General features: G+C 43.4%; 2 protein-coding genes across 3 annotated transcripts; both read left to right on the forward strand.

The window, feature by feature from the left end:
• Window positions 1-22,936: 22,936 nt before the first annotated feature.
• On the forward strand, window positions 22,937-62,540 carry LOC125405939 (adhesion G protein-coupled receptor F2). 2 transcript variants are annotated; one of them, XM_087897998.1, is made up of 10 exons: window positions 22,937-23,138; window positions 35,716-35,816; window positions 39,996-40,038; window positions 40,701-40,855; window positions 41,819-42,061; window positions 43,627-44,988; window positions 52,412-52,453; window positions 55,113-55,172; window positions 57,324-57,400; window positions 58,609-62,540. In XM_087897998.1, exons 2-9 carry the CDS (start codon window positions 35,745-35,747, stop codon window positions 57,369-57,371), a joined length of 2,025 nt encoding a protein of 674 aa, XP_087754124.1. In that variant the 5' UTR covers window positions 22,937-23,138; window positions 35,716-35,744; the 3' UTR covers window positions 57,372-57,400; window positions 58,609-62,540. The 2 variants fall into 2 exon arrangements, with proteins under 2 accessions (XP_087754124.1, XP_087754125.1); XM_087897999.1 differs by lacking the exon at window positions 22,937-23,138 and adding an exon at window positions 23,305-23,443.
• Window positions 62,541-63,453: 913 nt separating this feature from the next.
• On the forward strand, window positions 63,454-96,686 carry LOC125405914 (adhesion G protein-coupled receptor F4). Its single transcript, XM_087898000.1, is given in 11 exon segments — window positions 63,454-63,702; window positions 73,337-73,445; window positions 74,474-74,528; window positions 79,712-79,863; window positions 81,586-81,858; window positions 83,445-84,821; window positions 88,590-88,631; window positions 89,066-89,084; window positions 89,087-89,109; window positions 90,579-90,635; window positions 95,982-96,686. Coding segments are annotated over 9 exon segments (2,076 nt in total). The 5' UTR covers window positions 63,454-63,702; window positions 73,337-73,358; the 3' UTR covers window positions 90,627-90,635; window positions 95,982-96,686.
• The last annotated feature ends 38,339 nt before the right edge of the window (window positions 96,687-135,025 follow it).

The following is a 135,025-nucleotide window of genomic DNA, read 5'->3' on the forward strand; positions in this document are numbered from 1 at the left end:
ACTTATGCCTTCACATTCCACGTTCTAGGATTTTAAGTGTGGGACTCCCATGTTTGTTTTATTTAGTAGCGAGAATTGAACTCCAGGCTTCATGCATGCTAGGCAAGCACTCTACCAGCTGAGCTACCCAGCCTCATATCGTTCTGAGACTTACCTGCACATGCCACGAGTAGGCTCACAGTGAGACCAAGAAGGGTAGGGAATGGAGACCAGAGGGCACGAATTAGATAACATCTTGCCCACCTGGATGTATTGTCCTAAATGGAGTTTTTCTTGCCTTTTGTTTTTCTTTAGGATGAATTTTTAGCATGAATCAGCACTCCCCCAAGCTGGGGATCCTATATCCTCAACACTTCCTGTCTGTTCTCTACCAACTGTTTCAGACTTCCTTTATTCTATTTGTCTCCTTCAAAGCATGTATGTTCAAAGCTATCCTAGCAGCGCCTAGTAGTGGAAAGAGCCCAGTAATGTTAGCAGTGGGAGCAATAGCAGTGATAGCAATAATCGCTAACATTTATCAAGGACTTGTGATATATCAGACTATAGTTCACTTTGTGCTGATGTAACAGTACAGGCAACTGGACCATTTGTGAAGAGCAGAAATTTTATTTCTCCTACCTGAGTCAAAGATTAACATACCTGAAGGGGAGGAACACAAAGAAACAAACTGCTGGATGCTGCTATACAATCTCTGTCTTAAAAAAAAAAGATTTTATTTATGTGTATATCTCTTTTTATATGCATCTGAATAGTGCTAATGGAGGTTTTGGAAACAGCACACTCAAGTGACAGCATGCACACTAATTGATTTTAAATGTCACTCATACCAAATCTTGTTTTTAACTGGATTCAACTAAAGTCTAGGACAGGGTGATTTTTCTCATAATCTTGTAAATTAGGAGACAATCTTCAAGTAACAGCAGATTAGGGAAGGAATCAAGAATTGTAACTGTTCTGTATTCACATCCTTAGTATGTGGTTTTGTTTTTGTGCTTAAAAAGAAATCTCCATCCCAGGTAGAAAAGGGAGGACAGTAAGTAGCAAAGATGCATGCCTGCTAAAGATGCTTGTTCTCTGTAGAATCAAGGCCTGGGCCCTGAAACCCCTAAGGTAGGCTCAGTCATGTTAAAAAAAAAGATAGTTATAATAATAAAAAGCAGAGAAAGATTTATTCAATATGTCCATGTTGGGAAGACAAAAATGTTCAATGACCCCAAGCCTCTATTTAGGGTCCTGACATGAGGTTTAGGTTTAAATAGAAAGCTTAATTAAACAGTCCTGGTCAAGTTTTTGTCCTGGGTTCCATTCTCTCCAACAAAGTGTTCTGACAAATTGTCAGGACTGTGTGAAATGTCTTCTCTGGAGACAAGCCCCCATGTGACTGGCATGGGACTCCAGTCTCCCTTTTCATCTTTGAAACACGTAGGGGAACTCCAGTTCTTTGGATTCCACTCTTTCATTAGTCTAACAGAAGGAGGAACACAAGTGCCTGTAGTTAGAATATTTACTTCTGCCGGGACAGTCAGTCACATGCTTTTTTTTTTTTAATTTTTATCCTACTTTATGTAGTAAGAAAATACTGATATCCTCCTACGGTTCTTTCAATTGGCATTTTATTGGTCACAGACTTGGTTGTAATCCCATCCCTATTGCACAGGCCTGTAGGAAGCTCCACAATTTCATGAAAAATGTTTCTGTCCTGAAAAAAGTAAAGGATCAGAAATAATAAAGAATCATCATCATTCCAATCATAATCATAATGAAAACTGATGGGCAAATAATGATGTCCTTTGTTTGCCGTTTATGGTAAAAAAAAAAAAGGAAGATAAGTAATTATTATAGGTAAGTAATTGATGGGTTAGCATTTCCTGAGGAGATATGGACAAATGTCTATTTAATCCAGATAGGCACCAGCAATGACAGACCAAAGTAATGATTCCACCCAAGTCCAACTTCGCAAGACAGTGATCTTGTTGAGCTTACTTACAAGAATGTGGATGACTCCAAACAACTTCATCACTGCAAAGTCCCAAGCCTTTGTGGATAACGATTTCATGGAAGCCACATCATCCCTGCACATACTTACAGACAGTGGTGCTGGTCTGAGAGTCTCTTCTCTCTAACAGTATTGACTGCTTGTATAATTGGGGAGGAGCTGTTTGCATCTTGTAAGTTTCAGGAACTTCCTGAGTCTTATGAATTTTCCTCCTCCCTTAAGAAGGGAGTGCTTCAATTTGAAGGAAATTTTTTACTATAGGAATGAATAGGAATGATCTTGTCTCTTAGAAAATCAAGGTCTGGTGCAGTAGTCTTCAGGCTTTGGGAACAACCTCAGAAAAATACACCCAAGAACAAATAAAACAGCTTCATATACAATGTTCATGGACTAGTTCATGGATCTCTAGATTGTAGTAATTGAAATCTTTTATAGTAAAATGAGCAAATATTAACCAAGTTATCACTTTCTTATTTATTAGAGTTGTGTAAGAGACAACCCATGTAAAAAAGGGATCCCAGACCACTTCCTAAATATAACTCCAGTAGCACAGACATCTAGAGAAACAATAAATGGGACCTCCTGAGACTGAAAAGCTTCTGTAAAGCAAAGGACACAGTCAACAAGACAAAATGACAGCCTACAGAATGGGAAAAGTTCTTCACTAACCCCACATAAGACAGAGGTCTGACCTCCAAAGTGTACAAAGAACTCAAGAAATTGGTCATCAAAAGAACAAATAATCCAATAAAGAAATAGAGTACAGACCTAAACAGAGAACTCTCAACAGAGGAATCTAAAATGACTGAAAGACACTTAAGGAAATGTTCAACATCTTTAGTCATCAGAGAAATGAAGATAAAAATAACTCTGAGATTCCATCTTACACCTGTAAAAATGGCCAAGATCAAAAACACTTATGCTGGAGAGGTTGTGGGGTAAAGGGAACACTCCTGCATTGCTGGTGCAAGTGCAAGCTGGTACAGACCCTTTGGATATCAGTGTGGCAATTTCTCAGAAAATTAGGAAACAACCTCCCTCAGGACCCAGTAATACCATTTATGGGTATACATCCAAAGGATGCTTAATCGTGCCAAGAGGACATGTGCTCAACTATGTTCATAGCAGCATTGTTTGTCATAGCCAGAACCTGGAATCAATCTAAATATCCCTCGACTGAAGGATGAATAAGGAAAATGTGGTACATTTACACAATGGAGTACTACACAGCAGAAAAAATGGCATCTTGAAGTTTGCAGGCAAATGAATGGAGCTAGAAAACATCATTTTGAGTGAGGTAACCCCGACCCAGAAAGACAATTATCACATGTACTCATTTATAAGTGGTTTTTAAACATAAAGCAAAGAAAACCAGCCTACAAATCACAATCCCAGAGAACCTAGACAGCAATGAGGACACTAAGAGAGAGATACATGCATTTAATCTTCATGGGAAGTAAGAAAAAGACAAGATCTCCTGAATAAACTGGGAGCATGGAGACCTTGGGGGGAGGGTTAAAGGGGAGGGGAGAGGCAGGGAGTAGAGAAGAGAAAAATGTAGAGCTCAATAAAAATCAATAAATTGTTTTAAAAAAGAAAGGACTCGGTGAAGGGGTAAGTGTGTTGACCGCCATACAAGTCCGGTTAGGGAACACACAATATTCCTGCCATCCTTATCTCCCTGGCTACTCCAAAGGGGCAGCTTCCCCCAGCTAATCCCTCTCTCCTGCTACGCCATCCCAGCTTTCGGCCTGGAACCCCTCCCCTCCCTCCTCCCTTTTTCGGGGCTTAAATTCCTCCATCTCAGCCAGGGTGGGCACCGCGGGCCGGGTCAGGCGGTGAGTGCAAAGGGACGGGAGTCCCTTTGTTCTGATAGCCGGCCTGCAGCAAGCTAAGACTGCAGGCAGGGAGTCTTCTGACCAGCAAGGGGCTCTGATCCTGTGGAGGGGTAAGTGTGTTGACCGCCATACAAGTCCGATTAGGGAACGTACAATATTCCTGCCATCCTTATCTCCCTGGCTACTCCAAAGGGGCAGCTTCCCCCAGCTAATCCCTCTCTCCTGCTACGCCATCCCAGCTTTCGGCCTGGAACCCCTCCCCTCCCCTCTCCCTTTTTCGGGGCTTAAATTCCTCCATCTCAGCCGGGGTGGGCACCGCGGGTCGGGAGAGGTGGTGAGTGCAAAGGGAAGGAAGTCCCTTTGTTCTAATAGCCTGCCTGCAGCAAGCTAAGGCTGCAGGCAAAGTGATTCCTGGATAGCAAGGGGCACTAATCCAGTAGAAGAAGACCCAGCGGAGGGAAGAGCCATTGGAGAGTATCTGAAGGAAAAGATGGGCAGGCGCCAAGGCAAGAATTCCTCCAACAATCTGAAAAACAACATGAAAACACCAGATCCCAGCGATCTTATGGCAGAAGGACTTGAACGCCCTATTCCGGAAGAAGTGGAAAACAGTGTCATTATGAAAGCAATAGAGTCTCTTAAACAGGGTATGAATAACTCACTTAAAGAAATAGAAGAGAAATTTAACAAAAAGATGGAAGAAATGAGTAAAGAAATGGAAGACAAATATAACAAAAAGTTTGAAGAAATGAGTAAATTCGTAAATGACACCCTGGGAAATCAAGAAAAAACAATCAAACAGGTAAAGGAATCAGTTCAAGAATTGAAAACTGAAATGGAAGCAGTGAAGAAAACACAAACCGAGGGCCGGCTGGATATGGAAAATCTAGGTAAACGAACAGAGACTACAGAATCAAGCATAACCAATAGAATACAAGAGATAGAAGAACGAATCTCAGATTATGAAGACACCATAGAGAAAATAAACGCCCTGACCAAAGAAAACAGCAAATCCAACAAATTCTCATCACAAAACATTCAGGAAATATGGGACATAATAAAAAAACCAAATCTAAGAATAATAGGAGTAGAAGAAGGAGAAGAATTGCAGATCAAAGGTCCAGAAGATATATTCAACAAAATTAAAGAAGAAAACTTTCCCATCCTAAAGAGTGATATTCCTATGAAGGTGCAAGAAGCATACAGAACACCGAATAGACTGGATCAGAAAAAAACATCCCCTCGCCATATAATAATCAAAACACAAAGCATTCAGATTAAAGAAAGGATATTAAGAGATGCAAAGGAAAAAGGTCAAGTAACCTATAAAGGTAAACCTATCAGACTTACACCAGACTTCTCTATAGAAACCATGAAAGCCAGAAGGTCCTGGATAGAGGTACTGCAGAAATTAAGGGACCATGGATGCAAGCCCAGACTACTTTACCCAGCCAAGCTTTCGTTCACTATCAACGAAGAAAACAAAATATTCCAGGATAAAACCAAATTTAAACAATACGTAACTACTAATTCAGCCTTACAGAGAATATTAGAAGGAAAATTACATCCCAAGGAATCCAACATTGCCAACACTGACTACAATAATTCAGACATCTAGCGACCCTTCACTAGCACAATTCAAAGAAGGAAAACACATACACTCTATTACCCCCCCCAAAAAATGACCGGAGTCAACAACCAATGGTCATTAATATCTCTTAATATCAATGGACTCAATTCACCTATAAAGAGGCACAGACTTAGAGATTGGATACGAAAACAGGATCCAACATTCTGCTGTTTACAAGAAACACACCTCAACCACAAAGACAGACACCTACTCAGAGTAAAGGGTTGGGAAAAGGTTTTCCAAGCAAATGGACCTAAGAAACAAGCGGGTGTGGCCATTCTAATATCTAACAAAATCGACTTCAAACTAAAACCAATCAGAAGAGATGGAGATGGACATTTCATACTCATAACAGGAACAACTCATCAGGAAGAAGTCTCAATCCTGAATATCTATGCCCCTAATGTAAAGGCACCCACATATGTAAAAGAAACTCTTCTAGAACTCAAGGCAGTCATCAAACCACACACGCTAATAGTAGGAGACTTCAACACTCCTCTCTCACCAATGGACAGGTCAATCAGACAGAAACCAAACAGAGAATTAAGAGATTTATTGGAGGTATTGAATCAAATGGACTTAACAGACATCTATAGAACACTCCACCCAAATAGGAAAGAATATACCTTCTTCTCTGCAGTTCATGGAACCTTCTCAAAGATTGACCACATACTCGGTAACAAAGCAAACTCCCACAGATACAAAAAAATATTAGTAACCACCTGTGTCTTGTCAGATCACCATGGATTAAAATTAGAATTCAACAACAATGCTACCCCCAGGAAGTCAACAAACTCATGGAAGTTGAACAGTCAACTACTAAATCACCCCTGGGTCAAGGACGAAATTAAGAAAGAAATTAAAGTCTTCCTTGAATTTAATGAAAACAAAGACACAACATACTCAAACCTATGGGACACTATGAAAGCAGTGCTAAGAGGAAAGTTCATAGCAATAGGTGCCCAAATAAAGAAAACAGAGAAAGCACACATTGGAGACCTAACAGCATACTTGAAAGCTCTAGAAAAAAAAGAAGCTGATTCACCCAGGAGGAGTAGAACACTGGAAATAATCAAACTGAGGGCTGAAATCAACAAAATAGAAACAGAGAAAACAATCCAAAGAATCAATGAATCAAAAAGCTTGTTCTTGGAGAAAATCAACAAGATTGACAAACCCCTATCCAAACTAATCAAACGGCAGAGAGAGCACATGCAAATTAATAGGATCAGAAATGAAAAGGGGGATATAACCACAGACACAGAGGAAATTCAGAGAATCATTAGATCTTACTACGAAAGTTTATATGCCACAAAGTTGGAAAATGTAAAAGAAATGGACATTTTTTTAGATAAGTACCATATACCAAAGTTGAACCAAGAACAGGTGAACAATCTAAATAGACCTGTTAGTCGTGAAGAATTAGAAGCTGTTATCAGAAATCTCCCTGCCAAAAAAAGCCCAGGACCAGATGGTTTCAATGCAGAATTCTACCAGAACTTCCAGGAAGAGCTAATACCTATACTCCTTAATGTATTCCATAATATGAATACATAATATTATATGAATACATTATATGAATATGAATTCATAATATGAATGACAGAAGAGTCATTGCCAAACTCCTTTTATGAAGCTACAGTTACCTTAATACCAAAACCACATAAAGACACAACCAAGAAAGAGAATTACAGGCCAATCTCACTCATGAACATCGACGCGAAAATTCTCAATAAAATCCTGGCAAACCGAATCCAGGAACACATTAGAAAAATTATCCATTATGATCAAGTAGGCTTCATCCCAGAGATGCAGGGCTGGTTCAACATACGCAAATCTATCAATGTAATCCATCATATAAATAAACTGAAAGAAAAAAACCATATGATCATTTCATTGGATGCTGAAAAAGCATTTGACAAAATTCAACACCCATTTATGATAAAGGTGTTGGAGAGACGGGATACAAGGATCATACCTAAATATAATAAAAGCAATATACAGCAAGCCGACAGCTAACATCAAACTGAATGGAGAGAAACTCAAAGCCTTTCCACTAAAATCAGGAACGCGACAAGGCTGTCCACTCTCTCCATACCTCTTTAATATAGTGCTTGAAGTTGTAGCAATAGCAATAAGACAACATAAGGAGATCAAGGGGATTCGAATTGGAAAGGATGAAGTTAAACTTTCGTTTTTTGCTGACGATATGATAGTGTACATAAGTGACCCCAAAAGCTCTACCAAAGAACTCCTACAGCTGATAAACACCTTTAGTAACGTGGCAGGATACAAGATCAACTCCAAAAAATCAGTGGCCCTCCTATACACAAAGGATAAAGAAGCAGAGAGGGAAATCAGAGAAACATCACCTTTCACGATAGCCACAAATAGCATAAAATATCTTGGGGTTACTCTAACCAAGGAAGTGAAAGACCTATTTGACAAGAACTTTAAGTCTTTGAAGAAAGAAATTGAGGAGGATACCAGAAAATGGAAAGATCTCCCTTGTTCTTGGATTGGGAGGATCAACATAGTAAAAATGGCAATTCTACCAAAAGCAATCTATAGATTCAATGCAATCCCCATCAAAATCCCATCAAACTTCTTCACAGACCTTGAGAAAACAATAATCAAGTTTATATGGCAAAACAAAAAACCCAGGATAGCCAAAACAATCTTATACAATAAAGGAACTTCAGGAGGCATTACCATCCCTGACTTCAAACTCTATTACAGAGCTACAGTATTGAAAACAGCTTGGTATTGGCATAAGAACAGAGAAATCGACCTTTGGAATCGAATAGAAGACCCGGATATTAACCCACAAACCTTTGAGCACCTAATTTTTGACAAGGGAGCTAAAGGTATACAATGGAGGAAGGAAAGCATCTTTAACAAATGGTGCTGGCATAACTGGATGTCAACCTGTAGAAGGATGAAAGTAGATCCATACCTATCACCATGCACAAAACTCAGGTCCAAATGGATTAAAGACATCAACATTAATCCGTCCACTTTGATCCTGATAGAAGAGAAAGTGGGAAGTAGTCTACAAGATATAGGCACAGGAGGCCTCTTCCTAAGTAGGACCCCAGCAGCACAGACAATAAGAGAAACAATGAATAAATGGGATCTACTGAAACTGAGAAGCTTCTGTAAAGCAAAGGACACTGTCAGTAAGACAAAAAGGCTGCCTTTTGACTGGGAGAAGATCTTCACCAACCCCTCATCAGACAAAGGTCTGATCTCCAAAATATACAAAGAACTCAAGAAACTAGGCACTAAAACTCTAATTAACCCAATTAAAAAATGGGGTGCTGAACTGAACAGAGAATTCACAACAGATGAACTTCGAATGGCCAGAAGACACTTAAGGTCATGCTCAACCTCCTTAGCGATCAGGGAAATGCAAACCAAAACCACTTTGAGATACCATCTTACACCTGTCAGAATAGCTATACTCAAAAACACCAATGATAGCCTATGCTGGAGAGGATGTGGGGTGAGGGGAACACTCATCCATTGTTGGTGGGAATGCAAACTTGTGCAGCCACTGTGGAAATCAGTGTGGCGGTTTCTCAGGAAACTTGGAGTCAACCTCCCTCAGGACCCAGCAATTCCACTCTTGGGAATATACCCTAGAGATTCCCTAGCATACTACAAAAGCATTTGTTCAACTATGTTCATAGCAGCACTATTTGTAATAGCCAGAACCTGGAAACAGCCTAGGTGCCCCTCAATAGAAGAATGGTTAAAAAAGGTGTGGAACATATACACATTAGAGTTTTACTCAGCAGTAAAAAACAATGACATCTTGAATTTTGCATGTAAATGGATGGACATAGAAAACGCTTTACTGAGTGAGGTAAGCCAGACCCAAAAAGAGGAACACGGTATGCATTCACTCATAAGTGGATTCTAACCATGATTAAAGGTCTTTGAGCCTATTATTCGTGATCCTAGAGAAGCTAAATAAGAAGACGAACCTGATGAAGATTATTTAGCTATCCGCCAGGAGGTAGGAAATAGTCAAGAGTCCCAGGTAACCTTGGGTGCCTGGGGGGTGTGTGGGAGGGTTGTTCGAAGGGGAGAGGGTTAGAGAGAAGGGAGTAGGGGAGGAATGGAGAAAGCTCGGTTGACCGGGATGGGGGGAAGGGAGGAAGGATGAATATGGGATCAGGGAAGAATATATTTCAACTAAGGGAGTCATTTTAGGGTTTACAGGAAACTTGATTATAAAGGGGATCCCAGGTCCAAGGAGAGATCCCCAGATTGTTCTCTGGACAGAGGAGAGGGTGCCTGAACCGGCCTTGGCCCATAACCATACTGATGAATATTTTGCTTATCACCATAGATCCTTCATCTGGCGATGGATGGCGATACAGACGGAGACCCACATTGGAGCACCGGACTGAGCCCCCCAAGGTCCAAATGAGGAGCAGAAGGACGAAGAAAATGACGAAGGACTGCGAGGGATGCTATCACCCACTGATACAAGGGGTCGGATCTAATGAGAGTTTACCAAGGGCAGTTGGACTGTGACTGAACGAGCACGTGATCCAACCAGATTCTCTGAATGTGGCCGGATTCTCTGAATGTGGCTGGCCCGGAGTCTTCCTGAGAAGCCATTGACAATGACACTGGGAGTAGTTTCCTCTGCATATACTGGATTTTTGGGATCCAGTCTGTTTGGATACTCACCTTCCTGGACCTGGAGGGAGCGGGGAGGAACTTGAACTTCCCACAGGGCTGGAAACCCTGACTGCCCTTAGGGACAAAGAGGGAGGAGGAGAGGGAGGGGGGGGAGTGGGAGGGTGTTGGGAAGAGGGGCGTAAATGGAAACTTTTATAATTTAATAAAATTACTTTCAAAAAAAAAAAAAAAAAGAAAGGACTCCCAGGCAATGCAAAGGTTTCATTACAGTGAATTTATTTACCACTGGATAGGGAGGTAGAATTTGAGACTTGGTGCTTTTAACCTAACCTTGTGTTTATCCTCTCAGAAGATTTAATCAAATCTTTGGGTATGTTTCTCCAGTTGGAAATAGAAACTTGAGTTTTCAGAGCCAGTGTAACCTTAGTATTATTACTATCTTTGTATATTTATGTGTACTTGATGTCTGTGTAGACACATACACACACATATAAAATATATTATAGTGACCCCTTTGGCTCTTGGTTGCTGGTGTAATAAAATTATTGGTTGTAACTCCCCTTTAGACTAAAGCAATCTGTTATTTAGTCTTACAGAGAGATGACCATAGTCTACAAGCGTGATTCACCAACTCCTGAAAATCTTTTGCCTCAGCCAAAGCACAAAGGCTCTCAGCACCACAAACAGAATAAAGATTCTTGGAGGTGTCCCTGGGAATGAGATGGATTGAGAGTGACAGGTGAATGGGGAAAACCACAGGAAATTAGCTGGAAGAACAAGGGCTTTGATAAAGAAGACATGGCCTACAGGAGGGTTGATGATATGTTCAATAGGAAACACCTCACACCAAGACAATGGGCCACTGGACCACACAGCCCAACTAGTGGAGCCTTAAAAATAGCCTCTGGGTAAAGTTCTGGGGCAGGGGATTCCATTAGAAGAGAAAATTGGTGTTTTTCTGCTGATCATATTTAAGCCTAAACTGTTACTTAGTAACTAAGCTGGAAAATGAAATTACTGACTGCTAAAATGATGGAAGGTAGACAGTGGCCAAAGGAGAGGGGAAGTGAATTGGAAAGAGGGTGAGCTTTAGAACTCAGAAAGTTTCCATTCTGTTGCCTGTGGGTATTGCCATGAGGCATCTTTCCCTATTGTAATGGGAAATGAGAGACAAAGCCAGGAGGCAATGAGCCATTTGCTTTCCAGAAAGTATTTGTTCCAAAAAACAAAGTTTTATCGAAAGAATAGCTTGTTCATTGAGATTCAGCCGAGACTGTCACCAAATCCTGCCCATCTATCCAAATATGTTATTAACTCTGCCCAACACGAGCCAGTTGCCCGGTTTCCAAGGCCTCCAACACTGTACTGTGACTGTTTCTGACTCCGTCTTCTGGATCTTCCTGTCTGTGCAGGTGGAGTTGGTCCTACTACCTACAGTAGTGTTAACTGATCTAGTTTTGCATAGCTTTCCTTAAACATAATTGTGTGTGTGTGTGTGTGTGTGTGTGTGTGTGTGTGTGTGTGTGTAGACCCGGAGTTGTTGTTGGAGTTTTCTCTATTGCCTTTCACTTTATTATTATTATTATTTTTTTAACTGGGAGCTTGCTGAGTGGATTAGGCTAGCCAGCGAGCCCCAGGCTCCACTCCTGTCTCTACTCCTCAGCACTAGAATTACAGGTGCATTCCACCCTGCCTGATACTGCTAACATAAATTCTGGGAATTGAATTTGAGTCCTTATGTTTATGTAGCAAGCAGTTTTGTGGCTGGAACATTCTCCTAGCCACTGAGAAATAGATTTTTTTCTAATGTTTTTATTTGTTTGACTTTGTTTTATTGTTGTCTGGTAGTTGATATGTCAAGAAATACTGCTCTCATGTGTAAAACTAAATATCTCTCATCTTGTTCGAAATAAATCCCTTGTAGTTTATCAAATTACCTTTAAGTTTTGTAGACTGGATTGACTGTTAAGATTATCTTTAAGAGATTTTATTTTAATTCTTAATTATGTATTTATGTGTATTTGTGTGGGGCTATTATGGACATGATTGCATTTACTCATGGGTCCAGAAGAGGGCATCAGACACCTTGAGCTGGCATTGTCGCCTCTTGTGACCCTACCTGCCACGGGTCCTGGGAAATGAACTCTGTCCTCTGCAAAAGTTTGTGTAGGATCATCTTTCCAGCCGCTAAAGATTTTTTTTTCAAGAATTTCTTAATCATTTTTACCTTTTGAACTTTAAAATGTTCACAGAAACCTTCTTTCTCATATCAGTCTCTAGTTCATGCTTTCCCCCCTTCATATCACCCCCGCTTGGTAAGCAGAAGGGAGTGGATGGAAATCCATGGACTTTGAAGCTATATTGTTCAAGGAGAGTAGAGGAAACTGTGGCCTTAAAGTCCAAATGTCTTGTGTGAATGGCTCCTATTTTCCTTAGGGACAGGGCAGATGTAAGATATGAACAGGCAACCTTCATCTAAGGAAGCATGTGTCTAGTTATAAATTTGGATAGAGGAGCTGAAAGATGTAAGCAGGGTGTGACAATTTAGGATAATGAACCTCACAGAGGCTGACCCTAATGCCAGGGCTGCAGATATCTAGGTGGAGAAACTTCCAGAAGTTTCCAGATACGTCCTTATAGCACCAGACACTGTCCACTGCTCAGAGGGTAGGAAGCCACTGGCAGGGCAGATGTTAAGCCCCACCATCTGCCCAGCTTCCTTAGGATGAAGCTGGATACTGAGCTGATTGAGAAAAGCATGTGTTTCTTTGCACTGATGCACCTCATTGTGGAGGGAAACTCCTGAAGACGCAGGATGCTCTAAACCAGCAGTTTTTGACCTGTGGGTCAAGACCCCTTTGGGATGTCACCTACCAAATATTTACATTACAATTCATAACAGCAGTAAAATTACTGTTATGAAGTAGCAACAAAGTAATTTTATGGTTGGGGTGTGGTACATCTCTGAGGGAAGAGGGTTTCCTCTTATAAGTGTTACAGTTCTGCAGGGAAAGCTATCCTGCAGTCGGGAGCCAAGGGATACCACCGAGTCACACCATGCAACAAGGAGATCTGTTGGTAGAGACACACAGGTGGCTGCCTCTACTCGTGTGAGAAACAGCAAAGAGCTGAGCAGGAGGCTCACTTTATATAGGGTTTCTGGGGGCCACGGGTGTTCTCCAGGGTGGAGATTTCCCGGGTGGGTATTGGTGGAATTTCAAGCCAAGTCCAAGCTCTGACCTTTTTCCCTGCATGGGGGTCACCACAATATGAGGAACTGTATTAAAGAGTTGCAGCACTAGGAAGGTTAAGAATCACTGTTCTCAACAGAGATGAAACTTTCCATCCTGTAGAGAAGCTGGTGAAGACTCAGAAAATCTTAAAAGAAAGCTCATTAAAACTTAGGAAGAAAGCAGCTCAGCAACTCCTTGAAACTGACCAGATTCACTGGACCCTTCCCAGTTCATGTTTATATAAGCAGTTAAGGATTGCGTGGGGCTAGACATTCACAGACCCGTGAGCTACCTGGAAGAAACACAGACCAGCTAGACTGCCTAGAAGTTGAGCTGCCTGCAAGGTGTACGGGAAACTTCAGGTTTCCCACCTTTGGAAGCCATCATCCATGCTAAGAGAATGCCTTTGAGTCTGTCTGCTCCTGTAAGCAAGCCCGCCCCCATCATTGTTAGCTATTCCCTCAGACGGTGGGGGTGGCTTTTCATGACTCCCAGTGTAGTCCCTGCCCCTGGAGACCTCTGGTCACCAGGCTCCATCTCTAGACTGAGGAGCCCCAAGGGCTAGTCCCACCCTGGACTTCTTTTAATGGTCTTAACAGCCATTCCCAGCCCCCTAAGGTGGGGTGTGGCGAGGCCCTGCCCTATAGAAAAAAATCCCACCAATTCCCAATCTTGCCCCAAGATAAGGCCACATATCTTTCCAATTCCAGGCCACCCTGGAAAGCTCTGATCCCCCCCCCCCCCCACCGCAAGAAACCCTATAAAATTCCTATCTTCTGCTCAGTTCTCTGCTGCTTCGCGGCCAGAGGTAGCACACTCCTCGGGTTTTCCCTCCCAATAAATCTTTTGTGTGAGATGTGTAGTGTGGTGTGGCTTTGTTGTATTCCTTGGCTCCCAACTGCCAGGATACCTTTCCCATCCCAGCTGTGACTCCTACGATCCTCCTCTTAGTAACCCCAATACATTCATGGGTTTACCAAGTCAGACTTTGACAGTTTCCTTACTTTGTTCCGTCTTTGATTCCCTATCTGAAGGGAGTCGATGTTTCTTTACATCTCCCTAGGACTGGCATCACACACGGCAAAGCTTTCAACCAATGTAAAGGGGAACCAGGCTGTGAATCACCCTCCAGTAGAAAGAAGGAGTCCAAGTCCTGTGACACCCAGTCCTGCCCCGGCCACAAGCCGTGGACTATATGAAGGAAAACAAACAACAGACAATAGTTTGGGTGACCGAGGACATGGACCTCTGGAAGCTTGTGCATAGCTGACTGCTTATCAACACTGTGTTGCGGACTAATGTCCTCGCATGCCTCCCTCCATTTGGGCATGGAGTTCCCCTGATGCTTCACGAGACGCGATGGTATCCCCTACTCTGATCCTGCCAGCTATAAGCTGATCTTCTAGGGCACAATGCAACTGCACCCAGAGACCCCATTGCTGCCATCCAGAGCAAAGGCTTGGCAAGCAAGCAAGGCTAAGGAGCAGAGCCTTAGGACTCATTGCATAGATGCCCGGATGCTGTGTATCTCCTTCCTCTGAGGCCATCCTGACCCACAGACAGTCGAAGAAGCATCATTACCTACTGGAGAACGAGACAGTACAGCCACTGCCCAAATGCCCAGCCTCCCATGTAGAGGACCTGGTAACTAATGACAGTAAGCTCAATAACATGAGGGCTGAAGTCCTGGAATATAAGGGATGGTGGCTGAATGGTGCCGGAAGCGAGAGATGCAGCAGCTGGGGCAGTGACTCCATTAGCAGCAGGTTCTGGTGGAGAGCGTCATGGGAATGCTGGCTGCTGCTGCAGCGATGCTTGGTATGGTACCTGCTATGTTCATGCATGATTACTCTTGGCAGAGTGGCCAACTGGAACCAGGCTAGTGTGGGTAGACCTACTTGTGGGGAGTAGATAAGTCCTGCATGAATGTCCCTGGTGCCTCAGACCCATGGGAATAGGCAAAGCTTTCCCCTGGTCAGCCTCAGAGGATTAGCAAATCCTTCCTCTGGATGAGAATAGATGTTACTCAGCATTGAACTTTAGCTAATTATATATATATATACATATATACATATACATATAAATACATATGTATAAATATATGTATGTATATGTATATGTATGTATGCAGAAGCTCTGAACCACAGCTTTCTTCTCCCTGATGACAGCAACATTAGAACTGCTCCCGGAAGGACCACCCAACCAGACTAGCTAGCCTGTCCCCTCATCCAGCTGTGTATGATAAACCCATCTCCTCTTTCAGTTGTGTTCAATAAACCTGCCCCTCGTCCAGTATTGTGTAAAAAACAACCCAAGTTTCCGAACTGCTGGGGACTCTCCATCAGAGCCTTTCTGTAGCTGTGTCTGTGTGTCTGTCCTTTCTGCATTTCCTTTTGTCCCCAACCAGGCCAAATCCAAAGTCATGCAGGTAGAGACACCTACTTTTGAGGGTCCAGCCTGGCTGGGAAGACGGCTCAGCTGGCAACCTGCTGTACAAGCCCGAGGACCTGAGTTTGGACTCCCTGTACCCCATAAAAATCTTGGTGTGTGTCCCCGAGTTAAGGGAGCTGAGACAGGAAAATCTCTGGGGTTTGCTGTCAGCTAGTCCAGAGAGAGTCTGAATAGGAGAAGAGACACATGGCATTTGTCTTTCTGGCTTGTTTTGATTTCCTTACTTATCTGGGGTTAAGACACACCTTTTCTTCAGCTGGGAACTTGGGCTACATTTGCAGGATTATTTCGTTTCCCCACAGTGTCCTCTCCTGCCGTTGTTTAATAGTTTGTCTTTTTCTTTTTCCCCTTTGTGGTCTGTGAAACACTGACCATGTTACAGTCAACAGCCCCGGGAGTCAGCCAGCATGCAGACGACATGCAGTTTCATGTCTGTGGCATTCCATGGCTTGTGGAGCCATGGGGAAGACAGTTCTTCCAGGTCTGGGTTTAAGAGGTGAGACTGACGTTTGAAAGCAACCTCAAGATTAGCAACAACTTTCAATTACTGAGTAGCTTATTTTCATGTCCTAAGAGGGGACACATAATCAAGACCTGAGTCTCAAGGGTTGCCTCCGAGGGAGGAGGCCGCTCTTAAGAGTTCCCTCCAGAGCTCAGTTAGCACTACCAAAATTGCTCTTGTATGCTGAGTTCTCAGGAAACAACAAATGGCTCAGAGTTTCTTTGCCAGTTACTTTTGCTAATAGGTGTCTAGTATGCATAGCTCACAGGATGCATCTTAGATGAAGAGACACTATGGTTTGTATAATTACCTCTCAATGGCCCATGCGATGCAGGCTTGTGGCACCATGGGGAGGTAGTGAAACTTAAGACTTGGGACTTAGTGAGAGGATGTCAGGCTACTGGGGTCATTGTCTTGAAAGGGACTGTGCTGGATAGTTTGATGTCATCTTGACACAAGCTAGCGTCAACCGAGAAGAGGAAACCTCAATTAAGAAAATGCCCCCATAAGATCTGGCTGGAGGCAAGGGTATTTTAAATAATGATTGTTGGGGGAGAGCCCAGCCCATTGTGGATGGTGCAATTCCTGGGCTGGTGGTCCTGGGTTCTATAAGAAAGCAGGCTGAGGAAGACATGAGGAGCAAGTCAATAAGTAGCGTCCCTCCACGGTCTCTGCATCAGCTCCTGCCTCCAGATTCCTGCCCTGCTTGAGTTCCTGGCCTCACTGCTTTTGATGATGAACGGTGATATTGGACTGTAAGTGAAATAAACCCTGTCTTCCTCAAGTTGCTTTGGTCATGGTTTTCCTCACAGCAATAGTAACCCCAAACTAAGACAGGGATATTGGGACTCTGGTCACTGCTCTGACTTGTTTCTGGAGAAGGTGAGAGCAACGTCCGTCATATGTTTTCACTATGATATGCTTTTCTTTCTTTGCGATAGGCCCTGAAATTAATGGGTCGACCAAGCATGGATTAAAACCTGTAAAGTTGTGAGCTCAAGTCAACCTTGCATCGAGTGAGCTCGGTCTTTCGTCACAGTGGTGCAAAGAGAACCAACCATAAGTGGCTGTTGAAGGAAGGCTGGACGTCATGGCTCTTCGCTCTTCAGGTCACTACTAGATGCCCAAGACTGACAATTTGCTCCGTAACGGACAGCGCACAGGGTGTGTACCTGGACGATGAGAATGGAGATGAAAATGTTCTGCGATCTAGTGATAGAGCTTTAGTAATGTAGTCCAACTCATCCCTTATGTGTAACGAGGCTACAGAAATCCTACTGCAGCTCGGTTGTATGAAAGCATAGGCCTCACAGCCTTGGACTGAAGAATCCCTTTTCTTTTTCTTTCCAAGACACGTGGAGCCCGGGCTGTCCTCACACTCACTATGTGGCCGATGATGCTTCTTGTGCTTCCACCTGTTTCCCAAGTGCCTCTCTCTCTCTCTCTCTCTCTCTCTCTCTCTCTCTCTCTGTGTGTGTGTGTGTGTGTGTGTGTGTGTGTGTGTGTTTAGAAGTCAATGTCAGGTTTCTTTTCCACCCTGTTATTTTGATACAGGGTCCCTAGACTGACTGAGCAAAAAGCTCAGAGAGCCTCCAGTCTTTGCCTCCTCAAATCTTGGATTTGGGTGCATCCCAAATACATCTAGCTTTTTATTCAGGCCCTCATGCCTGTGAAGCATTGGCCAACTGAGTCATTTCCTTAGCCCAGGAAACAACGGTCTTAATGTCAGTTCTCGCATTTATAATACTATTATTTTATTATTATTCAGAATATACTCTTTCTCCTTTAAAAAGTTGCTATAGGATTGCATGGACTCTCAACTCTGGTAGCAGCCACATATACCTTGTCGTGCTCACAGCTCTCGTGTGCATCAGTAGTCCATCTGGAGGGACCGGCCTACACCGGTCTAGGCTTCTGTGAGCACGCACTGTACATCAGTAGTTCATCTGGAGGGACCGGCCTGCACCAGTCTAGGCTTATCTGAGCACACACTGTGGTGTAACACAATCATGAAGTTACAGTGCTCGTCTCAGAACACATCACTGTCTTGTGAGGCCTAATGAATATGAGGAAAAGAAAGAAAATGTTATAGAGAAAGACTTGGTGTTCCTTAGCTAGGATCCATTCGACTATTTCAATCGTAAGTGACAGGAGACTTGACAATAGCTCAAGTTCACAATGCATCAGTTTTTTTTTTTTAATTTTAACAGCTTAGAAGCTAATGGTCCCAGGTAAGTTTCTAGAAATTAGTAGTGCTATCAAGGACCAAGGGGTCTTCTAACTTCCTACACCCTCCCACACCTCTAGCCCCTGGCTCAGCATACTGGTGTTCTTAGCCTTACCACCTCATGGCTTTAAAATGAGTCTCCTAGCTGTACACTGCATCCTCCTCCCGTCATAAACTCAGAAGGAAGAAAGGAAGGTAGGGAAATGGAGACGAGGTGGCTATGTTTCTAGTGTACCTAGAAAACTATTTTCATCTTCCGGGCAAATATCCTTCTTGGAACACTACCTATCCCTCAGAAGATTCCCTAAAACTTATTAGGTAAAAATGGTTGTCAACTTATGTCTAGTTCAGTGGCCAGCAAAGAAGACCTGCCACAGGGCACCCTGACTTTTCCTAGGACTGGAGAGGGAGCGGGAGGGGGAGTGGGGGAATGGGAGGAAAATGGGAGGAGGTGTAAAATTTTAATAAATAAATAAATAAATAAATAAGAAGACCTGCCACAACTCATTAAAAGTCATTAGGAGTAATCAAATATGAAAAGAAGAAAGAGAAGAAGGAGGAAGAAGGAAAAAGGAAGAAGAAGATGAAGAAGAAGAAGAAGAAGGAAGAAAATGAAGAAGGAAGAAAAAGAAGAAACAGAAGGAGAAGGAAGAGGAGAAGAGGAAAAGGGAAGAAGAGCAGAAGAAAAGAAGGAAGATGGAGGAGAAGGAGGAAGAAGAGGAGGAAGAAAAGAAGAAGGAGAAAGCAGTATGGTGTGGGGCAGCCAATGGTGACAGCCCTGCTGTGGAATGTGTGCCTGATGCGATAGCATGGAACTGAAATCACAAGGCAAGGTGGAGCCAGCCTTGTATGCTTTGGAATGCCAAAGGAAAAGCCAGTCAGGGAGGTTTGTCATGGAAAGCCTGACAGAGGAGGAGACACTTGGAACACAGGTGAGTCAGCCAGGTGTGAAGCTGTGGGTGGGGATGGGCGGAGGCTGTTCAGGTTACAATAAATGCCAACAGAAAGGCAAGGGGTGGGAACCAGTCTGTAAGGCCGGGGCAGGATGAACAGGATGGGGTAGGTTGCTACCTTGGTAGAAATAACTTGTGGGGGATGGGGGAGCACAGATCAGATTTCAACATTGGAAAGTCAGAGATAAGGGAGCCTATGCAGAAGTAGGGTGCTGAATTTGTCTGAGCTTTGGGTGAAACTTCCTCTAGGAAGGGTTGGGTTGAACCTGTTTGAGTATTGGAGTTAGTCACAGAAGAGGGAATGAAGGAGAGCATCAGGACAGGACAGTGTGGACCAGAGCTCGAGGCTCAACACAAGATAAAAAGCCTCTGCAGGCTGGAGAGATGGCTCAGCCATTAGAGTCTAGGCTCACAACCAAAAACTAAAAAGCCCTCAGCGAGGCAATGCCGGAATATCACCTGGGAGTCAAGAGTATGCCTTCTGCTGCAGCTGGAGCCCTGTTTTGTTTAGTGAAGGCCAGTCCCTGCCTTTATAAAAGTTGGACGTCCCAGCCCTGCTAATGAGAGTTGAGTTGATTTTCTCATTTGTTTCAGGATCATCTGCAAAAACACTTTCAGTTTTTACAAACATGGTCTTTAGTAGATGCTTAAAAGTTTCGTGAACACTGGGCAGTGGTGGTGCACGCCTTTAATCCAAGCACTCAGAAGGCAGAGGCAGGCAGATCTCTGTGAGTTCAAGGCCAGCCTGGTCTATAAGAGCTAGTTACAGGACAGCCAGGGCTGTTACACAGAGTAATCCTGTCTCAAAAAAACAAAACAAAACAAAAAACACATTGATGAACAAACGAAGTGTTAATGAAAGCAATGCTTCTCATATGAAGTGAGTGAATTCCTCTAGGTCTGGACTGGCCCAAGATGGTCCCTGGGGCAGCACTAGACCAAGCCACCTTCCAGCCACCCCTCCATGCTTTGCAATCACAATGACTCTCTCAGGTAGTAATAGAGAAACTCTTAGATGTGCTTGATGCTCATGTATTTTCTTCCCCCAAGACTGTGAACTCTGGGAGCCAAGGAAGCATCTGTATTCAACTGTCTGAGAAAGTCTCATACCGGCACATGCTGGTTCCGATCAAATCTCCCGTTACTCCTCTCTCTCCGGCCCTATCTCAACTTTTCTCTCCCAACTTCACCTGCTATTGATTGTTAAAACCCACTAAATCCGCTCATGCTTCCTGTATGTGCCTGGAAGTCGGGCTACCTACTGGAGCATCTCTGAAGAAGATGGATTCTCTCTTGGCAGCCAGTGGCTGCCCACAGTGCCTCACTGAGGGGTGGAGTTTCGGAAACCCTGTCAAAGGGTCATCTTTAAGCAAGTCTGCATATCCACAGATACCTAATGTGCCAGAAAGCGTTCATATTGAAAAGGAAACTGTGATTGATGAGGATGTAGCTGTGGAGTGTCTTTGGTTGTAATGAGTATGATATACTAGTATGAGCTGTATGGGTTTGTGATGGAGACAAATGAGAGATCTTGTACTTTTAAATTAAAACTCTCCAATTAACCTTTATATTCTCAGGTCAATTTCACTGGGAACCTGATGTGAGAGGTCTTTCAGTCTGTCTGTTGCTTTTATTGGTTAATGAATAAAGAACTGCTTTGAACCCATGACAGGGAAGAACAGAACTAGGCAGAGAAAGCTAGGCTGTACGCTGGGAGGAAGAAGGGTAGAGTCAGGGAGACATCATGTAGTCCAGCCGGAGACAGATGCTGGAACTTTAGCCAGTAAGTCGCAGCCACATGGTGATACAGAGATGAATAGAAATAGGTTAAATTAATATGTAAGAGTTAGCCAGTAAGAAGCTAGAGCTAATAGGTCAAGCAGTGATTTAATTAATACAGTTTCTGTGTGATTATTTCGGATCTAAGCTAGCCTGACAGCTGGGAACCAACAAGCGACCTCTCTCCAACAGGAACCTAACATTCCAAAAGTAAAATACACCAGAAAATAGAATCTTCCCATTTGAGGTACCTGACAAGATTTCCAGATTGAAGTATTTACCCCAAAGAGGATTCTGAAATCTAGAGTTTGTGAAAATGAAAACCAAGTCAGTCAGCACCTACTGACTCCCCCTTTATGCTCTGGTCACCTCTGGAATAGTCCAGGCCACAGAGGGAGAATGGGAGTTCTTAGGGGAAGGGTTAGAACGAAAGTGCATATGCTGGTCAGTTGTCAGTGAGACACAGGCCTGGGCCAGCTGTGGAGAGGGAACCTCAGCAGAGAGAACGCCTTCATCATATTACTCTGTGGTCCAGTCTAGAGGAGTGATTTTTAATTATTGATTGATGATGAGGGCCTAGTACAGTGTGGATGGTACCACCCCTGGGCAGGTGATCCCAGACTGTGCAGGAAAGCAGACTGAGCAAGTCACAGACAGCAAACAGTAAGTCTCATTCCTTTATGCCCTCTGCTTCAATTCCCGCCTCCACCTCCAGGTTCCGGCCCTGACCTTCCTTCTTGGCAGATGATTGGCTGTAAGCTATAGGCTGAAATAAACCCTCTCTTCTTGCTCATGGTGTTTGTCACAACAATGAAGAGTAAACAGCGCACCTCTCACTCCACTACAAGAGCTTTTCCGGGAGCGTTTAAAAAGAAAAGAACATAGTCTACATACCATGGATGCAGCTTTCCAAACATGACTGAACACTAAAAAGGCCCTGAATGCGTGAACAAAACCAATGTCCCCCCAACACACACACACACACACACACACACACACACACACACACACGCCCCTTCCCCCTTTCCCCCACAAAAACCCTTTAAGTTTCAGAAAGCTACAGTCCTGTTGTTTTTAAAGAGACCATGAGTTTGTATCAGTCAGTATAGTCTAGGTTCTGCTGCAGTAAAAACTAGCTCCAAATACCAGTGACTAAAAAACAACCAATTCTTATGCCTTCTGCCAGTTGACAAGGACCCACTTATCAGTGACAGGCAACCCAGGTTGGTGGAGGAACTGGCATTCTGAATTGCTGGACACCATAGTGAGATATCTATGTCCCCATAACCACAAAGGGGTTCAGAATTTGGCTATTGTTTGGCCCTGGAAGTGAGGACAAGTAGGAATGGGTGAAGCCATACTAGAATAATCTTAGTGTCTCCAACACCAGCCAGCTATAGCCCCGGTGTGGACAACTTGTAGTTTCTAGCTTCAACTCTCAGGCTCAGGTAGACTTGCCAGGTGAGAACGCGATGGCCAAGTACCAGGATCCCGCGCCACCACCACAGCCCCGTGTCCCTTGTCAAAGGCAGAACCTTTACCATTGGAGAGAGAGAGTGTATGTGTGTCTCGGCACTTGACTCATCCTCTCTTCAGCTCTCTTCCCCTCCCACTTCAGTTGCTACTCCCAGGCAGGACCTGTCAGTCAGGCTGGGGCTCCTCTGCACATGGGGCAGCTGTCTGTGGGAGGGCCGAGTCCAGCACAGCTGCCTCAGTCTCTGGAGCTGCCATTCGGGGCCCAAGTGACTCCTCAAGAGGTCCAGGAGCCCAGCTGCTGATCTGAAGAGAGATATGACGAAGGCAAGCCATTGATGCCTCTTCAGCTACCAGGGAAGAGGGCAGGTGTCCGCGAGAGTCTTGTTGACCAGCCGCGGTGAGTACTCCTGCATCCTCTTCCTCCTAATGACCTCCTGTGCTGAGGAATCTCAGAAATGAGCAGCTAATTATGACAGCATAGCTGGGAGGCTTTGGTGATTTAGGTCTCAATTAATAACACACTCACGGAATAGGGACCAAGAAGAATTTGGTGTCTTAGAGGCTCTCTATTCAGCAAGAGCACCAGGCTTGGGTGAAAAAAGTTTTACTTTCATCTTTGGTTCTGTGTTCTCCTGACCCCACCTAAATTTGGAAATTCGGAAAATTGGAATGTCTGAACGTCTGATTCCATCTGACCCCCAGGTAATTTCCGCATGGTTAAACGCAGATGGTCCCACCATGCTGCGATTTTTCATACTCAATTTTATTGTGGAAGTTTTGCCAACTTCAAAATCTCCTTGATATCAGAGGGGAACGTTTATACCTTGTCAAAAGCGCTGGAGTGCCATCAGCCAACGGAGGCAGGGGCATCTCCCGGTCCTACACTTCCACCAAGCAAGTCTTAGCTTGCGGGGGAGTGGGGTCATTCTCTCGGTTTAGAAGGGAGTCTTCAAGAGTCCCTTCTCTTCTTTCTCCACGTGGGCCACCGAACTCAGGTTGTCCTGCCTTTGTTCACTGAGCCATCTTGCCGGCCCTCTATATTTTCACGGTTTTTCCTTACAACCATATTGTGGTTGATTCTCCGCTTTATGCTTTTCTTTCCCAGGAGAAGTTTTCGTCAGCTGAATGCAATCTTAAAAGCATAATTTTTATTCACAATGTTTGTTTCCCCACTGGAAAAAGCTTATTGACTGAAAAGTTATCTCTCATTTTTTTGGTCTTATTTTGTTTACTCTTTCAGAGTTGATCTGTATTTGTATTTTTATTTTGGAAATACTTCGACTTCTTAGTAGCTCACTTGAGAGATCTTCAGTGCACTCAGCAAATAAGGTTGAATTGAACTGAAAGCCTTGCATTGTGTGTGTGTGCACGCGTGTGAGCGTGCATGTGTGTGTGTGTGTGCACACATGCACAAAAAAGAGAGGTGGGGGGAGAGACACACAAAAAGAGACAGAGAGCGTTCAAGTGGGTGCACATCTGTATGTGGGTTGAATATGCACATCTGTGTACATTCATGTGATGTGGAGGCTAGAGTTTGAGATTGAGTGTCTCCTATTGCTTTTCAACTTATATTTTGAGGTAGGGTCTGTTTGTACTGGAGGCCCTGCCCCCTGCGCCCCGCTCCCATCTCTACCCATTAACACAGAGGCTATGGGTGCTCACTCCGGTTTCCAGCCTTTTTACATAAACGCTGGGGAGACAACTCAGGTCTGTATGCTTGAGCAGCGAGTACTTTACTGACTGAGTCAGTTCCCAGCCCCCAAATGCTGCACTTCGAGTCTTTACAGATTATATTAAAAGATCAGTTATACCCTCATCCCTTTCCCACCATATCTGCAGAATACAGGGTTACAGCATCACTGTGTGTTTGCTGAATAAATGAAAATCTGTAAACAGGAACCAGGATTGGTCTTTATATATTTGGATATGTGGGGGTTGGGGGGAGGGGGGAGCACAGGGAATGAGACTGGAAGCAGTTTTCCCTGGGTCTAAGGGGCAGCGGGGGTAGTGTGTCTATAGAGAACAATGGTACAAGTGTGTTTCAAAAGTAGTCTGTTTTCCTTTATTTATTTAATCCTCAGTAAATTCTGGAAATTCTAGACCATTAAGAGATAATGTGCTTCTGCCTAGAGGGGCAGGCCACTCCCACTGCCACCACTGACCCTTGCTACCGTCTCTGAGAGGCGATTGAAGCCAGCAGTGGGAAATAGCCTCAGATCATCTTAGGAACTTCTGAAAGCCCACAGGTTAGTGTCTGGTCCTGGGAGTATATAGCTTTGGAGATATACAGAAATTGTTATTTCTAACTATTTCTCTTAGTCGAGTAGCCAGTAAATAGCCATAAGTAGACAGGGAAGTCTCTGATTTTATTTTATTTTTAAGTTGTGGATTTTTTTCTTTTTTTTCTTATTTTATTAAATTATAAAAGTTTCCATTTCCGCCCCTCCTCCCAACACCCTCCCACTCCCCCCACTCCCTCTCCTCCTCCCTCTTTGTCCCTGAGAGCAGTCAGGGTTTCCTGCCCTGTGGGAAGTTCAAGTTCCTCCCCCCCCTCCCTCCAGGTCCAGGGAAGGTGAGAATCCAAACAGACTGGATCACCAAAATCCAGTATATGCAGAGGAAGCAAGTCCCAGTGTCATTGTCAATGGCTTTTCAGAAAGGCTCCAGGCCAGCCACATTCAGAGAATCTGGTTGGATCACGTCCTTGTTCAGTCCCAGTCCAACTGGCCTTGATGAACTCTCATTATATCAGTCCCCTTGTATCAGTGGGTGCTCGCATCCCTCGCAGTCCTGATTTCTTTTTTCATTTTCTTCCTCCTTCTGCTCCTCATTTGGACCTTGGAGGGCTCAGTCCGGTGCTCCAATATGGGTCTCCGTCTGTATCGCCATACAACGTCGGATGAAGGTTTCCTCTGCTCTTGCCTTCTTTGCTCACGTTCTCTTTCCTTCTGCCTCTCGTTTGGACCTAGGGAGCTAGGTCCAGTGTTCCAACGTGGGTCTCCGCCTCTATCTCCCTCCATCGCCAGATGAGGGTTCTATGGTGATATGCAAAATATTCATCAGTATGGTTGTGGGCCAAGGCCAGTTCAGGCACCCTTTCCTCTGTCCAGAGAACAATCTAGGGATCTCTCCTTGGACCTGGGATCCCTTTTATAATCAAGTCTCCTCTAAACCCTAAATGACTCCCTTAGTTGAAATATATTATTCCCTGATCCCATATCCATCCTTCCTCCCTCCCCCCATCCCAGTCCCCCGATCTTTCCCCATTCCTCCCCTACTCCCTTCTCTCTAACCCTCTCCCCTTCCAACAGCCCCTCCACCCCGCCCCATGCACCCGAGGTTACCTGGCACTCTTGTCTATTTCCAATCTCCAGGAGGATAGCTACATGATTTTCATCAGGTTCACCTTCTTATTTAGCTTCTCTAGGATCACGAATAATAGGTTCAAAGACCTTTAATTATGGTTAGAATCCACTTATGAGTGAATACATACCATATTCCTCTTTTTGGGTCTGGCTTACCTCACTCAGTAAAGCGTTTTCTATTTCCATCCATTTGCATGCAAAATTCAAGATGTCATTGTTTTTTACCGCTGAGTAAAACTCTAATGTGTATATGTTCCACACCTTTTTTAACCATTCTTCTATTGAGGGGCACCTAGGTTGTTTCCATGTTCTGGCTATTACAAATAGTGCTGCTATGAACATAGTAGAACAAATGCTTTTGTAGTATGTTAGGGCATCTCTTGGGTATATTCCCAAGAGTGGAATTGCTGAGTCCTGAGGGAGGTTGACTCCCAGTTTAGTTGTGGATGTTTTTGTCTACACGCATATCTGTGTACTCACATGTGTACCTGGTATCCACAAAGGCTAGAAGAGAGTGTTGGATCCCTTAGAACTGAAGTTATACATGGTTGTAAACCACCACGTGGCTGCTGGGATTCGAACACAGTTCCTATAGAAGAAGAGTCAGTGTTCTTACCTGTTGAGCACCCTCTCCTGCCCTGATTTTATTTTTATAAAAGTTGTAAACTCCCACTGTCTTTGCATATTATTTACAAATCCTTTAAACACAGCAAGCTAACTCCTAAGCCCTTCTAGCTGAGTGTCCCAAAGGGACTGCCTCACAATCCTGGGTGTTTGGGAGGGTGCAGGGCGTGGAAGACAGTGGTCCAACTCTTGTTTTCACTTTTGTTTTCTATGGCATCCTTTCGATTTGCTCTTTGTTTCCCTCAGGGGATGGACTGCTCTCAATATCAGTCCTGGGTTCCCTCAGTTTCATATGTTAACATCGGTTGGAAGTGCCGAGAGTTGGCTCTTCGCTAATGGGGAGCGCAGTCAAGGTGTGGCACACAGAGGTGTCCTCACACTTCCACGCCAGCTGGTCAGGAGCCATGAAATAATGCAGAATGAAGATGTTTGGGTTTACTTTCTGTCACTGTGATAAAACTCCAGCCAGAACCACCCTGGAGAGTACGGGGTTGGTTGTTTTTGTACCGTCCATCACAGGAGCAAATCTAGACGAGTTTGAAAGCAGAACCTGAAGTAGATAGCCCAAGGAACGTTGATTACTGGCCTGCTACCCCTGGCTTGTTCAGCTTTTTTCCTCATTCAGTCCAGACCTACCAGCCCAGGGATGAATGGCACTGCCCACAGTGAGTTGGATCTTCTTGCATCAGTTAAGAAAAAGGCCCACAGATGTGCCCATGGGTCAATCTGATGGAGTCAATTCTTTAACAATTTTTTAACCCCTTCTTCCGAGGTAACTGTAGTTTACATCAAAATGACAAAATAACTGACACAAGGAGATTTATGGAAAATTCTGGTGTCTTGAGTCTTACTTCCATAAATTCTCATTGAATCCAGGCCCCAGACACTGGCATCTTCCTAGACACTCCTCTTGGAATCCTATTGTTCAGTTAAATCAGGAATTACCACGTTGAGCTGCCATTGTTTTCTTCTTTTCTTTTCCTTAGGTTTTAATATTCTTGTGCTGAGTCTTTATGGACCCAGTGAGGTCAGCTGCTCTCCCTTAGTTCAAAGAGCTGGGCCAAGCGTATTATTGTTCACGTGGCTGCATCCATGATAAACACTGGAAGGGCAGGCAAATTCCAGACAAGTTTGGTTGAGCTGTGAACATGCCTGGGCAGGCAATTAGTAGCCTTAATGATAATATAATAATAACAATAACAACAATAATCCTACCAGGAGTCTAACCTACTCTACCGTCATGAAGGCAAAACAATCCCTGAGCAGCTAAACTTGAGAGTTCCTGACTGTTGATCAACTAGAGTCCTTATTTATTATTGAGACTACTTTTTGCAGTTTGGAAAAAGTGGGATGGTGTGATGACTCATTTTTATCAGTAGGAAAGCTTTGTAGCAGAAAACACAAACTAAACAGATTGGGCAACAACCCCCAAAATTCTATCCCTATCAGAATGGTCCATCCAGATTACTGTGCACAGGACAAAGCACGTAAGCACTAAAAAATGTTCTGCTCAGCATAGCATCCCAGTTGTAGCAGGGATAAAGTCTGCCGCAGGACAGCATTTAAAATGATTACACTTCAGGCTGGTGAGATGGGTCGATGGGTGGATGGATAAAGGTCCCTGCCGTTAAGCCTGATGATCTGAGTTCAATTCCTGGGACCCACGTGTTAGGAGAGAAGTAACTCCACTTCCACACATTGTCTTCTGACCACACACACACACAAATGAGAGAGATAAGATACAAGATGGATGAATTAGTAAAAATTGACCACACACACACACAAATGAGAGAGATAAGATACAAGATGGATGAATTAGTAAAAATTGACAACTCCAGCTTGTGACCAGGTTAAAAACTGTTTGCTGTGTAAGCGCGCATTTTAAAATGCAATCATTAAGCCACCGAGTCAAGAGCCTACCTTTTAATTCTATCTTCTGTTTGGTAATTAGAGTTCGACTGCAACTCAAACATTTTACTTCAATATCCTCATTTTGTGAAGGAAGAAATAGTTCTTCTTTGCCAATGAGCACAGATGTGAAGATCATGTAAAGATTTGTGTGTAATGCTTTTATGAACATCTGTCGGTTATAAAAGAGTCATTATTTTGTGGCTAACTATCACATGTTTATATGTATTTTCATGACAGTCATGTAATTGTGTATTTGAAAATGAATTTGTTTTATGTGACTGTGTGAGTGTATATCATGTATATGTCGGTGCCCTTGGAGGCTGGATGTTATCACTGGACCACAGGGAGCTGGAGTTATGGACATCGTGAGCTAGATGACATGGGTGGTGGGAACCGAACCCAGCTCCTCCACAGGTGGCTCTCCAGCCTCTCATCGTGAGTTTTCATGTTGAGCTTTTCTGAGTCTTCCTAGATTTGTTTCTTCTTTATTTACCCTTTTGATGAATGGCACCAAAATTACTGACTCAATTATGTAATTACTGTCCATGACTTTTCCTCCCCTAAATATAAAGCAAAGCAGAAAAATACAATTATATTTATTATACTATATTTTCTATTAAAAGTACTAAAGGTTATAAGTAACCCTAGTTTCCAATCATTCTAATATTCAAGAGAGGAGTTGTAAAATGTAAGATATAATGAGGGTGGAGTGATACTTAAAAATCTACTTTTTTTTTAATCCTCTGAGACAGGGTCTCCCCATGTAGCCCTGGCTAGCCTGGAACTTGCTGTGTAGATCAGACTGTCCTCATATTCACAGAGATCTTCCTACCTCTGCCTTCTGATGGTTGGGATTAAAGGTGTACCCCACTATTTCCAATAGAATCTACTATTTTTCACATGCTACTGAAGCAAAATTTTGAGAAAAAAAATCTACAGATTTTACTTTTCTCTAGAAAAAAAAATCTGTTGTCGAAACTTATTTTCATGGAGACCGATTCTGGATGTCTGACACTTGTCCACTTGTGACGTAACCCATCATCCCTCCCATTCACTTCTTACAAGTGAGAGTGTGTGTGTGTGTGTGTGTGTGTGTGTGTATGTGAGAGACAGAGAGAGAGAGTATGTATGTTTGTGAGTGAGTGTGTGAGCATGTGTATGTGTTTGAATGTGTGTATGTATGCATGTGTGTGTATATGTGTGAGTGTGTGTATATATGTGTGTGCATGTATGCATGTGTGTGAATGTGTGTATGTATGTGAGTGTATGTATGAGTATATATGTGTGTGAATGAGTGTATGAGTATGTATGTGTATAAATATGTGTATGTGTGAGTGTGTGTGTGTTTTAGAATTACATTTTCTGTTTTTCAGGGACTATCCTTTGCTCTAAGTTATTTTATCGATTTCATGCTTTTATTAGTGTATTAGTCAGGATTTCCAGAGGAAAAGAAACATTAGCCACCCCCCCCATTCATGAGCATGCGCAGAAGAGGAATTGTAGATCAGCACACACGATCTACAGGACAAGAGGTACCAATGATGTAGGCCTTGTGTGAGACCGAAGGCCGGGAAGCTCCTTGGTGAGGAGCTGCTGTCGGTCCATCTTCTAAGAGCCCATAGTAGAAGGGCCCAGCAGGTGCCCTGACTCAAGAACAGAGCTCACCTTCCCTGTGTGACTCCTCCTTCTCTCCCCTTTCTCTATCTGAAACTCTAGCCTCTTATGGACTGCCCATGCTCAGAGTGGGTCTTCCCTCTCATTTGCTAATCCAAGTGTCAATCATCTCTGCAAAAGTCCTCACGGAGGCACCCAGAAGTGCACTTCACCAATATCCTAGATGTCGCTCTATCTAACCAAGTTGATACCTGAGAGTAGCAGTTACAGTTACTGCCTTTCTGTTTGTGTTTCTCCTTTACCAGCATGAGCAACCGAATTGCCTGAATGATTTTTAGGTTGATGCTTTTTATTAGTGTCACTTGGCTTCATTATAATTCATTTATGAAGTTCATGTGGTTATTTTGACTTGGAAGTATTTTTCTGTTTGAGACAGGGTCTCAAGTAGTCTATGCTGGGCTCAGCGGCTGTGTAGGTGAGGATGACTTTGAACTTCTGATCTTTCCACCTTCCATGTGCTCTGACTACCAGCATGTGACATGATGTTTGTCTTATGTGATTCTGGGGATCGAATTCATGGCAAGCATTCCACCAGCTGAGCATATCTCTAGTTCAACGTCCCAGTTTGTTATTTGTTGTTTTATATTTTCTTCTTTAAACTGATGTATAATTAAAACACATTTCCATAGCAGGTTCTTCCATACATAAAGCTAACTGTGAAGAATTTCTGTTTGTGTGTGCATGAGTGTGCATCTGTGCCACGTGTGTGTGTGTGCGCACACACGCTCATGCATGTGTTTAGGTTCAGAGGTCTTATCAGGCGTCTTCCTCTGTGACTCTCCACCTTACTTTTGAAGCAGGGTCTTGCTAACCCTGAGTTGCAGTTCCTGTAGCTCTGATTGGGCAGTAAGCCCCAGGGATCCACCTGTCTCTGCACCTCCAATGGCAAGCATGCCTACAACCATGCCAGAGATTTACCAAGCCAGAATCTCCAGCTCCAGGGTAGTCTCCCACCAATGAATCTGCTTGGAAGAACTCCACTGGAAGCAGAGACAGGAGAGTCCGAGGAAGTCCGTGTCTTAGGAAGAGCAGGATTGGTAAGACTGGTGAGGACATCTCTGACGAGTGATGGGGACCAAACCAGCTCATCTGGCCCAGCCCTCTGATGCTGAGATTTTGTTAGATGCAGTGTCAGAGTTTCCTCCAATTCCATGCCTTGCATGTGCAAATATGTTAAGGCTCTGTTTTCTGTTTTTATCTGGGGATAGGCTTAGAGTCCTCACCTCTAGCAGACGAGAAAGTCTCATGGTCCTCTCCCCATTTCACAATGCATCCCAGACATCCAGTTTAACAGGTCTCCAGCTGGAGGATGCTACAGTTTGACTGTCCCGCCAAAATTCACACTGAAATAGCCTTTGACGCCCATAGCAGAGCCTCATGGCTGGATTCAGACGTTCGCCTTGGAGTCTTGCTTCCCCACCTCCCTTGGGCTTGCCTCCCTGCTAAGCTATGGGAGAGCACGAAGCATGAAGCAGCAATCCTCAGAGCCCCAGGCAGGCTCTGGACTGTAACGTTTTAGGACACCAGAGAGACCCTTTCTCAAAAAAAAAAAGTTAAAGCAAAATGATATATAATCAAGGTTTTTATGTATAATACACAACAATTATAGGCAAACAAAGCAATTTCCATCTTGGTTTGTAGAACTCAATTGCTATTTTGTAAAAAATAAATGTCTACTTAAGCTTTTTGGCCACCAATATTATTTATTTCTACGTTCCTTTCTTCTTTCGTTCGTTCGTTCCTTCCTCCTTCTATTTCTCCCTCCCTTTCTTCTCCTCCTCCTGCTCCTCCTCCTCTCTCTCTTTTTTCCTTTCTTTCAAGATAGGGCCTAGCTATGCAGTCTAGACTGGCCTTGAACTCTCAGTGATCCTCTTGCCTCAGTTTTAATTACAGGTGAGAGCCACCAATCCTTCTTTGTTGCCTATTATCACTCCTTAGGACATTTGTCAAGTTTGTTTTTCTTAAGATAAATAATTGCCTATATTTTGTATCTGTGCATATGTATGTGTGCCTATCTGTTTGTGCATATTTCTGTATGCAAATCTGTTTGTGCATATGTGAATACGTGAGCATGCATGCGGAGGCCAGAGGCCAATATCAAGTGTCTTCCTCAGTGGCTCTCTACATTATTATTATTGATATTAGTATTTGTGCGTATGTGTGTGCAAGTGGGTGTGGGTACCTGTGCTCTGAATCTGGAGTTCCAGGCAGTTGTGAGTGGCACAGAATGGGTACTGGGAACCCAACTCCCGTCTTCTGGAAGAGCATCAAGTGCTCTTCACTTCTGAGCCATCTCTTCAGTCCCCCTGCTTTGTTTTTTTCTGAGATCTCTTACTCATCTTACACAGTCTGGAACTTGACAGTTTGCCTAGTCTGGCTGGCCAGTGGACCTCAGGAACCCTTTTGTCTTTGCCTCTGTAGCACTGGGATTCTAGGTGCCTGAAGCTACTCTTGGTTTTCATCTGGGTGCTGGAATTTGAACTCAGCTCCCCATGCTTGCACAACTGACAGCTTGCTGACTTAGGCATCTCCCAGTCTCTTAAGGGAACTCTGTTTGCGGGGAGTGGTTGTTGCTGCTCTTGGTGGTGATGGCAATGGCAGTGTGTGTGTGTGTGTGTGTGTGTGTGTGTGTGTGTGTGAGAGAGAGAGAGAGAGAGAGAGAGAGAAATGCTAGAGATTGAACCTTGCAAATATGCTACCCCTATGCTGTCCCCCATACTGATGACAAAATTTAAAGATAAATTCATAAATATTTAGCTTTCTTTTTAAGTTTTTGCAGAATTATGGCAACAAACTCATCCACGGCTTTAATTTTCTGTCACACTAAGTGTGCACAAAGTACTGATGGCCTTGTGATGATCTGACAGATCACTCGCATGCTTTTCATTGGGAGTTACTGCCTATTTGATCAACTTAGAGTGAAATAAAGATGGAAAAATAGCTGTGAGTTTTTGGGAATTATGTTCCCTTTTGCATTGTCCGAGAGCCTTAAATGTGCTAACTGAATGCTGAAAGATGTGCTGCGAATATTTTCCATAATTGTTGGATTTTTAGCAGAATTCCTGCTATATTTGTCTTTCAAAACAGAAAGCATGAATTAAAAAATTAATATAATATCATTGTATTAGTAATGACATTATTACATATGATGCATGATTGGGTGGAAGAATTCTTTTTGGCTAAAAATGGTCAGGTAGCAAAAAGTCAACCATTGTGATAGCCCTTGGGCTTTTCAATTACAGCCAAGAATCTTATTCTTTCAATTATCTGTCTGTCCGTCTATCTATCTATCTATCTATCTATCTATCTATCTATCTATCTATCATCTATGTATGGATGTATCATCTATCTAGCTACCTACCATCTCTCTCTCTCTCTCTCTCTCTCTCTCTCTCTCTCTCTTGTGCGCGCTATCTATCATCTGTCTGTCCATCTGTCTATCACCTATTTTGTGGTGGAATATTATTTTAAGATGTGTTACATTTGTTTATGCTGTGGAACATTTGCTTTAATGATGCAAAGATATGTTGCATTTCTTTATGTTGAATTTGCTTAATTCTGTGAAGCTCTGTTACTTTGTCTATCTAAAACACCTAATTGGTTTAATACAGAGCTGAATGGCCTATAGCAAGGCAGGAGAAAGTATAGGCAGGGCCGGCAGGTAGAGAATAAAAAGAGAAATCTAGGAAGAAAGGATAGAGGAGTGAGAAAAGAAGGGACCAGCCACCCAGCGACATAGCCAGCCATGGAGTAAGAAGGAAAGAAAAGATATACAGAAATAGAGAAAGGTAAAAGCCCAGAGGAATAAGACAGATGGGATAATTTAAGTTAAAAAAATCTGACTAGAAAGAAGCCAAATTTAAGGCTGGACATTATTAAGTAATAATAAGACTCCATGTGGATTTATTTGGGAGCTGGGTGGCCCCAGAAGAGTTAAAGAGCAAAAAAATAAAAGCACCAACAACACTACTTATCTAATGCCATGTAACATGAAGGGGCCTTGCTTGTTGGGGTATCTGTCCCACCCGGTACCCCACAACCAGCACTCCCCAAAGAAAATCACACAGAGGACTCCATAAGATTATAAACTGATTAGCCCATTAGCTCAGGCTACTTATTAGCTCTTATAATTTATGTTAGCCTATTATTTTTATCTATGTTAGCCACATGGCTCAGTACCTTTCTCATCAGGGCAGCTTACATCTTGCCTCTCCAATGGTCTGGGCAGGACTGGGAGGAATGGGCTTCCTTCTTCCCAGAATACTCCTGTTCTCATCACCCCGCCTCTACTTCCTGTCTGGTTGACCCACCTTGCCAATCAGTGTTTATTCAAAATAAACAGATTGACAGAATACAGGCAATTCTCCAACACCAATGCCCATCTACCTATCTATCCACCTACCATTAACCTATCTACCTATCTGTCTATTATGGTGGGAGAGGCCCGTGCCTTTGGGTACATGTTGAATTTTATTTTTTAAAAATTTATATGGGCATGTATTAATTATGCATAATAATGGATTTATACTTGAAGCTTTATTCATGCATACAATGAATTCTGATTATGCAAATTCTTTTATCTGGGAGTATAGACATCTAATATCTTTCAATTACTATCTTACTCAGGATGGAAGTAGTAAGAGTTAATGTCAATATTCTCAGGTGAATCCTTGCCAGCGGGCTCTCTTCAATCCTTTGTGTCCCTGATGCATTTTGTCAGCTTTTCCCCTACATTTCCTTCTTTCTTTCCTTTCTTCCTGCCCTCTTCATCCATTTTCTTCCTCTGTTGGGTATATTTCTGAGTATTTTGTATGCCTATGACACGCCAACATTGTTGGAGATGGTGAGCGATTGCTTTAGTTTTGTCTTAATTTCTGTTAAATGTAACAAGAACATTTCAATTCCAAAAATCACTATTTATGTAGGGAGACACACTTCTTGGGTTGAGGAGGCGCGAGATGATAGGATAAGCCCATCTTCTCCTTCAAAGGTATTTCTAGGCCATGGTTGTCCACAAGAATCCCTGTTTATCTTCCGTAGCCTCCTACACAGTTCCCAGCCCTGTTCTAACCCAGGGAGTAAACTGACATTTCCATTGCCTAAACACAGGCTGTTATTTGTTAGAGCCAGTAGGGCAGGTGAAATCCATCAAACAGCTTTGCTTAGAGGGATTCCTATGTGAGGCGTGCCATGCAAATCAACAGCGAGCAGTGCCATGCTCCCACGACAGCAGCCTCCTGGTAAAGACTGTGGTAGGACACAGGGCCACCGCTGCGGGCCAGAGAGCCAGCTGTTTGGGCAGCGCTGAAGACAGTCAGGTCTACTATGAACACTACGCCTGCAGGGGCACCGTACTATAAAAGCTTCACATTGAAGATGTTTTGCCTTTATGTTTCACAGAGGCGAGGATATCGGGTGTGTGGAAGACAATGACCCCTGCCTTTTGGTTGTACTGCTTGGTGCTTCTTCTGCCTACAGAATCCTGCAGAATATTATGCCAGGTACAAATGGGGGAGAGTGGGTGACGAGTTGGACAAAGGACGCTTCAGTCGCCAGCTCCGAGGGCTGGCTGAAGTATAAGGGGAAGGAGATGAGGTGGGCCAGCACAGCCTGAAGAAATGACAATGACAAGCGACAGAAAGGACCGCCTTGCTACGAACTTGTCTCCCATTAATTTGCCCAATCGGTTCTGAAATCCAGCAAAGCTAATGGGATTCAAGGGTAAGATGCCCCACCCCCATATTCTTGGCGGTGACTGGAGGGTTGCTGCGGTTCCCCGAGGCCGTGAGTAGATAGAGGTAGGGAAGGTTGCCACAGTGCCCAGGAGATGCTAGAGATATTTAGTAGGCAGGACCTCAGGATGATTTGACACAATGAGGCAACATCTCATGCAAAGTGGCAATAGCATTTCCTTTTAGAATCTTGGCAGAAGAACAAGGGTGGAGTTTACAGTAAATTACTCTTCTAGTACATAGGGCCAGTGAACCCCGTGACTCTCTCTGGAATATTTCCCCTCATACTGTACTTTAATTTTCCTCTTATTTATTGAAAAGAAGGTGTGAAGGAACATGGAGCTATAAAAACATTGAAGAGATGATTTTAAACTATTATTGGGGGGGGGGGAGAGCGCTATTATTTGACCGTGGGACCTGGAAGGTCGTCTTGGGACTCACTGGTGAAGCTCTTATCCCTTACTTTATAGAGAGTAGGACTGAGGTTGTTGTTGAAGGAATGGCTTCCTATGAGCTAAGATGAACAAGAGCCTCCTTAGGTGCGAGAATGATTTTGGAAGTTTTGTCCTGAGTTTTCCAAACAACATTCACCATCTATTTAGCTTGGCCTTCTTCTTTGTGACCCCCTTTGTTGTAACATTGATTGAAACCTGATTTCTGAGAGAGATTACAAGAGCTTTGGGAAGATGCTCTGCTGGGGGCATTCTGATGCCCATAGCTAGTTACTCTCTTTGTTTTCTCATCTGTATGGGAAACAGTTGTTATTGTTATCGTTGGGGCTCACCCTGCCCGGAACATTCTATCCTTTTCTTCCATTGTTCGCGTTTTTGATCCTCAAAGCTGCAGCGTGCTACCCCTCTCCTGACATTCCCATAGGTAAACATGCCCACTGGGAAGTTCTCCAGTTTAAGCGGGGCAGGTTAGTGTCTGCCTTTCTGTCTAGAATGAGGTTGGGGAATGTTAATATTTGGAGCTAAAGTCACCCACTCTGGATGCTACCTAGACATGAGCCGACCAGAAGGATCAGGTATGATGTACCTGAGGAAGTTAACCGAGCTGAAGCAAATCAGGTCTTTGGTGTAAGAGGGTAGACTTCCCAAAGCTTCTTGTTGACAGTGGTGTAAGAAGGCAGATTTTCCAGAACCTCTTGTTGACAGTGGTGTAAGAAGGCAGACTTTCCAGAACCTCTTGTCAGTAGTGTAAGAAGGCAGACTTTTCAGAACCTCTTGTCGACAGCATCCCATGTCCTGCCCACACACCCACCTAGTCACCTGTCTTCTCTGGAGTGTTTAGCGACCAGGCATCCTCCACAGCTGTCTACTGCAGATCATGGCCATGTCAATATGGGCTTTGGGTGACTTGAGAGGCCTTCACTCCCTGCCACATATCCCCGCTGGCTCTTGATCTGGTGCCTGACCTTTGGAAAGAGCAGTGCTGAAGGAATCACGAGAATAAATTCTAATGTCCGGAATAAGAAGAGTCCCCTGTGCGGCCTTTTTCAGGTCACCTCCTCTACAACAGTCTCTGCATTCTTATTCATAAAATAAGGAGATCGGATGGACTATCTACACAAGATAGTGTAGATACCTTCAAGATCTCTAGAAATATTATTGTAGTCTTTCAGTTTAGTGGAAGCGATGCAGCCTTTTGACTGAAACCCAAGGGATTTGTTCCCATGAACACAAACAAGAGGCTGTCATGCACTGGCGAATCCAGTGAGTCCTGTTTCATGAGTTTCTCAGCGACACCCAAGTGCTAGAGAGACCTCACTCAATTCAGAGTTTCCGTGGCTTTATTTGATAGAAAAAATAAACAGGGAATATTCATTGTCGTTTTTGATAATATGGAGAAATATAAAATTCTTAATAAGAAAAGAAAATGAATATCATGTGTCGGTCAAACAACAATGTCCAGAAAATGTCTTTTTTCCCTAGTAGCTAGAATCTTGAAATAAAAGTTGGAGCCATGGATAATGCTCTTCCAGGCCACTAGAGGGCACTCATTTCATTCAGAAATAGGAAGACTGAGTTGGCCTCTTTTCCCATACACGTGTTAACATATGCACGTCTGTATTTGTGAATGTACACATGCATACCAATATGTTATTGTACAAGTGTACATGTGTACAAGACCTTGAGTTATTTACATGGGGGAAAGGAAGACAATGCACAATTATGTTTCTAAGGAATTTAAATTTTAATTGAGAAGTTAGCATGAAAAAGAGAAGAATGGTAGCAGCAATGTGAGTTGAGGCTAGGCAGTGCTGTGTAGGTAGCCAAGGCTAGGCAGTGCTGTGCAGGTAGCTGAGGCTAGGCAGTGCTGTGCAGGTAGTCGAGGCTAGGCAGTGCTGTGTAGGTAGTCGAGGCTAGGTACTGTGCAGATAGCCGATTATAGGCAGTGTTGTGCAGATAGCAGAGGCTAGGCAGTGCTGTGCAGGTAGCTGAGGCTAGGCAGTGCTGTGCAGGTAGTCGAGGCTAGGCAGTGCTGTGTAGGTAGTCGAGGCTAGGTAGTGTGCAGATAGCCGAGTATAGGCAGTGTTGTGCAGATAGCCGAGTATAGGCAGTGTTGTGCAGATAGCAGAGGCTAGGCAGTGCTGTGCAGGTAGCTGAGGCTAGGCAGTGCTGTGCAGGTAGTCGAGGCTAGGCAGTGCTGTGTAGGTAGTCGAGGCTAGGTAGTGTGCAGATAGCCGAGTATAGGCAGTGTTGTGCAGATAGCCGAGGCTAGGCAGTGCTGTGCGGTTGTGTGGGTAACAAGTCCTTCCAAAGGCAGAGGGAGAGCAGCTCATCCAGAACACCATCAGAAAAGATCACTCAGAAGGGAGAAACATGAGCTGGATGGAATCACTGGTCAGTATCAGAATAGTAACCGCTGCCAAGCCATAAGCAGATCTCACACTTTTAAGGGTGACCCCAAGGGTTTCACACGGTCAATTCATTTATTCCCCCCATAAAAGCCAAATAGTGCCTGTTTTGCCTACAGATGGGGTAGTGGAGGCACATACAGGTGAGCGGTCCTTCTTAAGGGACAGTTCAGGAACTGAGCTCAGGTGGGTGGGTTGGTGGTCTTTTCCTAGAACACTTTCTCAGGACAGCCAGATATGCATGGCACCCTTAAAGAAGAGTAACATAAAATACATAATGAAAGTGAGCCTTTTTCTTTTAGAATGAGAAAATGAATTGAAATAAATTTCAAAGAGAATTGCTTAAAGAATTTGTATCCAGTAATTGCTCAATATCATTCAGTCATGCAGTAAAAAAAAATACTGGTAATAATAATTCATAAGCTGTACTTGCATTTTATTACATTGTGCATGCTAATGAGTTTATAATTTCTGCTATATAGAGAATAAAAGATCATTCTTTCATTTTTAAATATTTTCTAAACACTTATTTTATGTGCATGGGTGTTTTGACTGTGTGTACATTGATGCTCCACGTGTGTGCCTGGTGCCCTAGGAGGCCCTGGAATGGTGGTTACAGAAGGCTGAAGGGTGAGAGACAAAAATGGTAACCTCAATAGATGGAAGGCAGTTAGAATATTTTGTCTTTGAAAATACAATAAATATGATCATGTAAACACGTGATCATGTGAACACGTAATCATGTTGTATGACCTTCTCCCAGGATTCAATGGGGCCCATATAAGTGAAGTAAGTCTTCATGAGCTTTCTAGTAGACTTCCCTTTGCCCATGATGTGATTCATGTGTGGACTAGAGACTGTATTTATACGGAATTATGACTGGGAAGAGAGGTCCATCCCCCTGCCTGGCACTGGGGGGAAAGGTAGAAAGACATGTCATTGGACCATATACAACATCTGGGCTTTCGGTGTCTGTGTTTGCATCACAGCTGACTTGGATGTGATTGTTTGTCTGTGATTAAAATGAACCAGTAGTATCAACTGTTGACATTTGATTTTTGTTGAGAATTTTGATTTTCTCTTTTCAGGCCACCAGCAAAAGCAAGGATACGGTGCTGTCCAGGCCACATGGTATGTTGGTAGCAGTGGCCAATCACACGGAAGTCTGATCATCTGTTGTGACAGCAGGCCATTCTCAGCCCTCTGGCTCACGGAATGAGAGATGATTCATCTTGCTTGATGCCATTTGTCCTTTCCTTACTGACATGCAAGTCCACTGTGTCTTTAGCCCCAGCCAAATTCGTATCTTCCCAGCATTCTCTGCTCTACCGTGTCTCAGACTTCTTGGCTGTGAATTCTCATTGCGCTAATTCAAACCAGGGCAGTGACAAGAATAGGTCTCATTAACAATGGAGCTTTCTATAAAGTTCCAAACTAGAGCTGACCTGCATGTCTCTAGGACTCCGAGGAGGTCTGTTGGGGGTTTTGTGGGTGTGGGAGGGTGGCTCAGGAGAGTAACCCATGGGCTCTTCCTTCTTATTTGATGGGAGGAGTTTATACTTGAGTCAGCTTTAAACACTGGAATGTGGCATGTCGTTCTGTCAGGAAGAACAGGATCCTGCTTCAGAACTATGTAATGACTGCTAATCCATTTCCAATCATCAGTCTTACTGAGGAAAGATACCCATGTCTACAGAATTGTTGTGCCTTTGCCACAGAGACAACACCTTACTGACTGGGCGGCCCCGACCTCAGACCTTTCTATCTGATATGGATGCCTTTTATTTTCCCAGGTGTGTGTGATGGTGTCTGTAAGGACAGCGATGCCCCCTGCTTTCAATCTTGCCCCCCTAAAAGTGAGGGCAGCATGAAATTTGCCTGTAAGGCCAAGAAATGGCACAAAGTTACCGAAACCTGCCACACTTTGAATGCCATGAACATGTTTGAGGTAAGGTCCTTTTCTCCTCTATCATGGAATCTCACGAGGCCTCTCTGAGTGAAGTGGAGCTTCAGATGGGATCAGGAGGCCCCCTTAGGGGAAGAGACAGGCTTCCACAGTAACAGTGGGTTGTGAGTCCATGAACTCATAAACACCTATCTCCTCTCTGCGTTTGAAAGTCAGGGCAGTGTATACTGTCCCTTGTATGACATGAGGGAACCTGGCCATGTAGACAGAGCAAGGAGAGGCTTCTAGAGCTTTCACAGTGAAACTAGAGTAAACATCTTTGCCTTAAGTCCTTAAAATACCCCAAAGCTTTGGTTCTCATAGTGTACTTGATTGACTAGTAACATCCCCCCAAACTTGTTAGACCCATGAAATCTGGGCTGCACCCCAGACTTTGCTAGGTGAGAAGCTGTGCTTCCATCAGGGTCTTTGTATGATGTGGGTGCCTGCAAGAAGCCTCAAGTTTCCTAGACTTGGAGTTTCAGGCAGCTGCGAGCCACCTGGTGTGGGCTCTAGGGACCGAATCCCGAGTCCTCTGCATGAGCGGTACCCACTCTTAACTACTGAGCCAAGTCTCCAGCTCCTGCTAATTTTAAAAAGCACGGTCTCTTGGTTCACCTCTTGATAATGTAAGAATAAGTTAAATGGCAATAGGAATTCATTTAAATATACAAGATATACATGAGATGTACATACCCAGGAAGTGTTTGAAGTGATGCGTTAAAAGAAACAGTTGATGTTTGAGAGCTAGAGAGCCGTCCCTTGGGGAATTCAGACTTACATTTTGCTTTATACATCTTGGTGTTGATCAAGTTATTCCACCCTAGATGCCTCTTTGAAAATGGAAAATGAAAACTTTTTATGTGATATGCAATCGTATAACAGGGCTTTCTGAAATCCTAGTAGAAGTACTTTTGTATTTGATATGAACAAATAAAGGATTTCTTTCCTTTGGTCCTGTTTCAGGAGGATGGGGAATTATATTCAGTTCAGTCCTCTGAATCGACTATAGTTCTACATGATGATTCACGTCGAAAATTTCAGACCATAGCAGATATGCTGATGGAAAAGTGTCCCAAGGATTTAGCTTGCATCATCAGAAGCATTCAGAAGTCTCCCCAGATGCCAGGGAACATTGCTATGGTGGTAGATCTCTTACACAACATCTCCACAGCCCTAACCAGAGAGGTCAACGAGGAAAAAATGCGGGTGAGTGGCCTTGCAGATCAGCCAGCATTATCTCCTTGGGGGAGGAACTTAGGCTAGCTGGAATACCCTCTGAGCTTCCAAGAGATTGGAAACCATATTTCCCTCTCGGTATTTTTAATGTGCCACATAGCAAGTGCTTAATGAATCTTATGGAAGGAAGAATAGTCAACAAAAGAGTAATTCACGTGCCAGGTCAAGACATATTACCAGAGAGAGCTTTCTTGGTTCTGTGGTACACATCTCAGTCTTTTTTTTTTTTTTTTTAAATTTTTCCCCAGCGTCTGGGCCTGTGATGGGTTGAATCTGGGAGGGGCTGAGTCCATGAGAGGTTGAGGCTTTGAAGGGTTTGTTCAGTGCCAGGTAGAATCTGTGAAGGTTCAAGGCTGTGTGGGATTGATTCCATGGTTGCCTTACTCTTCAAAGCTCTGGGTCTTTGAGGACTTGTGCCTGGGAGGTTACGAGTCTGTTGCGAGCCAGAGTCTGCTTTCCTAAAGTGCATTTAAGCTACTGAAATTATTGAAGAAACACTGTGGGTTGTACACAAAGGAAGACGTCGTTCCTTTGCTAATTAGAACAAGTTGTTAAAACAGGAAGCAGAACAAGTGGCCAAACCTTTGCACTACAGAAGTGTGAAATGAAACTGGATTCATTTCTTCTTGGTTTTGATGCTTAAAGTAGGGAGTAGTGAGGGGTGATTCAGCCCTGTGGTCAAGTTCCAGTTTTCAGCATATTTCTATACAGGATCCTGTAACACTCTGGGACTAACAGATGTCAGCTATGTTATGGGCACTCTATGGGCCCAGGAGTGCAGCAGAAGAGGTAGAAAGGAGCAAGTAGAAGCCGCACACCCGCCGGTCTCCCAGGAAGGCATTGAACAAATAGGAGGAAAGAAAGACAAGGAATTCCTTTATATACCTCTAAATGGTATCCAAGGGTGTGTGTGTGTGTACTCATGTGTACAGGTATTCTTTCGTGTAAGGTCAGAGGGTGTTGTCAAATTTTTTTTTTCAGTTTCTTTGAACTTTATTTTTTGAGACAGAGTCTTGCGGATCTTGGAGATCGTTGATTTGGATACATTTACTGACCAAATGAGTGTCTGAGATTTACCTGTCTCTGCTTCCCTAGTGCTGGGATTACAAATGTTTCACAATGTCTTTAATGTGGGTGGTGGGGATCTGAACTTGGGTCCTCATGCATGTATGGCAAGCACTTTAGTGACTGAGCTGTTTCTGAGTTGGTGTCCAACCTTCTGATGTTGGAATATGGTATTGTCATGTACAAATGTGCTGGGCTGCATTATTACCTATGATGGAATGCACGCAGTGTGTGGGTTATAAGCTGCAGGTAAATTTAAGATTTACTGTGCAAGCAAGTCACCCAGGGGCACAGTTAAGATACTAAATAGGGCACATTGAGTTTGGGGTGGGGTGTGTGGACATTTCTAAGGAGATCTCTGGGAGCACCTATGCTGCTGGCCAGAAGACCACACTTTGTAAAAGCAAGTCTTATATGTTTTGGAGGTTTCAAAGAGTGCCTTCCCACTAATGCCAGTTCTTCTTTGACAGAGTTACAGCGCCATGGCTAACCATATTCTTAACAGCACAAGCATATCAAATTGGACCTTCATCCAAGACAGAAACAGCAGCTGTGTGTTGCTCCAATCAATCAATTCGTTTGCAAGCAAACTCTTTGTGAAGGACCATCTCATCAACATATCACATGTCTTCATTCATACCCTGGGCGCCATCATGTCCAGGGACAGCGGCGGGAGGAATTTCACTTTCTCAATGAGAATTAATGACTCGAGCGATGAAGTCACTGGGAGGGTGCTGCTCACAACTGAAGACCTGCAGAAGGTTCCCTCTCCGTCCCAGGTCATCAGCATCGCCTTCCCAACTCTTGGGGCCATCCTGGAGGCCAGTCTTTTGGAAAACAAGACCGTGAATGGGCTTGTCCTGTCTGTCATTTTGCCTAAGGAGCTTAAAAATATCTCGTTGATGTTTGAAAAGATCAGCAAGGCAGAAGGGAGGAAGTCCCAGTGCGTGGGCTGGCATTCCCTGGAGAACAGATGGGACCAGAAAGCTTGTAAGCTGATTGAGGAAAACTCCCAGCAAGCTGTTTGCAGGTGCTGGCCAAACAAGTCATTTTCTTCCTTCTCTGTTCTCATGTCACCTGACACCTTGGAAAACCCGGTGCTAATTTATATCACGTACATAGGCCTGGGCATTTCCATCTGCAGCTTGATCATCTGCCTGTTCATTGAGGCCTTAGTCTGGAGTCAAGTGACAAAGACAGAGATCTCATATTTGCGTCACCTGTGCATTGCTAACATCGCAGCCACCTTGCTGGCGGCTGACGTGTGGTTCATTGTGGCTTCCTTCCTCAGTGGCCCAATATCCCACTACAATGGATGTGTGGCTGCGACCTTTTTTGTTCATTTCTTTTATCTGGCCGTGTTTTTCTGGATGCTTGCCAAGGCTCTCCTTATCCTCTATGGAATTCTGATTGTGTTCCATACGCTGCCCAAGTCATTCCTGGTGGCCTCTCTCTTTTCAGTGGGCTATGGGTGCCCTTTGGTGATTGCTGTGACCACGCTTGCTGTCACGGAGCCTGGAAGAGGCTACCTTCGCCCTGAGGCCTGCTGGCTTAACTGGGACATGACCAAGGCTCTCCTGGCCTTTGTGGTCCCAGCTCTGGCCATCGTCGTAGTAAACCTGATTACAGTCACACTGGTTATCATCAAGACCCAGAGGGCTGCCATTGGCAGTTCCATGTTCCAGGAAGTAAGAGCCATTGTGAGGATCTGTAAGAACATTGCCATCCTCACACCACTGCTGGGGCTGACCTGGGGATTCGGAATAGGCACGGTCATCAGCAGTCACTCTCTGGTCTTCCACATTATCTTTTCCTTACTCAATGCATTACAGGTAAGTCCGGATGCTGTGGTAGAGTCTGAACTGAGACAGTCTGGGAAGCTGTTTTGTGATGGGAGCCTATGGCACCGTGTTTCATTCAGAAGACGATGAAACAGAGATATATTTTGTTTCAGAAAGGCCTTCATTTGAATTCTGACCCTCTTATTTACAAAGAATATGTAGCATGATCTTTGCATGTCTAGTTATTACAAACATGTTTTTCTCATACGAAAGAGACTGCCACTTTCGAGAGGTGCTCAGAAAATGAAGTAAGTGTGAATCTGAAAGCAACAAGTCCAAAAGTTAGTACCAACATTAGGTACTAGAGGCCATAAACACCTGTTATTAGGCTCATTTTTTCCCATTTCTTTTTGAGATGGGTGTTATATATCCAAGGCTGGCCTCAAATTCACTATGACCTTACATTTCTGATCTTCCTGCCTCCATCCCCCAGGTGCTGGGATTACAGACATGCACCATTGTAGGCAGAGGCTGCTCATTCGATTCCTGGCTGCTCAGACCCAAAATAATCACAAAGAAACTATATTTAATTAAAACACTGTGTGACCTATTAAATTAGGCTTCTTATTGACTAGCTCTTACATCTTAAATCAACCCATTTCTATTATTATATGTATTGCCACAAGGTTGTGGCTTACTAGGTAAAGTTCTGGCCTCTGTCCCCTTCGGCAGGTACATGGCGTCTCTGACTCCGCTTTCTTTCCTCTGCTTGGAATTCCTGTCTTACTCTAGTCTATCTTGTACGCCCAAAGTAGCTTCTTTATTAAACAATGGTAATAGAACATATTCACAGCATACAGAGGGAGTCCCACATCACCTCCACTTTTCTGCCTCCACTTTTCTGTCTAATTCAAAAGGAAGGTTTTAACTTTAGCATGGTAATATTGCATACAACAATCAAGCAAGAATTATAGTTACAATTTTTAGACCATTTACATTTGACAAATTAAGGAAAATACTCTATTATCTATCCTACTTTTGTGAATCTAAATTTTTATATCTAATTTATCTTTTATCATAACTAAGGAAAATTATAACTATCTATTCTACAATTCCTTCAAAGGCCCAAGAAGGATATAATATTACCTAAGTAAACAGGAAGTGCATTATAAGCAACTTCCAAAACTCTAGAATTGACAGAGACAATCTTGCTGCCTGGATAGTTATTCAAAGTTCTTCTGTAATGTTAGGGCATCTATCTTCAGCCTACAGGCCCATAGTATCTGGCAGACCTTTCCATAAAGCAGGAAATTTCAAAGACATTTTGCCTATATTAACAGCTTATCAGTCACTTTTTTCTGTGTCCTGCAGAATGTCTGGCAGACTCATGAATCAGGAACCCTGAAGAACTGTCTCACCTTCTTTAGGTAACATTAGCAGTCATTTTTCTGTGAGTCCTGCATGTCCAGTTTATATAACATGCCTACCATCAAGCAGTCCAGGCAAGAGCAGTTTCTTGCTCAAATGGCTAGCCTTGTTACATTGAAGGAAAATTTCATAATGAGTTTTTTCAATGCCCATCAATCTCTCTGAAGTAATTGGTGCTGTCATAAGCAGACATGTCTCACTGTCGAGAAAAGTCTAAGTTCTTAAAACATTTTAAATGCCATTTCCTGTATGATTGTGAAAGATCTGAATGCCTATCCATCTGAACCACATCTTTGTACATCCAAAAAACCTAACTAACATGACTACAGCTTGACTATTATAAATGACTATTAATATGTATTTATTAATTAAATATTACATTTTCAATGAGCTGAACAAACGTAATACTTTAGTCAACAGCAGAAATATACATATGCCAAAATTGACCTTAAATTTGTACCAATAAACCAAAATTTATACAAATGCAAAGTATTCATCTCTATAGCATACCCCTTTAAATGTAAACCAACTTTATAAATAATCATTTAGGAAATCTGGGCATAGTTGTCTCCAAACTGATTCTTGTTTTTTTGTTGGGTGAAGTATTTTTGGGTTTTTATAGAGATCTTTTGGGGAGGTCATGGTCCATTAAACCACATTAGCTTAAAGGGAATCCATAGGTTCTTATCCTTTGTAGAGATAAAAGCAGAACCTCTTTCCCAAAGCAACATATCCTTAGACCCAAATTTTGAAAACAAGATACCTTTAAAATATATGTTGGTTTAGCTTAGTAGCCCCCAGAATCAAATATCTCTCTGTACCTAGCTCATTCATGGTAAAAAAGAAAAAAAATCAAAGAAAGCACAATAATATACATAATCCAGATTCTCTGTGTATAGTCCATCTTTATGTGGTTTATTTTTTTACTCTATTGCTTTTTTCAAAAGTTTAATATTTATCCTATTATCTTTACTCCTTTAATCTATGACTGTCTGTATGCTTTTATATTATAACTGTATTCTTTTTCCTCTCTCTCTTAGGACTATGTACATTTATCCAACACTATGACCCATTTAGAGGTCTTTTTTATCTGAATCTATCTTTATTGAATGTGTATCTATAATTATTTTTTGACCAGGAGAGCCTTTTCTTTTAAATGCTAAGCAGGTGTGGCTAGGACCAACTCTGTGACCCTGCCTGTTGGCTCTGCCCAGTTCAACATGGCAGAGCTATGTTTACTACTAGCTCCGCAAGCCATTCTCTCCGCCCCAGCTGCAGGGACGGAGCCGGTCAATGTCTTCATTAAATAATTTGTAACACGATGCTCACAGACCCCATTTAAGTGCTTGGCCTTCTGAAAGAGCCAGAACTATTCATGCAACTAACATGAACCAAGAAGCTGCCTTCTCGAATGGGGGTTTTTGCTGCTAATGATGAATCATAAAAACCTCTTTTAAAGGAGCCGCAGCTCTCCTGTTTGCTCACTGCCAGCAAACGGAGCCCACCTGAAAGAAAGAAAATGCGGCTACCAAGAAGCTGTGCTAAACTCTGTTTATTTTGTGTGTGTGTGTGTGTGTGTGTGTGTGTGTGTGTGTGTGTGTGTATGCTCTCAGGTTTTATGTGGATGTAGTCAGCCCATGTTGGCACGCAAATTTATAGGCAGGTGCTGCTTGTTTGTTTCCCATCCTCTCAGACCCAAAATAATCACACAGAAACTATATTAATTAAAACAGTGCTTGGCCTATTAGCTTAGGCTTCTTATTGGCTAGCTCTTACATCTTAAATTAACCAATTTTTATTATTCTGTGTATCGCCACAAGGCTGTGGTTTACTGGGTAAAATTCCAGTGTCTGTCCCCTTCGGCAGTTACATAGTGTCTCTCTGACTCTGCCTTTTTTCCTACTCTATCTGCTTGGAATTCCCACCTTACTCTATTCTTTCCTGCCATAGGCCCAAAATGTGCTTCTTTATTGACCAATGGTAATAAGAAATAGTCACAGCATTCAGAGGGGAATCTCACATCACACCACCATGTACCATGTATGGGGTCCTGGACATTGAATCCAGGGCTTCATGCATGCTATGCAAATGCTGTACCAACTTAACTGTATTGCTAGCTCTGTGTTGTTACTACTTAGAAAGCAAGCGTCACCTCTTCTAAAATTTAGTCTCAGATTGGAGGTGTTTGTTACATCTTTTACCCTTGTTGTATTGTCTGCTACTCAGAGGTTTGAGACAGCAGTGCATGCCATCTTAGGTGAACCAAGCAGGTTATAGCAGAGTCTTGAAGGGCATTTCTCACACTTGTATGGATGAAGCAATGTTCATGGTTTCATTTGTATCACTGCCAAATTTTTTCTGCATGCTTATACAAATATATACTGAATATAAGAATTGAAAATTTATGCATATGATTATGTACCTGTTAGGCATGCATGCCTCCAACATCCCCAAACTCAGGGTTCTGTAGACTGTGCTCTACCCACTGAACTACATCATAGCTATTGCGCGACTTTCCTTCTCACTCAAAGTTATACCTCAGTCTTCCACTGATCTAACATATAGGTCTATTTAATGTCTAAATAGTACTTTACATTTAACATTTTTCTTCTTGGTCAAAATTACATACATTAAATATAAAGGTTGTAATCAATTAAAAAGAAAGCTTCTAGTTTCCTAAAGAGTTATACATTTTTTTTTTGGAATGTGTAGCATGGCCAGTAAAACTATTTCCAAATATGTGTTTACTCAGTTGGTAACAGAGACTTCAAATCAAATATCTCCTCATTTAAAATGTGAATACAAAAGATTTACTTTTTATAGCAAGCATTTTGATGCCTTGGAGGGCACTGTTAACAGTACGAAGGCACACATAACATTTTAAACCTTGGCTATTCTCTATATTTCTATAGAAAGGGTTATTGAAGTCTAGATTTATTGCAGTGTCAGAAATTGTCAGCTCATTACACACTTTTACAAAGCTAGTCATTGATGGAGCTGAGGTAAATACCCCTGTGTTTCTAACTTTCAGCTCACCAATCTACAGGCGACTCTTTGTAAACCCTTACTAAACACCTGTCTCCCACCACTCACACCACAGCAGTGCGTTTCCTTGCTCCCCCCTCCCTCAGGCTACCTGACTTGTGACTCTTGTTTTGGAGTGGACTGTGTGTGCCTGAGTTTTGTTACTGTGCGCACTTTCACTTGTCATAGGATCAACTTGAAACTCAGGTTATTTTCTGTCTTTACTTCTGGCAAGGAGAAGGATGAAGTCATTGAGATGCCAGTGTCTATGAGGTAGTGTGGGCAGCTACCAATGAGTGTGGGTGAGGGCTAGACACTGGGATGGGAGAAGGCAGTGCTGTATTGACTTGTACTGGCTCATGGAAGCTGAATTACAGTTTAGGAATATTGTGAGCTGGTTATAGATACAGCCATCAGTAAAATTCAGTGACACAGATTGACAGGGAAATGAATCACATTAAAAAACAACAGTCTTCTATTCCCCACACTTCTTTCTTTGTCTGTTTTGATACAGCCTTTGCCAATCTATGTATCAGGGCATTCTCGAGATGCTCAGTAATGAGGAAAGGGAGCAGAGCCATGGATCCCCTGCAGTCAGATACCATCCGCAGGATGGGAAGCAGCAGCAGCAGAGGTGGGGCTTAGGGTTGGCAGAGGTGAGGGGGGAGCTGAAGCGGACTGAGCAAAAGACATCTTCTGCAACAGGCTGGAGGGCAGAAGATACAGGAGGCAAGCCCTTCTAAAACAAGGTTTTCCCAATTAGAGTCCTATAGAAATATCTCTACTGACTGGGGCACTAGCCAACCCCTTTAGTGTGGAGACAGTGGCCACCTTGGGTGTCATTGTAGCTGCTGCCTCTTCCCTCTTCTGTCTTCTCTGAGAGCTGTTGTGGCCTGGGTGGGACTTTGAGACACCCTCATCTCCCAAGAATATTTTAGTAGGAGAACAAAGCATTATAGACTAAAACCTGGACAAAGACTTCAGAACACAAACAAAAACAAAACCCCACGAACTTGTATAGAGGAAATAGTCTACAGTTGTGGGTTTTTTTTAGATGTCTTAGCTACTGTTCTATTATTGCGAGGTGACACTGTGACCAAGACAACTCTTAAAAGGAAGCATTTGCCTTACTCTCTTTCAGTGCTTGCTTTCAGTGTAGACTGTTAGTCCATGATCATCGCGGCAGGAGGCAGACAGGTGCTAGAGCAGTAACTGAGAGCTTTACATCCTGACCTGCAGGTTTCAGAAAGAGACAGAGAAACTGAGTCTCACATGGGCTTTTGAAACCTCCAAGCTCACCCCAGTGACATACCTGCTCTAACAAAGCCACACTTTCCACTCCTTTCAAAACAGTTCTACTGAACATTCAAACCTATAAGCCTTTGGGGGGGGGTATTCCCATTCAAATCTCTACACTAAGTAAATCTCTACACTGGGCCAATCTCATTAATATTCTGATTTTCAAATGCATTGTTAGTACTGACACAAGCTGTTGTGTGTCTGCTCCAAGAATATTCACAAGAGTAATACTTTGACAACCAATGGTTCATGTCAACCATGGCAGGTTCACACTAGAGTTAAAGGCAGGGGCAGGCTTATGAGTGTGAGAGTCGGTGAGATGACGCAGTAGGTAGAAGGGCTTGAGTTGCAAGCCCGACAACTTGAGTTCCACCCCGTGTAAAAAGCCAGATACAATAGTAAGCTTCTGTTACCAAGAAATCTCCCAGAAGATGAGAGATCAAGACCTGAGAATTGGTCAGAAGCTTGTAGACCAGCTTCTATAGAGAATGCAGTGTGGCAGAAATGAGAGAGACCCCAACACAGCAATGCATGTGGCCAAAACTGACCCCTGGAAGCAATTCTCTGACTTGTACATGTGTGCCATGACACCCATCTACATACCTACCCATAGTTACATGTCCACAAACTACACACCTGTTGAGAATAAATAAAATTAAATAATTGCAAGCATTTCTAACATAAGAGTTCAAACAAACATGCAGTCTGATAAAATCTCCATGCAGACCAAGCTTGGGTATTTATAGACTGTCTATGGTGAAGAGCATTTGAGTACACTAGAGGAAGGAATGAGCTGTCTGGCTTCACACTGGTTCTTGTCATCTTCCATCTGTCAACTGCATTTTCATCAACTGTGGTAGCAATAGGCTGTCGTCTCACTGCTGAACAACTGGCCATGACATCTTTATGGTGCCAGCTGTGTTCCTCTGCCTGGGCTCACGTTCAGCTATGGCCAGAGCGATTTAGCAAGGGAGTGCCCATAGGGAAGCTCAGCTTCTCACTTTCCCTTTCCACCCACCACCCAAGCCACCCAGCATCCAAGAAGTGGGTCGAAAGGATGTTGCTGTCTACAGCGTTTTAAAAGTTGCGTTTCTGAACTTCTTTTTTCTCATCAGAAAAATGGGGCTGTCCCTTAAAATTCCTCCCTCCGGGAAGGTTTTGTGTTGTGACTAGCGGACAAGTGAAAACAGAAAGACAAAACCTCAGATGGATTGTAGCTGTGGAGGATGGTCTTCATTTTGCTGATGTGGTCTTTCTCTGCATGGATGACGTGATGGGGTTATGGGCAGCCAAGTGTGCCTGCTTTTCTTTGTGCTGTACAAGTGTGTTTTATTAGCTGCTGCTCAGAGGCTGCAAGCCTACACTGCCTTGCGTCTTCCTTACATCTTTGTTGAGTACTTATATCTTGAGGGGAACAGCTCTTGTTGAATGAAAAGAATTTTCATGCCACTCAACTTGAAGTTCCTAAAATCCCTGCATAAAGCAGGGGCCTTATTCTGTGTCTGCAGTGGCCAGAACAGTGGGCAGTACTCTTTATTGAGTAACGGGTTTGTTGTTGTTGTTGTTTCAGGCAATATCTATTGAACCAGTGAGTAGACAAGCCATGAGCGAAATAGAGTTCTTTTCTTACGGCCAGAGTAGCAGTGATGTGACAAAGGCCGCATTTGGTACTCTTACCATCATTGTATTGTAATGCATCTGCTTCCCTCTCCCTCTTTCACAGGGCTTCTTCATCCTCATGTTTGGAACAGTCCTGGATCCAAAGGTATTGTGTGCGAGCCATTCTTGGTTTTCCTGGATTGAGTCCTTGACCTGAAGTCTGCTGACTTGTGAAGAACACTTATTGAACTTTGACCTCAGGCATCGGTGCAGCCCCCTGAAACAGCGCATCATTTAAAACAATGTTCTGAGATTTTTATTGATGTTCATGTATACAAGTGCTTGCCTGAAATGATGTCTCTGCACCAAGTGTTGTAGTGTTCGCAGAGTCCAGAAGAAGGTGTTGGATCCCCTGGAACTAGAGTTACGGAAGGTTGTGAACTGTCACATGGGTGCTGGGAATTGAACCCTGGTCCTCTGGAGAGCAGCCAGTGCTCTTAAGCACCGAGCCATCTCTTCAACCCCATCAGGGTTCTTTTAATGTAGGGGATTCTTATCATCGTCCTTCAAACTCTTCTGAGGAGCACATTTCATGTGCAGTAGCTCTAAACCTCAAACCAATCGAGGGGATTTCTATTCTCTGCCTTAGAGATGAGAAAAGAGAGACACAGGGTGAAGAAACAGCTTCCTCAAGGTCCTGCTCTGAGTTCTAGTGGCAGAAATGGAATTTTTAGTTAAATCTCACAATATTATTTTGGGAGGATATCTTTCGGAGTGGAAGGACGTGTGCCAGGAATACAGGACTGCTCAACGAGGGATGCCAAAAGGTTCAGTTCCCAGCACTCACTTGGTGACTCACACATCACTTCAGGACTAGGGCATCTGATTCCTCCTTCTAGCCTCTGGGGACAGTGCAGGCACATGGTACAGATCCACACACACAGGCAAATGAGCCATGACTACAAAGTAAAAAGTTAAGGAAAAAATGAAAAAGGAACAACACCAGAACAAAATTGGAAACAAAACACCCGTGTCCACTTTAGGGTATCTTGTTTTTAAAGTACTGATGTTATTGAAGTTAACCTCAAAGGTTTGTGAACAGAATTTAAAAAAAAAAAGTCCTCTCATTGCCTTACCAAGATGCTGTGTTACTCTGGAAGTCACTCAGCAGGGACACAGACCTATCCTTGGAATTTCTGTGTGTAGACAGTCTCAGGCTTATAACATTCCAACTCATAAGCCTTTGAGTTTATCATTGTGCAAAATGGTACACACTCAGGGGAGGCACCACTTGAACCGAGCTCCCTTTCTGGGCTAACGACATGCAGCATAGTACACTCTCACCAGCAAGCCACAGCTCTGAGGCAGCCATGAGCTTACGATGGTAAACAGTGGTGTTCATAGACAGGCACACCAAGTTGCAATTCTGACTTAAGATATTCTCAGCTTACAATGGGCTTGTTTTGATGCAACCCTCCCCCTCCTTCACAAGGAAGGTCAATGCTGGTCATGCTCCACAGTGCTTGAGAGTCCCAGATTTAAACGAGAAATTGTAAAACAACTTTATAGGTACAAACACACAGGAAGCATTTACAATACCCCACAGTCATAGTTGCCGGGGTTGTGTGTCTAGTAACCTGATGCCGTAACTAATACAGAGTCAAATACTGGCAGCACCTTTGCTCTGTGTGCCAGAGTTAGATGCAAAGAATTACAAGCTATGCGGTCTCTGTCAAGATCAGAATCTCTTCATTAAACTTAAAATGTAAAAGACAAATACAGGAAGTGCCATAGGGCCAGACATGACTAAGGGATGCAAAGGGATGTGCGTGAGGAGTCCTGGAAACCCCACCCGTGGTTGAAAACTGAGCATATTTTTCAAAATGCACTTACTATTAATGTGCACAGCATGCAATTATATTAAGTGAATATTGTGCAATTATGAAATATAAAGTTTTATAAAGGGTCAGAGTAGAGATGCCAATAGAAGTGCCAGCATGGCCTCGAAGATCCCCCTGGATGCCAGGAGCACCTCCCTCCCTTACACACTTGCAGCAAAGACTTTACATCTTAACAGGGAGCCATGAAGTCCCCCTGAGCTGGCGGGCTTTCACAGGTCTTAGTGTGAAGACAATGTATGCAGGGCCCCAGAAAGCAGCATTTTCCATGACAGAAGGGAGAAAGAAAGGGGAAAGGGAAAGGTTGGGGAGAGAGGCAGGAAGGTCTGCAGTGGATGGACATGAATCCCAGACCTGGATCTGTATCTGTGCAGCTGGCTGAGTGTGGATGTCATTTGATCCTGGAGTTTCAGCTTCCTCAGCAGTGTAGTGGGGACAACAGTGTCTATCTCTGAGGATTATCTTCTTCATAAAATGGGATGGCAGACACGAAAAACACTGTAAAGTTATAAAGTCCTCACTATTATTATGATTTCCTGAGTCTGGACCCACCGATGACTTTGTGTGGTACTTTTTCTCCTCCTGTATAGAAGTTTTGAACAATTCCAAATGAGATGTGATGTGGGATGTGATGCACTACTTTAATGGTTCAAAAAATAATGCCAGAGCTGTAGTTAGCATCCATGAGCAAACTTGCTTCGGAGCCACTGGGCTCATGTTTAAGACCACGGACCCATGCCTGCCAGAGAAGCTTTCCCCTCTCTGCCCCTCCTCGTCTCCTGGATTTTCTCTAGCTCACTCCACTTGTTACTGACCCACTGAAAGGACCCAGCTAGCCACTTGTGTCCTTGTCACAGTGTTAGTCACATCAAAGCACACCGCTACTTATAAACGTTCACTTGCTAATCCGTTTTGTTCAATTTCCAGATAAGAGAAGCCTTAAAGAGTCGAGTGATGTCTGCCAAATGGGCCTCCAGAGCATCAGAGGTAAACACCGTGTTTTCATTTGCCAAAGTAATGGTGTAAACCCTTCGGTGTAGAGCTTTTCTGGGTGGTTCCCTCTTTGAGCTGTTCAGAATCTTTATGGAGTCTGACGTCTGAATATGAAGGTTAAAGTCAGTTTAGATGGCTAAAGAGGGGTGACAAGGTGGCAGGTGTTGTAGGTGTGAAACAGGAAGGAGGTGACTACAAGGAACAATGAGAGGAGATGGAGGATCTCAGGCTCCCGGGACAGACTGCTGGTTCTCTCTGATACTGTTCAGCTGGTCATGTGCAAAGTGTGAAAATTCTAGGGGTGCACACGCTGAAACCCAATACAAAGGACTCCCCAGGAGCTTGATTAGCAAGGAAGCAGTTGCCATGGTTACCAGAATGGCATAGGCATAGGGCCAGTTCAGGGATGTGGCGGAGGTGCTCCAGGCCCTGTGTGGGGACTGGACTGTGATGTGCTTTTACCTTATCCTCTCTTTCTATAATTTATAAACTTCATTGTGATGCCAGGCTCTTCTGGGTGAGGGTCTGGGTGAGGGAAGGACTGGCAATGTTTGCATGTTAACCAAAGGGACTCAGGGTTGACCCAAGCAATACGCCAACAACAAAAGGGCATCTGTGGCTTTGATTTGTCACCTGCCATTCCTCTCTCTCTCGCTCTCGCTCTCGCTCTCGCTCTCTCCTCTTTTTCTTTAGTCTTAGCCAAACTTTGGTCAAGTTCTTAGTCCTTCCTGGGAGATTACTGATTTCTTTATGTTCTCTCCCATCTAAAAGAGGGGGCAAACTTACTGAGAGCAGACATGTCCTCCAACAAGGCTGCACCCCCTAATCTTGTGAAAGAGTGTCACTCCCCGATAACCAAGTATTCAAACCTATGAGCTTATAGGAGCCATTCTCATTCAAACCACCAAAGGTTCTCTTCTCGAACTTGGCCTGATTATTTCAAATCCCTTCCAAAGTAGTAGCTTTGGTCCTTTCTTTGTGTGTTTTTAGAATGATTTATTCAGACCACCATAGGGATATTCTGGCCGTTGAGGCCTAAGACAAACAGTCATTTTCTCTCTCTCTCTGGTTTTTACGTAAGTCAGAAAGACACCTTAGCCCTTCATTACTGTTGATGGCCCAAGTCCGTGGCTTTTGATGTTGGCCGTATCTAAGAAATATCTTGGGAGCGTAAAAATCAAAAGCAAGCAAATAAATAAATAAAAAACCTATACCAAACCACAATCCAGGCCTCACTCAAAAATTAAAGCAGAAACTCTCAAGGCTTGAGCCTATGCATTTATTTTAAGCTCGGCAGTGATTCTAGTGTGCGGTCAGGGTTAAAAGTCTCTGGTCTAAGTACAACATATACTTACCTTTCATCTTGCATTCCTTCCTTCATTCTGCTTGGCAGCTCTAAGCTATTGCCTGTCATTAGCTTTACCACCCTTGCCCAAGTACAGAAGCAGGGCTACCTTCCATTTAGCTGTCCTGCTTTCAAAGCCACTAATCCCTGGTAGTGATCTTCTACAGTCCAGATTTATGTCACCCTTTAAGGTCCCCACCTGGACAGGACCAGTCCCAGTTCCCCATCACCCAAGACGCCATATGTTCTTGTGTTCATTTTGTAGCTGACAAGATGAGCTAGCCTATGCTCATGTAGCCACAGATCTGCCAATGTTTAAATGTCTTGCTCCTTTAGACAACACATGTCTAAAACATACACAAAAGGTATAGGGGTGGACGTTAATGTTGAGGATCTCAGTAGAAAAGATGTTAAGAAACTGAGGAGGACACCGGGTTCCTTTCCTCCCCTGCTCTCTATCCCTTCTCCTCTTCCTCACCCTTTTCTCTCTTCTCCTCTACCCTCCTTTCCCTTCCTCCTCTCTTTTTTTCTCTCCTCCTCCTGCTCCTCTTTCTGCTCTTCCTCCTCTTCCTTCTCTTCCTCCTCCTCCTTAGGAATTCTCTTAGTGCCAGTTATGGTGGAGCAGGACTCCTTGGACAAGCCTGTTACTATGTTGTTAGTTTTAATTTGAAGAGGAAAGGAGGAGGTGATATGAAAGGGTGAAAGATTTTCCCATGCCTCAGGTTCTCTGGGCATCTAGAATCACCGTGATGAGTGCAGACTGACTGGTACTGATATATGCAATATTTTGTCTTCAACAGGATCTTTCTTCTGAATTCTCTTGTCATCCTACCAAAGGGCCAAGCTAACAAAGTAGCATGCATCCCCACCATGGGAGGTGAGTATGCGGCAAGAGAGTCTAGTCTCTAAGTATGCTTTGTGTTTATGGCATTTCTTTGATTATAATTAGAAATAAATTCTCTTGCTTCCTGTCTTGGCAAGGCACATTTTCAAATTCTTAGATTACTGACTTTTTGTCCCATAAAACAATAAAGCATATCTGAGAAGGCTCCTGACCTGGCCTGGTATGTTTAAGGGGTCTGAGTAGGGATCCCCTCTCTTCCTGACTCTCTCTTCTCTATTGCTTGTTTTCCACTTCCAGGGCACCCACCTCATCAATCTCCTACTGTGGTTCTTTTTCTTTCTTTAGTGTTAAAAGGTCAAGAAATTATGACTGAAAGTATAGGGGAGAGTCCTCAGGGTAGTGATGTAGACGCTGAGCAGTCATAGGGAACTAGAGTTCGAGAAAGGAGCCACAGGAGGAATTAATTCAGGGTCACAGAGAGGGACACGGCAACTCAGGTTTGGAGGACAGTCAACCAGCTGCAGACTTGTCCAGGCTCCAGAACACGAGGGTGGAAGACAGAGACAAACACACAAACATATTGGAGCACATACAAACATACTGAAGTACTCACATCCACGGGAAGACGCACAGAGACGGGAAGTGTGTGCAGAGAGAGTGAGGGGTATATAGGGAACTCAGAGAAATGCAGACTGACTTGGAGAGGGTGATGTCCACACAGACCACGACTCACACAGAGTGCAGAGAAACAGGGAGATGCAGCGAGAGGCACTGTGGTATGTAAAGACAGTCTCCCATCCCCCACTCCAACATATCCAGGCTCCAGCAGCCTTTGTGACCTTGACAGTGGTCCAAGGCCTTGTAGAAAGAAACAGTTCTGCTGAGAGGAGTTACATTTCAAAGGAAATGGGTTCAGTTGCGTGTTAACACATGCCTCTGTAATCCCAGCACCTGGGAGGTGAAGGCAGGAGGATCACGACTATGACACCATCCTCAAAAAGGTTTGAGGCTGATCTGTGCTACCTGAGATCTTGTTTCACCCCATTCCCAAAATGAAGTGGTTCATGCTAGAGAAAGGCCAGGCTTACAACTCAGCACCTTCAGGGAATAGAGCCAGACAATTTCCTGGGTCCCAAAAAGCCTTATAGGAAGAGACTGTCCATCGGGCAGCTGGGCACTGTGCAAAGCATTCACATCTTGCCACTTGTATATTTAAGCTGTGATTTTCTCTTCTTGACAAGGTTGCTCATTCCTGGAATGGCAGTGCCTGAGGAAGCATGCACTTGATTCCTGTCCTCTTGCCACTGAGTACTTTGAAGGAAGCCTCTACCCTGCAGAGCTGATGGAGGGGGTGACATGTGGAAGGCCCCTCTGTCAAAGCTGTTCTGTGCTTCTAAACATGTCTTGCCCACCAACTGCAAATCTACATACGACACACTAAGCATCTGCAAGGGACAAGAAGACAAAGTGGGTATCAACAGCAGTGTCTCACTGGTGCCTCCACCTCCACACGGCTGGGTCATATTTATCGTCAGGGAGAAAGCTCGACTTTTCTCAGCAACGGTGGCCTAGGATGCAGTGTGTTGGATTCTAAAGGAGAGTTCTCAAGAAGAGTCTCCAACAGTCGGACTGACTCTAAGTAGCTCACAGCTGGCTCTGTGCAGAAGGGCGCCTCCTGCCAGTGTACTCTACTTTTTCAAAATCAAACCGATTAGATGATCAAGTCTGGCTGGGGCCTGAATGCAACTTCTTGGACTGTGAACCAAGAGAAAACTCTAGAGTGTTGGAATTGAACACGATGCCTGTTTTAAGATGCAGTGGAAACCTGGAACTGTGAGTCACGGCTCTGCTAACCTGGGCCAACTCTGTTGGCTTCCAGGGCTTCACTTTGTAGGCAGAAGTTTCTGTCACACCTGGTTCTACAGCCATTTAGTCCCAAATAAACACACAGAGGCTTATATAATCTATAAATTGTTTGGCCTATTAGATCAGGATTATTATTAACTAGCTCTTACAACTTAAATCAACCCAGTTCTTATCGATGTTTAGCCATGTGGCTTAGTATCTTTTCTCAGTAGGGCATTCTCATCTTGCTTCCTCTGTGCCTGGCTTGTGACTGCATCTCTCCTTTTCTCTTCCCAGAATTCTCCTACTCTGGTTGCCCTGTTTATACTTCCTTCCTGGCTACTGGCCAATCAGCAATTTATTAAACCAATACAAGTGACAAATCTTTACAGTATATAAAAACTTTATCCCATAGTATTCCTCCTTTTTCTATTTTCAAAATAAGACTCTGAATCTAAGCTCCTTTGCTTAGCTTTTTCCCTGATCATTATCCATAACAACTTGTCCATAATCCATATTTTGGGAATGTGGGCACAGTTTTCTAGGCTATTTGTGGCTAATTGAGAGTGCTGATAATCTTATAGGGACCCAAAGAAAATTTAAGATTATGGTCAAGTCCTGACTGGAGCATTCTGGAGTATTCTGTCAAGCTGGATCATCTCAGCCAGCAGTCTTGAGGTTGTTCTGGATGTAGAACTCAGAGGAAACTGCAACAGAGGTGCTCTGAAACATTGGATTATCTGGGCCATCCATTCCCATTGGAGATTTTTTTCAGGGGATCTTCCTTGATCAAACCTTATTTTTCTTAATCCAGAATGAATCTATAGCCTCCCCTTTCCTGTGGAAACAAAAGCAAGACCTTTTCTCCAAAGTAACATATCTTTTAACTTAAATTTTAGCTCAGTCGGTAGAGCATGAGACTCTTAATCTCAGGGTTGTGGGTTCAAGCCTTACATTGAGTGTGAAATGTAACACAAATTAAAAAAAAAACCCAGAGTCAGATATTGGGGTTCAGTCTGAAGATCAGAAAAGCAAAGCAGCCAAGCAACTAGAGAGCTCTTACCTCTAAGAAATACTCAGACTGGAAAAGCGATCCTGCCTCCATGAATCCTCAGAATGAGACTGACTGAGACATATCTCCTCCCTTCTTGTATTCCTTTGTAGTGCTGGGATTAAAGGCATACACCACTACTGCCCCGCTTCTCTGGTGAAGTAGTGTGGCTACTGGGACTAAAGGTGTGCGCCACCACTGCCTGGTCTGTAAATCTGACCAGTGGGGCTGTTTGATTTTCGATCATCAGGCAAGCTTTACTTGTTAAAATACAAATGAAATATCACTAAACTACTTTCAGTCCCAGAGCATGGGGCCTCTGAGGTGCTTTTTGTTTTCACCTTCAGACATGAGAGGTTGCTGAAACCTGGATGGGGGAGAGGAAATATCGGATGTCAAGCCCTGTGCTGCTCGTTTTTCCAGCTGCATGTAAACACATCCAACATTCAAAGCAGACGTCACCTAACAGAACAATGCTGGGGGTAGAAGGCCTCTCTGAAGCAAGCCCACAGGTGGCTGTCTCAGAAGAAAAGCTAGGGTTGAAGAGGGACTCAGACAGATGCCCACGTTGTCCTATCTAGAGGCCAATATTATTGATGTTCTGTTACAGATGGGAGGCTGGGTATGGTGGGCACTCCTGGAATCCCAGCCCTTGGAAGGCAGAGACATAGAGAGACGCTCTGAGTTCAAGGCCATTTTGGTTTACATGGTGAATTCTAGGTGAACTAAAGCTAAAGAGGAAGATCTCATCTAATAAAATAAATACCCCCACACAAAACAAAAACAGGACAACAAACAAAACTACAAAAAAACAAAAAAACCAACAGCAAAACCCCAACTAAACCCAAAACAAAACACGCATGGGAAAGCGAGGCTCACTCTGTGGGTGAGTAGCTCTTCTCCTTTCGACGGATCAGAGGCGGTCCAATCAGCGACTCTCCAGCATATCCCTGCATCTCTTTAAATAAAGAAGATGGGGAGACACAGAGCTGGTTTTTCCTCAGTGCAGATACCACAGCATCACGAACTAACTTGCTCATGGTAAATGTGGTGAAGTCAAGATGAAGTCTCATGTAACTAAATGGGTGGAAGAACGCTAAAGTGCACAAAACTTGAAAAAGACTAAGTATTGTCCGTGTCAAGATGAGAACTCCGGGCCCAGGGGGTGAGGGAAGGAACCATGTCTCGTTTGTATTACACGTTGAGCAGGTGCGTCTGACTGGAAAGCGCTCCCAGGTGCAGACACTCCGCGACAGGGCGGTGATATCACTAACCAAGAAAGGCCAGTGGATGCTGAGAGAACCTCTCCGGCATTCCTGGGGAATTTCCTCAAGAGCGTGCCTTCTCTCCTGTAGCCAAAAATACACACTTCAGCATCTTGAAAGATGTCAAGGGACTACACCGACCCTCAATAGAGACCCCGGTAGTACGCTTCTCTATCTCGCGAAGACGTGGTTTGGCCAGGTGTGTGACTCCAGTGAACACATACATGGCCCTCCTTGGAAAGTCATTTAAATCCTTTAGAATTTTGTTTCCTCATTTCAAGTTGAGGCTACGTCCTAGGGTTAGTGTAATGATTCTAAACAGTAAAGTATTTATAATAGTACTTGGAAATAATAATTGCTCATTAAAATGTTAATTTCTTTTATTGCAATACCTGTGAATACATGCACATGCATATAAACACACACACACACACACACATGTAAACACAACCATGGCCTCTGGCATGATTGTGAATGAAGAGAACCCTCCTGGGAGCAAGTTAATTGACATCTAAATAAAACAATGAAGCATTTGATTTTTTTCTGAGTAACATTAGGGTTACGAGCCAGTAAAACCCACTGAGGCTCATGGAACGAGCCTGTTACCTACTGCTGCTTGATCATAATGCATCGTTCTACTCTTGGGGAACAAGCGTGTCTACCGTGGGACTCCACTCATTCTGTGGTGTTTCCAAGCCTGGCTTTCCTTTCTACCTTCTCTGAGGGGTCTTCCCTGACTGGTACCTACACATACTTTTCCAATAATATTTATCATCTGCGCTGTTCACTGTTCATTAGTAGTTACTGTGCTATAGAGTTTGTTTGGCTTGTTCCTTTTTCTCTCTGTCTTCTTCCCCAGGTAAGGTTGCGAATCTTTAGGAACAGGCTGACTTTGATAACCACTTCGTAACTTTCCTCTGCGTGCTGCTAGGGCAACCAAGGGTCTTATGCACAGAGTGTGTTCAGTAGATATGCGTGTTCAATAAAGGCCTCTGGTGACACAACCACTTGAGACCGTGTTTCTCTTTTTCGCATCACGAACGACCTAGTACTTAATAAGTGACCTACATAGAGCTGACCCATTTCTACAAACGTCGTTTCCTTGCCCTGCGTTGTTGTAAGTTGTGGAACACAACTGCCTCTCACTTATTTCTAAGTGGGGGATTGCAGCACTTGGGGAAAGAAGGCTTATACACAGGAGACATCAGCATTAGCATATGTGGGGCTCTGGTGCTGAGGCCACTGATCCAGACCGGCTGGTCAGGAAGCTGGGTCAGGAGAAGCTTTCTGCACGTGGAGACTACCTTCTGGCACCACATTACCGATGAGCGTGGAGAGCCGCAAAAGAACTTCCCATCCTATTCCTTACAAAGAAAGGACTAAGGAAGTAGGGCTGGCAAGACAGTTCAGTGGGGAAAGGTGAATTGTCACCAAGCCAGACGACCTGAGTTTGATTCTTGGGCCTCATGATTCCTGCAAGTTGTCCTTGACTTCAACATGTGCCATGGCAACCATGCACACACACACACACACACACACACACACACACACACACACACACTAGTGAAATAAAAAAGAAAGAAAGAACCACAAATCATAAATCTTTCTGGCGCCAAGGTAGAGACTAGCTTATAATTTCCTGGTCACTTTCTTGGTCAGTTTATCTCCAAATTCATAGGTAGAGGTAAAATACAATAATAGCCTTTTAAAACCATAAACGATAGTGGTACATCCTTGCATGTTGTCACCCTGGTTTTAATCACAACAGGGAAGATGCAACACAGACTCCCATGTGATCATCTGAGATAAAGATGAAGAACTGAAGGACAAACCAGTGACTCACATCAATGGATTCGCTCAGACAAGAGAAACCTGTAATTTCTCCCAGGCGTGCTTGACAGATTCACTGTGGGGTGAATCACAGCCTCACACACGCCTGGAGGTTGTGGGCTGGCTTGCAGTGGCCAGATTGGCTTCTCAATACCGGCAGTTGCTTCTCACTTGGGCCTCCAGGACAACCTTTTCAAAAGATGAGATGGGTCACTGTCGCTGAAGGGTGCTGGAGCAGTCTGGTGTGGACATGTGATGGTGGGGCACCATGGTGGGCAGCTCAGTGCTGACTTCCCTCCCAGGTGACTGTCAGTCTCTGGGCTGCTAGACTTCTTCCTGGATGCGTGAGTACTGGCTTGTGCTATCACCCCTTTCCCATAGAGAGTTGGTTGTTTGCTGTATCTGTTCCAGAATGGGGAAAACGTGTGATTTGGGATGGTGTTTTCCAGAAGGCTCGATTCCGCAGTGTCCCCTTGCTAATGCTTTTGAATTTGGCCAGCTCAAAGTTGGAGCGTCTGTTTTGTATTTGTTTTTCTCTATGGAGTCATCTGTCGGGCTTGAATTGCTCATTCCTTGGAGTAAAACTGCAGAGTGTCTTGCCAGCCAATTAGACTCCCGGCCTCTGCACTGTCTCCGTGCCAGATAAATTTCAAGTCCCTTAAGATGGACCGCAAAGCGTTAATATTCTAGTTTCTTCTTTCCGTGAACCTGATAAATTGTCTTAATAGCAATGTAAAGGAAAGCCCTACCTACTGTGACTGCTGGAAACCCTTCCTACAGTGCCCCCCTGTTCTGAGCGGTCAGTGTGGGTTTCTAGAAGGCTTGTGCCCTGGACTCAGAGGGAAGCTGCAGGAGCTTTGGGCTCTCCCTTTATTAGATGCTGTATTGTTGACTATATGATTAGTGTCAGCACTCCGGTGAGCATCCTTACAGCATAGAGACATTTTCAACCCCAGTAATGACTCTATAATTATTTAAATAGAGAGATAGTCCAGGAGAGGAAGATGCCTTCCAACTCTGAAAGTTTGTGCTTCTTGAGAGATGTCAGAATTTGGGTCCAGACACAAAGTGAATGGATGCCGTCTAAAATAGCCAAGAAGAGACGGGTCTGGTTTTATTTCTGGTAGTTCTCTGTGGTTCTCTCTCCACCAAGGCTCCGTACCTCATCCATGGTGAAAGAGAACCAGTAGTTCTCTCTCTTGTCTCTTAAAGACAAGTCTGTAGATTCTGTTATTGAGGTCAAGAGATACACGAGTCACTTAGCCATCTGATGTTATATCCAAAGTTCTAATTACACAACAAGGGTGGGAATATATGGTTATGGAATCAGACTTAGGAGAGCAACACACATGCATGTTTATGTGCATGTACCACACACACACACACACACACACACACACCCCTCTCACTCTTGAGTTCCTTATCCTCCAGTTAACCTTTCTGAATTAGTCATTCCCACAAGACAGTAGGATCTGTCAAGCACCATGAAGCCAGTTGCTGTCTACAAGGTTAATAGACAGAGAGAATGTGCCTCCCTCTCGCCCTGTGCACATCCCTGGAGTGGGGAGATAACCAACAAGGCTGAGAGTTCACCTGCCAGTCATCCTTTACCACTGTCTACTTTACAGTTCTTGGACTGAGCTTTTCTTATTTTCTTTGGGATCCCGACGCTAACCCTTTGCAGGCATGTCGAGACGGGCGCGGAATGCCTCGGCGAGCGTGACTCACCCTACAGCTACTAGTGAGTGGCATCGGTGAGATCCAGGGCCCAGAAATACCGGTTATCATTTTGAATTACAACTCACTCAGAAACTCAGTTGTACGTGCAAGGAAGACGGAGCAAATAGGAGGCAATGTTCAGGAACATACAGTCCTCCCGATTTGTCCAGCGCTTTGTAATTCCTGACTTAAAATGGAGATAGCACAGAGAGACACATGTGCAGCCAACGCCACTGTGACCTCTTCCTGCCTCCCTTCCTCCCTCCCTTCCCTTGCCCTCTCTTTTCTCCTTCTCCTCCCTTCTTTCACCCCTTCGTTCCCCCTCCCTTCTCCCTTCCAGATCTCTTCCTACAGGAAACTTTATAAACTTTTTTTTTTTTAAACCAGTACCCAGATGGTGTAACAAAACGGAGGCCTGATGAGAGGGAGAACAATTCTACAAGAGTCAGCAGGTTCCAAAATTATCAGAAGTTTTCAGTGCCAGGGCTTCTGTGTCTGCGTGCTTCATGCCCACATCTTTAATCGCAGGGAGGATCCTGTGTTGGAACTGAGCACATGCAGATGGGTCAGTCATTCTTATTTCCTAAATGACTTGGAGTAACAACTACCTACACAGTATTTGAGATGGTGGACCATGCAGGAGAGGGTTTGTGCAAATGCTTGACCATTTTTCTGGAAAAGACCAATATTTAGGAATTTTGGTGTCTGAAGGAGTCTACCAAGGGGCATCTGCCTGCTCACCCACACGCTTCATGAGGACAGAAGCGTTTCCTCATGATCTTAGAGCCAAACCTTCAGATGCTGGGCTAGGATCTTCATTTGTACATTCAACCTCAACCTTCAGGGTCATTCACTCCCTCATTCATATATTCAGCAAGGGTTTCCCACTCTGAGTGGATGCTGAGTTGGCCGAGGACAGAGAAAGGGGAGATGTCCCCCTCTTGACTACCAGGATTGTCTTTTCTCTTCAGTTGTGGCCTGCTTTCTCTCAAGGTCTCTTGACCCGTTGTGATCAGAACTCTTCTGCAGGGGTGTGTGAGATGTCCAGGACAGTAAATAGGTTGGGAGGGGTAGTTACTGAGATACTCCACTCTGGGCTGGCTAGTGGATTTAGTTGTATTTTCCCCTTAAGCCTTTGAGGCCAGCCCATGTCATTTTCTCTCTGTAATCACCAGGTTACAACAGGGAGCCTGGCTGTATTTGGCAGCTTAGAATTGCTGTTTATTAGTGTGTGAGAAGTGAAAGTGGATGGTGGAGGGCAATTCACGCTTTTATCAGGGTGTAGGAGAGGCAAGCTGCTCCGGGGGAAGGAGAGGCCTGGACTGCGCTTCATTTACTTTCATAGGTCTGGGGAAACAGCTGTGCTAGGTGGTTTGGCTGCTCTTATCGCTGAAATTAGTACCTTGTTCTGTTCTCTCTGTGAATAAGGTGTGGGTCTGCCCTCACTGGTGGGCTGGTAGAGAAACCAGAGAGAGGTTCTTCGCGACTGACAAGTGACCCGCTATTGACGTCATTGCTGCCGATGACCTCAAACTGGAGTTCTTTGGCGTTTCGTTTATTCCTCAATGTTCATTTCTGACTCTGCCCTTCCTTCTTGTGTTTTTCCAGAGCTTTGACATGAGAGACCCAAGTGCCTCCTGTGAACATACCAACATAGGGATGGGCATTGGTGAGATGCTCAACTAATACACCTGGGGTCCGAACCCAGATATCGCAGGCCTCTCGCGTGAGAGCAGTTTTCTATTCCTCAAGGCATTTAAAAAGATTTATCTTTGTTTCCAATTATGTGTCTGCCTGTATGTGACTGTGGATACTTGAGTGTGGGTGTCCACAGAGACAGGTCTCTTAGAGCTGGAATTGCAGCTGGGAACCATCTGGCCTGGATCCTGGGAACTGAATCGAGATTCTTGAAAAAGCAGTAACATCTCTTCTCTGTTGAACCATGTCGATAGCCCCCTCAGGGTGTTTTAAAAGAGGACGTATAGGTGTTTTGCTTATGGGTAAGTCTGTGCCCCATGTGTGTATAGTGTCTGCAGAGACTAGAAGAGTGTCCCTGTCCTGAGCTACAGGAGGTTGTGAACTGCAATGTGGGTGCTGGGAATTGAACCTGAGTCTTCTGAAAGACCAGTCAGCGTTCTTATCCTCTGATCCATCAACCCAACCTCTCCTCAGTCCCTGAGGCATTTTTTTTGATGTTTTGGTAAAATCTGGATGAAACAACTATTTCGGAAAGGATTTCACCCTGTGTACGTGTGTGTGTGTGTGTGTGTGTGTGTGTGTGTGTGTGTGTACCTCTACACGTGCTCGGGGGCAAGAGGGAGTCTGACATAGTATATTTTGCTCTCTAGGTTGAGCTGATGGTGGAACACCTTTATGTAATGCAAAACAAAGATTCCACAGAATCCCAGTTTTGAGTACTTAATCCAGTGTGCACGAAACCCACACTGCCTACCAGAGGAAAGCAGACAGAGCTCTGAAATTCAGAGAAAACCAAAGCCAGTGGATATAAATGCCCTCGTGGTTAAATTTTTTTTTTGTTTATTTTCTTTCACACTTGATGCCCCTTGCAGATGGTGGAGAAAAGAGTTGGTGGGTAACAGGAAACTCTCCCAGATATGCATATACACCACTCTGATACCCTGTGTATTCTGTTTTCTCCCACAGGGTACTCCCCCCACCTCTTCCCCCTCTCTCTCCCTCTCTTTCTCTATCTCCTCCTCTCTGTCACATGCTGGGGATTGAAGCCGAGGCCTCCTCTAAGCTGAGTGGGTGTGTTTACCATGCAGCCATACACCTAACCCCAAATTAGGATCTTGATTTAAGAAACCTGTGAACCATCTTCCTACTGGGAGTTTCTCTGCTGCCAGACCCATGGTTTGTAGCAACGCATATTAAGGCTGCACACGACCTTGGCGTCAAGCTGAATATGCTGCCGAATAGAGCTGAGCATTGTATATGTGCGGCGATACTTAGTGTTTACATAGCATAAGGCCTGACCCTCGTCTTCTCTGAGAATCACTAAACTGTCCAGCCACATGAGACAGCCTAGGTGAGGCTTGTGCCAGAGAGCTGGGCTTAGCTCACACATATTTGCACATTTGGATGGCATACACCTTTCTGTTGTCTTTAATGTAGCATTTAGGTTTTTTTTCTACCTTATTAAGAGATAAAATGCTGCATAGAAAATGGTGCTAAGGACCCGAGAGGGACTTCATTGAATGCATTTGTAGAAACTTTTCAGTTTGGAGTCATGCAAAATGTATAATCCTTTTTAAATGTAAGTTATTTACATGTGTTTATTTATGGTGCATGTCTGTGCAGGTCCATGTCGCAGTGTGCACGTGAGGTCAGAGACAACGGTGTGGAGATGGTTCTTTCTTTCCTCTCTTTAAATGGGCTCTACAAGGTCTCTATATGCCATGCCATCTCACCAGCCTTTAATTCACTTTAAACATTTATCAATAGTAAATCTAAGAAGGTATAAATCAAAAATATAAGCGTTTCCTTCACCCTGTGACTTAAAACATTGTCCTCTGGTTGGACACTGCTTCTTCTTCTTTTTAAAATATTTTTAATTCCCATTCTTTTTGCTGTTTTATGGAGCATACCAACTCTTATCCTTGGTCACATCCGAGTTCGAGAGTAACGGTTCCTATTCAATGCTTTCTTACAAGAACTGAGACAAACCCCATTGACACCAACCTGAAATCATCTATATGACCCATCCTTGCCAACCAGAGAAGGCAAAACTCACAATGCTGCAACTCCTATGGGATAGTAGCTTACAAATTCTCCCCCAATATTTGATGGAACTGAAAAAACTTAATATATAATTATCATACCAAGACAACAATAGCACAAATGCTTGGCGATTTGTGACTGCTGGGCCCAGTGCCCCCAGACACTCTCAAGAGCTCTGTGAATGCAGAAGTCCTACGGCTGGGTGTCCCCTAAGTCACCTCACATCACTGTGCTTGAGTTTCCTCCAGCAAGTTGGTCCTCTCCCTCCACTTCCCTTCCCCCTTTAGTCTCTTTCTCTCTCCCGCCCCCTTTCTTCCCTTTCTCCCTCCTTCCTCCTTCTTCTCCCTCTATTTAGTCTTTTTTTCTGTCTCTCTCTCTCTCCATCTCTTTTTTCCTTTCTCCTTCTCTGCCCCCTTCCTTTCCTCCTGTGACAAGAACTTTTTGTGTAGGTCAGAATGGCTTCCAACTCACAAACTTCCTGCTTCAGCAGCCCATATACTGGGAACACCAGCATACACCAGCATGCCTGACAAGCTTGGTTAGCTAAACAAAATTCCTATGTTAAAAAATGGTGCCAGAAAAGTAGCCCTGGTCTTGCACCATGGGGCAGTTGTTATTGGTTACATACAAACACCTCTGGGCATTTCACCTATTCGTACATTTCTCATTCTCTTTTCTCGTGGAGGAGACTTCGTTTAATCTTCAGAATTTGTTCTACATATTTGGTCCTTGGTTCTGAGCAGGAGTATCTTTTATCTCTAATACACATACTTCGAGAGGGAGATCTCATAATAATCATGAAGAAGAGGAAAGAGGAAGGGTTGAAGATGTCAGGGAAAGGACAATGGCGATCAACCTTGTAGTGACTGTCTGTTTTTTAACTGACAGGAGAGAATGCACTAGCGTTTGAATATACTGGGTCCCAACCAGTACCCAGAAAGATATTGGGTAAAATAAAGTAGCACACAAGATGAAAATGCCAGGAGTATCGGTATCTGGCGGAGTGTGTACATGTGTGGGAGGAAGGTTTCCATAATAAAATGTTTAAGGCCAAAAAGCATGGTTCTTTCAGTTTTGTATGTAGAAATCTGTAGGCATATCTGTATTTGTACATGCATACTGACTCATAGGGTATATTGTTTTCTATTGTGTCATGGTAACGAAATTTGAAAGTCAGGTGTGTCTGTGAAATGTGTGGGCACTTTAAGTGACTTACACAGGTTCTTCTGGTATTTTGTTTTGTGATGGTTAGCTAACCATCACAATGTCTTCTGTGGCATTGCTCAGCACAACCTTGGAATAATTAGACACTGGGGCCTCTTCCCACCCACATGGGAAGATCATAAATTCTGTGCACACAATCCCGGTGTCCTTGCAAAGCCACTGCCACTCCCCAGCTATTGGTCTCCTGCTTCCGTTTCCCTGCTCAGACTTTTTATTTCTTCTTAATTTTTCTCTTTTATTGAAATAGATATTTCTTACATAATATATCCTACTTTCTCGTTCTCTTCCCTCAAGTCCTCCCAGATCCTCCTCACCTCCTCTCGCTTCTGGATCCATCTCTTTTCTGTCTTTCATTAGAAAAGAAACAGGGTTCCAAGGTACAAAAATAATATAAAATACAATAAGATGAAACACAAACTAACACATTGGAACTGGACCAGACAATCAGAAGGAAGAAAGTCCAAGAGAAGGCACATGGCTAAAGACCCACTTGTTTGCATGTGTACCGGTTTAGAGTCTTGTAGGCCATCTGCATGCTGCCTCCGTCTCTGTGAGTTCAGATGATCTTTGATCATGTTGTTTTAGAGGTTTGGTTTTTTGTTTTTTTTTTTTTGGTGTCCTTCATTACCTCCAGCTCTTACAGTTTTTCTGCCTCCTCTTGCATCCTCTGGATCCCCGAGGAAAGGGATTTGTTGGAGAAATTTCTTTAGGGGTGAGAGTTCTAGGTCTCTCACTCTCTGTACAACATCTGGCTATGTGTTTCTGTATTTGCTCCCATCTGGTATAGGAGGAAGTGTCTCTGATGACAGCCGAGCAAGGCACTGATCTGTGAGTGTGGCTGAATGTCATTAGGAGTCATTATTATTATTATTACTATTATTATTACTATTATTATTATTATAGCAGTAGTATTTGGTTTTACCCTAGATCCCTGGGTTTATAGCCTCAGGTTCTTGGTCATGCAAGCAGTGTCACATACGGGTTCCATCTTGTGGAGTGAGTCTTAAGTCAAATCAGAGTCAGATATTAGTTGGTTACTCCCATAAGCTTTGCACCACTATTGCCCTAGAGTATCTTGCAGGCAGGGCGGCATGTAGATCCAAGGGTTTGTGACTGGGTTGGTGTTTGCGTTTCTCTTTTAATAGTGTGCAGAGCGCCTTCCTGTACTAAAGACACTGGCAGATAGAGGGGAAGGCTTTATGTGGGCACCAGTTTTACTTCTCTGTGTTCAACGCGTTGTGTAGTCATTATCTTTGGCACTGGGCCTTGCTGTGAGTTTGTGGGGAGAAACCTATAGTCTTGGAAACAGCCTGGATTGTTTGAGAATCCTCATGGAACCCTTTTGGCCAACAACTCAATGAGATATAACTCAGTTCCAATACTGGAAGCTTCATTTGCTGACAAGGGATATCCAGTTGCCCCCCCCCCGCCAATTATTGGGTGATTTCATTTAGAAATATATATATGTATATATTTTAGGAAACTTTTACTGTGTTAAGTTTCCATACTTCCCCCTCAAATGACCCTTAATTTTTGTAGTCTTTCCATAGTTTCTTCTTTATCCCTTCTCCCCTCCCTCTCCCCTCGTGACTTTCCTGTCCCGACTTCATGCTTGCAATTGAGATGTGAGCTCTCAGCTTCCTGTTCCTGTCCCAATGCCTGTTGCTTCTCGCCACACCTTTCTGTCATAATGGATTTGTATCCCTATGAAACCCTAAACCAAAATAAACTTCTTCTTCTGTTGCCTTGGTGATTGTATTTCATTATAGCAACAGAAAAGTAACCAATGCTAGTAAAGCTAGTCCCTTTATTTTTACTGTCTCACATCTGATGCAGTTTCTGGCGAATAAGAGCCACCTGATGCATGCTGGTTGTCAGGATGTATCTATCTCTAAAGAGATGGATGGGAAAGCAGGCTAAGTAAGGTCAGTTAATTAGTAGTAGACAGGAACCTGGGACCTAGCGCTGTCTCCAAAATCCAAGCTATTTTTTGTTCCTCTGTGTCTGCACCTCCAAGAGAAAAATTATAAGGAAAGTTTTTTTAAAGTGAAGGGTCTGAATTGCTCCTATCCCACATGAAGTGCTGTGGTGATACCTTTTTAGGGATATGATTTTGAAAGATTGTTAAGGAAAAGTGCAGGAAATGCAGACATGGCCATGGAAGAGGTAATTACTCTCCAGGGCCTCCCATCTCTGTGCACAGTTGTTGGTTCGTCTACTAGAGGGAGTCTCGGCACTTGACCTAGTAGCAGACACGTATGCACATTGATTTACCTCAAGTTGGTTCTCCATGAGTGACAAGAGTCTCAGTGCAGAGCAGTTGGATAGTTGTCCCCCCCCCACCGTGTGCATGTGTGCGCGTGTGCGTGTGTGCATGTGTGCGTGTGTGCGTGTGTGCATGTGTGCGTGTGCGCACGCGCATGAATGTACGCACATATGTAGGCCAGTGGATGATACTTCTCGTTCTGTCACTTCGCACTGTATTTTTGAGACAGGGTCTCTCACTAACCCAGAACTGTCTGGCCTGGCTGGCCCGTGAACCCCAGGGCTCTTTTAGTCTTTGTCTTCCTAGTGGTGAGGACCACAGGTGTGACTGAACCTTCTTCCCAGGCTCTCTAGAAAATTTGATAGATATTGCTTTCAAGAAATTTACGGGACTGGAGTTTTGCTGAGTATGCATCTTTCTGGATGCTTCCATGGTCTTCTTCAGTAGAAAGATCAATAATGAGAGAAATTCTTAATTATTTTTGTACTTTAACTTGATTGGAAATAGGTATTAGAGTCCTCTCCCAAGGAATGTTGTTTGGTGTGTGGCCTGGTGGGCTTTCTATTGTTATAATGAATATCCTGACTAAAAGGATCCCGAGGAGTAAAGGGCTTATTCTGCCTTTCACATCCCAACCACAGTCCATCAAGAAGGGCAGCCCGGGCAGGAACAAAAGGCAGGAATAGGAACTGAAGCAGGGGCCTTGCAGGGATGCTGATGTCTGGAATTGTTCCTGGTGATTTACTCAGTCTTTCTTATACAACCCAGGATCTGCTGAGGGGTGGAGCTACTCACAGAGGACCGGGGCCTCTTATATTAATCATAATCAAGAAAATGCCCACAGAGAAGTCCGTAGGCCAACGGGAGGAGGTCGTTTTCTCAGTTGAGTCCCTTCTTCCCCGTGGCTCTAGCCACACCAAGGTGGCTCTGCCTGGTGTATTCACTAAGCGTTCACCCTGCCGTGCACTGAGTAGGCCAGGTGACGTCATCACCTCCAGCTGACCCCCCCTCCTTGCTTTTTGTTTCAGGGTAAAATCCCCATGTGTGAAAATGAAGGCCCAGGTGACCATCGTCTGCTCTTTACTGTTTTTTCTGACCAGGGAATGTTCTCTCTATAAACCCAAGCTTCACAGAAAAGTAAGTTTGTTCTCTTCCTGTGTGATCCTGCAAGAAATCCCTCAGTTCCCTTAGATGTCTTAGGTGGCTGATAAGTAACACACCAATTAAAATACAATTTTGCACGATCATCGCTTTACTCTTATCGATGGTAATTTTCAAAGGGAGAAAACAACCACAACAAAAGTTAGGAGGAGGCAGGGAACAACAGCCCAGGAGGCAGCAACTCGGGGCGGCAGTCACTCGGCAGGCTCCCGAGATTGTGGACAGGTAGCCGCGGAGACTGTGGACAGGTAGCCGCGGAGACTGTGGACAGGTAGCCGCGGAGACTGTGGACAGGTAGCCGCGGAGACTGTGGACAGGTAGCCGCGGAGACTGTGGACAGGTAGTCGCGGAGACTGTGGACAGGTAGCCGCGGAGATTGTGGACAGGTAGCTGCTGAGATGGGAAAGACGTAAACTGCAGCCGAGTAATTTAGATTCAGGTCTTACTGAGTTTTTGCTGGCTCTGGGAGTTGTTTTGCCTCACAGAATCTTAATTCCTTTGTCATCTATCTTTCTCATATCAAATTCTGTACTTTAAGGTGATACTTACAATCCTTTACGTGAATACAAAATTTGTGATTCAATTACTGCCACCCAGTGAACCTTCTGTGCTTTTCATCTCAATCAGGATGGATTTAGAATACCCGGGCTTTCTCCTTAGCTGTAGTCCACCCGGGCAGTCAGGACAGGCAGAGGCTAGACTGACGGTATAATTGCCATTTCTGTGTTCTCTCTGGATCCTTAAAGCTACAAGAGATCCACCCCGTCCATTAACTTGACCTTCAGAGCTCAGAGGACCTTCGAGGTGAGCTCTCAGAGAGTAGTGTGTCCTGACTTGTGTCTTCTCCAGCGAGTTCCCTCAGAACCATCTCTCGAGTCTGCCACCATTGCCACCCTAGTCTTGAGCGCTTTTCCTCTGTACATTAACACGGATCCTCTAAGTTAAATTGACACTGAGAGAGACTATCACACAGTAATTGTTTTTGAAATTTATTTTTTTTTCAGGATAAAGATGACTTTCAAACACCTCTATGGAAGCATAAGTTTAGTCGGACGCAAGGTATGTAAGGCTGTAAAATATAGTCTTCGTTCATTTGGAGATGGGGCGAAAAGGGAAAAGGAGGTGGATGGTGGAAGCTTCTTCAGACCTCAGGCTTTCCCATGATTCTCCGTGTTTATCAGCATTGATATATTGTCTTAAGATTGGCTTCTTATGTAACTAATCAGTCAAGGTGACACAAAGTCACACATGCTTTAGAAGAGAAGACTGATGTCCGTTTTCACTTAACAGGAAAATAAGTTTGTTAAACTTCTAACAGGCCAAGAGGACACTGTTCTTTCCTCCAAAGGTGTAGTCAGGGTTCTTAAATGTGTGCAATGCTCTTGTGCTCTGAGTTCTGGTAAAGCAAAGCAAGGCGATTTGGTGGCGGTAAGACTGGCCACACTCCTGGAGTGGAGGAATGGGAACATTATCGTTACTAACATTTTAGCATCATGTGGCTTCACCCAGACATTTCAGGTCGCTGTCAGGTTTAAGGCCAGTGACACACATATTTACGCAGTGTGATGTTGGATAGGGAAAGATGGCAGAAAGAAAGCTAGCAATTGTTGTGCAAGATGCTGCTTCGTGGCATTTCTGCAGCAACACCACAGCATTGCCGACCATTGGATGGAGAAATTCAGTACTATTCTAGTTAATAAATTAGCCAAAGTAAGTATCCTGGATAGATGCCAGGAAAAAATACAAACCCTTACTTCCTTTGCCCAAGAGTGGAACTGTACCTAGAGCTATCCAGTTTATAACCATGGTGGTACCCTTCATTTGCAACAAATTGTTACCTCCTTTTTGCTTTTTCTTTTCCTTTTTTTCCTTTTGCTTTCGAGACAGGCTCTTGCTGTGTATCCCTGGCTGACCCTGAGTTCAGGATTATTCTTTTGATTATTCATCACAAGTCTGCCCCACCATTTGAGGCTGTCATCTACCTCTTCTGTTCTATTAACACTATCCTTTGGAAACTCTTCTAGAACTGTTTGGATGGCCTCATTATTCAACTCAAAAGCTTGTAACCCATGCTGACCTGTGAGTCAATTGGATATGCCACATATTTTTTTTGTAAATATAAGTTTCCTCAGAGTATGGTGATGTCTACTCACCTATTCTTATCATCATGGCCTCTAACTCCAGCCCTGGGGAGTTTATGGCGTCTTCTGGTTGCCATGGGCACTGTGAATGCACACGGTACACAGATACACGCTCAGGCAAAACACTCACACATATATACATGAAATATTCTTGGCCAGGACTTACATATTTCAGAAAAAAAAGATGAGATTAAAAAAATAGTTTCTTCAGATACTTCAATTTTACTATTTTTCCCCAAACACTCTTAGGCATATTTATTTTTACTTTCATGTTTTTGCCTTTATATCTTTTCATTTATTTTATATAATTTTGAGAATAATACTAATTAATTTTTTTAATATACTTTTGCTTATTAAGAATTTTCTATAAAGAATTTATGGCATTAGCAGGCTATGGTGGCACATACCTTTAGTCCTAGCACTTGGGAGGCAGAGACAGAAGGATCTCTGTGGGTTCAAAGTCCCTACTTTAGAGGAGAGTTCCAGAACAGCCAGAGATACTTAGTGATACCATTTATATTTAAAAAGGAAAGAAATGAAAAATAATTTATTGCATAAAAAAGATTTATTTTATTTTTAAATGTGTGTCTGTGCACAGGAGCGCAAGTGTTTGGGGAGGCCACAGCCCCTACACCTCCTGTAAGCTGCAGTTATAGGCAGTCACGAGTTTCCTGATGTGGGTGCTGGGAACCAAGCATCGGCTCTCTGTATGGGCAGTAAGCACTCTTAACTGCTGTGACATCTTTCCATCCCCAATTTATTGCAGTTTGTCTGAATTTCAGTTTTAGGATTCTTTGGTCGTACAATTTATCTCAGTCAGAGCTCTCTAGAGGAACAGAATGGCTTATAGGGTATGGTTCACCTAGTCCAACACAGTGGCTGTCTACCAACTAGAAAGTTTAAGAGCCCTGTAGCTGTTCAGCCTATGAGGCTGGATGTCTCAGCTGGTCTTTAGTATATGCCCGAATCCTGAAGAAGCAGACTCTAACTCCAGTGAAGGAATGCACTTGCCAGTGAGACTGAGTACATTCAGGCAAAGAGCAAAAGCTTCCTTCTTCCCTGTCCTTTTTATGGGCCGCCAGCCCAGATTACAGGCGGATCTTCCCACCTCAAAGATCCAGATTAGAAGTGGGTCTTCCCACTTCAAATGATTTAATTTTTTTTTAAAAAAAAACACCTCACAGGCATGCCCAACTACTTGGGTTTTAGTTAATTCCAGGCATAGTCAAGCTGAAAACCGAGAATAACCATCACACAGTTTTAAGTTGCTTAAGGCTTATAGTTTCCATTTGGCCAACCAAGACTAATATAACAGTATGTGGTTAGTCCTGCTATATGAAAAAAAAATCTTCAACTGTTTATTGCATTAAAGTTAAACTTTATGGCTTTCAGTATAGTCATGATTTCTGTGAAATTTATTTCGAATGCCAGTACTTCAGAAAGTTTAAAATCATTGTCTTCCTAGCCGCATCTAGATTCGGGGGTCGAAGGGCATTGCTTTGTTCTCTTCTGCCCTGTTACTAGTGATGCAACTCCTATCTTAGGCTATACTGTCTGTGAGGATCCTGCTCCAATTCAGAATGTAAGAAATTATGCTCTACCCGAGATGAAATTAAATAAGAATGTAATCCCTCTTAACCTAGCTTACTGCAGGTAACTAAGAACAGTTACCTCATTTCACAGAGCTAAGATGCCATTCATTTAATAATACAACATTTCTAACATATCTGTGAGAATAAACACTTTTTAATTTTTTTTCAAATATTTATTGTTATGTATACAGTGTTCTGCCTGCATGACAGAAGGGGACACCAGGCCTTATTATAGATGGTTGTGAGGCACCGTGTGGTTGCTGGGAATTGAACTCAAGAACAGTCAATGCTCTCAACCTCTCCAGCTCTCGAGAATAAACACTTTTAATTTGAAATAAGGGATGCCTGATTAAATCTGAATTCCGGACAATGAGTACCATTGTAGCTGGAAATGTAGCTTTTGTTTTTCTATACATTAAAAATCCACCTTCTCTTTGCAGGGTTTGGATTTGAGAGCTTGCCTATTCACCAAGCAATGCCTAAATCAGAACTCAGGGTGGCTTTTTTTGCACAAAATAACCATTGTATTGCCTGGTGCACACATTCCCACCTAGGGTTGGGACAAGGCATTGCTCTTCCTTTTTGCTGTAGTTCCTACACTACCCACATGTCCGTGCTCTAGCTGGCTTTCTGTTGCTATGATAAACACTATGGCCTAAAGCAGTTTAGAAGGGGAAGGGGTTATTGCAGTTTACACTTCCAAGTGACAATCCACTGAGAGGAGTCACGGCACGAACTCAAGCAGGAACCATGCACGGAGGATGACGGCATTCCGCCTTGCTCACCGGCTCACGCTCATCTGGCTTTCCTAGACAGCACAGGCTATCTGGTGCTGTCCACAGCAGGCCAGCCTGTCCCACATCAATCGTCAATCAAGATAATTTCTCGGGTGCTGGAGAGAAGGCTCAGTGGTTGAGAGCACTGACTGCTCTTCCAGAGGACCTGGGTTCAATTCCCAGCATCTACAGAGCAACTCACAACTAAGATGGCAGGATCCAACATGCTTACACAGACATACATGCAGGCAAAACACCAATGAGTATAAAATAAAAATAAATAGATTATTTTAAAAAATGAAGATAATCTCTCATGGACATGGACGTAGTCCAGTCTGTTCTGAACATGAAGTATCAAAAACAAATAAATAAAAAACCAAAGCCAAAATGAACAAACAAAATAAACCACCACCACCACCAAAAAACTAACCACAAAACATCATTTTGTGTTTTGGGACTTGCTGGTGGTGATTTTCTTTTTTTCAAGTGATCCTCTAACAAGAATGCTGGACTGCTGTGTAGTATTTTTAGCTCAAAGGAGGCTGTGATGGAGGAAATGTATGTGTTAGGTCGTCACTGTTCAGGCTTGAGTAAGAACACTGTGCACTGAGTGCTGGGTACCGTGAGCTCAACTTAATGAATCAACAATACATATTAGCAATGCATATTAAAGACTAGTCTTTACTCAGAAGTATACACAAAGGAAGGCCACAGTGGTTGAGAATATCTCATCAGTTGAGAATATTATGGACAGAAATTCCCAGGAACATCACCTTATATTCCTTATAGTCCTCTGGAAATAGTAGATTAGTGCTTGCTAATTTAGCATTCACGGTGACTATATAGAAAGTAACCCCAGTGAATAATGACAAGTGACTGCACCTCCAATGATATAAAGGTTGTGTGCATTTCCTGTGCTGTGTCCACCTACTCTGTGTGTATAGCCCGGCACAGAAAGGCTCACTGACTCTTGCTCTCCGCACCTGCCAAGTATCTGTCAACCACAGATACAATCATGGTTTCTGGTTTCTGCTCGGCGCTTGTATCCGTTATCTTTGGTTGCTGTGATCAGACACCGTGACCGAAGGCAACTTCAGAAAGAGAGAGTTCCAGAAGGAGAGTCTATAACTGGTGGAGGACGGCAGCAGGCAGCCAGAGCAGGGAGCTGGGAGGTCGCATTTTCAACCAGAGGGGGCGAACTAGAAGTGGGGTGAGGCTGTAAACTCTCAGTGCATGTCCTCAGGGTCATAATTCCTCCAGCAATACTTGACATCCTAAAAGTTCCAGAACCTTGCCCAAACAGTGCAACCAGCTAGAGACCAAGCTCAAATACATTGTACAAGAGTCTTTAAGGCTCCTAGGTTCCCCCAGCCCGTTTTCTCTTCTTTTACTCCCATCTCAAGGGTTCTCACCAGGGATTTCTGAATACCCCAAGGTCTCCTTTTCTGTCTTCTGCTCACTCCTGCTGGACAATAGCTTCACCATCAACCATGCAGCTTTTTCTTATTGTTGAGAATACAGTTCAATGTCATCTCCTTGGCAAGCCCCAGAATGAACTTTTGTCATTGAACAAATGATGCATTTGTCAGTGTGGAAATGGTAATTTGGCTTCTAACTTGCTGGTTTTTGTTTTTTCTTTCTCTTCCTTCCTTCTTCCCTTTCTCTCTCTTTCCATCCTTTCCTCCTTCTCCTCCTCCTTCTTCCCCCCCCTCTCTTTCTCTTCTTGTTTTTAGATAAATGCAGCGGAAATTGCAGCTCAACTTTCAACTGTAGCCAGAGCTGTGATCCGTATTTCCGCGGAGAAATAGTATTCACATGTAGTCAAGGCAAATGGCAAAAAACAACGGAAACATGCACAAGCCTCTCTGTGGACACCCTGTTTCAGGTGATGCTCTGTACACTCCTGGTGACAGGAGCTAACTCTCCTGAGGTGGGGGGTGGGGGTGGCACTTCCATTCTTGTCTGTTCTAAATGACAGTAAATGTCAGGCTTGTACTCGGGGAAAGCTGCCCGAGGCTTGCATCATGACTGTCTTTCCTTACCCACGCACTGACGTACTTACGTCTCTCCTCACTCTCTCAGCCTTCCTCTCAGGAAAGGTCAGTTCCAAGACTGGGTGAGAAGTCCAGCTGAGCAATAGAGATTGTGCCAACTCTAACCTTGGAAATGAAAGGTTAAATAAATCCAGTAAAAGTTACTTAAACTGTATGCAAATGATGGGCCCTGCAGTAGCACAGTAAAATATCTTAGCTTTATGGGTGAAATTGTATGCTCCTTGTGCTAATTAATCAACTGAATATGGCTTGAATTAAATTAAGCATGACTTCTTTTCTAATGCTTTCAATCCTTTAACTAAGACAGAGAGAATCTAGCAGGAATAAGAATTCAATGGCTCCTACATGTCTCAATTACAATAAAAATCGGTCTCGTATACTTCTACTGAGCACCCACTTCTCTCTGTTTCCCTCCAACCCCACCGAAGGACACACATCTCCACACTTTTGTATTTTCTTATAGAGGAATTGCGGATGGTGCTGCCTTTCCAGCCCAGGGGATCCTGGTGGCGTCCCTGTAACTCCGGTGACAGGTGTAAGAGAGCAAAAGTGCTTGCTTATTCAGAGTCACTTTCTGAGGGAGTATACGTGAAAAAAACAACAGGAAATGGTCAGCTAATATACACTTGGAAAAATGTACACTTTAAAAAAAATGCGATTCTTTAGTATGTGGCATTTGAGCAGCTAACCTGCCCCAAACAATTAATTCTCCTTTGACATCCACCTGGATCTTCCTTCCCCCCATTTCTGCAGAATCTGTCTTGTTATAAATCTTGAAGGACTGGGGAGTCCTTCAGTGGTAAAGTTATTGCAGTGCCGGTATACACAAGGACATGCATTCAGAACCCAGCACCTATGGAATTGCCCCATGTGCCCGTAGCCCCCACGCTGGGCAGGACCCTGGTGCTCACCATTAAGCCGGTCTAGCCAAAACAGTGAGCTCCATGAAATAGAGGCCTGGAGAGATGGCTCAGAGGTTGAGAATTCTGACTGCCAATCCAGAAGCCCAGGGTTTGGTTCCCAGTACCCAGGTTGAATGGACTACAGCTGTCTGTAAGTCGAGCTCCAGAGAAAGCCCATAGCCTCTTTCGGCCTTCCAGGCACCTGCACTTACATGCACATACCTGCACACAGACACACATAGGTATATATAATTAAAAGTAAAATAACTCCTAAATAATTAAAAATAAAATAAATCCTAAAAATTAAAGTGGAGAGGCTGATTGAGGAGGACACCAATGTTAACTCTTATATGTCTATATACAGGTGAGGGCATCCTCCATGCTGTGACATGCATACACATGAACACGCATGCATACTTACAACAACACACTTCAGTTCTAACCGTTATTCTGAAAGCAAATTCTAGAACAGTTCACTAGTCCGCTCTCTGGGAATTTTGGTGGCAGCCAGGGCTCCCGTGACTGCCTTAAATTTTTCTCAACAAGGGAACTCCTTCTAGGGCCACCTTGTCTATCTGTTTTCCCACAGAGGTTGTTGGTGGTTTCGTTCCTTTCAGCTAATGCGTGTTGGCTTCTCGTTTTTTTCCACAGGGCGCAAATCCTGCAGTGAGCCTTTCCATGGCGTCGTCCTCCCTCTTCCCCATGAACTTGGTAGACAGCAAGGCACAGCACCGTATTGGGGACGTCTTTCAAGGAATCCACAAGTACTGCCCCGAGGACTACGTCTGCATAGTCGACCCTGTAAAGTCCTCCAAAGTTACGTCTGGAAATATTGCGTTCATAGTAGAGTTATTAAAAAATATCTCCGCAGGCTTGCAGACTTTGGAAGGAACACATAGTAGTGTGACTCATGAGAAAATGAAGGTACTCAAAAATTAATTTCATTAAACACAAGATGCACTTTTATTTATTTTTAAAAAATTGCTATTGTAACAGCTTCAAATGTTCTTTCCAGCAGCAGACATTTCTGTTCAGCTTTCTGTGTTGACATATTCTTCTTTATAAATTTAGACTGTGAATATGTAGTGATGGCCTACACCAAGTCTACCCTAGTAGACCACGATGCTTGACTCTGCGTTTTTAGAAGGGAGTTGTGCATTGCAACAGTAGTTAGCGTCAGTGTGTTATACAAAGTCAAATATGTTTCCTTAGAATAGGTCTTTTGATTTCGGGTTCTGAGACAGGGTCTCATGTAGCCCAGGCTAGCTTCAAACTTTCTATACAGATAACCTGACCTTGCATTTCTGATTCTCCTGCCTCCACATCCCTCAGCCCGGAATTTCAGATGAACATCACTTCATCCAGTCTTTGCTGTGTTGGGAAGGGAACCCAGGCTTTCATGCATGTTGGGAAAATAGTCTCCTTGCTGAGGCCAATTCCAGCAAGACCTGGTCATCTTCTCAGGGACTCTATTGTGCTCTTGAACACTGGTATTTATTATTAAAGGGAGGGATATAGGGATATGGTATGTATGTAATATTTCTCAAACTTATCATGGAATACACATATACTTCTTTCCAAAAACATGTTTTACATTTCATGGAACTTGAGTTCTATATTCTGAACTGTGAGGATCTTCCTCAGATGCAATAATAATGTTTAGATAAACATGTATAATACATGATATATATATATATGTATATATCATATATATTTTTCAAAAGATTTATTTTTATGTGCATGAGTGTTTTGCCTGCATGTATGTATGTATACAAGGTATGTTTAATGCCTTCAGAGGCCAGAACTGGAACTGAGGTCACAGATGGTTGTGAGCTGCCATATGGGTGTTGGGAACTGATCCGGGGTCGTCTGTAAGAGCAGGTAATGCTCTTAACTGCGGTCTTACTTAGGCTTTCTATTCCTGTGATGAAACACCATGACCACAAAGCAAGTTGGGGAGGAAAAAGTTTATTTAGCTTGTACTGCTTCCATGTCATAGCCCATCATTTGAAGGAAGTCAAGGCAGGAACTCAAGCAGGGCAGGAATCTGGAGGCAGGAGCTGATACAGAGGCCAGGGAGGGGTACTGTCTAATGGTTTGCTTCACATGGCTTGCTCAGCCTGCTTTCTTATAGAACCCATGACTACCAGCTCAGGAATGGCATCACCCACAATGGGTTGGGCTCTCCCTTATCAATCACTAACTAAGAAAATGTCCTACAGTTGGATCTATTGAAGAATATTTTCCAGTTGAGGTTCCCTACTTTCAGATGATTCAAGTTGACATAAAACTAGCCAGGCCAACTGCTGAGAGTCTCTCTATTTTTTAATACTAAAACAATACTCTTTATATCCTTTTAATTTTCTTCCATTAACATTAGTCATACACAATCACAGTAAACAGTGAATCTGAAGAGGCCAGTATCAGATGAGATGAAATAATTAGATCTGCCAAAGTTTTGGGTTTTAGAAATTAACTTTTTTACACTAACAGATTTGTTTTCTTTGCAGAACTATGGAAAAATGGCCAACCACATCCTTAACAAGACCGCCATTTCAAATTGGGCTTTCATTCCCAATAAAAATGCCAGCTCAGATTTGTTGGAATCAGTGAACTCCTTTGCCAAGAAACTCCAAGTCCACGGTGAATCTGAGAGCATTGTAAATGAACTCTTCATTCAGACGAAAGGCGCCCACATCTATCACAACAGCTCTGTGAACAGTTTCAACCTCTCCATGCCGGTGTCCGACGACACAGACAATGTCGTAGTACTGATAGAAATTCCCAGGCAAGCCCTACGTGAGCTGCCATCCAACGTCTCCCAAGCCATTGGCATAGCTTTTCCAACGTTGGGGGCCATTCTGAAAGAAGCCCATGGGCCAAATGTCAATCTCCCAAAGCCCGTAAATGGTCTGATTTTGTCGCTGGTTTTGCCAGAAGGTCTGAAAGAAATCATACTCACCTTTGATAAGATCAACAAATCCCAGAGCGCCAGCAGCCGGTGTGTCGGCTGGCATTCTGACAAAAGGCAGTGGGATGAGAGCCCGTGTAAAACTGTGTCAGATTCCAGAGGCGCCGTGAACTGCCGCTGTAACTGCAACAGAACTGTGGCATCCTTCTCCATCCTCATGTCTTCCAAGCCTGTGAGGGACAAGGTTCTGAACTATATCACTTTCATTGGGCTCAGCGTCTCCATCTTTAGCTTGGCGCTCTGCCTGGTCATCGAAGCTGTGGTCTGGTCCCGGGTGGTTGTGACCGAGATAGCCTACATGCGCCACGTGTGCATCGTGAACATTGCAGTGTCCCTCCTGACTGCAAACGTGTGGTTCATCATTGGCTCCAATGCAAATGTTCGGAAGGACCACAAGTGGTGTGTGGCTGTGACGTTTTTCAGTCACTTCTTCTTCCTCTCCCTGTTCTTCTGGATGCTCTTCAAAGCGCTGCTCATCGTCTATGGAATCCTGGTTGTTTTCCGCCGGATCATGAAGTCTCGTATGATGGCCATAGGCTTTCTCGTTGGCTATGGGTGTCCTCTGGTGATTGCTGTCATTACGGTTACGATCACAGAACCTGGGAACGGTTACATCAGAGACGATGCCTGTTGGCTTAATTGGAACAAAACCAAAGCCCTGTTTGCATTTGCCGTCCCAGCCTTGGCCATTGTTGCTGTGAATCTCCTTGTGGTTCTGGCAGTTGCTGTCAATACTCAGAGGCCTCTGATGGGCAGTTCAAAATCTCAGGATATGGCCATAGTTTTCAGGATCAGCAAAAATGTTGCCATCCTCACCCCGCTGCTGGGACTGACCTGGGGTTTTGGTCTCGCAACCTTGCTAGAAGGCACACACCTGGTATTTCATATAATCTTTGCCTTGCTCAATGCTTTCCAGGTAAGTTCAATAAGGGGGATTTGCTTTGTGTTTCTGGCTAGACATCAAGGGCTGGGGAGGGGGTGGCTGAGATTTATTTACCGTTAAAGGATACCAAGTGTTCTCTCTATATCTCAGGGGTGTCTAAGCATAGCATATCCCACCTAGATTGGCATGTTTTCCTACTTAAGGTAACTATTTATTTATTGTAGTCACACTCTGTCCATGTATGTGTGGGGCCATATGCATGCCACAGAACATATGTGGAGGTCAGAGGGCCGCTTACGGGAGTCACTTCTGTTTCCCCACCGTGCAGAACCTGGAGATTAAGCTCAGCTCACCAGGCTTGGTGGCAAGAGTCTTCACTCACTGAGCCACCTCACTTGGTACCTTCCCCCCGTCTTTTAAAAAAAGATTGCTTTTGAGACAAGATCTCACTTTGTAGTCAGGGTGACCTCGAACTTGTAGCTGTCTGCCTGTCTCAGGCTCCAGTGCGCCGAGGTTATCGGTGCACTTTGATAGGCTTGACCACCGATAATGTTGGGGTCAGTTGACCAGGCTGGTGGGAAGGGCCTGTCCTTCTTTGTCTCTCACTTACCCTGAGTCTTTCCTATCATGTCCACAGTTGATCTTCTCACACTGATGACTGTCCTTTGGTCATGGATGTAAGAGGTTGCTCCTTGGTCAAAACAGGCCTAACGCCGTCCTTCTGCAGGGAACTCAGCAAAATACACTTTTTCTGTAGCGCAGAGAGAGGACCTTCACATTGGAAGTTGAGCAGTCAGGAATTCGTCTAATTCTTTCTTGCCATTTCTTGTGAAATAAAAGTTAGTTACTGTTTATATCTAGATACAGTCCTATGTTATCTGATCTTGGGAAGGCCATTTTCCTCCAGATCTCAACTTTTCTCATCTGGCGAGATACGGACTTGGATTGGGATGATCTCCATTGTATTTTCCCACACGCACGCTCTGACAAGATGGTCCCTCTTGTTCTAAGCTTGCCTTTCAGGGACCCTATCATTTAATCAGATTGCATTCCCAACCTATGAGTAATAAAAAATTTGGTAGGCTGATAGTCTTAATTACCCTTTTAATCAGGGCTTGGAAACCTGAGGCTTCTGCCTGTTTGTGTAAATAGGGTTTTACTGGCACACAGTTGTGCCTGTTTTTTCTCATGTTTTGCTTGTAGCCGACGTTGGGCTGTGATGGCACATTTGAGAGGTTGGGCAGAGGGAAAGGCTGGCTAAGTGCAAAGATTTCTGGTCTGGTGTCTGGGCAAGGTTTCTCACTTCCACTCTAAACGTTGTAACTGTCTAACAAAACAGCCTTCCTATCGACTTGTCAGTACGTAAGGCACGGCCCAAGGAGCCAACCAGGTACAGACTTTAAAGAGATGCCAGCTTAGGCCGCTCGTGTATCTTATGCATTTTCTTAAATCATTATATGGTCGTAAAGAGGAAACAAGGACTTCAGCCTTTGTTTTTCTGAACTCAAAAAACATGATTGCCTTAAGTTAAAAGTTTTTCCCTTTATTTTTTTATTTTATGCACCTGGATATTTTGTCTGCATGTATATCTTTATGTTATGTGTATACAGTGCCCAAGGAGGTCAGAAGAGGGCCTAAGATCCTCTGGGTTGGAGTTACAAATGGTTGTGAGCTACCATGTGGGTGCACAAGTCCTCTGTAAGAGCAACAAGGGCTCTTAACTGCTGAGTATTCTCTCTGAACCCCCGTTCTGTTTTATTTTTCAGAGGTCTTACTTTTTAGCCCTGGCTTGCCTTAAACTCTGAGTGATGGAATTCAGGTGTGAGCCATCATCTGTAGCTAATTTTCCCACTCTGGAAATTACTCTAGTAACTAACAACTTCACTTCCCTCCCCTCCTCTCCTCTCCCCTCTTCTCTCCTCCCCTCCCATCTCCTCCTCTCTTCTCCCCTCCCCTCTCCTCCTCACCTCTCCTCCCCTCTCCTCCTCACCTCTCCTCTCCTCTCCTCTCCTCTCCTCTCCTCTCCTCTCCTCTCCTCTCCTCTCCTCTCCTCTCCTCTCCCCTCCCCAGCTCTCCTCTCTTCTTCCCTCCACTCCTCTCTTCCCTCTCTGCTCTTCTTCCCTCTCTTCGTTTCTCCCCCCTTCCTCTCTTCTCCCTCCCCCTTTCTCTCTTCTCCCCTCCCCTCCCTTCCTCTCCTCTCTTCCTCTCCTCCCCTCTCCCCTCTCTCTATTCCTTTCCTTCCCCCTCCCCTTCACTGTCCCCGTCTCTTCTTTCTGGTGCTGGGAACCAAACCCAGGCCCCATACAAGCTATGCCAGCAGTTACCATAGGACAGCAGTTCCTGCCCTCATTTTTTTCTTTGTGACTCAATTAAACCTTAGGAGTAGTTTATCTGTATTTCCTCTTCAGAACTCTTATATTTCTCCTTTATTCATAGAAAATACTAAAAAAAAAAACCCTTTAGTTTTGCTAAATTCTCTTTTCTTAGCTAGAGTTCCCTGTGACTTACATTTAACATTTCAATGTCACCTGGTCAGGTTTTCTTTGCAGCACTGACTGAGGACAGAGAAAAGGTTCTCCCAGCTTCCAGGTCTTTGTAGTTTTCATTTACTTTTGCTAAAAAATTCTACCACCTCAGAGTCCATGGTTGACTATTCACAAAATGTTTACCCCCATTCAAAACAGGCCAGGACACAAGTTTCGTCTCTTCAAAGATTAGTTCTCTGCTTCCCTGGTTATGATTTTTGAATGACCGGATTCCATCCTGTCATCCTGAGAACGACTCAACACTTCAATACTTGAGATGAAATTATGGGATTGAATCCACATTTTAGGAATTGTTCTTGTCGCTGTCATAACATGCTAGACCCAAGAAACTCAAGAAAAGAAGGCATTTATTTCAGTTCTTAGTTTCATGGGGGGTGGTAGTATGGGAGCTGGGGCTCAGGTCCTGATGTCAAGAGCTTGTGCCATCTTCTGTGGATGAGGAAGAGGAGAGCTCAGGCTGGAACCTGGTTTGGCTACAGACTTCTGGCCTCACTTCCTGCCATACATCTGTACATTAGGCCTCACGCACCAAAAGTTCCACATTATCTCACAACAGCATCAGCAGGTGGAGACTAGTTGTTCAAGTGCATGAGTCTACGGGGAACTCTTCTCATTCAAACAATACAGTATGGGTGAAAACTCATTCTACATCATTGGACATTCAATAGGCCTTAATAACACATGTGCACAAGTCCATGAGACTGATCCTCATTGCCAGGGAAGAAGGTAGATTAAAAGACCCATCAATGTTTATTTCATTAATTTAAAATTTGCATGTATTCTTCCACCCCTGTTCATTTGTATGTGCGCGCACACATGCATAGCCTGTGTGTGGAGTTAGAGCACAATATACCAGGGTGATTTTGTCTAATTCCACCACTTGGATCCTAGGGGTCAAACTCTGGTCTTGAGCCTTTGTGGCAAGTGCTTTTACCTTCTGAGTCACCTGGCTGGCCCATTTTATTTTATTTATCTTAGAAACGGGTCCTGCTAAGCTACTCAGATTTGCCTAGAACTCATTATACATATAGTTGGCCTTGAACTACAGATCCTCCTTCCTCTGCCTTCCAAGTGTTAGGAACACAGATCTGTACCACCATGCCAGGCTTGCCAACGCATGTTCATATGCATCAGTGGAAATGGATTTCTAATGTCCAGGCACCGTTCAGGGGTTACCCAGAAGAGTAGGAGTAAAATAACACTAGGATGCTGCTTAGGAAGTTTTCCTTAATGATTCTGTTGAATTTTCCAACAGGGCTTTTTCATCCTGGTGTTTGGCACGATTATGGATTACAAGGTAATTTGAATTTGTTTCCTTCATTGCCAGATAATTTCACGTGGCCGGGGAATCAGGAGGGTGAAATAGTTTTAACCGGAGTCTAGGGTTGCCGAACTGAGTACAGCTCAGGGCAGTAACTATGAGGAAGGAAGAGGAGAATGCTCTACTCTCTCTGCTTGCTTGTTGTTAAGACGAGCAGAGATTGCATGAGGATATTGCTGGGAAAAAGAATGGAAACCATGGCTACAATTTGAAAAGAGTTCTGCATAGTTTTGCTATTGTTACTATCACTCTTCAACTTTTATCCCAAAGTTTCGGGGTGCAATGCTGAACCACCTAATGTTCCTCTGGCCAGACTCACTGGTCTTAAATTTCGAGGACGTGTGTCTGGACTTTGGAATGCTGCTGCTTCCCCTGATGCCTATTGATCACTGACTGTCCTTGCTTTTCAGATAAGGGATGCTCTGAGGATGAGGGGAAGTCGAGAGCAGCAGAGGTAAGCCCCCTCCTTCTAGTGACAGACTGATGGGTCAGTGTCCTCATGCGTGCAGAGATGGGTGCCATAGTCCAGGACTCAGAATTTATTAGCAAAATGAATTACTCTTTCATTTTTTTTTTCATTTTCAAAGACAGAGAGAATCAGCTGCAGTGGAAAGCTAGCAGAAGAAACCCTTTGAGGGAATTTTGCTTGTGTGTACATTTTTAGCTTGACATGAGGCCATTGAGATTAACCCACGACCAGTGGTTTATAAAAAGTGGGAGCTAGGAAATGAGAAAGTTTAACCCACTCATTTTACTGGTGAGGAGTGTGACTGAGAATTTAATGGCATGTATACAAGGTCACCTATCTTATTAGAAGTAGAACCATAGCCAGGAGGAAATGCCAACCAAAGCCTGTCCACCCCCCATGTCTGGGACTCTTTCCAGTAGACCACACTTCCATGGACTATAGTAACTGTACATGTACTGACTGTAAACAAGACTTTGGAGTTGGCAATCTGTCTTTGAAAATTTGACTGAGTGCCAAATTTTCTGAATCTGCTAAAATTTACTTGTTCAACCAGTATATTCTTCCTCTGAGGCTTAGAAACAATCTTTCTAGGTGCATTGAGACACACTATGGACACTTCCAAGCATGACTTTTAGTATCACAGTTCATTAATTTTAAGACAGAAATTTTCTTTACCATTATTTAACATCTCTTAAGTTAAACATATACCATCTAGCCAGTTAATATACTGTGTCTTTTTTTTTATAAAAGTTTATTAATTTATAAAAGTTTCCATTTCTGCCCCTCCTCCCAACACCCTCCCACTCCCCCCACTCTCTCTCCTCCTCCCTCTCCATCCCTAAGATCAGTCAGGGTTTCCTGCCCTGTGGGAAGCTCAAGTTCCTCCCCCCTCCCTCCAGGTCCAGGAAGGTGAGCATCCAAACAGACTGGATCCCAAAAATCCAGTATATGCAGAGGAAACAAGTCCTAGTGTCATTGTCAATGGCTTTTCAGAAAGACCCCGAGCCAGCCACATTCAGAGAATCCGGCCACATTCAGAGAATCTGATTGGATCACGTGCTCGTTCAGTCCCAGTCCAATTGGCCTTGGTGAACTCTCATTAGATCAGTCCCCTTGTATCAGTGGGTGAACGCACTCCTCACGGTCCTGCCTTTCTTGTTCATGTTCTCCCTCCTTCTGCTCCTCATTTAGACCTTGGGGGCAATATACTGTGTCTTAACTGACTGGGTTTTTTTTTTTAAGTAAAAAAGCAAAACAAAGACAATGAGGTCACTCATATTGTTGCATTCAGTGAAATACAGTAATTCTATTCTTTGTGGCTGTATCAATATGGATATTTCTCTGGAGCTTCATTTTTACACTGTTTAGATTACACTGCATGGTAATCTATAAATATGCATATTTTTGACAGTATCATCACCTATTGACAACTCTGTTATTTTCATCCCATTTAGAAGGCATCGTTAAGTCCAGTCAATGGATCCAAAGTACTGAGTCGTTGAGACTAAAATGTAAGTATTGAACACTCGGGTAGAAATTGTACTTGCAGGTGCCGCCGAAGCACTCGTGAGCATGTCTGAGCCGAGAGGGACTAGAAAGGACAGCAGGACTATCAGAGGAGGGGTGCTTCTCTATTGCCCAGCACAAAAGTGAGCACAGAGAAAGTGGCAGCTGAGTTTCTATGACCAGACCAACCTTATGGCCTTGGCGAGGAGATGCTGTGGCCCCGCTTGTGCTAATTGGCCAAGCTCACACATTCAAGTTCCCGTCTAAACTTTTTATTTTCTTTATTAGTAAATCTGTTCTGTGACAGTGTCATATGTGTAAGCAATGAATACTGACCACTGCCACCTACTACTTCCTATTCCCCTGCCCATCTTCACGGCGCAAGTTTCTCTCTCGTATTCAGGGCTATTTGTTTTGTCTTCTGACCCACCAAACTCAACTAGGGCTGACTATGACCATGGGTTTGGAGCTAACTGATGGAGCCCTGGTGGGCTCAGCAGTGATCATACAATAGAAGACAGTGATTCCCTCCCTCCCTTCTAGAATCTCTTACTAGCCAGCAGTCCAGAGGCAAAGGGTGGGGCATCGTTAGCCCCTCCTTTCCATGACTGACTGTGGATAGAGCCTATCCAAGTGTAAGCATCTACGTCATTGTGAGCTGATGATTGCGGTGGTCTCTAGAGACATCTAGACTGCAGAAAATGGCATCTTGCAGACCTCTACCCTATCTTCCAGGGTATCCCAAGCCTTAGAGATGGTGGTGTCCATGTCTTTTGAGAGCTGAACCCGCTACTCTTGCTTATGTTTTGCTTCTTGGGAGCTGTAAGTCTCTGCATTCACTGCTGTTCATTGCTCAAGAAGGACTTAGTTTCTTCTTGTGAATCGATTTTGGCACTTACGGGAACTCTACTGCTGAGACAAAAGCATTGACTGATTAAAGTCACAAAACAACGGGCAGACGTGCCTCTCCCCAGTGAAGTGGGGCCTAGAATCACTCCTAAGAGGGTATGGGTGTACATGTGGCAACTACCTGCTTATTCACAGTTGACCCCTGAGATTTATTTCTATACAGGTGAAATTGGGGAGAAACAAATTAGGCAGTCACGAGGAGATGATTAAGCCACAAAACAGCAACCAGAAAGGGCCACTAGTAATAGCAGATAGAGGATACACAGGTTCGTATCAGACCTCATCTTGGAGAAGTTACCATGGCCCTTCCACAGGTACATAGTTGGGTGTGACTATATTTCATCACCTGTCAGTGGCCATGTTTTTTTTTTTTTTTCTTTTTGACGTATGGCTCAGGCAGGGGTTTGAAGCAATTTAGTAGAGGAAGCAGAGATACTGTGAATCTGAAGAAATCTTGTAAAGTTTCTGGCATTACAGATCCTCCAAACTTGATGTACTGGTGTGGGACTTTGACACAAGGGTCCTAGGAAAAGGGAGAGAGAGAAGGCTGAAGGGAAAAAGTCATCTCTGCAGACTAACAGGTGTGGAGGGCTGGGAAGCAAAAGAAGGACAATGTTGTTCTGTCATTTGGTCTAGTTTAACTCTGTTGCCCTGAGAAAATACACCAATAAGAACACAGTTTAGGAGCTGGGCGGTGGTGGTGCATGCCTTTAATCCCAGAACTTGGGAGGTCGAGGCAGGTGGATCTCTGTGAGTTCGAGGCCAGCCTGGTCTACATGAGGTAGTTCCAGGACAGGCTCCAAAAACAAAATAAAACAAAAAACACAATTTAGGAGAGAAGTTGTTTTTTGGTTTACAGATTTAGGTTAGAGTTCATTATTTTGAGGAAGTCAAGGTAGGAGTTTCAAACTCATATCCACAGTCAAGAGCAGAGGAACAAAAACATATGGATGCTTGCTTGCTCTGCGTTAGCTTTCTCCACTTTTTGCTGTTCAGGATCACATGCCTACAGAATAGTGCAGTCCACAGTGGTCTGAGTAGTCATGCATCAATCAACAATTAAGCAAAGTCTTGTAGATTTGCCCACAGGCCAATCTGAGTTAGATAATACCGCATTAAGACTCCCTCCCAGGTGATCCAATTCTGGGCTGTGTGGAGACTTGACTCACCTAGTTAAAACCATCCAGCACTGTTGAGGGTTTTATTGCTGTGAAGAAACATCATTACCACGGCAACTCTTACAAAGGAAAACATTTAACTGGGACTCACAGTTCAGAGGTCTAGTCCATTGTCAGCACGGCAGGAAGCATGGGAGCAGGCAGGCAGACACGGTGCTGGGGAAGGAGCTGAGCGTTCTGCATCTGGATCTGCAGGCAGCAGGAAGTGACTACCACACTGGACTTGGCTTAGCACCTGAGACCTCGAAGCCCACCTAGTGATACATCTCCTCCCTTCAACAAAACCACACCTACTCCAAAAAGGCCATACCTCCTAATAGTGCCACTCCCTATAGGCCTATGGGGGCCATTTTTATTCAAATCACCACAAGCATAGAGTCCTTCTGTGATGACTTTCACATTTGGACTTAATATTAAAGTGTTATTGTTGGACTAGAAGTCCAAACATCAGGAAGGAGTTGCTCCAGACACCGTTCTCATAACCACAATTGATGTAAAAGCAGGAGGATTTTTATTCTGTCATGACAGGGCCCTTCAGGTTCGGGATATGAAGGACCTCCGATAGCTGTTACAGTCCATCTTTTAAAGCAAAAAGCCACAGACACAAGGAGGGAACCTGTAGGTTGTTTTCCAACTTATTGGATTGGCTCATTTAAAAGGTCACTAGCAGTGATTGGTCTATTCCAGGGCAGGAGAATAGCTGAGTGGTCAGTTGAGATAAGGGGAGCATCTATGGGCCATCCTGGCCTTGTTCTAGTGACTAAATAAAACATCAGGAACTGAGTCAACATCTGTGGGTTGTCTTTGCCTCAATTCCCAGAATGGAGTTGTGTTTGAAGATTATTCACAAGGACACAGGAGGATGAGCAGTCCAGCATGTGTGTGCGTGTGTGTGTGTGTGTGTGTGTGGGGGGGGTTGACTGTCCCGTTTCCAAGAGAGAGTGAGTGTAAGGTTTTAGAAAAATGTCTTTGGGTTGAGGGGGCTTACAAATGCATTTGGAGTCTTTCATTAAAAGTCATGCTTTTACTGGCCCTGGCCATTCCCTAGCCTGTGGGACTCCCCCACAGTAGAAGAGTTTGCAACTTGTCGGTAATTCGGTTGAACTACTGACAGAGCCTCATCTGGGGAGATCAGCAGAAGTGGGAGAGGAGTGTAGGCAGTGGTGGCACACGCCTTTAATCCCAGCACTAGGGAGGCAGAGGCAGGCGGGTCTCTGTAGTTCAAGGTCATCCTGGTCCACAGGGTGAGTTCCAGGACAGCTAACACTACAGAGTGAGTCTGTGTTTCAAACAAACACACAAGCAAACAAAAGCAAAACCCAGACACAGAAAAACAAAACAGCTAAAATTCAATTAAAAAAAAAAAAACCAGCCAGTCGAAGAAGTGGGAGAGGGACAAACAGTAGTAAAGAGCGAGGCTTGAACACGACCAAAATACATTATGTGCGTGTCCAAAATGGCTTAATGAAATCCACTATGTATAATTAATTTCTCCTAATAGAGAATCAGAGCTGGACTTTCTAGCTAGGTCTCAGTTGCCAGCAATGGTCTTAGACCATGTCTGAGGGAGGAGGCCTGCCTTCTGGTGATACTTGACCCATTCACTCTGGAGAGGAGATCGTAGAGGAGGCCCTTTCTCCAGCTGGTTGAGCACACTTGGACAGTTGTGGGAATGCGACAGGTTCTTAGCCTCGGGCTCCAACCAACTGAGCTAACCGGCCAGCGACGGAGGTTATAAGTGGCAGGTTATAAGACATGGGCCACGCTGTACTGGAGTTCAGGAGGGCTTACAGCTGTACTGGAGGAAGACTGGGAAGGTGGGGGTGTACTGTCAGCAAAGGCCGGGCTATGTTGTTATTTGATTTTCAGTTCTATTTTTGGACTTAAGAGATAGATGAGGAGCCGAGTTTTGAATCTTTTGGGCGTGTGCTCTGCGGGTGTCTCTCTCCCTATTGAGTTTTCTCAGTCATTGGGCTGTGAATTTACACCTATGCATACATGGTATTAAAGGGACTCTGGAATAGCCGTTGGCGTTCTGGCAGAAAAAGGAATCAAATAAGCAAGCATTCATGTAGAGGGACAGGAAAATCACAGTCGGTGAAAATTGGAAGTCCAGAAAGGAGATTTGGTGGCGTAGGGGTGAGGGGGAGGAGGTGAGGCATGTCAGGTGGGAGTGTCTTTCAACAAAGGGAGTCCCAACCACAGAAACACTCTGGTTGTTTTTTGGTGCGTCCAAGGTAGAAGTGTAGACCAGTCATGGTGAAGCCGTGCAGAAAAGGCAGAATTGGCTGCTCTTAAACCGCATGCTGAGTCATAGACTAAACAGTAGTAGAGCTCCAGTAGGCAGAGGTTAGGACTGGATTTGGGATGAGAGAGGGGCACTTAGGTCATGGAGGCTGCCTTTATCCCACCCAGCGATCTCAGGTCAAGATTGGGTGGACATACAGAACAGCAGCATCTCTGTCCCCGAGGCCCGCTGTGAGGAAGGACTGCAGAGACCCGAACCCCAGGGTACTTTGTTTAAGGGGTGGATTCTGACTGGCAGATCCCGTCAGAGAAGACACAGAGGTGAACCTCATTCCTAAGGAGGCCAGAGCTGCACAGTGCCCCCTGCTGTTCACACCTGCAGCAGGCCTTGGGACACAGTCATCCTCTGACCTTAGGGAGAGTTCCTTCATGGCGTGTTTGCTTAAAGCCTCAAGCACCCTTAAAAGGAGCCAGGGTTCATTTCCCTATGGAAATAAGATTCCTGCGCAAGCAGTCGAAGAAAACGATGCAAATGTGAGTTTAGAGCCCTGAAGTCCTTCTAAAGATGGGGAAGAGCAACGTGTGTTCTTAGTTCATTTTATGATCCAGGAATCAGGACAACACAGGCAGGGAGCAGCCTTGGTGCTGTGTGATATACAGACAACTCGATCTCATTTCCTCCTCTGTTAATCAGGATATAATAGCACATTTTCCCCAGGATGGTTGCAGGATAAACAAAATAATTCTCCTAGAGCAGTGGTTCTCAACTTTCCTAAGGTTGCAACCCTTTAGTACAGTTCCTCATCTTGTGGTGACCCCCCCAACCATAAAATTATGTCATTGCTACTTCATAACTGTAATTTTGCTTCCGTTATGAATTGTAATGTAAACATCTGATTTTTGACCCTAACGGGTTGCGACCCACAGGTTGAGAACCTCTGCTCTGGATCAAATGAAGTGTTTAGAAATGCCAGCTATCACTCCATGTACTAACAAGTGCTCCATCTTCTTGTCCAGATTGCTTATTTCTCGGAGATGCCTTGCATACTGGGATGGAGAGGGGCTCCAAGAGAAGGAAGAACAAAAAAATCATAGCTGGAATAAAGTGACATCCTCTTTCACCCAGGAGCGCTACCTACCTCAGTTGGAAACCAGCTGAGACTCACAGTGGACAAACGGGGTTTTCCAAAGACTGGCCTGTTGGCGCTGATTTGACAACGACTGGTATTTGTTCACGTGGTCAAGACTCACCATCCATCTGCAGAGCATTGAGGGGTCTCCTTCATGTCTGCATGGCTGCCTGCGGACTGTCTGCTGTCATCCCCTAAGCTTCTTTGTTGTTCTGGATCCAGACATTCTTGCACTGAGAGGGATCCTGGAGTCTGGAGGACTCAGGTCAGATCCAGTGTCGGTGGTAGGGTTGGAGGTCCAATGTGAAGGATGCTGTATCTACTCGGCAGTTGGTTCGTGTTAAGTTTCTCCCTGACTAGGAAAAGAACATCGGGTGGCTGTTCTGTGTGCTTCTTATTTTAGCCCTTGAGTAAGACAACCTGGCTCGTAGGATCTTCGCTTCTTCATCTGTGAGACAGACACAATGCTGTTACGGGTCTTACTATTTATATGGGGATGTGTTTATGACGGTTTCTTTCTAAACAACTGTAAATAAAGAGAATTTGGGGTATTATTTTAGAAATAAAAGTAAGATACATTTTCTTTCCCTGACTTGCTCATGTGCGTTCTCCCTCAAGATGGGCTTTTCGGATGACAGCACAGTATTCATGGATGTCAGCAGGGTCGTCTTCTCAGCTCACGGGTTAGGTCGGGGAAGGCTGACATGGCGGCTCTGCAATGGCTTGATAAACGGCAGCCCTCTGGACCGACTGAAGACATCATTAGGACTAGAGATGGTCCTATGTGTGGGCCATTTGGTCACCTTGTTTTTTATATTACAAAATACTTAGTAACTGTAAGTGAGGGCAAAGTGAAACCACCAAACTCAACCTCTCCTTGGTTAGAGAGAAAGGTTATTAAGGATCAAATTACCAAGACTGTCTCTTGGGGCAGGGGGGGTCAGTGAGAGGAGCAAAATGGTAGAAAAACAAGTAGATTTTATATGACAGCAGTGTCCTTGAGGTGATACAGGCTTTTGGGGTTGACCGGGAACTAGGAAGTTGACAGATTTAAGGGAGGTTTTTAAAGGGTGGTTTAAGGGAGGCCTAAGACATTGTCACCAGCACTGCCATTTTGGGAGCTTGTTTGGACCTAATAGTAACTATCTCTGCAGGACTACAGCCAAAACTTCCAGTTTTGGTTTAGAAACAAAACTGGTTTCACACGAAAGGTTATATAAAATGATAAACCATTCCCTTCTGGTATCGTTAAAATATTCTTTGAAGGAGGCTGGAGAGATAGTTAATGGATAAGGGCACTTGTCACCAAGCTTGACCACCTGTGTTTGATTTCCAAAATCTACATGGGGGAAGGAGAGGGCCAACTCCAGCAAGTCATTCTCTGACTCCACATGTGAGAGTACACACACACACACACACACACACACACACACGCATGCACACATACGTATGCACACCTCACCCCCCCACACGCACATACTCATACACACAAGCACACGCACATGTGCGCACACACACACGCATGCACACCGTACCCCCATACATGCACGCACATACTAATAAATACAAGCACACACACATGCACACATGCATACACACGCATGCATGCACATGCACGCATACAAGCACACACAAAATTAAAAATAAAAGGTACTTTTAAAAGGTCTTCAGTGAGGCATGAGTTTAACACCTATATTTGTAAGGTTTCCTGAATGTCAATTTATTGATTGATGTGTCCTGACTGCTGACTCTTGCTGCCATGGAAACAACTTTTATTTCTTTCAATATAGAAATCCAGGTAGTTATGTAATTTCAGGCCAAATTTATTTAAATGACCTTAGTTTAGTAAACTTATTTGGCACATAAATCGCACAGTAAATATGGCCCTTTCTTTTGTAATTGATCTGGAGTTTGCTTTGGAGAGCAACTGCTAATGGTTGCCACGATTATGAAGTAAGGTCACCGACACTGACACAAAACTGCACCACCCAGAATGGGCTTAGCGTTTGGGCTGAACTGAGGGAGCTTCTAGGCAATTAAAATATTTTTTGTGTGTGTGTGTGTGTGTGTGTGTATGTGTGTGTGTATGTGGATCAGTAATGAAAAGTCCCCAGACTATCTTACAAAAGATACAGCTTTAATAAAACAGAAGGAAAAACTTACAAAGAATCCCATCTGTCTGGAACGCTGGATCCAGGCCAGAGAGGGAGAGAGAAAGAGCGGGGTGGGGGGGGTGAGGGGGTGGGAGGGCTTTCACCTGCCAGGTTTATAGGTAAACTTTTGCCTTAGGGCAACACGCCCCACAAAGAGAATGTGATTGGCTGAACTCCCCTATCATGTATGTGTTCATCTGTATGTGCGTGCCTCTGTCTATATATGTATATTTGTATGCTTATATGATATGTACATTTGTGTGTCTTTGTGTATGTGTATGTACAAATATGTATACATATGCATGTGCATTTGTATGTATGCTTATGTGTATATGGTATATACATGCCTGTGTGTATGTGCATAAGTATGTCTATGTGTAGGTATATATATATGCACATGTATATGGATGTATGTATATAGTATAAATTGCAAATGTATATGCTTATGTTTCTAAGACTATGCAAATGTTGTATATGTATGTATATAGGTATGCATGTGCTTTCATGTGTATATTTGTACATATCTATGTATATGTTTAGATATGTGCATGATACATGTGGTGCATTATAATTTATATGTATAAATTATAATGTACATGCATGTGTGTTTTGTGTGTACTTTGTGCTTTCCTCTGGCTTGGCTTATGCATGTGCAGTTTTCTATGTTCATCTGCTATCACATATAAACAACAAAAAAATCATGTTACATTCAAATTAATCAGTAATGTCTATCCAGCTAGAACAATTTCTAGTGTTTGAGAGCATTTTAGCAGAACTGACCCTATACCATGGCAGGGCACCACAAACAACAACACATGTGCACTGTGTTACTGGGAAAGCCTCTGAAACTTTTAAAGCCCCTCTCTTAGAGATTCTAAGTCAGTAAGTTTCTTATCAGAGGACACAGAATCGAAACAAAAAAAAGATGTTGATAGACCAAAGAAAGAGAAAAAAATTGGTTCTTAGTAATTTTAACTCAAATAAATATGTTCTGATTTCTTTGTATATGTTCCTATTTTGAATGGTTACAAGTGAAGAAAAAAAAACCAGTCTCTCTTGCTAGTCTCTCTTTTGTGATCAAAATGAAAAAAAAAACACGAAAAAATTCAAAACGGAGTGAAGGGAAAAACTGGGCCCACATTGAGCTGTTCTACGAACATTTGCTGCAATGCGTGTGCTGTGTTTCAGAGATAACCTAAGGAACTGATGTGGAGAGGTGGCTAGGACAATGGGGCCAGAGAGGGGCAACCATAGGTCTCACAACTGGAGAGGAAGCAAACAGATGTGGGAGGTGTGTGTTTGGGGCAGGGAATAGTGTTTGATCACTTCAGAAAGGGAAGTGAGAATCAAGCAGACATTGGTGGGTAACTAAGAACAGAGTAGTCTGACTCCCGTGTAAAGCCAGATTTGTCACAGAGAATGTGGAAAACCAAGATGTCTTTGGGATTTTTTAATATTATTATTTACACAGAGATTGGTGGCCTTGGTGGCATTGAGGATCAACTCTCCCTCAAGATCAGCTTTGGATACCACCTCCTGTCCCCCTTCAGACCCTAGGAAGGAAAACTTTCACTGCCCCTCTGTAGGTTTCCTGGTCAAAGGGATGGAACCTGCCTCTGGTTCTGGGTGGAGAGAGACATTTTGATCTGCTCCAAAATTGGGTGGGCATGTCAATCCCCTGGCCAGGAAATCTAAGGATTGTTTATCCACTTAAGGATGTTCTAAAGAGATGTAAAAATAGTTATTCGTTGAAGAGAGATAATGCACACATCCTTCCAAGAAGCCCACAGTCTACGAAACCACTTAGAGAGCTTCTGGCATTCAGCTTGCTTGCTTTTCTTTCAAACTCAGAAAAGCATAACTTTTCTTTGTTGCCGTTCCTATTTCTTTTTCTTTTTGATATTGGTCAAAATTCTGTCAGTTTTCCTGACTCTCACACTTTCTCTAAGGCTCCACCCCTTTCACACAAGCTGCCTGCTGACCTCCATTGCTGAATATGGAAGCTTTCCCAGACCTTGACTCCAAAAGCTTCCTCTCTTCTTTGTCTCCATGCCTTCTCCTAAGCAGGTGCTCAGTTTACAAACTGAGGGCATGACCACCCCAAGGCATGGTTGGAAGGGAAGGCTTTTATTGTAGAGATGGGGTAGAGTATATCCAGACACAACTGGAAGAGTTTAGAGCAGGGAGAGAAGGTTGTAAGGCAAACATGGTCAACAGAGTAAACCAGACCATGAGGTTAGGGAGAGGCATAACAAGACAGGAGGATCGGGAGAGGGGAAATAGAGAGGGGACCACGATGGCACCAAGAGAGAACAAAATGGCATGCATATAGGAATAAGAAACTGGGAGAAGGGAAGCTCATGAGCTGAACAAGTTTAGGGTAGGAGTGGAGTGAGAAGAGTTGAGGGGAGCCACAGGTACTGAGTGAGCCTGGAGGCCTGAGGACACTTCGGCCACTTGTCCTGTGAGTTTCTTTTGGACCTGACACTGGGAATTTCAGATTTCCTACCCTGTTGTTTATCATCTAATGAAATTATCCTTAAGTTTCCTTCTAAGTCATTTTCTAAATTTTTTCATTAATGAGGCCATGAAATGGAACCCCAAATTTTTCTAGTAGCATTTATTCTTGGTCTTATATGTCATAGAACAGATAATGAAGAATACAGGACTAATTTCCGCCTTAGAGAAAAAGGGTTGATTCCACATAACTGTGATGTCTATTCTTGGTTGTCAACTTGACTTCATCTGGAATGAACTAAAACCCAACCAGTTGGGCATACCTGTGTGGCACTTTTCCTTAATTAAATAATGTGAAGTGGGAGGACTCAAATTTAATCTGGATGATTTATCATCATCATCATCATCATCATCATCATCATCATCATTATTATCATTATTATTTTGAGGTGGGATAATCCACCTTCAGTCTGTGGCATAACTTGCTGGCAGCCTGTATAAAGGACCCGAAGAAGAAAGCTTGTTTTATTGCAATTGGCAGTTCTATAGCTTCGCTGGCATTAGAGCCTACTTCTTTGGGATTATGGAATATACTCAAGACCAGCTGAGACATCAGCCTCAGGGACAGAACAAGTACTGGAGTTTTAGACCTTCATTCTCTAAGTTCTGTTCCTCTAGAGAACCCTGACAACTACATAAGCAAGCAGAAAAATGTAGAGGGTCCAACATGGTGGACTAAAGGGGACGCTGGTCAGAAGCACGCTGCACAGACTTTTGAATCCTGCGCTGACTCTAGCATCTACACATGAGCTTCAGAGATATCTTATCCCTGATCAACCCAGCCCTCCTCCCAGGAGTTTCTCTCTCCTGGCAATTGTTTCTTTGTGTACAAACGAACTGCATGTGGCTTCATTCCAACTCTTTAAAACCAAATCCATTTAACCAACCTACTGTGGCTGGGGAATGTGTCATCATCTCCCATCTGGAGATAAAGTTTTTTCTCTAAGAGGTGTGGTTGAAGGCTTGCAACACAAACACTGGATATAGGGCACAACTTTTACTCAATGTTTGATTTTCCACACATCTCTTCAAGAGATAGCATAGCAATCTGCCCAGGGAGTGGGGAACTGGTTTGTACAGACTCAGCACACCAGACCAAATGGATAGCTCCCCTGAACGATGCAATCAGGGTGTGGTGCTCACACCCTGCTCACATCCTACAGCTTCCTTGGGGAAAGACCTGTTAGGATTTCACGTCTCCGGGGATATGATGAGTTGTCAAAGCACAGATTGTAGATGATAGACAAAGAATATTGAAACTCCTTAATCAGGAGATGATCAGGTATGTACAGAATGGTATCACCCTACTCTACATACAAAGGTGTCTTAAGGGAGTGCAGTAATGGGATATGGAAAGCAAGGAGTGCACTGAACCCCTTAGCTTCTGGGGCCAGGGATTTGGGGGAGGGTAGGTGTCAATTAAATAGCATGGGTCAATGGAAAAGAAGCCAGGATCGGAAACATAGACATGAGCATGTCAAGCCTCTAGTGGGTGATTTGGGCAAGCTAATTGATCTACTGTGTCTACTATTTTATTCTTCTAGAAAATAAATATTCAAATGCCTTATTGTAGTGTAGAAAGAGAAGAAGAAGATGGTTCTGGAAATGCCTGCTCCTGTGAATGGCACATGTGGGAAGTTTCAGCAGGGTTATCTTTCCCCATCCTCGTTTGAATGCAGATGAGGGTAGAAGGTGCTGTTCTTTCTTTAGATGTGCTGGCTTTGCATAGCAAGTGAGATGGCAGTTGGCTCCCCCCCCTTTCTTTCTCTCTTTCTCCCTCCCTCCCTCCCTTTTCATTGCTGGGGATTGGATGCTAGGTTGTGCACATGCTGAGATGGATTTGATGCACACCTCCAGTTCTGACAGGGGAACTAGAGAAAGGAAAAACTAGAGAAAAGGTGATTTCTATATAAGCAATTTCATTAGGCCCAAGAGTAAGCGCTAACAGCGGGTAGGGTGGGACAGTCTCTAAATAGTCTTCTCGTGTTCTGGCCTGGTCACAGGGTATTAGGAAGATGGTGATCCTAGGCACAGGATCTGTCTTAAGACGGTAAGCAAGAGCAGTCTGGACCCTAGCGCTGGCTAGTGAGTCCATCACGGAACAGCATACTGTGGGGGTAAATTCCACTCTCTAGCGTGTTACTGATTTTTTCACTGCTGTGACTATGTACCTGAGAAGAGCAACCTGCAGAAGGCTCTGTTTTGGATCAGAGTTTGAAGGTGAAGACAGTCTTGGGGGGGGGCAGTCATTAGGGCAGGAGCAGGAAGTTAATTGGTTGCATTTCATCTGCAGTCAGGAGGCCAAGAAAGATGAATACTGGTATTTAGCTTTCTATTATTAATGTCTTAGATATCATATTTACTTTGTATGTGTGTATGTATGTGTGTCTGTATATGTGTGTGTGTGTATGTGTGTGTGTGTGTGTGTGTGTGTGTGTGTGTGTGTGTGTGTTTGAGTGTATGTTGGAAGAGAACTTCCAGGAGCCAATTCTCTCCTTCCCTCATTGTGGATCCCTGAGATGTATTTCAGATTCTCAGTCTTATCAGCAAGACCCTTTACTGATGAGATCCGTGGCGAGCCCTGAAAGAGGGATTTTTATGTCAGCATCACTTTAGATTATTTTATTTATATTTTTAAAAATGTCAGTAAGATGGCAGATTTTTGTTCCAAGCATTTACAGTTTCGAAGCCCATCAGAAAGGCTAGCGCAGCAGATACAGGCAGACACACCACAGTGCCACACTGCGTGGTGTCTGGGAATGCAGTGACCTTGCAGAGCCCCTCCTTGATGAGGGATCAAGGAGCACATTCTCTCAGGAGAAAATGAAGCTGTGTCTGGTGGCTCATTGCTTTGCTTTGTCCTCCAGGGGTGGAAGGAAGCTCCCTCTTTCCCTAAGTAGCTGGTCTCTTGTCAAGAAATGACAGACTGAAACAGAAAAATGAAGGACTTGCGCAGTCATTTCTGAAGGACCACAAGGCTACAGAGCCTCCCATGAGATCTGTGGATGCTCCCGTTCTACTGTGGCATGGCTCAGGCCTCTTGCCCCCTCCTCCCTGACCCCACGCTCTATGTGGCAGTGGGTAGGAGGCAAGTGAGCAGCTTAGTCCCTTTATGAGAGTTAGATTGCCGTAAATTAAGTAGGTTACAACACAGCAAATTTGAATGAATCAAGGGGTCAGCAAATCTGAGTGTCTGTTAAGAGGCTTCTGGGGAACCCATTTTCCATCTTTTTCTGCCTTACAGAGTCCACCCAAGGTCATCATCATTCACCGTTTTCAAGAGCCAACATGGTCTGAGTCTGTCCTGCACTCAGTCCTAATGACTTCTTCTATAGGCAAATTTTCTACTGTCTCACTTTTTCTGCCTCCTCTTCCTTCTTTAAGGATCCCTGTGATTACACAAGGCCAACCCAGATCACACAGAACAATTGCTCCACACCAGAAATTTTAATTGCATCTGATAAAACAGTCTCCCTTTCCAGGAGAGAAACTTATTCACAATTTCTGAGAATAAGACATGGCCATTTTGGGGGAGGGAGGTAGGGACTGATGTTTATCTCTGACAAAGTAAAATTGATATTATAATTTATTTCCTCTTTATCTTTTTACATTTACTTACTTAGTGTGTGTGTATGTGCATACATGTCTCAAGGGTCATGTATGTGTCATGAAGTACTTGTGGCGGTGAGAGGACAGTTTGCTGGAGTGTTTTTTTTTCTCTTGAATCTTGGGGATTCAGTCAGCCTCAGCAGCAAGCGCCTTTACCAGTTGAGCTATTCCCTTGGTCCTGTTTTGTTCCTTTGATCCATGTGAAATTAACAAATCAGAAAGGAAAACGCAAACACACAAAAAAGTACATGCCAGATATAGTTTCAGGCTTCAGTACAATGTATGTCCAGCGGTATCATCTACAGGAGGCAATGTTTTACTGGTTTGTGGCTTTTGTAAATTATTAAATCAGTTGGTCATATTACTGTGATTGAAGTTCTGGCCCGTGATCAATTGTAAATGCTGTACGATTCTTCCTTTTTTCCATCCTTCTTTTTTTTTTTTTCCTTCCTTCCTTCCTTCCTTCCTTCCTTCCTTCCTTCCTTCCTTCCTTCCTTCCTTCCTTCCTTCCTTCCTTCCTACCTCTGTTGTCTCTAATGACTAAGAGTAAACTCTTTGGTATCACCACATGGTAATCAAGTGTTCCTTCCAAGCCCTTCAAGCTCCCTGCAATTGGGAAAGATTGGTAAGACCCATGAGCATTTAGCTCCTCAAAGCTCTGAGCTAGCACGGACAGTACTCAGGTGACTTCAGGCTTCCTCAGCTAGGGCAATACATAGGAAGTCAGAGTCACTGACTGGTGCTGGTGGGCGGGCCGTGGTAATGGGCAGTCTCTGGAAGTTTGCTACTGGTATCTTCTGTTGTCCTAAAAAAAGAGAATTAAAAACTCATTGGTTAAGGCAAGTTTGGGGAAGAAATATGGAGCCAGAGAATATATATTTAGTCGAAAAGCCGTCTTTTATTCTTTTCGTGGGGAAGAGGAGTATCGTTTTTTGAGATAGGGTTTCTCTGTGTAGTCCTGGCTGTCTCGGAACTCCCTCTGTAGACCAGGCTGACCCCACACTCAGAGATCCTCTTGTCTCTGCCTCCCAAGTGTTGGGACTAAAGGTGTGCGTCCCCACCGCCCAGCTTGCTTCAGTCTTTTAAGTAGCCAAGATTACAGATGAGACTTAGGGTGCTCCTTTTGAAGACTGAGGTACTTTGACTACTGGGTAACCTAAAGGGGCTGCTTGATTTTGTGGCACATGTTTACTTAAAGGGATTGAAGGGGACTGTGATGAACTGGGTTTCTATGAAGCTTGTTGTTTTTAAAGCTAGAGAGATTAGGACGTAATGAGGACATACACAGGATTTACTAGGACATGTTAGCCGGCGTAGTGTAAATGTCAAGAATGAAAGGATTAGAAAGGAGATGTAAGAATGCATGAATTGTGGGAATCTTTCATTTGGGCCAACCTGAAGCCGAGCCATAGTCACTCACTTTTGGTTTAGAATAAACTGCCTTTTACTCCCTCCGAGGTGAGATATGTGTTTGGGGTCAGCAGCTTTGGAATCTGAATGTGGGGAATGGGGTGTTCTTGTCAAGGGAAGGTGTGTTTATAGCTCGATGACGCAAGTTCTTTCTCACCACATGGGAGGGTGAAGCATAACCCCATGCGTGTCTCTTACCCTGTTTCTTTTACTGACGTCTTTTGAAGATTTCTGTAGATGCAGGCATAATACCAATTGTGCTTCTTCTTAGAACAATGAAGTCTAAGAGTATTGTCTGTTCCCAGAACACAGAAGTGTGGAATTTAAATAGGAACCGTGCTTCATTACCATGGATGGAGGAAAAATATCTAACTGGTGATACCTTTATACCGTTGTCATGAGAAATACTTTTTTTTTTTTGGTTTGGTTTTTTTGAGACAGGGTTTTACTGTAGCTTTGGAGCCTATCCTGGAACTAGTTCTTGTAGACCAGGCTGGCCTCAAACTCACAGAGATCCGTCTGCCTCTGCCTCCCGAGTGCTAGGATTAAAGACATGCACCACCAACTACCTGGTATCATGAGAAATATTACAGTCACCTAGCACAGCAGACTCTGGAGCCCTTTCTCACCAATAGGTGTTTCTTGTGTCCCCACTACTTGCAGAACTCTAGGTGTAGCCTGTGCCCTTGGAGCAGGCTCAGTCAGAAAACAGTGGAAAGTATTTAATATGAAGACAATGGCAGTCCAAAGGACAAAGGCTGGATGATGGAGAATATTGAAATTTACCTTCTTTTGATATAGGAGAATTTAACGCTCACAACATATTAGGAAGCGAGAACATAAGACTGATTTATTTTAGTGTGTTATTTTCCTGCAGGCATTTTGAATTTTAAATTTTATTTTTAAACGGAGATTATGTATGTACCATAATGTATATATGCCCCACTAATGTCTCACAATGATAGATTTTTTAAAATGCATTTATATTTGAAATACACAGAGGGCTGAATGTTTGTGCTATGTAGTTCTGTTTTTGTTGGCAATTTCTAATACCTGGCAAGGGATAGTTGAAGGATTTGGATTCAATGATTCCAGAGCCCTTTGGCCTAGTTTTATCTTGTGTGTAAGTCTTTCTGTGTCCCACAATCCCTTTTGATACCAATTAGACTGCTGATTGACTGTCAATGATATAGACCCATAGGGGTAGGTCATCTAGATTCATTTGTCCTATTTTAAGAACAAATTATAAGTTGCCTCAGTTGGTGGTGTCTAACTCTTCAACTAGCAGAGAGAATATATTAGCAGGAATCAACTCTGCTTATTTAACAGGTCAAGTTGCTCTCCGGTGTCCATGGGGACGCTTGAAGAGAAGCCGATTACACTGCGATGTGTGGAAATGGGATCAATAATGTTCAGTAACTGAGGCCGATTACCAGAAGTCAACGAAGTCTATAAGAGAGGCTGTGCAGATCCACGCCCAGGACTGTCGACACTTGGCAGGTGATGGAGAAAGTCTAATTGTGGCCAAGATGAATCAGTGTACGTGGCCGTCACACCTCCTTTTGCCTTGTTCCATTTTTGGATCACTCTAACTAGCCCAGCAGAGACTGTCTAATTTAAACCCTGACTTACCTGAATCAAAATGAGTCAGAACTTGTAAATAAAACTGCCCCAACGACAGGCGCCGCTCCATTTTCCTCATAGCCTCTCTTCTCAGAACTGAGTCCTGTGTCTTGTTCGTGGGTCAAAGAAATAGAACATGTGACAGCCCCGAATTAGGTGACTAGGGGCAGAAGCAGCACCACAAAGTCAGAGCATTTTCCTTGACAAGAGTATACAAGAGGCAACTTAAGATTTACAGCAATACTTATAATCATGTACTAATTCTTTAAAAGGGGAGATGATAGGGGACCCAGAGATGGCTCAGCGACTCGGAGCACTTGCTGCTGTTGCAGAGGACACAGGTTTGGTGCCAGAACCCGCATGGTAGCTGACAATCAACTGTAACTCTAGTTCTAGGGGATCCAATGCCTTCTTTTGACATCTGTGGGCCTCATGCACTTGTGGTGCACACACGCACATGCAGGCAGAACACTAATACATGTAAAATAAACCGACAATATAAAAAATAATTTTTAAAGCAGAGAATACTCAGTGGGTTAAAAGTGAATGAATAAATAAAACATTATAGAGGACAAGGAATTGAGGGGAACATGTAGTGGGAAGTCCTGGGGGAGTAGGGGGAGGGAGAAGTGGGGGTACATTTGACTAAGACACAATGTATACATGAACAAAATTTTCTAAGACAAATAATGAAATTTATAAAGGGAGAGAATGGCTGAATTTCTTAACATTGGCCAATAACAGTACAGGGTGTGCATGTATGTGGAATTTCCTATACGTACACATGCACAAATCCATGTACATTTTAGTCTGCATATTTAACACCCAACCCTGACAACTGCTATGCTTTACTTTTAAAATAACTGTATTCCGTGTCCTAAAAAGACAAGAACTCACAAAAGCCTGGCATTGCGACCTATGAAATGACAATTAACAAGAGCAGTTAGACAACTTACAACTTACATCAGTTATTCCAGCATCTGGCAGATACTGATTATAGATACCCTGAGTTAGCCACAGTGGAATTAAACTGTTATTGTAGATTCTTATTAGCTTTGACAATGACTTTATTAGTGTTATTTCACTTGCTCTTCACAAACACCTTATATAATAGTCACATGCAAACTTTTGTTTCTAGTTTCTAGGTATGAAGTCAGGAGTATATAAAAAGTGTATTCAACATCTAATGAACCATATGTTAAGCTTGATAACTGACTGCTTGATAAGGAGAAGCATACAAGCATTTAAGGGGCGCTTAAAACATCTATGGGAAAGTTTGTTAAGCTCAGGAAATAACTCAAAATACTTTCAGGAAGTTCCTGAAATTGACCAGATTCACTAGGTCCTTCCCTCTAGTCAAGATGGCTGAGAGACACTCTCAGATAAGATGAGCTGGTGTGGAAGAAAGAGATAAGCCAAGCTTCTTGCAGGAGCCTCAGACCAACTTAGCTAGCTGCAAAGGGCATGCTTCATCCTAGTGAGCTGCCTGCAGGGTGCAGGGTGTGTCAGGTTGTCAGCTTTCCTGAGCTGTTATCAACGGTGAGATAAGCTTTAGTGATGCAGCTGTCTTTGAGTCATTGCTGCTCCTGTAAGTGACCCCCAGGAAAACTCATTGGCTCACCAAGTTGGACTTGGTGGTGCCTGTACTTCAATCTCTTCTTGATTCCATATCTTAGGTTAGTAAGATACTTCCCAGGTTTAATGTCACACAATGGTGTCATAGTTAGCGTTAGCTGTAAACTTGACAAACCCAGGGTCACTTGGGAAAAGGGAACTGAGGAATTGCTTAGATCAGGTCGTCTGTGAGGCAGTTTTGGTTTTTAATTGACTTAGGAGGGCCCAGCCTACTGTGTTGATGTCATCTCCAGGAATGTGGATCTACAATGTGTAAGAAAGATAGCTGAGCAAACCAGAGGGAGCAAACCAGTACGCAGTTTTTCTCTGTTGCATACTTTCTTTTGGGTTACCAACCAGCTCCCAAATCAAGACATGGAGACTTAATATTAATTATGATTGTTACGCCTTATCTTCTGCTTGTCCCACTAGCTCTTATAGCTTGATTCATTTTGTTTCTCTTTTTCTGTTTTGTCTCAGGGATTTTTACCTTTCTTTCATTCTGTATGTCTTGCTCTGTGTCCTGCTGATTGGTGACTGCCTGACTGACTGGACCTGGATGTCTCCCTCTTTTTCTTCCTCCTCTCATTCTCTCTCTCTTTCTCCTACTTATTCTCTCTGTTCACCAGGCCCGCCTATCCCTCTACTGGCTAGCCATTGGCCATTCACCTTTTTATTAGACCAATCAGGTGCCTTAGGTAGGCAAGATGAAACAGCAGTACCTCTTTACATAGTTAAACAAATGCAGCATTAAAAACATAGCACATCTTTGCCTAGTTAAAGTAATATTCCAGAACATTTCCCCACAGACTCTGCTTCAGATTTATGTTTATGCCTCCAGATTCCTGATTGAGTTCCTTCCTTGATTTCCCTTGATGATTCACTGTAAAGTAAAAGTAATAAATGCTTTCCTCCCACATTGATTTTACTTAGTGTTTTATCACAAAAAAACATAAAACAAACTAATACAGGGTTTGTTCAAATATTCGTTGATCCGAGGTCCTAAAGAAAGGCTTGAGAAGCTGGCAATGACTCAGCAGTTGTATTGCTTTTCTGCAGAGCACCTGAATTTGGTTCCAATAGACCCATGCAGGTGGTTTACAACCTTCTGTAACTACAACTTCAAGAACTCAGACGGCCTCTTCTGGCCTCTGCAGGCACCTACACACACGTGTGTGCAACCCCCTCAATTTATACATAATCAAAAATTAGAAAGACATTTAAAAAGAATGGAGTGAAACTTTATAAAAGCATGTCCTTTCTTCTGTACTCTGTGAAATACTGAGAAAAGATGTGTATAGACACCTTGGTTACAGAGCACGACATTCTTAGGGTGACTAACTGCATGAGTCTAGCAAAGAGAAGACTCGGAATTGCCCAATTATGTTTTCATCATGCAGGGAGCACTGAGCCTGACCCTGGGCTGTCCTTGCTCCCCACACTGTTCCTGGGCTAGTACAAGCTGAGATTGTTCACAGAGCACTCCTGTGGCACTTGTGTGACCTCGCCACCATTTCTACGGCAACACCCATTTCCAGTAATCCTTTCCTGACTCTAAGTCAACAGCAATGGTTATTTTCTCTACTCCCCCTCCTATGTCATGGACACTTGCTTTACTTTGCTCTGTGATGTGCTTGCAAGCAGAGTAGTGTTCCATGCTTTGCTGATACGTTTGCCTGTGATTTCCAGGTCCCTAAGTCTACCCGTGGTGGCTGACAGTTCACAGGGCTCCAGCTGATACTTACCCTTCCACCTAAATCCCAACCCCCGAGAGCAAGGGACAGTGAGTGGAAAACAGGCAGTGTCGGGAGTGAGGCCAGCGCAGGCCGGCCCTCTCTGTGACTTTCAGTCAAGCCTCCTTTTGTGAGTGGAAAGCAAAGGAGTCAAAGCAAGATAAAGATGAGCCATTACCACATCAAAACTGTTCTCATGAACTCATGACCCATAATGCCTGTCATTCCATAGGAAATTGTCCTAGGAATCTGGGCAAGAAGGTACTGAGCTAGACCTCACAGGGTGTGTTTATGCTGAGACAGACCTCATGGATTGTGTTATGGATACACTAGCCAGCGTCAATTTAAGCTTCAGTTTGAGAGCGGTGTTTTTGCAGATGATCACGCTGACTCCTGAAAGACAGGGCAGCTTTCAAAGGTAACAAAATACCAGTTAGCAAAAGTAAAAGCCATGACAGATGTTTATACAAGTAGGAACCTCTGATGAACAAAATAGAGGGATTTTTTTTTTCTTGATCTTCCTGAAGCTGTAGATAGCAGTGCCGCTTTGTAGAGAAAGACAGACAGACAGACAAAGTTGCTCTGTGATTTTGCCTGCAATTTCTGTCTTGAAACACATTTATTGAGAGCATAGTACTCTGAGGAAGGTAATTCACTTTCCTCTCCCTGGCGAACCAATTTAGTCTTCTGTCTTTAAGTAAATATTGCTTTTTGAAGACTTCTTGCTTATTATCGTTTTACTTATAATATTGAATTTTCCGATGACTGCAAGTGATTTTTTTTTTAGCATCCAATTAAAAGTTGAGGCTCCTAGGGATGTTGAGAGCACAGTATCTCTAAATCTGCCAATAGGTAGACAACATTCACACATTCTTGGTCTTTACAAAATAAGATCCAAGCGTGCAAATGTGACACTGAGCGTCTATAATGTTTTATTTCTCATCCTATTTCTTCCTGTATTGAACCCAAACAAACGAGCTGAGCAGCTCATTTTCTCCCCTCTAAAATTAGTTTTTATCTTATTTTATTTTAAAAATGGAAAAAAAACCATACAAAAATACAATTTCTTTCTACTATCCAGGAGGTAAAGAAAATGTTTATTAACTGTAATAGTCAGGCTAAAGAATATTTTATAAAAACTCCTAGTATTGCACTTCAGTGAGTACACATGCACACACACACACACACAAAAGCATGAATAAATTAATAAAATAAAAATTAAATACTTCTAAGGTTCCTTCTAAGAAAAAAAGTTACTAATTTATTACTTTTCAAGTAGTGTTGCTTTTACATGTGCAGATTTATAAATTACTTGGATGAATAATTTTTTTGTAGTGTTGAAAATGATTTACATAGCATTCCATTATTCTTAAAACCTGTATTTCACTTCAAGTTAGAGAATTTGTGAAAATCATTATTATTGATTTGTACTATGAAAATGTCAGGGTCAACACAAATTCACATATCTAAGTTGATCATGATGAACCTTTTCTTGTAGCTTGAAGAGAAAGGTTGTTTATGTGTAGTGAGACGCAAGTGGGGAGGCATGAGTCAAGCTACTGGGATTTTATGTTGCATAATTGGGTATTTGACAGGCATTCCTTTTGGTTCAAGGAACCAAACATTGAAGTTAACAGTATAGTAAATACTAGTGAAAATTCACCTGCAACTCAACCAATGAATATTAAAATAGTTCTAGACAATCAGGTTCCTTGTCTTTTGTCTTTTTATTTTATAAATTAGTGTTATCAGAAATTCTGGGGTGCCCCGTCATGGACTAGGGTAGTTGGTATCTTTGCTGACGAGTTTTATGTCAACTTGCTATAAGCTAGAGTCGCTGCAGAGGAGGGAGCCTCAAATGAGAGCATGCTTCTATAATATTGGATTGTAGGCAAGCCTGCAAGGTATTTTTTGTTGTTGTTTTGCTTTTTCTTTTCAAGATAGGGTTTCTCTGTGAAGTCCTGGCTGCCCTGGAACTCACTCTGTAGACCAGGCTGGTCTTGAACTAAGAGATTCACCCATCTATGCTTCCTGAGTTCTGGGATTAAAGGCATATACCACTACTGCCTGGCATGGGCATTTTCTTAATTCATTTAAGTGATGGACACTTCTCTTCCTGGTGCCAGACCTGGGCAGGTGGTCCTGGGGTTCTATAAAAAGGCAGGATGAACAAGCCATGTAGAGCAAGCTAGTAAGTAGCTCCCCTCCGTGGCCTCTGCATCAGCTTCTCCCTTCAAGTTCCTGCCCGGTTTGGATTCCTGTCCTGACTCCCTTCAGGGATGCACAATGATGTGGAAGTGTAATCCAGTTAAGCTCTTACCTCCCCAGGTCACTTTGGTCATGGTGTTTGATCAGAGCACTGGCCATCCTGACTAGGGCAGTGTCCTATCATTGGGGTTTTAGTCTTGTTGATAAAGGAACTCAAAAAGATAGTCAGGAGGAAGTGTCAGAGAAAAATAGCAGGGCAGGCTAGTTATGGAAAGGGGTGGAAAGGGGGTGGAGTTGAGGCTTCAGAGAAAGAGTGAGGGCGTGCAAATTGTTAGGAAAAGCTTGCTTAGGAAAGAGGTGGAAAGAATAAAAGATAAGAACTGGAAAGCGAAGAGGCTCTGTGCTGCTGCTTGACAGAAACTCTGCAAGAGACTCACAGAGAGCAGGGCTTCTGGGAAGGAAAGCAGGTGATGTCATTAAGGAGGGAATTATTCCTCTCACATCCTAGCATGGCAGCCTTCTTTTATTGGATATATTCTTTTTACTTTATAAATAATGCCAATCAAAATTTCCACTTCCTCCCCTCCTCCCACTTCCCTCCTGATCCCCCCCCTCCAGTTCTAAGAGAGGGCAGGGTGCCCCGCCCTGTGGGAAGTCCAAGGACCTCCCCTCTCCATCCAGGTTTAGGAAGATATGCATCTAAATAGACTAAGATTCCAAAAAGCCAGTACATGCAGTAGAGACAATTCTCAGTGCCATTATTGTTGGCTTCTCAGTCCTTGGCAGCCTTACTATGGGGTGGTCTCCTAGCTAGTGTTAATCCCAGTGGGCAAGAATAACATCACTAACAAAATTTTGAGTCAAATTTGAAGCAAGCTTTAATTAAATACTGGCCAGGATGATGGACTTTGGCTAGGTCCATTGTGGAGTTCCCAGAAAATGGCAAGAAGTCACATTTTGCAGATACTTTAAAATATACCCATCATACACAGATACCCATAAGGCTACGTATTTCCCACCAGGTCCAATCAGAGGCAAGCATATATCCTGACATATTCCCTGCCTGTGTAGTTCCATTTGATCAAAACATCCAGTGCAATTGGTCAAGCAAACTTGTTTAGAGGGCAAAACATGTGGCTTGTTATCTGACATAAACTTTAGCCTTCAACATTCAGGAACTAGATGTTCTAGGGCAGGGGCCTTACAGGTACTGGCATTTTGTTTTATGGGTCTCTTATGCACAGTAATTAAAACATAACTTTGACTCTCACACTAGGTGACTGACAGTCCCAGGCGAATTAACCCTTAAGGAAGGAAATAGCAGTATTCAATATTTTAATCTTTGGAGCAAATGAGGTCTCTACATGTCTCTACACAGCACCAGAGGTAGATTCCAGGAAGGAGGGGTCCATCATCAGTGATGGCCATTTGGGCTCCTGTAACATTTTCTCCCTCAAATAGGGCACTAAAGTCGTCTGGGAGAAGGGCTGAAATCGGTGAACCTTGAAAATGCCGAGGACCACTTTCAAAATCCCAGGAGGGATCAGGCTCTTTCACACAGATACATACACTCAAAGATACTCTTTGCAGGGAAGGGATAACAAAGATCCAGGAGCCAGAACTCTTTCTGTCACTCTTGCCTCCAGCAAAACATTCCCGAAACTGGCTTTTTGGGGAGGTAGGAGCCACGGGGGTAAGGTCCCTGACATAAGCTGCTTCGGCAGTTTCTACCTTCTGTCCTGAAGTCATCATGTGACTTTTAGCACTCGTATATATTGATTGGCTGATTTTCACCACTCAAAACTTTTCAGAAACAAAATAAATATTTCAGAAATAAAATAGTTTCAGAAATAAAAAAGCACAAGGATTTTCAATAAGACTCACATGCTATAATGAAGTCATGAGAAAAACATGCTTCTTGTTTAAAATTCCAGTAAATCTGAAGTTTTGATCTAAAATAACTGAAATACCTTTTGTTGCAATCATATGCTAAATTATTCTTTGGCAGTTAAAGACAACCAAAAGGCACACCCCAAATCCAATGTTTTCGGCTGTGAAAGATTATTTGTTTTTTATTTAGAAAGTCCTTTGAGACAACACAGAGTCATAGTGTTCATAGAAAGTTAATTAAAATATTTTAAAAAATCTTGGGATCCCTAGTCAATCGTCAATGGTATGATGACCATTTGACTTTCCTCAAAATTTTCTAACTAATTCTTCCTTCCTCCCCCACCCCACTTTCTTTTCAGAAAAGGTCTCACTAAATGTTATGTCTGCCCTGGAATTAACTATATAGACTTTGGTTGTCCTTGGACAGCCCCTGCCTCTAAGACGAAAGGCACGTACCATTGTTTGTTTATGTTTTTTATGCATATGGGTGTTACACCACAAGAGGGCAGCGGGTTGCATGAGTATACTGTTATAGATGGTTTTGAACCAGCATGTGGGGTCTGGGAATTGAACTCAGGACCTCAGGAAGAGAGTCCAGTGCTTTAAACTGCTCAGTCATCTCTCCAGCCTCTAGTAAAACTTCTACATCTAAACTTGCAATTAATGTTTTCACATCTCTATTTAAAATGGATTTCCATTTCTCGATTTAAATCCAAGCTGGTTTCATAGCTGGTCAAAGTTACAAGAAAAGATTCCTTTAATGATTGTTTATTTGAAGAGTTCAGCTCTGATTTGGGTGGTCCGTGGACCTTTTTCCTTTGTGGCTCATCACAAACAAGCATCTCACTGAATGTGTCTCTCTAGTATAACCATATATACGCGAGTCCCCCACCCGTTTTTCTGCTTTCATCTGCCATAGGAAAGCCAAGTCATCACCAACTAGGAATTGGAAATACCCCCTTTTCCATTGCTTAGAAAAGCTGTCTCATCATGTCCCTAATGTACCTTCATTTTCAGTTTACAAAACTTTACTTACTGTTCAAATTGGAGGACAATTTATTCACATTGTAATTAAGTATTTTAGTTAATTCCTCAGACACTCTAGTTGTCACAGTAATTTTGCTGGCTCCATTAAATATCCAGATAAACACATGAAATGTTGCTTTGATTTGCAGAAAACAGAGCAATGTCAATCAACCAGTCTCATGGCATGTGGTAGATTGATGTTACCCATGTCTATAATCCTAGAAGTTATGCAGACACCGGTGACGTTTACTGCAATATAGCAATAAATTATGTCACATTTTGTTGCTTTAAAATCATAAAACATAAAAATAGTATATATTAGCTAATGGAGTGATATTTTGGTACACGCACAACATCTGTAAATGGAGCGGTAAAAGTGAAAAAAAAATCCCTTCCCAAACAATACAATTTTGGTTAACAAATGATTTTATAATACCTATTTTAAATTTTAAGTTGAGTAGGCTGTTGTTATATCTGAAAATTAAAAATCCACTCTTTGGCCACAATCGGTTCATTTCAAAGCATGTTCTTAGATGTGGTTACACACACAACTTCGTGTATCACATGTCTCACTAGCATCTCAGGACTCCACCCAGAGAGAAGAGTTTTAATATTACAAGGAGCCACAGTCACCTTCAGACTTACTGAGTCCCTCTGTACTGGGCCCTAGTCCTTTCTTGCCTCCTAAGGCTGGGCTTTTTCAGTCTTTCTCTGCTAACTTGCTTTGCTTTCCCACTGCTTCTTGTGAATTCTGCAGCTTCTTCAACCACCTTAGGAACTTGAGGTTAGACAGGGATACCCTGTTTATGTTTTCATTTTGAGCTTGGCCGGGGGCTTCCAGAAGACTCCTGAAAACAGTCACTAAAAAATTTCCAGACCTAAGGTCTGCTTCTCAAATGAAACTCCGAGCCTGCTCCTCAAATGAAGCTAAGCCGAGGGCTAAATTCATCATGGAAGGCTTGGGCGATGCAAGAAAGGTGGGAAGAGCTGCGTTATGGGAACATTCAGGAGTACTGGGGCGAACTTGCCATGGGGCCGTCTTAATTTTCCTCTCTCTGGTGTCTGCCTTGGGTTTTCTGCTCCTGAAGGAGGATAACTCAGGCAGGAAGTGGTAGCAGAGAAAGCTGTCAACAGTTTAAACTGAATGAACAAGGAAGCAAGCAGACACTGGGGCTGAGCAGAGACAGGTACCTAACCCTCTATTTATGTTACAACACCACTCCCCCTCGCCCCGTACCTTCTTCTAGGTTGGTTGGGCATGTCTGAGAAAGGGAAGTGTTTCCCTTGCGAGCCCATTTTACCCAGAATTCACTCTGTTATAAATAGATATGCAAGAATATGTAGAAAGGTTTAGAGATGCTAAAACAGAAAAGCTCTCTAGGAGAAAGGGTAACCAACCTTCAAAGACTGCTATGATGGGGAACTCTCTGAGGCTGCTTTGAGGTGACCCGATGCTAGAATGGACCATCACCACCTAGTACCACCTAGTATTTTTTTCTCTTTGGCAGGGGTTGTCTGTCCTTCCCAGAGCTAACCTCCTGCCTAGCGTAAGGGGCTGAGGCTGTTGGAACAAATGAAGCCATCGTTCTGTATCAGGCTGAGAGAAGCGATGAAGGGGATCTAGAAACAGTCACCAGGACAAAGGAGAAACACCGACAGAAGAGTGGGGGCACATATCGGGAGATTTGCATGACGAGATGTGAAGAATTTGGGGTGTGGGGTGCAAATGTGGCTCAAAGGCATCTGCTTTTTGGTGCACAGCCTCAACTGAGAACATTCTTCATTTTGGTGGTCATTCATTTCATTCTAAGTAGCTTCACCAATGGAGACATATTGGACATTTTGGAGAAAGAAAATAGGAAAAAAAATCATGCATAATTTGACCTCCTCAAGTTGACTTCTTGAGATGCTTTCTTCTATGGACATCTATTTGGGTCCCTAGCATCCACAGAGCTATTATTATATGTTATAGTACCATAGACATTATATATTATACCATAAATGTTTTAGAATGCTTTCAAAATACTTTTGCTGCATATTTATTTACTTTTTTGTATGCACGTATGTGTGAGCATGGATGTGCACGAATGTGTGTGGGCACAAACCACAGTGCACGCGTGGAGGAGTCCATTCTCTCCTTTCACCGTGTGGGTTCTGGGATTGAACTAGGCTATCAGCCTTGGCAACAAGCGCTTTCACCTGATGCATATATTAATAATTTTTATAAATATTTATCACCAGCCTGCACTATTCTGTTTTTGATGGCTCGGTTACCAGGGAAACCGTGACTCCCTTCTGAGTTCTCAGTCTTGTTAGCAAGGGAAAAGAGAAACAGGTTTGGAAGGGAAACATGAGGATAATTCTTTTCTTTGTAGAATCTGGGAGACATTGCAGGACACACCGGGTGTCACTCTCAGCAGCTTCTGGGAGGAGAAAAGGGTGCAGAGGAAAAGAGGTGTGTTTAATGATGGAGGTTGGCAAACAGCTGGATGACTGAATGGGACATTAGATCACCATTACCTGCGTTTCCTCTCCCAGAAAACAGGCCACCTCCCCTGCCGCTGACAGGTCCCCAGTGTGTGTTAGAGCACACAGATCTTACAGGGGAAACATGAGCCCAGTCCTTTCTTCTCATAGATGTAAGATGAATGTATGATCCTAGTTAGAACCTGGCTTCTTGGTATATAAATCATGTGCTAAGAAATGTCTCCTCACCCTGTATAAAAGCCATAAAAATCAGCTATTTCTTTGTCTTGGTTTTTGGGGGAGTTCTCTGAGAATCCTTCTCCTTCAGCCCCCATCATGTTGTACATGAGAGCTGTCTCTCTTACTCTCATAATTGACGCTGTTTTTCCTAGTGAAGTGTCTCTCTCTTCAGGGAAACTCTTTATCCCCCCCCTCCCCACCACCACACCAGGCTATCTCTGGAGTGAAGTTACAGTCTACTTCAATGACCAACTATGCCACCCTTCCCATTGTCACAGGCTATTTCTCCTAATAAAGCTAACTAAAGGGTAACGTCACTTCAGCTTCCTTCTCTAAGAGCCTGCTGTGTTTAGCCTTCTGCTCTGACCTGCATTTTCCTTGTTATAACAGGAAGAAGGCTTCCAAGAAAGAGTGAAAGCAGACCTGAGTGTTAAGCTTCTTGCCAGAATCTAAAAGAAAGAGGAAAAGGAGAAAGAGGAAGGGCCACAGTCTCCCCTGAGTTAGAAAAGTTGGCAGTCTTAGCAGCATGGCATGGCAGAAGTTCTGGAAGCGACTGCACCAAGGGAAGGGCTCCTGTGAATGAGAAACACATTATCTCTTTAAGGGGATAACTATTCCTCCATGCCCCCAGAATGTTTTCAGTGGAATCAGGTTTCCCATGAGGGTGGTCTCCTGGCTAGATGATGGGCAGCAGCTGGATTAACTATGAAGGGAAGGGACAATAGTATGTAATGTTTTCCTCTTTGGAGTGGGACAGAATTTCATGTGTGTATCCAGAGATCCCATTCTTTTGCCTAGGAGAAAGTAGCGTTCTCTTAAGGAGCTTCAGAAAACCTTGACACTTCCACATGTTTATACAATCACTTAAATCTTAAGGGGGCTATTGTGATTCCCCCCTTTCTAGGATTACTAGGGAAATAAGAGGTAAGGGCCAATGCTGCCTATGAAAATAGCATCCATTCTCAATGTGTTCTAAGTCTGATGATGCTTTTCTGGCTACCTACAGGTTCATTGCTCACTCACCTACTTTTGATTGAATTTATGAATCATCTATCTCCTGAGATAGGGAATATGGTGATTTAGCAAACCACAGTAAAATTTTCTTTGCAGTTTGTGGTGATTGCTAGAAATACAGAAAGTATTTTCTTGAAAGTCCATCATCCTTTCAACACATTTACTTATATTTTAATTTGAAAAGAAGAATATGTACCGGTAAGCTACCGGAGGAGTTAACGTGAAAGAGATCTGTGGCCTTGCTTTAACTGGACTGACATCAAAAGATACTTGTGAGCAAATGTCTAAAGTGACCTTGTTCTTAGTATGAAGCACAGTTTCAGGATTCCCTTCTAGAAACTTTGGTAAATTTACTCTATGAAAAAATAATCATTTGGTAATAATGGATTTATCTTAGTTAGTTCTCTATTGCTGTGAAGAGGCACCATGACCTAGGCAACTCTTATAAAAGAAAACTGCAGGGGAGAGACAGGTCGCTTGTTGGTTCCTGGCCACTTAGCCCAGAAATAATCACACAGAAACTGTATTATTTAAAACAGTGTTGGCCAATTACTTAAGTGTATTGCTAGCTAGCTCTTACATCTAGAATTAACCCATCTCCATTATTTTATATTTTACCATGAGGCTTGTGACCTACTGGCAAGCTTCCAGCATCTGTCTCTAGCAGGGCTACATGACTTCTCTTTGACTCTGCCTCTTTTCTCCCAGCATTCAGTTTAGTTTTACCCGCTTAGCTCTGTTCCCTTATAGCTCTGCTATACTCCCAAAGTAGTTCCTTTATTAACCAATGATATTTACAGCATACAGCATCAGAAAACATTTAACTGTGGGCTTGCTTACAGTTTTAGAGGGTTAGTGTTAACCTCACTGGTGGAGAATAAGACCACTACCACAATTTTGAGCCAAATTTAAAGCAAGTTTTAATTAAATACAGGCCAGGAGAATGGGCTCTGACCAGGAGCATCCTTGGGTTCCCAGAGAATGATCATGAGTCACACTTTTCGGAGGCTTAAAAAGTCAAACTTATGAAGACATTGTACTAATCAGTTCCAATCAGGGGTTAGTATATATCCTGATGTACTGCCTGTTTTGGTCTCATATTTCGCCCCTTGCATGGTATCCCAAGTCAAATCCTTGACTATGTGATGGGTGTCTGTTTATATTGGGACCTAACAACAATCATTTTAATGGTACACAGGCATGAATTATCTAGTGAAGGCAGTAATGATGCAAGAGCCAACTGTAGTTAGAAGAAACAGAAGGGTCAAAGGCCCTGCAAGGGGTGACATCAGAGTTACTATCTAGGAGGAGCCTGAAAATGACAATGGGGACCAGTCATTTATTTTATATCAGGTCCCCCGCCTTTTTTCAAAATTCATTTTTGAAGTACAGCCAGATTATTTCTAATGATTCCTGAGTGGTTTGTATAGAAACATCAATTTTCTTTTAAAACTATGTAATAACCTTTCTACTTTATCTAGAGCAGGTCAAGTATGCTATCATATTGTAGAGTTATTTCTGCTAATGAACCTCCCTGTTGATAGATCTGGGTCTATTTTTTTTTAAACAGGCACCTTACTGGTATGCCAATAGGCACTGTGGTAGCCATTCAGCTCCCTATGCCAGGGAGTTTCCTTGTGATCTAACATTGTAGCATGCTGATGGACAAGGCATGGCATACCCTCTTCCGCAGCCACTTCCTGCTGAAGTTAGGTGCCCCTGTCAGGGCCCAGAAAGGTTAGAACACTAGACAAAAGTTGGGAGAGGATTCCAGCAGCGGTGCATTCACCAGAAGCATCTGGTTAGCTGACCCATCTGAAGAGACAGGGAGCGATCACTCGGCTGGACTGGTTCACATCAGCTTCCAGCAGGTCCAGGGCTTGCCGTCGTCTGGAGCAGGTTGTAGTCAGCTGCTGTCTCCTGGATGCGGCTGTCAGCCAAGTGGAAATCTGCGGAGACAGAAATAGATTAGGGACATAAGTTAACGTTTAGAAACTTAAAGGAAAATCTCACCTTTGGAAGTTCCAGGCCCAAAGTCCTATTAACTGCAGAAGGGAAGGAGACCCAAGACCATGGGAAAGAGAGATCCCATCCTCAGAAGAGACAGATGGGTAAACATAGGCTGTACTTATTTGGAGTCCATTTAATCTGTGACAGGTGGATCCAGGATCCAAGTCTTCTGACTCCCTTGGTTCCCGGAAGCTTACATGAAATTTTTAGTTTACAAAGAAATAAAAATTTGAGACATATTAGCATTTATTTATCAACATTGTTTGTAATCTGTCCTGAAATCCACAGTATAAAACAGCTGGAGTAGACTCACACCTTTCGGTCCTAGCAAAAGCTATGGCTTTGGGTTAAAAAGCATGTACATTTTCCCTCTGTCCGATAGTCAGATAGATAGACTGGACAGAGATGCTTTTGCTCAAGGAGAAAGACCTTTAAGTCTATACTTAGAAGACAACCAAGGGAAGTTAAACTCTTGATCTGTGACTAAACAGCTTGTGACTAAACTAGTCAGTGCTCTGACTGCTTATCAGAACTTTGCTGACCAATGTTAAAACACTGAACTTCTGAAGTCTTTGTATAACAATAGCATGAATGGGAAAGGAATCTGAGGCATTTTCCAGTTTTCAGCATATCTGAAGCCACAGTTTTATACCTTTACAACTTATATTTATAAACCTTAAATCATTTTCTCAGTTCTCAAGTTTATTCAAGCTTTCATATCCTCAGATCTTTATCAGTCTCAGAACACTTTCTTAGACCGTCGAAAGTTGCATAGACTTTAAACCTTTTTCTTTCCATCTAATCATTTACCAGAGACATGAGGAGCTGTTATGGAGAACAATTCTTCCAAAACAAGTTCTTACTTGAATTGTCCTTTAATATGAAGCCTGTTAACAAGTCAAACCTGTCTGCCTTTTCTCAACAGAAGGCCTAGTAGATGTAGAAAAAACATTGATTAATTTTTACATGTGAAATGTACTAACAAGGTGGCTGAAGCCTGGTGGGGAGGATCTGTTTGCCTCCTGTTGTTAAACTGACAAAGCTATAGTTGGCCTAGCCATCACTGCTGTCAGAGATCTGAAAAGGGTAAGTTATATCAGGAAGTATAATTCAAATAACCTATGTATCCATTAAAATGACAGATTTACCCATTACTTACGTGGTTGTCCCAGATGCTCATGGTCTCCATGGTGTCATCTGCGTCAGAGGTACTAGGGCAGTATCACTTTTTGGACACCAGGTCCAGGAGACCTAGAGACTGTTCCTGTGGAGAAGGAACTTGAGGGGGACTGATCTTACTTTGTCTAGGCAAGTGGGGCAATCAGCTCTCCAGTGTCCTGCTTGGTGACAGTTGGGCAGAGTCCTGGGTGAAGCATGGGGGCAGTCTACCCCAGTGGTTAGTGTTACCAATATCCTGTTGTAAAAGGAGCGGTGGGCTGCTTCCCACTGCCTGGCTCCTGGCTGCCTGGCTAGCTTATACCCCGAAATGATAACACACAAATTGTATTCATTTAAACACTGCTTGGCCCATTAGTTCTAGCCTCTTATTGGCTAACTCTTACATCTTGATTCAACCCATTTCTAATTATCTGTATGTCACCATGAACTCGTGGCTTACCGGGAAAGATTCAGCATGTCTGACCTGGCAGCTTCATGGCAGGTGGCTCTCTGACTTTGCCTCCTTTCTTCCAGCATTCTGTTCTATCTACTCTGCCTATCTATGTTTTGCCCTATCAAAAGGCCAAGGCAGTTTTCTTTATTCAACCAATGAAAGCAACACATAGAAAGAAGACCCTCCTTCACCAATACCCAGAAGGAGTCATCATGCTTCATCATTTTTATGGAGATCTTGGGGTCACTGTTAGGAGCTGGGATCTGTCTTAGTAAGGTTAAATATTTTAAAGACCATATTCAACAGATCTCTGAAGAGTTTGAGGACCAAAATCTCTTAAACATATCTGAGCTAAACAAACTTTCTTTTTCATTACTTGATTTAGGCTTGACCTTGAAAACATACAGGAAGAAAAATAAAGCATTTTTTCCTATAATCACTCACATTATCATTCGGCATCAGTACAAGTACAGTTCTGAACACATTAAAGAACTTGACCCTTGATAAGGTGGCTGACCATTAATCTGCATATCTTGATTGCTTAACAGTTTGCAATAATCTTTTTTTTTACAGCTTTATCTCTGTTAAGTTTGAGCCTTAAACAATAATTTCTGAATTATTGTTCTTTTAGTATCAAAATAAAACTTGAACTCATAAATATAGTGAAATGGCCTGTTCTGTTCCTTTAAGGGACAAGCCCCACCTACTTCCTCCCCCCTTCTGCTGAGGCAAGGGGATCTTCCTTCTGCTTCCAGTCTGCAAGCTCTCTTTCTTCTGTCTGTCTCCTGAAGAGGTAAATTTCTCTCTCCACTTCCCCCTTCTCTCTCTCTCTCTCTCTCTCTCTCTCTCTCTCTTTCTCTCTCTCTCTCTCTCTCTCTCTCTCTGTGTGTGTGTCTCTGTCTCTCTCTCTGAGGACACATGGAACCCTGGGCTCTGGAACCAGGTTTCTTTACAACAGCCCAGCATTCTATCTGCCTGGACACCGATATCTGTGCACACCAGCAGCTTCGGTGGTGAGTTTTCCCCTTCCAGTCAGCTTAACCGTATTGGCCCCAATTACAGCCTTCATGGCTATGGTTGAGACCTTTGCTGACATTTATCTATGGTTGCTTCCCACAGCTCAAAACGTGATCGGACAATCCAGGGTAGTCCACATCAGCTAGCACTGCACAGGCTGTGTGGTGCATTTGCTTTGGGGCCTGGAGTCCCTTGGATTTTTCTTTCTCTTTTTATTTGGACCACTTGTAAGTGGTCCCTGTCATGAGAGGCCATTCAGAGTGGACTCTAGCCTCTGACTTCTGAGTCACCAGACCCAGAGACAGTCAGACTTCATTAACATCCCTCCTGTAGAGAGGAGATGTCCTTCTGTAGGCCCTGTGGTGTCGCTGTTTTTGTGGGTTTTCACATTTTCAGCTATGGTATAAACCTTCAAACTATCAGCCCTGCCTGTGAATGCTCTGCTGGTGTCCAACAGCTCTGCTTTTCCTCAAACTATCCCTGCCACGGCTACCGCTGGTCCTGTGGAAACCGACAAGGTTAGTTGGATCTGCGAGGCAGCTGTTTTCAATTCCAGCCTTTGCTTCCCACCACAACTTGTGGCATGGCGGCTTGGCAACAGGGTGGATCACGCTTCTAGGTCTTTCTTGTTAATATGTATAAAACTCCCACGGCTCAAAACACATGAATTTTCCATACAACACATGACTGCTGCCATTTTGACTGAGGTCAGGTGACCTTACCACCATCTTAACTGAGGTATTTCCTGTCTTGTCCCTGGTGCTAACTCTGTTACATGTGTGTTTTACACAGTGGCATGCCTTTGATAGGGTCCACCAAGAGCATCCACTTCACCCAATTCCTGTTCATTGTGTGTTGTGTGTGTGCATACATGTAACTTGAACACCTATGTTTACTGTTAAATTTTACAATTGTCTGCCCATTATATCTCATTCCAGACTGACAAAGTAATAAGTTTTATGTTTTAAATTGGTATGTACTTTTAAGTCTCTTTAAAAAATGCTCTATTTAGTCCAACCCTGCTTTAAAATATATTAAATTGTTCTCTACTATTGTCAGTTCTGCCATTAACCTTCTACTACATGAAGCTTTTTCTTCTTTCTGTCTTTTACAACTGTAAATCTTACCTGTTGAGAGCCAGTACAGTCAAGCTCAGACCCAGCTCTCCAGGGAGATTCTGTACTGTAGTTAAAACTCATCTATACTTGGTAAACAGCCCCCAGCTGCTCAGAGATATGAGGAAATATGGCATTTAAATGCTTAATTATTAAAAGACTTTCCATAACAAAAAAAGACAGGTTGGCTCCTAGCAGCAGCACTCTATTTCCTTCAAAGCCGACAGAAGACAAATGGGCACAAAACAACGTCCATCCTGACTTCAACTGCCAAGCACTGACCACTTGAAAAACCTGCCTTTCATCTAAACTGAAGATCTCCAGATGTGGACAGAATTGCTGGAATTGAAAGCCTACCTGCTCAGGTCAAGGTGGGCTTGTCTTCCTACAGATTTCTCAGCCCACAGGATCTTCTGAAGCCTGGTAGGTCCTGCGCTAAACAGCAAAAGGCAAAAACAACCCTCAGCAACTATGTAGGATCCTGGCGAGTAGCTCTAGGTGCCAACCAAGTAAGTTCTCTGTTGTTTTTTTTAATCAATAACTGAAATAAAATTTTATCCTTCTCAAAGACCTCTGATTCAGTTTGACAGCTGAGAGGTATTGTCATTTAAAAAGACAACATCACCAAACAAATTCTAATAAGCTACAAGTTAACAAAATTCTCTCTCTTGCTGCCTTTCATAGTCTTCAAGATACTTTTCAGTATGCAAAAATATCTGTCACAGTTATTCTGATATAAATATTTTGCTGTTTAAAACTTATGTTTTCACAAACCCAAAAAATTCTTGTGAGTTCCAGGGAGCAGAATTAAAGAATTCACCCTAAACAGGTCAGATACACTTCTCTCAATTCCTTGGTCCTAAAAAATTTTCTCTTTTTAAACTTAACTTTGTCCTTTGTTCTGCCAACACCTTAAACAGGTATAAGAGACAACAGACATTTCCATACCACAAACACCAGACAGGAGGAAAGAGACCAGCTACCCCAGGATGAGACCAGCACCCAGCTTCCTCAGGTTCCCCCCAATACAGTGCCCACAAATAAGCAGGAAGAAGGCTTGAGAATCCACCGTCCGAATTCCTTTAACCAATGACTAACTTCCCCCATTTTTATTATAAAAAAGAGATGGGAATGTTCTGTCCCTTTAAGAGACAAGCCCCACCCACTCCCCTTCCCTTCCCCCAAGGCAAGCAGACCTTCCTTCCATTTCCAGCTTGTAAGCTCTTTCTTTTCCAACTCTCTCCTGAAGAGGTAGATTCCTCTCTTCCTCTCTCCTCTCTCTCTCTCTCTCTCTCTCTCTCTCTCTCTCTCTCTCTGCCTCTGTTTCTCTCTCTTTCTGCCTCTCTCTATCTCTGTCCCCCTTCTCCTTCCCTCTCCCCTCTCCTTTCTCCCCTTCCCTTCCCATAACCCACTAAATAAATACCCACTTTCTCTGCATGGAGTGCCTATCCATCTCTGTCTCTCACCTGTTGCTGTGCCTCCTGGGACCAGCTGACCTGCTGAGGTCTCTCACCTACTGGGACCTGCTGCCCTTCCTGGCCTGCAGGACTCTCGAGGAATGGCGCCATTTTATTTGTACCATAACATATAGTCCATGAGGAGACTGCAACTTATTTTCTTTGTCCTTTCATAATGCAACCTTCAGAAGATGACAGTTTCTTATATGATTCAGTTTATCAAAATAGCTAAAGCGTAACAAAATTATCAAAGGCAAGGAGTCTAGATGTATGTTCTTAAGCCTGAATAGACTCTAGGTAAGGAGAGATATTCTCTAAGCCAGTGGATTTCAACCTTCCTAATGCTGTGACCCTTCAATACAGTTCCCTTGTTGTGGTGACAACCTTAAATCATTCTCATTGCTATTTCACAACTGGAATTTTGCCACCACTGTTTTGTATTGCAATGCAAACATCCTCATGCAGAAGGTCCTAGGCTACCCCTGTGAACCGGTCTTTTGATTGCCATAGGTTGAGAACTGCTGCTCCAACCCCTATGCCAGACTGCTTAGTCATTGTATTGCTGTATCATAAAATAGGAACATCCCAGTTTCTGGTGTTTAGTATTTGGTGCTCATAACTGCGGCACTAATTTTTAACCTTTTTATTTATTTATTTTTAAGATCATATATTAATAATATAAAACATTTTATAAATTTAGAATGCCCCATAGTCTTATACATTTAAATATTTTAAAAGCTGTTCTTTTAAAAATATACATTTTTTAAAAATTTAAATTTCCTATAAACATTCCAAAATTTCCTCTTAAAAAAGTTTGAAACCTCTCTACTGTGTGCTCCTGCAAATAAATAAAATACCATTTTTATTTCAAGAGTGAAGACTCAGGGCACAACCATAATCTGTACAAGGTAAAACCAAGTTCCAATAGAACAAACCATTCAATGCTCAGTATCTGTGATCCATTCATAATCCTCTGGGCTTGGGTCACCTCTCTGAATGCACCCTCCACAACATACATAGCCTGCCTTCTAAGTCCCAGCTGACTCCATTTAACTGTGGCTGGTATTCCTGATGACTATTACAAGACACCATTGCAGCTCCAGGCTGGCCACACACTGGTAAGCCTCAGCTGTTTTTCATGTCCTCTTCATATCTTTAAGACCAATACCACCCTGGTGACTCTTATGTTACAAAGTTTGGCTGCTAGCACAAGGTATATTCCTATATATGAACACCTGGAACTGCAGCTTTAATACCTTATTAAACGAGCAATGTTTTGAAAATCTACCTTTCATAAACCTTGTTTTCAGGACAAGAATAATCACAAAAAAATCCATCATAATTCAAAATGTCTTGGAGTCCTGTTGTTGCCTTGGTGGTTTGTCCACGCCACATGGTCACCTTTGATCAAGATGGCAGTAAAGACACATGGCTGCTTAAAGATTGTGACAAACTACATGTTGCTTATATTCCAAAATAGAATCATGCTACATGGTTCTTTTAATATTACATATGAATATATTTTTAACTACCAACCCTGTGTTACAAGGTATAAGTTAACTTTATCCACAGATTTTTGGTATTTGGTATGGCCAAACCCAATAAATAAATGTAAATCTTAAGGTCTAGAATTTCACATAAACCGAGTCTATTTTTGTTTTTTGGCTCTTATGCTTTGCTTTCTTCTCTCTGCCACAGTGTCAGGTGGCTCACCTGACATAGGGCATATAGAAAACTTTTCAATATGCTTGGGTCTGGAGATGGGAGAGCCATAGTCCAACTTTAGAGCTAGCTTTCCAATAAGGTGGAGCAACATAAAACAACTTTAATGTTCTCCATACCCAAATTCTGTATTTCTGCTAACCTGAATTCAGTAACCAGAGAGCTCACAGATAAATTCTGAGACTTACCCATAGAAGCAGCAGTGGTGGCTGGCAGCAACAGAGACAGCAAAAATATCTGACCCATTTCTGTCAACTCCAAGTTTGCAACAAAATTTATGGAGACACCAGAAAACACAGACTCATACACAGACACAAAACAAACAAAACTTTTCAACAACAAAATAGACAGACAAAACCTAGCAGAAACTAGACAGACAAAACCTCCCAAACAACCAGAACCAGGCATGCAGGTAATGTCTCACTATTGCCCTGGACAGGAGAATATTGCGGTCCCATTGGACCCCCTCCACATCTGAGACAGGGATCCCACAGATCAGAAAAGATTTACCAGAAGTCTTTGTAGATGCTTGCTGCTTTTCTCAGCATGACAGTTTACTATGATAGCCTGTGAACGCAAGTTAGCTTTGGAAGCCTTACAATGTCTCAGGCACATGCCTCCTGAAATGCCCCCTCAGGCCCAGAGCTCCGGAATGAAGGTCTGTCTTTAGAGTTTGGGTGGGTAGTCTGAATCTCACTGAGGCCTCCAGAAATGTTAATACCATTGGTTGTAAATAAGACCACTGCCATAATTTTGAGACAAATTTGCTTTAACTAAAAGCTTTAGTTAAATACTGGCCAGAAGGATGAACTCTGGTCAGGATCATTCTAGGACTCCCGGGGAATGACCGTGAGTCACATTTTGCAGAGGCATAAGAAGGCCACTGTATTTTCTAAGAGTTCCAATCAGGGGCAAGCATATATTCTGATGTATTTCCTACCTTCATACCTTCTTCCTACATCCAATCAGGGCCAAGCATACATACTGACATATTTCCTGTTCTGGTCTCCCATTAACTTGCAAGGTGTATTGCAATATACAAACATATTTCCTGTTCCTGTTTTGGTCTCATGTTAGTCCATATCATCATTGTGGGGAGCATCATGACAAACATAGTATTGGAGCAGTAGCTGAGAACTCTGCATCCTGATCTGCATGCAGGTGGAGAGGAGAGAGAGAGGGAGAGGGAGGAGGAAAGGGAGGGAGGGAGGGAGGGAGAGAGAGAGAGAGAGAGAGAGAGAGAGAGAGAGAGAGAGAGAGAGAGAGAGAGACTGGGTCTTGTATGGGCTTTTGAAGCCTCAAAGCCCACTTCCAGTGATACATTTACTCCAATAATGCTTTATCTCCTAACCTTTCTAATCTTTCAAGCAGTTCCACTCCCTGGTGACCAAGCATCCAAATCTATTAGCCTATGGGACCATTCTCATTCAAGCCACCACAGGTCCTTCTACATTCCGGTCTTTATGCCCACTGATGCACGAACTCTGTCTTCATCAGAGAACCTTTTTTTTCCACAATGGGAACAGTTGATACAGAGACTCACAACTTGTCAAAATACTTGATGAGAGAGAGAGAGAGAGAGAGAGAGAGAGGGAGAGAGAGAGAGAGAGAGACTGTTGACGGTTTGGTCCTAAATGGAGCATCTATACCAACCATTCCAAGGCTCAGGAAACTTATGGAAGAGGGGCTTGAAGGAGTGTGAGAGCCAGAAGATGAGGAGAGGTGCGGTGAACTGCTGTCTTCTGAACACAGCACAGCCATTACACACAAGAACTCTCTACAGCTGTGGGTATTTCCACATGATCTGCACAAGGATGGGTCCATCAGCATTGCAGCATGGTCGGGGAGGGTCGTAGGAAGTGAGGAGTTCCTGGCAGCTAGTGGTTGCTGGAGTATGTCATTTTCCTCAGTGGAATAACCACCAAAAAGTTTCCCATGCTCCAGTGAATATCCTCCCATTCATGCTCATGCAAACAACCCTAACTCAGTTATTCAGTGGGACACACATACAAAATCTTGTTAGAAAGAAGAAGACTTCAATGGGGGAGGGAGGAAGATGAGAAGGGGAGAATGTGAAAATAAGCTCCCTCTCTATAAATAATCATATGCAAATATTGTATATGTGACATTTCCAAAGAATTTTGCAAAAGATATTCTCCCATGTCTAAATTTAATTGAAAATATGAGCAGTTTGTGTAAAACAACAAAAAAACATGCTCAATTATCATTATAAAGAGGCTCCTGGTATCCACAGTTATTACTGTGGATTGTCATATTTGATAAGAAAGAGATTAGCAATATTTTGTTTGCACTTGAGAGCGAGGAGGAGGAAGGTGGCTCTCTGTGGGTTTGAGGTCAACCCGGTTGACATAGTAAGTTGTTGCTGTCTCAAAAAAAACAAAAACGAAAACCAAAACCAAAAAAACCAAAAAAAAAAATCAGATTTAATTTTATTTTAATTAGTGTGTGTGTGTGTGTGTGTGTGTGTGTGTGTGTGTGTGACCACATGCTGGCAGGTGTCCGAGGAAGCCAGAGTGTGTCAGCACTGGAACTAGAGTTCTAGTAACAGTTGTTGTGAGCTGCCTGATGTGGGTGCTGGGAATCAATCTGCGTCCTCTGGAGGATAGGGAGTGCTCTTAACTGAGGACTCATAATTAATATTTTAAATTATGTGTGTGTGGATATGTGTATGTTAGTGCAAATCTCCACAGACTGTAAACTTGGGGATCTGGAGGCATGTTGCTGAAGAGGATTGTTGTCACCTAGCCCCTTCTTTTCTTCCTGAATTGCATTAGACTTTTCCTGGTTGGTAAGACACCCACACATGACTGCTCACCCGACAGAAAACCCACAAGAGACTAAGGTAGCAATTGCATTGAAGTCCAACTTGGTGATTGGGATTACTAACAGGAGTATGGGGGACTGATCACTTATGTGTGTAGGAACGACTCAAAAATAGGTACTTTACCAAAAGGTTCACCCGTAGACACAAGTGTCTGTCCCACCCGATCCCACAGCTATTCAGTTCCAAAACACACAGACACACAAAGGCTTTTATTAATTATAAACTGCTTGGCCAATGGCTCAGGCGTATTTTCACCTAGCTCTTACATCTTGAATTAACTAATTTATATTAGTCTATGTATTGCCATGTTGCCATGGCCTTACCTCATTTTCTACAAGTCTTGTTTGTTCTGTGGCTGGCTGGCACCTGCAGACTGAGCCTTTCCTCTCCCCAGAAGTCTCTAGTCTGGTTGCCCCACCTATACTTCCTGCCCGGCTACTGGCCAATCAGCGTTTTATTAAACCAATACAAGTGACAAATCTTTACAGGTTACAAGAGCATCATCCCATAACACCCACCTCAACACAGGTGAGACTTGTGGAAACTGCAAGGACAGAGTACTCTGCATCAATTGCTGGTCTAAGAATCTCCTCTTGGCCATTTCACTGGTGAGAGTCTCCATCTCCAGAAGTTGTGGAAAGCTTCTATAACCCTGGGCAAGTTGCACCTTTCCCAGACACGTGGTTCGTCCTTAGCCTCTTGAGCTTCCCTCTCCCTCTTGGAAGCAATGTTTCAATTCAGAGGAACTCCTGGGTCATGAATACAGAGTCTTTTCTTTTTTTTTAAAACCACCTTATGAGGGAGTAGAATAAATCTTCCCACAAGGTGATGTTTAGTCTTTATGTTGCCCAATGAGAAATTCATCCTCACTCTTTTAGAGTATGAAGAATTTTAATGACGCTTGCTAATGTATGTATCTAACCTCTGTTTTTCCCATGTTCTATCTTCCATTAAACTTGTTGTAACTATCCAGATGACACCAGGCTGTCACGAATGACATATAGTAGTTGTAGTTGGGGCACATTGGTATATGGGAAGTGGCATAGCCTTCATTCTCTCTCCTCTGGGGGTTTGCCAGTGTTCATATGCATTCATTTCTAAGAACTGAGTGTTTTCCGGACTGGACTTCAAGTCACTATATAACTGAGGATGACCTTGAACTTCTGACCTTCCTGATTCCACCTTCTAAGAACTAGGCTTACAGAGTGTGGCATTCCACCTGGTGTACGTCATGATGGAGTTCAAACCCAGTGTGTGTCCTGGGAGGTGCTCTACCAAACACAAGCTACCTCTCCAGTCCATTGTCCAGGAAGCACTGCAAGGGGCATTTGTAATGCTGTTGATTTTTCATTATTGTTTCCATTCTGTTGTTTTGTAGTTTTTACATTCAGCATGTCATTTCTTCTGTTTATATTGCTTGTTTTGCACCTTAATTTCTTAGGATGGAATTTTAGGTCACTAACACATGAACTTTCTCCCCTTTATATTGTGTTTGTGTCCTTTTGATTGGTATTGCATTGTGTACCAGTGCCATGTTTCCATTAGGCATCTATTTGTTGATGGGCACATTCACTAATTCTATCTCCTAGTCAATGTGAACAGAGCAGCAACGGGCAAAGATGCACAAGTATCTCTGCAGTAGGGATGCGAAGCCCTTGGGCTGCATATACAGAGAGGGACAGACGGGTTGTTCGGTAAAACTGTTTCTAGCTTTCTGAGGAACCTCCACACTGATTTCCATAGTGACTATGACAGCTTAAAAGATTACAGTTTAAAAATATTTTGACAGCCCTTCAAAGAAATGGGATCTTATCATATAAGAAGCACAAGTTTCGTCTTGGTTGGTTAGGCTATTTAAAACTATGTCTATGCAGAAATATCTAGGAACATTTCCTCAGAGGCCGGGTCTGAAAGATTCTCATCTTTCAGGAGATTTCTCCAAAAAGATTATGATCATTGTCATGTAACAATTTTTCTCTAATAAAGAAATAATGCTGCTTTTCTTCATAAAAATATTATTTTAAAACAACGCGACATGTATCCATCACATTTCTGGTAAATGGACAAAGTACCTGGTGTAAGGAACTTGATCTAGGAAGGATCTCTTTGGACTCAAGGTTCCGGGGCTGCAGTTCATCAAGGCAGAAAGGCTCGGCAGTGGAGGGCCTGGGAGCTGTGCCCATAGGAGTCTGTGGTTCCGCTTGCTTACAGCTCTGCAAAATAGGAAGCAAGGTGATCGTTGCTTGAACGGGAGAAAGGGGCTGCTTTTTAATGTTCAAGGCCTGCCTCCTGGTTATCCACTTCTTCTATTAAGGGCCCCCAGTTTCCTAGAACAACGCCACCAGCTGGAAACCAGACATTCAAATACACGATCCCTGGGGCCATTTCATATTCAAACTATAGAGCTCTGAAGGGTTTAATCCTTGATTTTTGCCAGCAAACCTGTAATGAGAAACTACTAGGCCCCACATAGCTTGACCTTTACGAGCTTGATAACCTTTCTGGATCTGATAAAATGGGCTTCTTTGGTTAACTACAGCCTTAGCCGACCACCAGAGTTCTTTGGAGCTGTGAGGTTCTTATCCGGAAAGAGTGACAGTAACAGCCGACTTTGTCATGTCACTGCTGTGGAGCAGAGGGAAACGACGTCTGTCAGCCGCCACGCCCCAGTGCCACCCACCGGGAAGTCTCCTTTCCAGATCATGAACTGAGGATGCTTCCTGTAAAGGAGCTAAACTTTGTTTTCAGTGCCGACACACCACTAAGGTGGGCCTGGATAAGTCTTAACCCTATGTTTTCAAAGCTATCTACACGCGTTTCTTTTCTTATTTTAGTAGCCTTCTCTGGCCATTCTGTTAGGTAGTTGAGGAGAATCTAACTTGAACGAAAGGATAGCCTCGGAAGATAAAACATGCAGAAAGGATTTAAGGTTTAATATTTAGTTATTTAAAAGATTAAGCGAAGACATTAGCATCAGAAGAGCCAAGAGCAAGTATATGGTGTTTAAAGAACAGTCTGCAGACAGCATTCGTCCCCCACTCTTTTGATCAATAGAAGGGCCAAGTAGCTGCTGCTGTTTTTTAATCACTGATAAATTAAGCTTCCAAAAATTGCATCTCTGCTCATAATTCAATAATATGAGCGTGTGTGTGTGTGTGTGTGTGTGTGTGTGTCTCCCCCAAGGATATGATTGGTCCTTTCAGTCAAGGGGTGGAGAGAACGGCGACGTCGAGAAAATGAGTACCTTATATTCAATAATGTTTAACATCCGCGGAGGTGCAAAGCAACCGGAGTGTTGCTTTGGAGAGAACCGATAAAGAGACGTGGCCGATCTGAGCAGACCCGGCTAGAAGTCCAGGAAGGACACTTCTGGTTTTGGCCCTTCAATCCACGGTGAGTTTCAACAAAGGGTTCAAATAATTTAGGACGGACCCATTCTAATATCTACTGTCCAAAATCGAGGTTGGATTTGAACGGTCGGTGAGAAGGTTTGCCCAGGTGTGATTCATAGGGCAAAGAGATCATGATCTGGATTTGATGGGGGTGGCATGGGGATAGGTGCCCTTCTTCCCTCCTCTTCTTTATTTTTCTTTCTTTCTTCTTCTTCTTCTTCTTCTTTTTTTTTTTTTAATATTGTGCGAACAAGGAAC

Source organism: Myodes glareolus, chromosome 18 (genome assembly GCF_982192425.1).
Source record: "Myodes glareolus chromosome 18, mMyoGla1.1, whole genome shotgun sequence".
NCBI lineage: Eukaryota > Metazoa > Chordata > Mammalia > Rodentia > Cricetidae > Myodes > Myodes glareolus.

Coding starts and splice junctions, on each gene's coding strand:
- LOC125405939 (XM_087897998.1), top strand. CDS start 35,745: ATGACCCCTGCCTTTTGGTTGTACTGCTTGGTGCTTCTTCTGCCTACA. Junction 40,856..41,818: donor ATGCCATGAACATGTTTGAG/GTAAGGTCCTTT, acceptor GTCCTGTTTCAG/GAGGATGGGGAATTATATTC. Junction 55,173..57,323: donor GGGCCTCCAGAGCATCAGAG/GTAAACACCGTG, acceptor TGTCTTCAACAG/GATCTTTCTTCTGAATTCTC.